We start from the raw sequence: 137,491 nt of genomic DNA, 5'->3' as shown, positions 1-137,491 counted from the left end.
TCTCTTCCGGCCGTGCACCTTCCTTTGATGGTACTCACTATGGGGCATGGAAACATAAAATGAGACTTCATCTAATCTTCTTGCATCCAAGTGTTTGGAAAGTTGTGTGCACAGGTGTGAAGGATATGCCGGAAGATGAAGAAGATCTCACTCTGGCGCAAGAGCTCCTCATCCACCGTAATGCTCATGCGGCAAGCGTGATTCTCAACTCCTTGAGCCCGGAGGAATTCAACAAAGTTGATCAACTTGATGAAGCCAAGGAGATTTGAGACACGCCCCGCATTGCTCATGAAGGATCAAGAGGGGTTCGAGAATCCAAGATTGAACTTCTTGAAGGGAAGCTAGGGAGGTTCGTGTGGAAGATGACGAAACACCTCAAGAGATGTATGACCGGATGATGGTCATAGTGAACAAGATCCGTGGCCTTGGGAGTGAAGACATGATGGATCATGTGGTGGTGAAGCGCTTGCTCCGGGCAATTTGTCACACCCGGAGTTTCGTCCTAAGCCTAAATCGTAAAAGAAATCCGTAAATAACAATTGGCTTAATTAACTCAGGAAAAATCCCTCTAAAAGGAATTAATTCAATTAAATCGAGGCTCGCAAATCGACTAACAGGATTTAAATTTAAATTGCAGAAGTATAAAATTTGGCCAAACAAATTAATTTAAAACTCGGCAAAAGTGGGGTTTTCCTCTTTCCCTCCTTTTTCCTTTTTTTTCCCATCCTTCTCAAATTGGGCCGAAGTCCAATTTTCCTCCCTCTCTCTTTTTCCTTTTCTTTTTCTTTTCTTTTCCTTCCCGGGCCGGCCCAGCCGAGCCGGCCCACTCCTCCTCGGCCGGCCCAGCCGAGCCGGCCTCCCTCCGCCCGCCAGCGTGCGCCCCCGCCTGGGCCGCGGCTTCGGCCCAGCTCGCCGCGACGCCCACGCCGCGAGTCTGCGCCGCCTCCCTCCTCTCTCTCGTGCCACTGACAGGTGGGGCCCACCTGTCAGTGACTGCTTTGCCCGCCGCGCCCGCGCCGTGCCGCGTCCGAGCCGGACTCCGCGCCGTCACCACAACCACCGCCGCCGCATCCGCCACCGCCGAGACCGCGTCGTCGCCGACTCGGTCTCCAACCTCCGCCCGCCCTAGCCGGTGCCGCCACCCTATAAATCCCGAGCCGCCGCACGCCGTCGCTCACTTTCCGCCGTCGCTCGTGTCGCCGCCGCGCTGCTGCCTCTCGCCGCTGCCGCGCCACTTCGCCGTCGGATGCCTTCGCCGCTGTCCAGCCGCGTCATCACCTCCGCGCCGCTGTCGCCGACCGGTCGCCATCCTCGTCGTCGCCGGTGAGCGTCCCCGCGCCGTGCATTCCTCCGTCGCGCCGTCGCCGTCGCGCCCGGTCGCCTCGCCGCCGCCGATCGATCTCCGCCGCCACCGCCGATCTCCCGCACCCGCCCGCGTCGCCACCTCCGCCTCGGTCTCGCCGACCCGCCCGCGCCCTCGCCACCGCCGGTGAGCACCCGCACCCTCCTCCCCTCTTTCTCCCCCTTTCCGGCCGACCGCCGCCGAGTCGCGCGCCGTCGCCGGACGAGACCGAAGCTCGCCCCTCCCGCCGGCCGCCGTGGTCGTCGTCGCCTCCGCGTCGCCGACGTCTGGCCGCCGTCGCTTGCACCCGCGCGTGCCGCGCCGTCGCTGCTCGCCAGCCGCCATCGCCGTTGGTCTGCCGGGTTGCGCCCGTGCGTCGCCGCCCCGGCCGTCGTCGCCGTCGCGCCGTCGCCGCTCGCCGGTCGTCGCCGTCGCGCCGTCGCCGTCGCGCCGCCGTCGCCGTGCGCCGCCGCCGCATCACCCGCCGCTCCCGCCGGTCGCCGCCGTCCGCCCGAGCCGCGCTCTGCTCTGTTCCTCTCTCGCTGACGAGTGGGCCCCACCCGTCAGTCTCTCCCCCGCGCCCCTCCTTCCTCTCTCCTCCCGTGGGTCCCGCGTGTCAGTCTCTCCCTCTCCCTCTCTCTCACCGACAGGTGGTCCCCACCTGTCAGCCGTCAGCTTCCTCTCTCCTCGCTGATGTCAGCAGCCCCATTAATTGCGCAATAATTGATTTAGGACTTTTCTGTTTAGTTAAAAAACCCAGAAAACTTCTAAAATTCATAAGTAATTCATCTAGTCTCCGTTTAGGTCCATTCAAATTTCATTAAATTCATAAAATTATCAAGAATCCATTAAAAATAGTTTCTTTTGCTATTTCAGTAGATTTTGTGCCTGTTTTATTTATTTTTGTGCTTTGTCGCTTAGATTCGGACCCCGCCGAAGAGCCGGTTTACTTCGAGATCGTCGCCGAAGTTCCCCAAGGGCCAGAGCAAGGCAAGTGACACTCATCCTTGAACATATTGAACCCATTATTGCAAATTCCTTGCTTATTTATTTCAAATATGCATTGTCTTAATTAAAGTACTTACTTTATGCTATTTTCGGGTAAACCTTATTGTTATGCCGTTGTTTATCCAACTTTATTCATTGCTGGACTAGGGGTAAATTGACTAGAGTTAGGCCTAGGTTAATGCTTAGCCATGCTTAGAACAAATAGCTCATGGGATCACATTTAATCATGCTTAGTTCTGAATAGCTCAGATATTGATTCACTACCCGGTTCGGGTTAATGTCAACTAAAATATTGATAATGGTGGGCTGTGGGTGCATGGTTTTGAGGGTCGCACCCATGGTAATTAAGGACCGGTTCACGGGAAACCCTGGAAGTAATTAAGTGCTAACCACATGCCGAAATGGGTAAGGTGGGATTTGGAGCATGACTTCGAACTATTTGACGTACCCAGGCAAGGGTAGGCGTGATGGAGTATGGACGGGCAATCGTGGTGTAACGAAAGCTTCTCCTGCTTCCGGATCTACCAAGGCACAAGAGGGGACTGCCCGACTTGGTGTAAAGGAGGGGGTGAAACCTGAAGTGTGGTGCGATTAAATAGGGAGGGTTGTGTAACGGGTCCTATCACGGTCTCCTTTCCGGTATGCCGTGGTGGTATGTCGGCGCACGTTCAAGTGTAGTGGAGTCGTGTCTTGTGGGTACAGTAGTACACCTCTGATCAGAGTATAAACTATTCGAATAGCCGTGCCCACGGTTACGGGCGAACTCCCAGCTTCACTGTGATTAGTGAACCCTAATAACTTGAGTAATTGGTTTTCACTCGGGACTACTGCAACGTGGTGTAACGTTGAGTAGTGGTTGGGCCTGTTGCAACGTGGTGTAACGTTGAACAGTGTTGTGGTACTTTACAACTGCTTATTTTATTTATGCTTTACTGTACTTAATTACCTTTATTCTTTAAGCTCTGTTATTTATTTAAACTGCTGCTTTATCGCAACTACCCCTAGCCTGTCCTTGTAAATCCCGTTGCATCATTTATTCTCCCCTTGTCCGTGTTGCTTGTTGAGTACGGTGGTTTGTACTCAGCCTTGCTTAACTTTCCCAACCCAGAGCTAGAAGCAGAGTCCGATGGAGGTGCCTCCCAGGAGTGAGCAGTTCCGCCGTCGAAGTGTTGCCTGTGGACTGGAGCCGTACCTGCTGGAGCTAGTCTACCCTTTGTTTTTCTTTCTGCTGGATTTCCGCTAGAATAAGTGTAATTTTCAGTTGTTTCTAAGAACGATGGTTATGTAATCAACATTGTCTTTTTGTGTACCCTGGCTGGTCCTGGACAGGGATTTAATACACAATTAAGTTTAGAAATTCGTGTGAGGAATTTCTGGGCGTGACAAGTTGGTATCAGAGCCAGGTTTGACCGTAGGATCAGCCCAATGGAAACCCTAAGAGCCCTATGCTTTTCATGTTTGTGCATAGTTTGCGAAAGTTAGAGTGTTTTGAAAATGGGTTGGTGTTTTTCAAAAGCGTGAGTGTTTTAAAAAGATAAAACCCCTTTGATTGAAAAGTGTGAGTAAATCGATTTACGGGTAAAACTTTATTTACTCTCTTTCTTTTATGGTTTATTTATCTTGAAATAAAATTTTGCATCTATTGATTCCAAATCCTTGTGCTCTTTAGATGGCCGACCACCCTTTGTACCATCGTGGAAACGGGATGGCTGGATTCGTGGCAGAGTTGGCAAGAGTCTCGTTCACCGCAGGATACCCCTATGAGCCGGAGTACACCACGATTCATCCTCTGGAAGGCGAGTTTCCCCACCGAGTAAGATTGGAGCTGCATGGAATCCCCGGTTTACTCCCTAACTTGGAAGCAGAAGGAGCTAGAGGATCACATGAGCATGCCTGCCAGCAAGCTGCCTACAGTCTGATGACAACGCTCAGGGCTAGGCATGACCTGACGTTTCGACATTCGGCTTACCGGTATCACCCTGGTCGTGGACCCAATTCCATGGTCAGTAGGTTTCGGTCTGCCCGAAGTGAGCAAGACCCTACCTTCGGTAGGATGTGCACGGTGCTACAGGGCCTCGACCAGATGCATCACGACCTCCACGAAGCGTCCAAGGCTCTGAACGACGCCAAGCTCACTCAGATCGTTCGTCTGCAAGATGAGGTCGACCGCTTGAAGAAGGAGAATGCCAGGCTTAAAGGACTCCCAGAGCCCGGAGGTGCAAGGTGTCGCACTACGGCAAGGAAGCGAACCCGTGGGCCGCCAAGAGTTCAGTCTTACCCTGGTGCCCCGGATGAACCGAGACCCTTGATGCAGATGGTGCCAACCTCTCCGACCCCAGTGCCCGAGGAAGGTGTCTCCCCGTTCAACGCAGCAAGGAACCGCAACAGGGTCGTCACGGTCTCTAGCAGCAGCGAGTCCGCTTCTGGTGAAGATGAAGATGGTCTCCCTAGCAACTCAAGAAGCCGCTCTGAAGACGAGGAAGAAGATCCGTCTCCGGTCGTCGATCGTCGCTCTCCTTCCGTGCCCTAGACGTCGCCTTAGCTTCGTTTTAGTCGTTGTGTGCTAGTTTTGGTGTGTTAGGTTTGCTTCGCTTGGGGCTAGTGGTAAACCATAACAGTAGTAGGGTTATGGTTGTACCGCTAGGAGTTGTGTGGTTTTTAAGTGTGTTTCTTAAGCAAGACAATTACAGTTCACTAATCAAATAAAGCCCCTGTTTGCTTAGTCGTTTCTTTTTCTTTTTTCTCTTTCTGTTCCTCCCGCCCCGCAGATGGTGAACACCCGCCACGGCAACCGCGACACCGACCAGTCCAGCACCGGAGGACCGCCCCCGCCGCCTCCACCAGAGAACCCGTCGCTCGCCCAGGTTCTTGCTAACCAGACGCAGATGCTCTCTTGGATGATGCAGCAGATGCAACAGCAACAGCAGCAGCACCAACAAATGCTACAGCAGCTTCTAAATCAAAGTCAGAATAACCAGCAACAGCATGGACCACCCCCAGTGCAGTCCAAGTTGCCGGAGTTTCTCCGTGTTCGTCCCCCAACTTTCTCAAGCACCACCAACCCCATGGAGGCAAGTGATTGGCTCCATGCCATTGAGAAGAAGCTCAACCTACTGCAGTGCACTGACCAAGAAAAGGTTTCCTTCGCCGCACATCAACTGATGGGTCCCGCTTCTGCTTGGTGGGATAATTTCCTGGCTACCCGCACCGCTACCACGGAAGTGACTTGGGCGGAATTCTGTCTTAATTTCCGCAAGGCCCATATCCCCGACGGGATAGTCACATAGAAGAAGCGTGAGTTCCGCGCTTTGCAGCAAGGTACCAAGACGGTGACTGAGTACCTTCATGAGTTCAATCGCCTAGCGCGATACGCTCCCGAGGACGTCCGCACCGACGCCGAAAGACAAGAAAAGTTCCTCGGAGGTTTGGATGATGAACTGAAGAAGCAGTTGCTCTCGGGCGACTATGCTGATTTTGAGAGACTAGTAGACAAGGCCATCCGCCAAGAGGACCAGCACCTCCAGATGGACAAGAAGAGGAAGGCTTCGCAGTTCAGGTCTAACCAGCCGCCTCCTCAGAAGCCCCGATTCCACACCGGCCCCTATCCTTCGAATCAGCAGCACGGGCAATCAACCTTCATTGTCCGCCAACATCGTCCTTACAATCTCAGCAACTTCTCCGGTGGTTCATCCCAGCGCGCTCCTACTCAGCGTGCTCTTCCTACACCAGCTCCCCGGCAACAGAATGCTCCTCCACCGACAGCTCAACCTCCTCCAGCCAGGAGGGATGCAGGTGCAAAGCCTGGGGTGTGCTACAACTGTGGCGACCCAGGTCACTTTGCTTACAAGTGCCCGAAGCCAAAGCGCAGTGGGCAAAGGTTCATGCAAGCTCGCGTGAATCACGTCACCGCCGAAGAAGCACAGGCTGCGCCAGAAGTAATACTGGGTACGTTTCCTGTCAACTCCGTACCTGCTACAGTACTTTTTGATTCTGGTGCTACACACTCGTTTATTTCAAGGAAGTTTGTGGGAATGCTTGGGTTAAAAAGGGAAAAGTTAAGAGACCCGATGCGGGTTAATACTCCAGGGCATAGTATGTTTTCGGACCTTTATAGCCCTGATGTGCCCATAGAAATCCAAGGGATACCCTTTCTAGCCAATCTCATCCTTCTCGAATCTAAAGACCTAGATGTCATTTTGGGAATGGACTGGCTTACCAAGCATCAAGGAGTGATTGATTGTGCCAAGCGTACAATCACCTTGACCAGTGAAGAAGGTAAAGTGGTGACTTATCGGTCGCCGGAGTCAGTGGCGACCAGGACTTGTTTGAATCAGATGGAAGCCGAAGAACAGCCCTCGGAAAAAGTCAAAGACCCAGAGAAGTTGGAAGACATACCAGTGGTTTGTGAGTATCCGGAGGTGTTTCCAGATGATCTCACAACGATGCCGCCACAAAGAGAGATCGAGTTCCGTATCGACTTGGTACCCGGAACCGCACCGATCTATAAGAGACCCTACAGGATGGCCGCCAATGAGATGGCAGAAGTGAAGAAGCAAGTGGATGAACAGCTCCAGAAAGGCTATATCCGACCGAGTACCTCGCCTTGGGGTGCCCCGGTTATTTTTGTTGAGAAGGACAAAACTAAGAGAATGTGTGTGGACTATCGTGCTTTGAACGATGTCACCATCAAGAATAAGTATCCTCTGCCAAGGATTGATGACTTATTTGATCAGTTGAAGGGAGCCAAAGTTTTCTCCAAGATCGATTTGAGATCAGGGTATCACCAGTTGAGAATTCGGGAAGAAGATATCCCTAAGACGGCATTCACTACTCGCTATGGCTTGTATGAGTGTACGGTAATGTCGTTTGGACTTACTAATGCCCCGACATTCTTCATGAATCTCATGAATAAGGTGTTCATGGAATACCTGGATAAGTTTGTGGTTGTCTTCATCGATGACATTCTTATCTACTCCAAGTCAGGAGAAGAGCACGAGCAACATTTGCGGATTGTGCTAGAGAAGTTAAGAGAACACCAGTTGTATGCCAAGTTCAGCAAGTGTGATTTTTGGCTGCATGAAGTGAAGTTCCTTGGCCATGTGATCAATGCCCAAGGTGTAGCAGTAGACCCCAGTAATGTGGAGTCAGTGATCAAGTGGACCCCGCCTAAGACGGTTTCCCAAATCAGGAGTTTCTTAGGACTTGCGGGCTATTACCGCCGGTTCATTGAGAATTTCTCAAAGATAGCCAAGCCAATGACACAGTTGTTGAAAAAGGAAGAGAAGTTCAAGTGGTCAAGTGAGTGCGATAGGAGTTTTGAAGAGCTCAAGCAAAGGTTGGTTTCGGCACCCGTGTTGGTTTTGCCAGATCAGATGAAAGACTTCCAGGTTTACTGTGACGCATCCAGATCAGGACTGGGATGTGTGCTAATGCAAGAAGGAAAGGTGGTTGCTTACGCCTCTCGCCAGCTAAGACCACATGAGGGTAACTATCCGACTCATGATTTGGAACTAGCAGCTGTCGTGCATGCCCTAAAGATTTGGCGACACTACTTGATCGGTAACAAGTGTAAAGTATATACGGATCATAAGAGTTTAAAGTATATCTTTACACAACTGGATCTGAATCTCCGCCAACGAAGATGGTTGGAATTGATCAAGGATTATGATTTAAGTATCCATTACCATGCAGGCAAAGCAAATGTAGTTGCAGATGCTTTGAGCCGGAAGAATTACTGCAATGCTGCGGTAACAACAGAAGTTTGTGAGCAGTTGCAACAGGAGTTTGAACGACTAAATTTGGGTTTGGTCGAAGAAGGCTTTGTGGCAGCTCTAGAAGCACAGCCTACTTTGGTGGATCAAGTTCGCCAATCCCAAGCAAATGATCCGGAGATAGCCGAGCTAAAGAAAAATATGCGAGTTGGTAAAGCTCGAGAGTTTTCAGAAGATGAACATGGGACAATCTGGATGGGAAACAGGTTGTGCGTACCAGATAACAAGGAGTTAAAGGAGTTGATACTCCAAGAAGCTCATCAAACCCAGTACTCTATTCACCCCGGGAGTACCAAGATGTATCAGGATCTCAAGGAAAAGTTTTGGTGGGTCAGTATGAAGAGAGAAATTGCAGAATACGTCGCCTTGTGCGATGTTTGTCAACGAGTCAAAGCAGAACACCAAAGGCCAGCAGGACTATTGCAACCTCTCCAGATTCCAGAATGGAAGTGGGAAGAAATCGGGATGGATTTCATCACTGGTTTACCAAGGACCGCTGCCGGTCATGACTCGATTTGGGTAATTGTTGATCGATTGACAAAGGTCGCTCATTTCATACCGGTTCACACTACCTACTCGGGGAAAAGATTAGCCGAGATTTACTTGGCTAGGATCATGTGTTTACATGGAGTACCGAAGAAGATCGTTTCCGACCGTGGAAGTCAGTTTACTTCAAAGTTTTGGCAGAAGCTACAGGAAGAATTGGGAACTCGACTGAACTTCAGTACAGCCTATCATCCCAGACAGATGGTCAGACAGAGAGGGTAAATCAGATTCTTGAAGATATGCTCAGAGCTTGCGCTCTCGACTTTGGTGGAACGTGGGATAAGAACCTACCGTATGCAGAGTTCTCATACAACAACAGTTATCAAGCCAGTCTGCAGATGGCACCTTTTGAAGCATTGTATGGGCGAAAGTGTCGTACACCCCTCTTCTGGGATCAAACAGGAGAACGTCAAGTTTTTGGGACTGAAGTTCTAAGCCAGGCCGAAGAGAAGGTCTGAATAATCCGTGAAAGGTTGAAAACAGCTCAAACCCGACAGAAGAGTTATGCAGATAATCGTCGAAGGGACCTAGCCTTCGAAGCAGGAGACTATGTGTACCTCCGTGTCACACCTTTGCGAGGAGTGCACCGGTTTCAGACCAAAGGAAAATTGGCACCACGTTTCGTGGGACCATACTGGATAGTGGAACGCAGGGGAGAAGTTGCGTATCAGTTGGAACTCCCCGCTAACATGGCCGGAATCCATGACGTGTTCCATGTGTCGCAGCTCAAGAAGTGTCTCCGTGTGCCTGAGGAACAGACCAACTCCGAGCACATCGACCTGCAGGAAGATCTAACTTATGTGGAGAAGCTAGCACGGATTCTAGAAACGAGTGAAAGGAAGACTCGGAACCGTGTGATCAGATTCTGCAGAGTTCAGTGGAGTCACCACTCAGAAGAAGAAGCGACATGGGAAAGAGAAGATGAGCTCAAGGCCGCCCATCCGCACCTCTTCGCTAGTGCCTTCGAATCTCGGGGTCGAGATTCCGTTTAAGGGGGGTAGGTTTGTCACACCCGGAGTTTCGTCCTAAGCCTAAATCGTAAAAGAAATCCGTAAATAACAATTGGCTTAATTAACTCAGGAAAAATCCCTCTAAAAGGAATTAATTCAATTAAATCGAGGCTCGCAAATCAACTAAGAGGATTTAAATTTAAATTGTAGAAGTATAAAATTTGGCCAAACAAATTAATTTAAAACTCGGCAAAAGTGGGGTTTTCCTTTTTCCCTCCTTTTTCCTTTTTTTTCCCTTCCTTCTCAAATTGGGCCGAAGTCCAATTTTCCTCCCTCTCTCTTTTTCCTTTTCTTTTTCTTTTCTTTTCCTTCCCTGGCCGGCCCAGCCGAGCCAGCCCACTCCTCCTCGGCCGGCCCAGCCGAGCCGGCCTCCCTCCGCCCGCCAGCGCGCGCCCCCGCCTGGGCCGCGGCTTCGGCCCAGCTCGCCGCGACGCCCGCGCCGCGAGTCCGCGCCGCCTCCCTCCTCTCTCTCGCGCCACTGACAGGTGGGGCCCACCTGTCAGTGACTGCTTTGCCCGCCGCGCCGCGTCCGAGCCGGACTCCGCGCCGTCACCGCAACCACCGCCGCCGCATCCGCCGCCGCCGAGAGCGCGTCGTCGCCGACTCGGTCTCCAACCTCCGCCCGCCCTAGCCGGTGCCGCCACCCTATAAATCCCGAGCCGCCGCGCGCCGTCGCTCACTTTCCGCCGTCGCTCGTGTCGCCGCCGCGCTGCTGCCTCTCGCCGCCGCCGCGCCACTTCGCCGTCGGACGCCTCCGCCACTGTCCAGCCGTGTCATCACCTCCGCGTCGCCGTCGCCGACCGGTCGCCATCCTCGTTGTCGCCGGTGAGCGTCCCCGCGCCGCGCATTCCTCCGTCGCGCCGTCACCGTCGCGCCCGGTCGCCTCGCCGCCACCGATCGATCTCCACCGCCACCGCCGATCTCCCGCACCCGCCCGCGTCGCCACCTCCGCCTCGGTCTCGCCGACCCGCCCGCGCCCTCGCCGCCGCCGGTGAGCACCCGCACCCTCCTCCCCTCTTTCTCCCCCTTTTCGGCTGACCGCCGCCGAGTCGCGCGCCATCGCCGGACGAGACCGAAGCTCGCCCCTCCCGCCGGCCGCCGTGGTCGTCGTTGCCTCCGCGTCGCCGACGTCTGGCCGCCGTCGCTTGCACCCGCGCGTGCCGTGCCGTCGCTGCTCGCCAGCCGCCGTCAACGCTGGTCTGCCGGGTTGCGTCCGTGCGTCGCCGCCCCGGCAGTCGTCGCCGTCGCGCCGTCGCCGCTCGCCGGTCGTCGCCGTCGCGCCGCCGTCGCCGTGCGCCGCCGCCGCGTCGCCCGCCGCTCCCGCCGGTCGCCGCCGTCCGCCCGAGCCGCGCTCTGCTCTGTTCCTCTCTCGCTGACGAGTGGGCCCCACCCGTCAGTCTCCCGCCCGCGCCCCTCCTTCCTCTCTCCTCCCGTGGGTCCCGCGTGTCAGTCTCTCCCTCTCCCTCTCTCTCACCGACAGGTGGTCCCCACCTGTCAGCCGTCAGCTTCCTCTCTCCTCGCTGACGTCAGCAGCCCCATTAATTGCGCAATAATTGATTTAGGACTTTTCTGTTTAGTTAAAAAACCCAGAAAACTTCTAAAATTCATAAGTAATTCATCTAGTCTCCGTTTAGGTCCATTCAAATTTCATTAAATTCATAAAATTATCAAGAATCCATTAAAAATAGTTTCTTTTGCTATTTCAGTAGAGTTTGTGCATGTTTTATTTATTTTTGTGCTTTGTCGCTTAGATTCGGACCCCGCCGAAGAGCCGGTTTACTTCGAGATCGTCGCCGAAGTTCCCCAAGGGCCAGAGTAAGGCAAGTGACACTCATCCTTGAACATATTGAACCCATTATTGCAAATTCCTTGCTTATTTATTTCAAATATGCATTGTCTTAATTAAAGTACTTACTTTATGCTATTTTCGGGTAAACCTTATTGTTATGCCGTTGTTTATCCAACTTTATTCATTGCTGGACCAGGGGTAAATTGACTAGAGTTAGGCCTAGGTTAATGCTTAGCCATGCTTAGAAGAAATAGCTCATGGGATCACATTTAATCATGCTTAGTTCTGAATAGCTCAGATATTGATTCACTACCCGGTTCGGGTTAATGTCAACTAAAATATTGATAATGGTGGGCTGTGGGTGCATGGTTTTGAGGGTCGCACCCATGGTAATTAAGGACCGGTTCACGGGAAGCCCTAGAAGTAATTAAGTGCTAACCACATGCCGAAATGGGTAAGGTGGGATTTGGAGCATGACTTCGAACTATTTGACGTACCCAGGCAAGGGTAGGCGTGATGGAGTATGGACGGGCAATCGTGGTGTAACGAAAGCTTCTCCTGCTTCCGGATCTACCAAGGCACAAGAGGGGACTGCCCGACTTGGTGTAAAGGAGGGGGTGAAACCTGAAGTGTGGTGCGATTAAATAGGGAGGGTTGTGTAACGGGTCCTATCACGGTCTCCTTTCCGGTATGCCGTGGTGGTATGTCGGCGCACGTTCAAGTGTAGTGGAGTCGTGTCTTGTGGGTACAGTAGTACACCTCTGATCAGAGTATAAACTATTCGAATAGCCGTGCCCACGGTTACGGGCGAACTCCCAGCTTCACTGTGATTAGTGAACCCTAATAACTTGAGTAATTGGTTTTCACTCGGGACTACTGCAACGTGGTGTAACGTTGAGTAGTGGTTGGGCCTGTTGCAACGTGGTGTAACGTTGAACAGTGTTGTGGTACTTTACAACTGCTTATTTTATTTATGCTTTACTGTACTTAATTACCTTTATTCTTTAAGCTCTGTTATTTATTTAAACTGCTGCTTTATCGCAACTACCCCTAGCCTGTCCTTGTAAATCCCGTTGCATCATTTATTCTCCCCTTGTCCGTGTTGCTTGTTGAGTACAGTGGTTTGTACTCAGCCTTGCTTAACTTTCCCAACCCAGAGCTAGAAGCAGAGTCCGATGGAGGTGCCTCCCAGGAGTGAGCTGTTCCGCCGTCGAAGTGTTGCCTGTGGACTGGAGCCGTACCCGCTGGAGCTAGTCTACCCTTTATTTTTCTTTCCGCTGCATTTCCGCTAGAATAAGTGTAATTTTCAGTTGTTTCTAAGAACGATGGTTATGTAATCAACATTGTCTTTTTGTGTACCCTGGCTGGTCCTGGACAGGGATTTAATACACAATTAAGTTCAGAAATTCGTGTGAGGAATTTCTGGGCGTGACACAATTTCACCAAGAAATCCTACCTTGGTGACTTTGATCCATGAGTCAAGCGGTTTCAAGAGAATGACTCCAAGTGACGTGCTCTCAAGGATCATCTCGCATGAACTCTTGGAGGAAGAAGCCAAGGAAGTTAAGAAATACGCCACCAATGCCGCCCAAGCCAAGAACAAGGAGATTACATTCAAGGCAAAGAAGACTAACTCCAAGCTTCAAGAAGAGAGCTCAAGTGACTCAGAGAGTGAGGATGAAGAACTCGCTCTCTTGGTTCACAAATTCAAGAAATTCCTCCGCAAGAAGAGCTATGGGAGAAAGGATGAGGACCGGTACAAGAGGCAATCCAAGAAAACATGCTATGAGTGCAAGGAGTATGGGCACTTTATAGCGGATTGCCCCAAGCTCGCTAAGAACAAGGAGGGCAAGGGCAAGACCAAGTATTTTAAGAAAATGCCCGGGAGAGCTCACATCGGTGAAGAGTGGTTCTCAAGCGACAATGAGAGCGACAAAGAGGAGGAGCCCAAGTCAAGCGACTCTAAGAGCAAAGGCGTCGCTACCATGGCCATATCGTCATCAAGCACGGAGCGGCTCTTCTCCAACTTGAGCGACGACGGCGGTGATCATACGCCATTGTGCCTCATGGCGCAAGGGCGCAAGGTATATCTAGCTCCCAAGCATCATGTTGACTCTAGTGATGATGATGATGATATAGACCATGATAATGATGATGCTTTACTTAGAAATTTTAGCAAACCCGCTCTCATTCATATCGCTAAACTCATGAAAGTGCTAGAAGAAAAGGAAGGATCTCTTGATAGGCAAGAGGATCTCCTTATTCAAGAGAGGATAAAAAATGACTCTCTTGAAAAGGTCCTTGCTGAAAAGGATGAAAAGTTGGTTGATTTGTCTAAGGAGCTCACGCTAGCAAATCAAACCATAACCAATCTTAAGGATGTCAATGAAATCTTTGAGGAAACTATTGTGTCCATCAATGTGAGGCACAATGGTCTTGAGAATAAAATTGACAATCTTAAGCACAACCTCTCCAACTCTAAGGACAACACAATAGTTAATACTATTCTTGATTGTGAGAAATGCAAAACTATTGACTTAAGTGTTGTTGAGACTAACAATGCAGCTCTCAAAGAGTTGAAGAAAGAAAATGAGAGGTTGGAGACCTTGGTAAAGTTTGGATGCATTCGAACTTACCAATCCAAGGATGCTCTCTTCAAGACAATTACCTCTTATAACAACAAGGATAAGAGGGGTCTTGGATATTTCCCCGACTCAAATGCAAGCCCAAAAAGAGTAATGATCAATGGTAAACCATGTGTTGCATTTGTGAAGGAAAGGGAGTCAACTGCTGAAGAGGACACAAAAATCAGCCCTGAGGACAGACAGTCCGAACAGGGCTGGACAGTCCTGCCTGAGTCCTCTGTTCAACAGAGAAGGCAGGCTGGACGGTTCGGCCCGGCTCAGACGGTCCGGTCCGGCCCCTCTGTTCAATAGAGAGGGCAGACCAGACAGTCTGGTCTGGGTCGGTCAGTCCGGTCAGACTTCTCGATCTAGAAGAAGGGTCCGGCTGGACGGTCCGGTCCCAATGACCGGATGGTCCGACCTAAGCTGTTTGCCTGGCAGAGAGAGTACCAGTCAGACAGTCTGGTCCTACGGGCCGGATAGTCTGACCCCAGTTGAGCAGAAAGGTTGACTTTGAGCTCTCCTTAGTTCATGAGGATCCAGCTCGAATCGGGTTTATCTATGGCTCTCATGTGATCATGAAGGACAACCGTGGACGTGTGGTTGCTATCTTCATTGGATCAAGTCAAGAGAAGCGAAGGCGAAGCATATGGATCCCAAAGGAGTTGATCACTATTGTTAAGGGACCCAAACTTAAACAAGTTTGGGTACCTAAATTGCATGCTTGACCTATTTCTTGTAGGCATACTCCTCTGGTGGCTCGAGTTGGGTGATCGATAGCGGATGCACTAATCATATGACCGGAGAAAGGAGTATGATTATCTCACTCGACGAGAATGGAGGAAATTGCGACGACATTATCTTTGGAGATGACAACAAAGGAAAGGTAATGGGCTTAGGTAAAATTGCTATCTCCAAAGACAATTCTCTCTCAAATGTCCTTCTTGTTGAGTCCCTTAGCTACAATCTACTCTCGGTTTCTCAATTATGTAAGCTTGGATTTAATTGCCTCTTCACCGATATAGATGTTACGTCTTTAGGAGAGATGACAAATCAGAAGTGTTTAAGGGAAGATTAAAGGGGGATCTCTGTCTTGTCGACTTCGACAATGATAGAGTTAACTCTAAATCTTGCTTAATCGCCAAATCGACTCTTGGATGGCTTTGGCATCGACGCCTTGGTTACTCCGGGATGAGAAATTTGTCAAATCTTCTAAAGGGGAGCACATTCTTGGCTTATCTATTGTCATTTTTGAGAAAGACCGAGTTTGTAGTGCTTGTCAAGCGGGGAAGCACGTTGGAACCTTCCACCCCACAAAGAACATCATGATGACTACAAGACCATTGGAGTTATTGCACATGGACCTCTTCGGACCAATAGCTTATCTAAGCTTGGGAGGTAACAAACACGGTCTAGTAATTGTTGATGACTTTTCTCGCTTCACTTAGGTCTTCTTTCTCTATGACAAGAGCGAAACTCAAGAAATCTTCAAAAAATTTGCGAAGAGAGCGCAAAATGAGTTTGAAGTGAAGATAAAAAGAGTTCAGAGTGATAACGGAGGAGAATTCAAGAATACCCAAGTTGAAGAGTTTCTTGATGAAGAGGGAATCAAGCACGAGTTCTCCGCTCCATATGATCCTCCTTAAAATGGGATTGTGGAGAGGAAGAACCGGACACTTATCGAGATGGCTCGGACAATGCTTGATGAGTACAAGACTCCGGATGTCTTTTGGGCCGAAGCCGTTAACACCGCGTGTCACTCCCTCAACCGTCTATACCTCCACAAGCTTCTCAAGAAAACTGCATATGAACTTCTAATCGGTAAAAAGCCAAACATATCCTACTTTCGTGTCTTTGGTTGCAAATGTTTCATTCTTAGCAAAAGGCCTAGATCATCTAACTTTGCATCCAAAGTAATGAAGGTTTTCTATTAGGATATGAGGCAAACACACGTGCCTATGGGTTTTCAATAAAACCACCGGTATTGTTGAAGTCTCAAGGGATGTGACGTTTGATGAAACTAATGGCTCTCAAGTAGAGCAAGTTGAAGTGAATGATGCAGGAATTGAAATTTCACGGGAGGATATAGACAACAAGGTTGTTGGTGATGTAAGACCTCGGGAGGTTGAGGGGGAGCAAGAGCAAGAACGAGATGTTCAACAAGAATCCTCAACCGAAGATGATTCCGTACTAGTTGATGATGATGGTGGCAATAAAAATGTTGGGGATGAGATTGATGTCGTGGGCACATGTGAGCAAGAATCGGCTCCGGCCCCCAAGGTGCACTATCCTCGAATTCATCAAACAGTACAAATGAATCACCCGGTGGACAATATCATTGGTGATATGAGGAAAGGGGTAACGACTCGATCCCGAATTGCAAATTTTTGTGAAAATTACTCGTTTGTCTCATCTTTGGAACCAGTGAAAGTGGAAGACGCGCTTGGAGACCCGGATTGGGTAATGGCCATGTAAGAAGAGCTCAACAACCTCAAAAGAAATGAAGTGTGGTCTCTAGTGGAAAGGCCCAAGCAAAATGTCATCGGGACCAAGTGGGTTTTCCGGAACAAGCAAGATGAGCATGGGATCGTCACAAGAAACAAAGCACGGTTAGTGGCCCAAGGTTTCACTCAAGTCGAAGGACTTGACTTCAGTGAAACCTTTGCGCCGGTTGCCCGCCTTGAGTCCATTCGCATTCTATTAGCTTATGCCTCTAACCATGATTTTAAGTTATACCAAATGGACGTCAAGAGCACCTTTCTCAATGGACCGATCTCTGAATTGGTATATGTGGAGCAACCGCCGGGCTTTGAAGATCCAAAGCACCCCTACCACATCTACAAGCTACATAAGGCTCTATATGGGCTCAAGCAAGCACCAAGGGCATGGTATGAGTGTCTTTGCGATTTCCTAACCAAGAACGGTTTCGAAATCGGGAAGGCCGACACTACTCTCTTTACCAAGAAATTTAAGAATGACCTGTTTGTATGCCAAATTTATGTCGACGACATAATATTTGGCTCAACTAATGTTTCATTTAGTGAAGAGTTTAGTAGGATCATGACCAAAAGGTTTGAGATGTCCATGATGGAAGAATTGAAGTTCTTCCTCGGCTTGCAAGTAAGGCAACTCAAGGATGACACGTTCATTTCGCAAACAAAGTACTTGAAAGATGTTCTTAAGAAGTTTAACATGGACGGCGCCAAGCCCATCAAGACGCCAATGTCGAGAAATGGACACCTCGACCTTGATGTTAATGGTAAGGAGGTAGATATCAAGGTATATCGCTCAATCATCGGCTCCCTCCTTTATCTTTGCGCATCTAGGCCCGACATAATGCTTAGTGTATGCATGTGTGCTCGCTTTCAAGCTGCTCCAAAAGAATATAATTTAGTGGCCGTTAAGAGAATCTTGAGGTATTTGGTTCACACTCCAAACCTAGGGCTTGGGTATCCGAAAGGATGCAATTTTGAGTTAGTGGGCTACTCTGACTCGGATTATGCCGGGTGTAAGGTTGATAGAAAAAGTACCATATGGACTTGTTAATTCCTAAGGCGGTCTCTAGTCTCATGGTCATCCAAGAAACAAAATTCCATCGCCTTATTCACCGCCGAAGCCGAATACATAGCCGCCGGTGCGTGTTGTGCCCAACTCTTATGGATGAAACAAACTCTCCAAGATTTTGGATACACCATGACTAGGATCCCCCTCCTTTGTGACAATGAGAGTGCTATCAAAATAGCCAACAACCTAGTCCAACACTTAAGAACCAAACATATCGATATACGACACCATTTCTTGAGGGACCATGAAACCAAATGAGACATTTCCATAACCCATGTGAGAACCGAACACCAACTAGCCGACATCTTCACTGAGCCCTTAGATGAGAAAATGTTTTGTGAGTTGAGAAATGAACTAAATATCTTGTATTCTCGCAACATTGCATGAAAAACGACTTGACTTTTCAAATAGTTAAGTCAATTTCATACACATGTTAGAACAACATAAGTCTTCGTAGTTCTAGAGGTCAATTCTTAAATATAATTGGTCTTAAATACCAGGAGTAAGGCTCAAACATTCCCAAACAAAATTTCAAAATTCTTGTTTTTCAAACTTGGTTGCGAAAATTGTTGAGTGCTTTGCGAAAACTTGATTTCTAGATTGTGAAAATGGTTGTTGACTTGAGAATCATAGTTTTGTACTGATTGCTTGATCTGATTCTCAAGTTGAATAGCCAATTCTTCTTAGAGTCAGTTTCGCTTCAGCCTCTTTTACTTCCACCAGAGTCCAGTCTGGACCGGACAGTCCGCCCCCAGCCGGACTGTCCGGCCAGCCCCCTCGGCCTGCTTCGCAAAGTCCCAGCCGGATGGTCAGGCCCCTACCCGGACGGTCTGGCCGGCGACTTCCTTATCTACCCCCAGACCGAGCAGAGAGAGGAAATATCTCTCATTTCCTCTCTCCCTCAAACCCTAACTCCCTCTCACCCCCATAGAGGTGAGTTTGGGTTTGCACTGTTGAAAAGGCTTCGGATTCCACGTTTTTCGCTGCATTGCTGGTGAGGAACTCGCCCCCGAACGAGGAATTGACATTGCCCAACTCCAGGTATTGGTTTCAATCTCTTTCTAGGGTTTCCACCTTGTTTTAGCCTGATCTCTAAATCTGTTAGGCTCTAACAACTTTTGACCATAGAAAACCACTTCGTTAGATGTCTAGTTTACTGATCTACTGGCCAAAATCATATACTCAACCACCTGTTCTTGCTCGGACAATCCGGTGTTCAAGACCGGACGGTCTGGCTGGCCCTCTTGGTTTGGCAGAGCACTTGGACCGGACGGTACGGCCCCTGGCCGGACGGTCCGGCTCAGTTTCTCTGGCCAGACAGTGAGCTCCGACTAGAATGTTGTGTGCTTGTCCGGACTGTCCGACCCACACCCAGTCCGTTTAATTCTTTGGCTCCACCTTCCACCATACTTCAATTCTTTCATGCTTCTTGATTCTTGCATTTTTTTTGTCCTTAGTCATGACTTCAGAAAAGCGTCAGAAGGCTCGTCAGGAGCTATCTACAGAAACGGACAGTGACGATTTCTCTCCTGTTGAGTTGCCAAGAGGGAAAATGACAAAAGGAAAGAAGGTGGAAACCAAAGGGGGAGGCAAGCGAGCTGCTATCCGTAAGCGCTCCATGGGGATTGTGATTGAGTCTCCTCCGCATCCCCGCAATCGCAGTCAGACAGGTCGAGAGACCGCTTCACCTGTCTCCCCCTCATCCCCTCCTGCCAAAAGCAAGAAAGCCAAGAAAGCTAAAAAGTCCAAGAAATCCAAGAAGCAGAAGGGAAAGGAACCAGTTGGTGGTAGCTCCTCTCGACCTTCCCGTCGTGAGTCGAGCGGTCGCCCCCTTGAGCTATGGAAAAGAAGGGTTGTGATGCACCGTAACCAGTTTGAGACTCCAAGGAAGAGCATTGACTACATGAGGTGCATGGCAAAAACCAGAGTTGATCGTTTGAAGCCTCCAGAACAGCAGTACATGTGTGAAGTAGATTACCGTTTCAAGACCCAGGTGCAAGTGGATTGGTACAACTCAGTATTCCTCGACAGGATCAATTCCCTCACAGAGATGAAATGGGTGGATTGGGACTACTGGCAGGTTTCTACTAATCCAGTAGCTAAGCAAGTGATCAAGATGTGCATCGACAAGGATGTCGGTGGCATCATGTGCTTGGAGAAGGATTGGAATGAGGAGCTGATTGGGCAGTTCTTTGCGACTGTATTTTTTGAGGAGACGGAGGATGGGACAGAACAGCAGATGCGGTGGTTAACTGAAGGGGAAGAGTATACTGTGACCATGTCATAATTTGCCACCATCTTGGGACTCGATGCACTCGATCTGAACAAGCCCAGCATACACGCAGAGTCCCTAATGTCTTCAGATGTGGTTCGCACCTTGTATGCAGACCGGATGCTGGCAGGGGCACTTGGCTCGACCAAGGGGCTCCTTCCTCATTACGATCTGTTACTCAAGCTTTTGAAGACTACTGTTTTGCCCAAGAGCGGCGACAAGACAGCCCTTACCTATAGGCACCATACCTTGCTGTTGCGCATGAGGGAGAATGCGCCTCCTTTCAGCATCATGAAGTATATCTAGTATGAGCTGCAGCAGATCATCCTGGATGCCTCCCGTGGACTTGCATATGCTCCATACTTGCATCTGATGATTGAGACAATCACTGGTCTGTGTTTTGTAGCTGACTGTGCTCACCGCAGTTACAAGCCCATTCTCCCCAAAGTCAGCAAAGCGAAAGGAAAGTCCAGTGCCTCAGCTCGCCCCTCCACTTCGGAGATTCCTGAACGCCCATCTTCAGGATCGCTTTCTCCTTTCAAAAAAGCGCTCTCTGCTATCTTTGGGATCTGCAAGAAGACAACAGTGAAAGTAAAAATCCAACGAAAGAAAGAGCCATCAGCTTCTGCGTGAGTCTAGGCATGAGATTCCCTCTTAGTCCGAGGATGAGGTCTACGAGGATGCCTTTGCTGCCTATGAGGCTGCCCGTACCATCGTCCGTGACGTCGGCGCATCCTCCTCTCACCCTGCTCCTGTTGATAGTGATGTCGACACTGAGGAGGAGAAGTACGTTGAGGAGGACGATGAGGAGTCCGAGGTGCCTGCAGCGGAGTCCTCAGAGCAGGCCGAGTCTGATGAGGGAGAGGCAGCAGAAGATGAGGAGGGAGACGCACAGGCAGAGGGGGAGCCAGAGCAGCAGGCAGAACAGCTGCTAGAGCAGGCGGCCCCAGAGCCTCAGGTTTCAGGTGGCCACTCTACTCAGTAGGAGTTTGTGTTTGGTGCACCTCAGATGGAAGACACAGCTCAGCCAAAAGTAGCTGCAGAGGCGGAGGTCACTGAGAGTGATGGGATTCAGACAGAGGACGACACTGCGAGCATCGTCTCTGGCGCCACTGAGATTGTCCTGTCAGATGAGGATTGACCATCTCATTCCCATGCCTGCTCCCTTTTCTGGTGTATTGATGCCAAAGGGGGAGAAGTTGCAGAATTGAGAGGGGGTCAAAATGATTCTGAGTGTGTCGGCCGGACCGTCCGCCCTGAAGCCGGACAGTCCGGCCCCTCTTTTATCCTGTGTTCTAAACTTTTGTGTTGCTGGGATGTATTGACTGTAGGCTAGCTCGCATTTAATTTCCTTGCTATGTGTTGTGTGTTCGTTGCATGAACTCGTATGCCTTACGTTAGAAAAATTCAAGTTTCATGCATAATTGCTTGTTGAAGGTAGCACACATCTAGGGGGAGCTAGATTTATTGCATCTCTGCATGTATGATGTTGTCTTGTCATGCGTTGACTACTATTGTCATCAATCACCAAAAAGGGGAGATTTAAAGTGCATCTAGCCCTAAACAAAGTTTTGGATGATTAATGACAATGCTAGCCAAGCATGTGTGCGCTAATGAGTTATGATTGTAGAGAAGATGAGAGATCATTTTGATTGAAAGATCACTTGATCAAACTTAGAGCATGTGTGACCCAAAGCGACGGCTCTACGAAGACAAAGGCACTCGAAGGCGTATTTTATTTTTTCTTTTTGAGTCGTAGGAACTCCGTACTACTAAGAGGGGTCACTGGAATCTCTGCATGCATCCTGGAGTAAGCCTAAGCCGAGTGGAGTAAGTTTAGGTCCAGTTGTAGCCTATGCTGTTTTTCCTGAAGCAGGGACAGGACGGTCCGGTCCTTGGTCCGGTGACAGGACGGTCCGGTCCTTGGTCCGGCCCCTGCTCAAGTCGAGTGTGTGGACGGTCCGGCCTCAAGCCGGATAGTCCGGTGGCAGGACGGTCCGGACCTTGGTCCAGCCCCTGCTCTGAGTGAGTGAGTTAAGTGTCGGCCGGACGATCCGGCCCCCTAGCCGGACAGTCCGGTTAGGTTTCTTTTCCAACGGCTAAGTGACGTCTGCCAGCCTATAAAAGGGGCTCTTGAGATCTAGCCGTTGGAGAGGCTTTCTGTTCGAGTTTTCTGGTGGCTAGGGCAAGTTTAGCACCTCTCAAGCCTCCCCACTAACCCAATACACTTTCTAGAGAGATTAATCATTGGATCATGTCTTAGAGAGAGTGTTAAGGTTAGTGAGTGATAGAGTGTTCATTCTCGGACATTAATGGATGCATGTGGAGTCAAGGTGGTAAATTACTCTTGGAGATTGATCTTCTAGACGGATAGGCGTCGGCCGCGAGCCTCCAATTCGTGTGGATCGCCCGGGAGCAAGTTGTAAAGGTTGGTGCCTAACCTCCGCAAGGGAATAGGTAAGATTAATAGTGGATTCTTGTGCTTTCTCATAGAAGGCTGCAGGGTAGAGCGAATTGCAATCTAGGGCTGGGCAAGCCGCCTTGATCTTGACCTTGGTGGTCGATCGAAGGGGTTGCTAGTCCCTAGTTGTGAATTCAGAGACCCGTGTTGGCCTTGTGGGAGGAAGCCAAGAGAGGGAAAGGATCGAGAGAGATCCCGCTCGCAGGAGCGCCTCAACGGAGAGTAGGATCGAAAGATCCGAACTTCGGGATAAATCTCTCGTGTCTTTGTTCTTATGATTTCGTGTTCTGTTTGTTCTTGCGATCTTTCTGCTGTTTTATTACATACATAATCACATCACGTTCCTAGGAACATCACCGAAAAGATGGTCCGGCCAAAGGCTCAGACGGTCCGGCCCCTGTACTGACCGCTGTGATTTGAAAGATTTTTCAAGACATCTATTCACCCCCCTCTAGGCTGTCTCTCTGGGACTTCAGTAACCATACGTACTATTTTATTTTTATTTTTCTTGGGAATACATTTAATCATCTTTGACTAATTGTATGAACTTTGGAACAAATTACAAGTGAGACAAAAATTTTATTCCTGTACGATTTACTGTTGGTGAAACTTCAGTTCAATGTGATCAGTTCAGTTTTTTTTTTTCCCTTGTCACCGTGGCGTTTTTATTGTCTTGATTCCCATGGCAATGGTCGGTCGGCATGACAAGAGGGCTTGGGCGGTGCCGGGAAGACAATACTAGAGGACGATGCATATATAGACAGTATAGAATAAAGGAGCAGCAAAGTAAAATTTCATTCGGACTTTATGTTAAAGAAAACAAAAGTACTGCTCTACGTTTAAAATATGAAAACATGTAGATTTAATTTATTTCATAAATAAACCATGACATTAAACAAAGTAAGAAACAGAACCACTTGATTCGATTAGACATGTAAACTGCATATGGTGGTTCGTATCAGTAGTTGCATAAACTTGACGCATATAAATAACATTACTGAAACACTATTCGCAGCTAAAGAAGGAAGATGCGACGGTTCTGAACAGTAATGTTTGAGCCGAAGAAGGAATCAAGTTCTAAACTGAAGCGTCCACAGCGGAAGAAGAGTGGAAGGTGACAGTGACCACGCCTAGCTGGTAAGATTTGCAAAGGCGAGCGTGTGCGTGTAGTTCTCTATGACATCATTGCTCCAATGGTTAGGATACTACTCTTCCTCATAAGGTCTTCATCTCCGAAAATAACCACATTTCATATGCATACTATTCGTGAGATGAGTTTTTGAGATTTTCTTAGAAATTATTTCTCCTATAGGCTAACATCCAAAAATACAATTCCAACGCTCTGCCTAAAGGTACATGCCACCCAAGTGGTGGAAAAACCCTAGATTGGATCAAAGTGAGGGCACCGAACACGTTTTTTCTACGTTTGGAATTAAAAGAACAGTGCATGCAGGGCATTCGATGAAGGCTGGATATATCTTGTCAAAGTGGTCGAATCATAGCACAATCGACATGCACTGCAGTTTGTTAATTTATTATCTTATTAGCTCGGTTATCCCAGTTGGTTAAACTGCTGGTTTCTCCTTAAAATCCTTAACCGTATATATTTGCGCATTGATGTACACCGATGAAGTGAAGTGAAGAGGCCCCCTCGACCCAAAAAATACGGCCCCGTAACGCAGCAGCACAACCTGAGTGTCTTCTTTTCTCCAATACGTACTAGCTAGCAGTAGCAGTAGTAGTTTAGAGTATGTTTTGGTTTAATAAATAGGTTGAATGAATGTGATATGATGATTTATGTTTTGTGAGATATGACATATCCAAATTAGTTGTTTGGTTGGGTGCTCGGAATGGGTCAGTTTTTTTCGGTTGGGTAGATAGAACGAAATAGTAAATTTATTGACGGAAATATCAAAAATATATTAATTATTACTAATATTGCAACAATTAATAATAATCGACAAGAAGACACCTAAATTATCACTAATTAGTTGCTAATGATCATGGTTAATCAGCGTAGATGGCCTCGTCGGATCAAATTGACCGGATTCGTCCATCCAATATATTTAAGAAATACTCCATTTGGCCATTTTCATTTGACACCGTTGATTTTTGATCTACATTTGACTATTTATCTTATTCAAAAATATTTATTCAAATATGAAAAATTATAAGTCATGCTAAAGTTATTGTAGTAATAAATCAAATCATAACAAAATATTTAATAATTATATACTTTTTAATAAGATAAATGATTAACAGACTAAAAGCCAAGGGCGTAAAATAAAAATAAACCGGAGAAAGTGTTCACTATATAGCCATCATATTCTTCCCTCTCGTACGAACCACACTATAAAAAAATACTCTCCTTCCCTAAATATTTAACATTAATAACTTTTTAACACATGTTTTATCATTCGTTTTATTAAAAAAAAATATGTAAAGCTATATATATATGCATAAAAATAAATTTAATAATAAATAAAACGATAAAAAATAATTAATAATTATGTAAATTTTTTTAAATAAGACGAATAGTCAAACGTGTATAAAAAATTAACGGCGTTAGATATCTAGCAACCGATGGAGTATAAAGACCATATTGCATCCACTTTACCAAACCAACCCTTGTCACTACGAGAAAGGCAGACACGAATCAAGCTACCGAATGATAACCGGTCTAGCGAATATTTAGTACTCTCTACCGAATGATAACTGGTCTAGCTCCGTATCATCATAATCTGGTGGGTGAGCTAAATTAAGCTGAAGGCTATGGCTTCTCTTGCATGCAGGAGTTCGCATCCACCACAAAAGATGACTCTGTACATAAACCTGTGGTCGTGTACCCTAGTGTCTGCCACCGGGTAGACTACGTTCGGCTTTATCTTATCTTACCTTAGACTTTTTTTTCCTACAAATACTTCATGTACTGCTAAATAGTGTATTTTTATGAAAATTTTCTATAGAAAATTGTCTTTAAAATCATATTAATCTATTTTATAATTTTTAATAATTAATAATTAACTGCTAATATATTACTATGTTTTTCTAGCACCGGACAATTAACCTCTCATTCCCTCATGCCGAACGTGGCCTTTAGTATTGTTATATAGCGGTTGAGGTTAAGTAAGGATACGAGATGAATTTTGTAAGACAAAGTATATGTTTTATTATTAAACACTTGTGCAATTTTCTCTAGTCTGCATATAAGAAACTACAAATTTGGTGTCACGAGAAAAGGAATACTTTTGATGCTGTTCCATCTTCTTTTATTATTGGCTTGCAAATTTTTTCTAAAGAAAAATTGCGATAGTAACAGTTAGGGGTGGGTGGCATTTGGTTAGGACAAAAAGAAAATTCAGTCTTGGTCTTTGGTATTTAACAAAATTTCAGTCATTTGGAACGATCGAACTTGAGAAAAAAAAATAACGATTGAAAAATTTTGGTTCCAGTCTTGGTCATGACAAAAAAATCAACAATAACTTTATAGATGCAAATAAACCACAGAATTCTTCAATAATTTCATAGCATAAAAATAAAAAAATCATCAGCGCAACCAAGCGAAGAGGAATGCAACAGATGCCTACCCATGGGGTGTAGGGATATGAAAATCAGGGTTTACGCCCTTGTTGGTTAGAGGTTGCATTTGCGCTTCTTCGCTAAATTTGGTCTTTTGCTTAACTGATGGGACTAACGGATCGATCAAATAAAGTTCATTTTTCAATGTGTGAGACCGAGTTCGGTCTAGTCTTCTCAGTTTGTTGTTTTTTTCATGCCACTCCTAGTAACAGTGCAATATCAGTGGGCCAACTATTATGGATTCCTTAATAAACCACGATGGAAGAGCTTAATTTATTTCATGGGTTTATGAGCTTACCTCAAAATTTTTATAGCATAATTGTTTCATAACTAAAATGAGGTTTATCTAAAATGAAACTTAATCACGCTAAAGCTCAGCTAGTTTTGTATCCAATATTTGAAATAAGTATTACTCCCTGCGTTGAAGTATATTCGAGGGTGGAAGTATTAGTTTTAGAACTCCTAACATGAAATAAACATGTTCAAAGAAAGTACCGCTCCCTCCCTTTTACTCACCCCTATAAAATATAAGTATTTCTATATCTTTCTCCCTCTGTTTTACTCCCTAGTGATAAAATATAAGTATTATAGTTGTTTAAAAATATTAAAATTTGGTCAAAAGATACCTTTTTAAGTCACTTTAGTGGTTACCTTTTAAATTCAAATGACTCATATTCCCTTTCAAGCTTCAACTGGTGGGTAATCGTTGACGTATAATAACCATATAAATCAGTCCACGATAAAAAAAATAAATCCTAGAAATACTTATATTTTAAATAGTGGATATTATTCAGTGTTTGTCCTAAGTCAAAACTATTTAGGTTCGATCAAGTCTATAGAAAATATAATAACATTTTCAACACAAAATAAATATAGTATAAACAATGGTGGATTTAATTAAACTAGTTTGGTGTTAAGAATGCTAGTGTTTTTTAAAAAAATTTGGTTAAGTTTGTAGACATTTGACTTATAACAGATCCAAAATAAACTTATAATATGAAATAGTGAGAGTGTTACATTATATCTATACTATATAAAAGAAGCTAGTGGTGGTGACAGTGAATCTGTCACCACCACTAGAGTGGATAACATGTGGGCCCCGCGTGGGTCCGGACAAGGTGGGAGGAGGACTTCAGTTGGAGAGGGAGCGACACCGTCGCCGTCGCCATCACCGCGCGGGGCGCCCTCGTGCCGCACCGCGCCGCCACCAGCCACCCCGCCCTTTGCCCCCGCCCCGCCGCCATGCGCCGCTGCCAGCCGCCCTCCTCGCTGGCGTGCCCCCGTGCACGTGCCTGCTGCGCCACTGCTGCCGCAAGAGAGAGAGGGAGGAAGGGAGCCGACGCAGGGGAGGGAGGGAGGAAGTGAGTGAGGGGAGAGAGATGCGAGTAGGGTTAGGGTTTTAAATGGGCTCTGTGGGATTTTATTTTTACTGAGCTCATTTTAAAGTTTATAATGTCTCTTTTTTTTATTTGTATTCTATTTTTTAAGAAAAAATAACCAAGGATTACATGTGTCAGCTACCCTCACTTAATAATATTTTTAAAATATAAAATCTCGTTGCAAAGCACGAACGATTTCCTAGCATACTCTATAAACATCATCAAAGTTGGAACCTGCATGTGCATCTATTTCGCACGCATGCAGAAGATCCGTAGGCGCAGAAGATATTGGCACCATCATAATTAACAAGGCAATTGATGGATCGGGAGCGGCTGGCACTATCTTGCCGCAATTAACCAACCAACCAACCAACCAACCGGCACTTAACCATAAAGTGATCGATCAGCGAGAAGCCGAAATCCATGGATAATACCCGTAGCCGTAGTAGATCGAGCGAGCCGTTTCCGGCCGTGCACTCAAAGCAACAAAGGAGGCAGGTTGCAGCACCAACGATATCAAGTCGGCAGCAGCTAAGGGGGTGTTTAGGTGGCAACTTTTTTTTGAAAAGATGTCACATTGAACGTTTGACCGGATATCGGAAGAAGTTTTTGATCATGAATGAAAAAAACGAATTTCACAGCTCAGCTAGAAACCGCGAGACGAATTTTTTGAGCCTAATTAAGCCGTCATTAGCACATGTTGGTTACTGTAGCACTTATGGCTAATCATAAACTAATTGAGCTTAAAAGATTCGTCTCAAGATTTATTCCATGACTGTGTAATTAGTTTTTTGATTTATCTATGTTTAATGCTCTATTTAAATATCAAAAAATTCGATGTAATGTTTTTAAAAAAACTTTTGGGGTCCTAATGCCACTGCCAGCTTTGGTGCTAGCACCTACTATCATTGTGCGCAACCGCCGTCCAAGCTACCTGTGTCATCCACCGGCTGCTGTTGTGCTGTGCCGCGTTGTGTGTTTGATGCAGGTGTCAGTCAGCAGAAATGCAGGGAAAAGATAGGAGAGGAAACTATATATGTCCTGACATGCATGCATCAACTTTACCCAGCATGCAGTACAATGTGTCGACTGTTCGGTTTTGGAAGGAGTTTCATCTTGGATTTTCATTTCTACTTATACTTACGAGTTAATATTTTAATTTTTAACCTATTTAAATTTTATTTAGATTTTTTTATTATATTTTATTTTTAGCCTTAAATTTAAATTACTAAAAACATATATATATATATTTTATTTAATTATTTCTTGTTTGCAATTATGTGTTTGGTTTTTTTCTAAGAGGTAATTTCGTTCTTGCCTTTTTTCGATCTCTAATATTGATTTTATCTTTTTTTAGGGTTTTCATTTTTACCCCTGTTTTTTTAACTCAATCAAAAGTTTGCCCTTCTTTAGGATGGAGGGTACTAATGGTATTAAGTCAGCCGTTAAATTATCATTTTACCCTTAGTCGGAAATTCATTTTTATCATTGTATCTTTATCATGTATGGTTTGCCTTCCGTTCTAAATTACATCAGTATATATATATATATATATATATATATATATATATATATATATATATATATATATATATATATATATATATATATATATATATATATATATATATATATATATATATATATATATATATATCAACAAAAACACTATTAAGAATACAAGAATATAAAACAAATTTCTGACTAAGGGTAAAATGGTAATTTAAAGGTTGACTTAACACCGTTAGTACCCTCAATCCAAAAGAGGGGTGGACTTTTGATTGAGTTAAAAAAAATAGAGGTAAAAATGAAAACCTTAAAAAAGAGAGGTAAAATCAATATTAGAGATCGAAACAAGGGCAAGAATGAAATTGTCCCTTTTCTATAAATCCAAACAATCACCTATTTATGCATGGTTAGGCAGACGGGCATGAGTTCTCTTCTGGTAGCTGCTACGAATGTGGATTTGATCGATAGATAGATTTACGTATAGCTAAAACGTGTTATAATATGAAACAGAAAGAGTACCAATTATGTTACATTTTCAATCAGTTAACTTGTCACGTGGCTCATTTTACCGGTTTAATACACCCTATAGGATGCTAAAAATGTGCTACTCTCTCCGTTTTTTCGTAAGGTAAGGTGTTTGATTTTTTTGGTTGCAATGTTTGACCAGATGCGATCCCACGTATACTCTTCCGGGGTCCTCGGACCCCGGGTAAATTATTCGATTGTTACTAAATTATATCATATTAATTAGTATATAAGTATAAAAATAGATAATTAGCATGTATTGGACCCCCGGTAATTTTTGTTCTGGATTCACCACTGTGTTTGACCATGTGTCTTATTCAAAAAATTATGGAAATATCATTTATTTTGCTTGTGACTTACTTTATTATAGAAAGAACTTTAAACACGACTTGTCATTTTTTATATTTGTACTAAATTTTTAAATAAGACGAATCGTCAAACGTTATAACACAAAAAAGTCAAACATCTTATATTATGAAATGGAGGTAGTACTAGTTACTGCTTTTTTACTAATATCAAGCATCTTGTTTTAGGGATCCACTATCATAGGTCGACTAAAATCTTTGCAAATTAAATATCCAGTATTTCTAAGAGTAGTGCTTGGATGCTTTTACTAATATCAAGCATGGCTTTCAACATTTTTTAAAGCACATTTCAAAGGGCAAATAGTTTAAAAATTAGTGGATTTGAATTCGTCACTTTCATTATTAGCAGAAGGCAGTCCCACATCTAACATTCCAAATATGCCCCTCTGTTCCTTGTTAAGGACAATGAGCAATCCCCCTCCTAAAACGGAGCAAAACCTAAAATGAGTATACCACCAACTTTTTTCCATGGTTCTTGAAGAGGTACTGTGGTTATGTCACTTTGCGGCATTAATTTGTTTGACCTCTTGCATCACAATAACATTAAACTTTTTTTACTCGAAAACAATTGGAGAGGTTTCTGCTGTGAAATTTTAAATAAATGACGGTTTATGTATAGAGAGAAAGGAATAAGCTAGCACAAATTTATGCGTTAACTTGTGAATAATATTAGAGAGAATCTACTCTAGGTGAGTTTGTCCTAATTTACAATTTGCCACTGAGATAATCTCTTTTCATAATATATTGCCGAGTGTACATACAATATACCATTGAGCTAACGATATTTTTGGTAAAAATACCCAAAATGCCCTATAGGCATATAATGGTTGACAAATGATTAGCCCGATAGTTTCAGAAAATTATAATTTTTTTTGTGTGGTCTCCTTGCATGACATTGATGTTTTTATATGTTTCAAGATTTTTTTCAAATGGTCTTTTTTTTTGTGTGGTATGGGAGGAATAACTTATACAGACGATAATAGCCTATAATAGCACAAAAATATTTTATGTAGCATACGAAAGATGATTTACATTAATAAAAGCAACACAAAAAATATTCTATATATGTAGCACACAATATATAAATTATACTTTCATAAGAAATAGTAATTGAAAAAATAATACAACTTACACGCAAACTTCCGCATGGTGTAAGCTGGTTAGAAATATTTATTCTTTTTAAATTATAATGGAATAAATTAATTGTTAATATTGTATGTCCATAAGGGCATTTTGAGTACTTATGAAAAAAAATATTGATATCAATGGCATAATGTATATTGTATAATTGGTAAACATGGCGGTACTAGAAAGGGGCAATGTAGTGGCCAATATTCATTGAACGGAAATACATTTAATGACATAAAGTAGATTATCTTGTAATTTAAGAAGTTGGTAGATATAACTCCATATATATTATTTAATGGACGTGGCTATATTTTAGACCATATGGAGAGAGTATATACTACATTTCTAGTGGTGGTGGACGGTGGTAGTCAATCTGTCACCATTATCAACTTTCTATTTTTCCATATATCTTGTTTTTTATATACTCCTATAAATATTTTTAGTGGTGGTGGACGGTGTCAGTAAATCTGCCACCATTACCAACTTTCTATTTTTACATATATCTTGTATTTTAAAAGAAAAAAAAGATTATGGATCTCATATGTCAACCAGTAAACTAACTCTACATGTTCTAAGAAGAAAAAGAGATCGATAAGCCCACATGTTAATGACAAATATATGTAGTAATTAAAAAATCATACATAAAAAAATATTAATAACATGTTAATAATTCTATTTAAAATGAAACCTACATGTAGGATGCTAGTGAGTATTAAAACCCTCGATCACCATAAAGTATGTATTGAAACCCAATTCCTTGGGGACGATCACTACATGGTTTAGTTGAGACGCAACCCCCAGCTCTATTGCTTACACTAATGATTAGTTGTGCCTTGTCAGCATAATCACGCGCGTTATTGGAAGACCGATTTGGTGGGCCCAGCTAGCGGTGTGAAGCAAGCATGCACAGAATCCCCATCATCAGCAGTAGCCTCGCCTGCCTCCCTCCGCTCAAAGATTACGTACATGAGCTGATTATAATTGATAGTGAGCTGAGACACCACAGCACTAATTAATCAGCCAACAAAATGCCCACTAAGGCCAATCTGTCCTCCCCTCTCCTTGGCTTGCTTTGCTTTCCCCTTTATCCCCCGCAGGTAGCTGCCATGCCATGCTTTGAGTAATTGCTAAGGCCGTTTCAGACAGCCGGGTACATGGCATGGCACCAGTAGTGAGTGGTACATGATATCAATATATATGTATAGGATACCCAACCATCACTACTACTACCAGTTCACCAGCAAACCTAACCCAAGCAACCAACAAGTCTCTCTCGGTAGGCTTGGTGTGGCGATGAGCACGGCGAGGTTCATCAAGTGCGTCACCGTCGGCGACGGCGCCGTCGGGAAGACCTGCATGCTCATCTCCTACACCAGCAACACTTTCCCCACGGTGAGTTTTCTTGCTTGAGCGTTTGGCTTCTGCTGCTGCTGTATATGTATGTATGTCTGAATCTTCAGGGTTTTCTCATATTGGTTTCTTTCTTTCTTTCTTTCTTTCTTTCTTTCTGGGTGGTTTGGTTCTTTTGGGGTAGGATTATGTGCCCACGGTTTTCGACAACTTCAGCGCCAACGTGGTCGTCGACGGCAACACGGTGAACCTTGGGCTCTGGGACACTGCTGGTATGTGTGGGATTTCAGAAAAGTTGCAAGTTTGTTTGCCTACTTCAGTGTTTTTTTTTTTGGGGTCAAGTAATACCTGATGTAGAAGAGAATCCGATTTTATAGATTCTACCATGGCATGCTATATTTCGTATTTTCATCACCCTTGGCACCTATTGTTAGTTTTCTTGGAATGCCAGATATTACAGAAAGGACCAAGAAGGTCCACAGTATATTCAGATTTTCTTTATCCAAAGACGTATGTCCAGATACTTAGTTATCAGCATATCACATGCATAACCAAGCGATCCAATTTATAAATAAATCGCATCAGTTTGAATTGAAAAAAATATATCTTGAAACATTTTTCTGTGTTGAGGAAATTGAATCTATATTTTCTAACACCTTTGTTGGCCTTTTCAGGACAGGAGGACTACAACAGGCTGAGGCCTCTCAGCTACAGAGGGGCTGATGTCTTTCTATTAGCATTTTCCCTCATCAGCAAAGCGAGCTATGAGAATATTCACAAGAAGGTTACACATTTGTTAACCTCAAAAGTGATCTTGCTCTTCTCTCTAATACTTGCCTTAATTTTGACAAATCATTTTCCTTTATGTTGAGCAGTGGATACCAGAGCTGAGGCATTATGCTCCTAATGTGCCAATCGTATTAGTTGGGACAAAGCTTGGTATGATGGCCTGACATTTTTACAAACAATTCTAAAAGAAAAAACATCCCCACAAAATCTGATTGGAGCCGAATATTTGTTCAGACTTGCGTGAGGACAAGCAGTTCTTCCTGGACCACCCGGGTTTAGCACCTATTTCCACTGCACAGGTCAGCTCAACATAAAAACATAGCAAAGCAAAAATGATACGTGATTGAAATCTACAAGTGTCATATACTCAGATATGGGGGCGTGATCAATATTTTTTACGTTTCTGCTCTTGTGCACAGCACAACTATCGCTTTTGCAATCTTGCACATTAAGATCAGGATTTGGTGTGACAGGCTGACAGCAACTGAGCTCTTCCTATTGTCGTACATGAACAGGGGGAGGAGCTGAAGAGGATGATAGGTGCCGCGGCGTACATCGAGTGCAGCTCCAAGACGCAGCAGGTATGAAGAACATGGACTAGTTGGTGTAGTGGTAGTAGTACTCATATAGATTTAATTTTTTGTTAGTTCAGAGATATGGCTACCTGACATTGTTCATCCACACAGCATGTAGTATGGACCAAGCTAATGCCACTTTTAGGTAGTCCAAAGGCGATTAGAGAATATAGAAGCAACGGGAACCAAAGTACTAACCGATCATATATCTGAAACTGTCCTTAGAAAGTTCAGTAGCATGGCTACCAGAATGGTTCACTTCCAAATTGTTGGATCGGTCTGTTCAAATTTTTCATCAGTAGCAGGCACTGCAACCTGTTACTGCTGGTTCTTATGGTGATATCCCTGATCAACAGAATGTGAAGTCTGTATTCGACTCTGCAATCAAGGTGGTGCTTTGCCCGCCGAAGCCGAAGAAGAAGAGCACCAGGAAGCAGAGGAGCTGCTGGATCCTATGAGTGATGAAACAGCAGGATGAAGCATTCTGCAGGAAACCTGTATTTTTTTTTACTGTGTGGTGTCATGTTTGTGTGTTGCACATAGATGCAGTTTGGGTTAAAAGTTTTGCTGGGTCTGAATGTTCAGCTCAGTGTTTCTTGAGTACCTCTGATGATTCTTACAAAAGTGTTCCTTGGTTGGTTCAGATATATATTATCAATTATTATTTAGTCTGTAGCTACTACCTTTTATTTTTGTCTTTCCAGTACAATTAGTTGGTGAGAGTCCTTGATACTTTTCTTGATCAATTGGACTTCTGCAACCTGTATGCTTATCTCATCAGTGTCGTATGCAAAGCATCCTTTTTTTTGGATAATGAAAGCATGCCTTTTCGTTTCCTTGAAGGCCCATAGGCCATAGTTTGTGTATTCTATTGTGATGGCTGCAGGCCATGGGAGCTAACGGCCTAACTAATATGTTGATTTTTTCTCAGAAAAGCTACCAATTAAGATAGCTAAAAGATAAGCAATTGTTGCAACCAATTTGTGAGAATGACAACCAGAACATGCAGTAGCAGCTTTTTAGGTGGGTTTAGGTTTTAGTTGGTGCAAGTTCATTAACACTACACAAGGCCGTAGCAGCCTGTATCTCTCTGGATCCTTGTTGGCAATAATCAGTTTGCATAGATATTTGACACCCTGTATTTTTCTCAACATTTTGTTTAAAGCAGCTATGCACCCCTCCCCCCCCCCCCCCCCCCCCCCTCCAAAAAAAAAAGAAAAGAAAACATAGCAGAGGTAGAGGCATAATTCACCTTATGATACACTGATATGAACCACCAGAGCAATTCCTTAAAAAAACAGAGCAATGCTTTGGCAGCAATCTCCCATAGACAGGTCCATGGCATACAGTTATCTTATCCTGCGAGTTGACAACTCGCATGATCTGCCAGACAACATACACATAGCAAAATTCTGCTTTGCACTTGCCAGATGTTTCCTTCTTGGAACTGCCCTACAACCCTTTCCATATATGAGTTCAAATAGCCTCAAATACAAAGTTGCTTGAAACCTCAAGCTGTGGGGCCATTCCCATGGTAAATTGGTAGCAAAAACACAATCTACAAGGTGCATGCTTCAAAAATTTGCAGATCCATGTGCAATATAACAAACAACGCATGACAGTCATCAATTAACTTGATTAGGATGTTGTCATCGTAGTCATGTCTGTCCCAATTAACCAAAGAACTCATGAGGCCTTTGTCTGGTCTGGCTTACCGCTGCTTCTGAAAAGAACTCCAGAGAGACCTCGCGCATTGGCATGGTGCTCTATCTCGCTAAGTTTCTGCTTCACAATCTCTATCTCATGAGCCAGCTGATCCTCCTTTTGCCTCAATGCCTTCAAAATTAAGAAAAGCATTTTTACAAACTCATAACATTATAGAAATAATAGACAGAGTGGTAACACAAACCAGTAACATCACAAAAACCAAGAACATAAGATAACACGGTCACATGATGGCAAAGCACATTGACAACTGCAAGTCAAGGCCAATGATTTATCGGTACATGCTAGTACAGAACAGCTTCAAACGAGAGCCACTCATCCAAGGTAATGTTGACATCAATATGTTCTCTAGTCTAGAATTATCAATTGAGACCAAGCTTAGCAAGTCTTTGCAACAGATAATTCAGTATCATATGGTACATATAGGAATTTCACTTTCACTTGGGACTTAAGACATTACTATTGGACTTTGCGATGGTTGTGCAGGGGTAGGGGACTACTCTTCTGCATACACCACACAGATCTGTCCGGAAACTGTGGGTTGATTGGTTTAAAAAATATTATACAACTATCTTCATTTTTTATAGATCCTATTTCTTATGACCTTGACATCTCAATAGGGCAGGATGCATTTATTCCAAGCAACTCTAGCTATGCGATCCAAAGCACTGGATAAATGCCATAGAGGAAAAAATGATACTCCCTCATGTATTTTTATACGACACCGTTGACTTTTATGTTAAAATTTGACCATTCAATTTATTCAAAAATTATATCCAAATATGCAAAACCATAAGTCATACTTAAAGTTTCCATAATAATAAATCAAATTAAGGCCATGAGGCTTACTGTCCTGCCCATCTCCTCTCACAGCTTGCTGTCATCCAAGTTGCACCCCCTTTCACCCACCTCCCCTCCCCACTGCTGATTCACATGTCTCCTTCCCCATTCTACAAGTTTGAAGGATGGAAATTCTTCTATGTTTTCTCTCTACAACTTGTAGAAAAGGAAAATTACTTTGGTTTTCCTATACTCATTCATACAAACCAAATGGATTTTATAGGAATTAATCCTTTGTTATACAAATCCTTTGTTTTTTCCTCCAAAATGTATAGGCCCTTAGGGTCTAAAGCTGCAGTTTTCAAGTTTATGGACCTAGGCACAAGTTGACCACCAATGTATTTTACTCTTAAGGAAATGATGGTGTCTCCCTGTGTCTCCATGATCAATACCCTCCATTAGGTGGCAGGTTGGCAACTAAGCAGAAAAATCAACTAGGTGCCAGCTGGCTGGTCTACAAGGCGACGTAGGGGAACAATAACTGCGAAAATTCATCCAAAGCTATATTTAACATACGAGGACACTACCATTTGGTGGTGTAATTGGATTGATATCTGTATAACACTAACACACTGTCCCTTTGACACCCAATGGAAGTTTAACTGGATATAAACCTTGTTTACCAAAAGGTAGCACCTTTTGGTCACAAAATTTGAAAAAAGAAAATGAACAATTGGTCTGTTGCAATATTGCTGACAGCTCTGATACCTACTGACGGTTTGGCAAAGCCAAAGATAGCACTAGTACAGCCTTTGTTTACTTTAGCACATACTTCTAAGCTAAATAGTTTAAAAGTTATTCATGGTCAAAGTTATAAAAGTTTGACCTCAACCTTGTCCAAAACGACAAGTATTATGGAACTAGAGGGAGTGAGGGATAGTATGGATGATACCAACTGTAGCACTTTGTACTGTTGCAGCTGTGCTATGGCCTTTACAAAATACAACTCAATATGGGTAGTGCACGGTGTGTAGCATAGCTTTGGCATAAATGTATTTTTGGTTCCATAGCAACAATTCTGTACAAATGCAGTTTGGGTTTATATATTATTATTTGTTGCAAATGATTACCATAATGCCATCCTCCATATTTGAATCATTACCTCAAGAACTTCATACAAGACAGTTTACTTCAAATTTGACTGACTTAACTTCATATTTCTAAAATTATAACTAAGCATATTATGGCTCTTATATTGCTGCCACCCAATATTAAAACACTTTACTGCTGCAATCCCTGTACACACTATTTAGATTGTAATAACTCCTACATCTGTAGTGTACTTCTGCATTCAACTGTATTCAAAGATATAGCTCAGGCATTAGTTCGTTTGTTATGGCTTGCAAGATGATAGTTAATCGTGACTGCACTGAAAAATCAAGCATTAGACCTAGCCTAACGATTCTCAGCAACGTAAACAGTTGATCCCAAATCATTCCCAGGACATTGGATTGATTACTTACTTGCACACTTACATTTGGTAGATTAACCCAAAGATGGAATATCTGCACTACACAACTTGCTGTTTGGACATAGCAATTAGCTACGTGGAGAAAATTTTGGTGCTCCTATTTTATATATAGACACATAATTCAATATAGTCAATGGCTTAAAATATGCGTATTGTAACAAAGAAAAACCACAAACCTGCGAAAACACAACCCATTATAGTTACAGAACTAGTCACATCTTAGAGCTGTACCTCAATTTCATTTCTTCGAGCCTCCTCTTTTCGGGCCTCTGACCTTGCACTTCTTTGCACCTCAAAGATTACAGCAGCCCCAGCAACCTACTACACAAGGTTTGCTGAAGTTTAGTGAACGGCAAAGGTAAGACCACCAGACTAGTATATAAGGCATTCAGGAAGGCAACATTATCATAATTTGAGATTGGATCAAAGAAAATGCTTAACATAAAAACATCATCAAACTTTATAAAGAGAGCTGCATCAACATAACAGATAAAATTATGGGAATACACAATATGTGGCTGGATAATCTAACTGTTGTCATGCATTTTTATTTCTACTACAAACATACAATTTCTACCTAAAAGATACTTCCAGTTTCTGCTAGATGGAAATCACATAAGTATTCACATAAAAACTCAAGGTTTGAGTGACAGGGAGAATCATCACCTGAAAATTCAGGAAGGATTTTAGTAAAGTTCACAACCCAAAATTACAACAACGTAAAATTAAAAAGAAAGATTGTAAGTACCGAGAAAACGAAGAGCTCCCCAATAAGATCAGCAGCAGCCTGAACTGCTTTCTCCTCGTTCAAAGGCCGAATCTCAACCTGAGTCGAATGACCATATATTCTTCTCTGGATATTTGTGGAGATCCGATGATTCGCCTACAAAACCAGTTTGGTGTTCGAACTGTTACTTAAAGAAGTGAAACAAAGAAGCAGCAGCATATGAGGAGGATGCAGGGATGATAAATTGTCAAATTGTCAGCACAGTTGTTAGATAATGGTGCTCTTCTCAGATTCGGAGTTCACATCGATAAGTAGGGTAACCCTTTTTCATTTGCAATGGGCGCATAATTTTCTGATAAATCCATTTCTGCGTATCCTAATCAACAAGTATAGAAATGGCCGGGAGAAAATGCACAATACCACAAGCTACGAAATAACCTGATAATTGTGGACAGCTCGACAACAAGAAAAGCATTAAAAACAGAAATCGAAGAACACCTCTCCTAACCAAGATTTGACATGCGAAAGTTAAACACTCGGAAGGGTCACTGAGCTAGGCGACCACAAGGTTTGAAACCCTAGACTCTCCATATCCTATGGCACCGCAAAGTTTTTTTCACACGGCTGACGATTTCCATGAGCGCGTCGAAAGAACAACTTGGGGAGGGAGGGGGAAGGGGCACCTGGGCGAGGTTGATGATGAGCTGCCGGAATTGAGGGTGGCGGCTGGCCTCCGTCTTGAGCCGGATGGCGATCGGCTTCGACATCGTCTTCAGCGCCAGCGTCCCCAGCTTCGCCAGCGGAAGTATCATCTTCGGCTACTGGATGGACCCTCCTAGTCCTCCCCCTCCTCCTTCGCTCCACTTCTCGTCACGAGACCGTGGAGGTTTGGGAGATGCAGGCGCGCGGCGAGCGGCGGCGGCGGCGGCGGCGGCGGCGGCGGACGACTTCACGGCCAAATGCCGGCGTTGAGATCGGAAGTCGGGGAACTCGGGATATTGGGAAATTCTCAGGAAAATGCTGGAAAGCCTTTTTTTTTTAACTTCACACCCTCCGGTTTGACATATAATTCTCATAAGTCCAAAACTATCTCTTTATGACGCATTTGACTCTTCGAGGAATCAAAGTATCGGGTATTTTGCGAGGACTATTTCGAAATCAGTTACTCTCTCTCATTTTTTTTTAACACCATTGACTTTTTATGGCTCTTTGTCTTATTAAAAAAATTATATTAAATATTGACTATTTTATTATGATTTGGCTTATTACTAAAGTAATTTAAGTATGATTCTTAATTTTGTGTATTTGAATAAAATTTTTGAATAAGACGGAGGATCAAACGTAAATAAAAAAGTCAACGAAGTATTAACATGCCCTATGCCTCACATGAATGGAGTGGTGCTCGAAAAAGTTTCGCAAATCAAGAAGCTCGGCAGGTGGCGCCCAGCATCAGCTGACATTATCTAAGAGTAATTATGTATAATAATAAATCCTACTCAGCAGACTGAAGCATGGTCCACCTCATCAAAATCTGATGTGGAAGAGTGAGAAAGGGAGAGAGCGCATGGATCAGACAATTATCTCCTCGTCGAGCGAAATTGTGTAGCATGAAGAAAATTAGGCCTGCTTTCAGCCGGTTGCAAGCACTAAGTCGACGCTTTGTTCTTCTTTCAGGACACACTTCGTATTTATGGCTGTCCCCTTCCTCCTCCTCCTCACCTCCCCCATGAAATCGAAGTTCTCCTGTGCCAAAAATCGGTTCCCCCGGTGATATCACAGTATAAAACCCTAAATTTATTCCGAAATTGCCTCCTCCCAAATCCTGCATATAAAAATTGGTCAAGCTGCAACAAGATGAGGTGGTAATCGAAGAGGATGCGTGCGTCGGTGTCTTTGGAGGTCCGTAGCCCCTATCGGATCATCCGTCGCACCACCGTCGCCAGCTCATCCCGTCGTGCCACCGCTGGTCGCGACTCAGTCCGTGGTGCTAGCTGTCGCCGCCGCCAACTCAGCCCCTCATACGCAGTTGTCCTTAACTTCTCCTTACGGTGCCGACTTCTAGTTCCCCATTGCACCATTCCCCACCATGTTGGCTTGCCAAGTTACACCAAGCAGCAATGGCAGGTTCATCAGCCTAAGGCTCCTGGTGGCTACCTGCCGACAATGCTTCTGCATATCCTGCCCAACTTTTAAGAATGGAGAGAAACCTGATCTACAAACATTGTATGAATCCTGCACCATCTTCTCGTTTTTTCTTGTTTGGTAAATCCTGCTTATAGCTTCGTACTGTATGAATGAATTTGCTACATAATGAATTGATATGTTCTAGGCTTAATGTGCTTGCATATCAGCTACTGAATAGTTCCTGTTTTCTGATTTTTTTTTTTGGGGGGGGGGGTACTGAGATGTGTGGTTGTACAGAGATGATGTCTTGTGACCATGGGCTGTTGCTCAGGCACTCCTGGCTGCTCACCACATGCATAGTAGATTAATTAGTACTCTACCACCTAATTAACTTTGGTGAAATGGACATTTTTTCTATTACTAGCATATTACCCATGCATTACAATAGGATTTTATTAAAATATCATTAGCATGTTATTAATGTTATTTTTTGCTGTATCATCCCTTAATTACTACATATATTTGTTACTGATATGTGGGTCTATTCACTGCAAAGTTTTTTCTTCCCACAAAAAAATAGAGAGTTAGTTGACATGAGGTCTATAATTATTTTTTTCTTTTTAAAATCAGGGAGTTGGTGGGGTGGGTGGTAGATTCGCTGCCACCAGCCACCATCATTGGAAATGTTTATAGGAGTAAAGATAATTACCATGCCTTAATCTGGTCACATTGAGTTGTTTTTGAAAAGTGCATGAATGGATGAGCATTTGTGAGTGTTGATGAAATGGCCACGCAGATGTAACCATGACAGATGATTTGCACATTAAGTGTTAAATAGCTAAATATTCAATAGTAGCAAACAAAGAGTCAACCTAATAGCCCGTTTATTATATATGTGATGGTTGTTAGATGGCTATTGATGATATGGCAGTATTAAATAGTCCGCTACTTGCTAACTTATTAGCCTTGCTCTAAAAACCAGTCATACATTGATCAACTTTATTTTACATCAATAACTAAATAAAACTAGTTAATAATTAACCTTAACCTATTAAGGCCCTGTTTGGTAGGATCCTGATTATAGGTTTCAGTGTTTATGATTAAGATTCTCCATGAATCAGATTAAGGACAGAATCCGAATCAGTTTGATAGGGTATTTGGCTAAAAACAATAATTTTGGATTCTAGTATGAGTTTTTGAGATAAATTGTCAATACTACCGCTAACATAGTAAGAAATTTGAATTTTTATATATTTCTATATGTGTTCAATAATTATTGTAAGCAGACATAACTGTATGTTAAATTTTTGCACATTTAACACGTGGAAAAAACTTGTATTCAGACAAGTTAAACCACATAAAAATATATTGCATTTGCATGACATAATATATCCATTACATCGGTACAGTCATAAATTGAGTTATTACAAAAATAAACCATTATTGTATTCTTGCTATAATGGTTGCCATAATGCACTTGCTAAGTTATCACGAAAAATAAACCATTATTGCATGACATAACATAGCCATTACAGCGATACGAGATCTTTCATCTTGATTGCGATAATGCACTTGCTAAGTTATCACGAAAATATCCATAGATTTATCACTAGAGTGTGAAGTAGACATATCATATGCATTTTCTGAGACAACATGTTTTGCATATCTTTCATCTATGGTTGGACATAATCTGGATCACGACCACACCTACAAAAATACTTGTTGGATTTACAATTCTAACGTATAAAGTTATGGAGACACATTGTTGCACCAACGATCATTTCTTGCTTGTCCATGGGATATATAGGCAACTTTAAAAGGATTCACCATTTCATCTTCCACACGTCAAAGGTTTGCTCAACGACATTACGTGCACTTGAGTGACACTGATTGAAATATTCTTGCTCTCCACTTGGAGGAGGCATTTTCTCTATTCATGAACATGGTACCTTTGCATCTTGTATTGTGACATATACCCTGACCTATTTGGGTATCCAACGTCTACAAGATAATATTTACCCTATAATAAATAAATTGTGTTATATATATATATTAGAAAAATAGATGTGCATGGCACCGGGTCAAGTTAATTTATTTATGCAAATTAAAATAAGTTTTGAAACAAATTACATATCAAATCAGGAATAGTAAGTATGGTTAACATACAATTAATTTTGGAAGTGCATGTTGTATCAGAAAACTTATAATTAAAAATAATAAATTATGCTCTACATCATCAACAATTTAAATGAGATGAGTGGTCTTTCCATAATGATGGAAGATAGAGGGACACTAAACCATGTCATGTCATTTTTAACCAAGTTCTCTAAGTTCTACCTTTTTGTTTCTTTTTTATGTAAATATTTAATTTTAAACGGTGTTCACGGTAGATTCACTAGTCCGTGAACAATATAGATAGCTGCCATGTGAGCTCAAAGAACAAGGAGAAAAATGTGTTCCTATACAAAGCAGCCTTAGGTGGTGTCTTCCATATTGCATATCAGCCCCTCATATTACTATATTTATGTATAAGCCAAAATTTTGACATTAAGAATCCCTAAAGATATAAAATATTACGATATCACACCTCATCTCCCTATTCTCTCAGCACTTTCCACCCTTCTCCCATCTTCCTCACCAGCGGTCCACCTTCAGAGAGCCATCGCCAACCCTCTTCTCCTTACCTAGCAAATCGAGGTAGCTCTAGAGGCAGGGTGTCCATATCTAGCCGTGAGCGTGAGGATCCAGGCGGTCGTTGCCGCCATCCCCTCCTTCTTTGGACACCCCTGAGCTCTCGAGTGACGTTGGCTGGCGTAGATCGAGGTAGACCTGACAACGCCTTAGGAAAGCGGCATGGAGCAGTGTAGATATGGTAGTGGGCGGTGCGGACCGACACAACTGCCACCGACGGGGCTCGGTGGCTACGCGGCGGTGACCCCCCACCCCGACATCGGCTTCTCCCTGGATGTGGTTAGCCGGCTGAGCTTGTCGGGTCTGGCCAGTGACCCTGACATCGGCTCTCGCCCTACTTCCCATGGTGAACCGCTTTTCTCTTTAATTAGAATACACTCTCTGTCCTAAGCCACTTGAGAGTCTTCACCAAGACACTCTAACACATACGGGAATATGCCTTTTTCTACACGGATATCGGAGGTCCTTACCACGATGGTGCATTGTATGTGGCCACCGAGTAGCAGGTCGCACGCGCGACACCCACGCAGGCCCGACTCTGACATATGGGTGGAGGGGGGCAATGGCCTAGCGCCCAAGCCAAAAACGAGCCTATTACTCCCTTCTCGGCGAAACACCGAGAATAATATTTTGAACAACATTAATTTTAAAAATATATTTGATAATTTTTCTTTAAAACTAATACTAGATGTTCATTTTTGTAAAATACAATAGGTATTTCTCATTAACAATTTAAGGTATTCATACTATTTTAATATTTTTTTACACTATATTAGTAATTTTAATTGATGTGATTATGTCATATGGTTTATATAACGTAAAAATAGCTTTAAGAGCCTATAATATCGAGCTTGCCTAGGGTCTTTGGAAACATAGAGCTGGGCCAGCTGGCCCTGCACCCACACGGGCTACTCCGCCGCTGGAAGCCTGGAAGAACAGGACTCCGGCCAGTTGAACTGTCGGCCCGTGCAGGCGAGACGTTCGTACACAGTTTGTTTTCTCTCTCTGTCAGGTGTACGTGGAGTCGGATTCGGACTCAGGGCCTATTCCGATTGCTACTCGTCATCTCGCGTGGCTGCCAATAAATGCCGAATGAATTTGATCGATCGATCAGCATTAGCTCGTGTTGATCGACGCAGAGCAGAGGTAATCGATCGATCGGATCGAATCGAACCTGAGCTCTCTCTTGGAGTGCATGCATGGCTCAACTGCACCTCCAACTCCAAGCCGACGCCGGCGCGGCCGGCCACAGCCACGTCATCATCGAAATGCCTCAACTGGACGCGACCAGCCAAAGCGACGCCGCCGACGACCACAACCATGCCATGGAGGAGATGGCCCGGATCGACAACAACGGGCGCCGCCGTAGCTCCTGCAGCGCCGCAGACGACGAAAACCACGTGGTGATAGATATAGACGGCGGCACCATCTCCTCCTCCGACGAGACTCCCTCCTGCGTGGTGTGCACGGAGCCCCTCGAGTGGGTGGCGGTCGGCCGGTGCGGCCACCGCGCCGTCTGCTCCGCGTGCGCCGCCCGCATCCGCTGCCCGCCCAAGCCCGACCTCCAGTGCTGCATCTGCAGGACGCTCTGCCCCTATGTCGTCGTCACCAAGGTGGCGACGACCGCCGCCGCCGACGGTGAACCCAGCTTCTCTGACGAACTACCGGCGGCCTCCCAAGACGGACGGGTCGGCGACTACTGGTACCGTGCCGCCATGTCGATCGGCCTACTTCGACAACGAGCAGCAGTACGAGGCGGCGGCCAAGGCGGCATCGCTGAAAGAGCGTCCGTCGCCATCCTCCGTTGCTGACGGCGGCGAACATGGCGGCCAACATCACCGGATGCCGCCGTTCCTGATCTATTGCTTGTACACGGCGCTGTTCGGCATAGCCATCGGCCTTCTCTTCGCCATGGATGCCACAGGCTGGGGACAAACGCTGGTCATCTTGTCAAGATCTGCTGCTGTCTCGGTAGCAATAGTCTTGTGGTTCTTGGCGTACTACGGCAAAAGCCGCCAAGGCGAGCAACAGCAAGAAACATGATACACGTTGGCCTTCAATTTTTGTACGTAAGCATTGTAAATTAACTGATGTGCACGATTTCAATTTTGTCATGTTTTCGTTTTTGCAAAATTTCGGTACAATTTTCGTCTATAAAATTCCTACTTAGGAGTAGTTTTTCTATTTTTAAAGAATGAAACAATGTGAGGTTTGGTAATATTAGATATGGTAGCGATGGGTGACACATTTTGGTTTACGTCATGCCAAAGTTCACCAGTGTCGAAATTTAGATATGGTAATATGTCAATATGCCATACCGGCATATGGCGAATTTTTGAATTTTATTTTATTAAATAATTTATAAATTTAATTTTGTATTTTAAAAATTCACAGAACTAACCTCCTGCCGTCCTCTAGAAGAACGGAATGCTGATGTGGCAAACGGATACCTGGTCGAGGGGGACCATTTTGCATTTAGTCTCTTTTTGCCTTCTGTAAGGGCGGCAAGTGGGTAAATGCAAAATGGCCACATGCACCACCACTCTCTTCTATCCTGAAGACTAGAGATTGAACTCTCATAGGATGCTCCTATTAGGATTTGACCTTAAGTCTCCTAGTTAGAAGATGTGGACAATGACCACTAGGCTAAGATAGTACTTGTGATCAAACAATTATATACATTATACATATATCTATCAACCTGCGGTTGGATCGAAAAGCTCCCGAGCGTGCACGGCAATTTTGCACTTTGCCCCTATGAGGGTGGAAAGGGGCAAAGTGCAAAATTGCCGTGTGCGCCGTCATCGCCCGTCCCTAACTCCCTCTCCACCGTTTGCCACCAACTCCCTCTCCACCGTTTGCCACCTCAGTATTCCGTCCAGGGCGGCAGGAGTTAGTTTTATGAATTTTTAAAATATAAAATTAAATTTGTAACTTACTTAATAAATAAAATTATATATTCAAAAAAATCGGCATATGGCCGTACGTTACGGCAATGTTTCATCACCTGGCGCTGGAGCGAGTCAGAGTTTGCATTGTAGCGTTCCTGCACGTGTGGCATGCCGGCAAACGATGTGCATGCAGGTGCTCGAAGGCAGGAAATACATCATGAGACTTACCCTAGCCAAAATCAATTAAATAAATCACCAAAAAATTGATTAATTAATTACCCTGTTTAAATTAATTTAATTAAATCAAAATTTGTCAGAATATTTTAAAATATCCTGAAAAACACACCAAATTATTAACAAGATTTACAGTAGAATTTAAGTGCATAAAAATTATATAAACAAATTATCAAAAATTTGCAATAATTGGAGGTAAGTAAGTTTTCTTTCCCTCTCCTTTTCTTTTTCCTGTTTTCTCTCGGCAGAATGGGCCGCCGACCCATTTTTCCTCCCTCTCCGTCGGCCCGCTCCACCGCCTCTCTCCTCCTAGTCACGTGCGCGCACGTTGCTGCCGCCGTAGCCGCCTGCTGAGCGCGTACGTGCCGAACGGCGCCGCCACCGCCACCGTGTCACCGTCGTGCCACTCACCGCACGCTGACGCGTTGCCACCGCCGGTTGCCGCCGTCCGCCCGCCCCGGCCGAGCAAAACCATCCCCTCCCTATTTCGTGAGGTTTTATCACTGACGAAACTTGGTACCTGATGTAGGGCTACATCGCTTTGATCTCTGATGAAGGGGTAAGTTCTATGTTTCCTCAGCCTCAACAATTGTATTGGTTAGATCAGGACTTTCTCATTTCAGTCGGATATTCTAGTTATCGTATCGGTTTTTGGTTTAAAGTACTTTTGCATCTTTGATCGTTCTGGTTAATCATCTAGCGATCGTGTTGGTTATATCGGGTCTTCGTTGGCTAGTTCCAATATTCCGGTCAAAACATATATTGTTGCTAGTGATTATATCAGTTCGATTATAAGTTACTCTTGTATCTTGAGTTGAGCTGGTTGACCATTTTGAGTGATTTACGTTGACTTGTCATTTGCTGTTTGATACCTTCGATCTCATTCGGTCCGATTTATAGATTACATTTATCAAGTAGCCTATATCAGGTCGATTTATTGAAAGTGCAACTAGACCCCTAATTTATTTTGGTGATTAATGACAATAAAATGATGAGGACTAATGATGTATGTGACAATGTGAAGGTATAGATAGTCCTCATGAAAAAATTATTATTGCTCCGCCCACGTGAAAAGAGAAGAAAAATTGGTATATTCGTGTTGGCGTGTATGTTTACTTTGAATTTGAGTCAACTAGGAATGCCGTACTGTAAAAGGGGTGCGCAAATAAAATCTATGAATGAATCCGGTGCTCGGAATTATTTTTAAAGTGTATCTTTTGCTATCTTTTTGAAGTTGTGCTGGAATCTACGGAAGTTCCGAAGGTACTATCGAAACTTCCGAAGAGATCAAATTCAGTTCTGTATGATTGACGAAAGCTCCGAAGGAGAACCTTCGAAAGTTTCGAAGGAGTCAAAATCGGTTCTGTAAGAACCATGGAAGTTCCGAAGGAGAGCTTCGGAAGTTCTGGAGAAGTAGAATTCGGTACTGTAAGATTCACGGAAGTTCCGAAGTTTTGACCGAAACTTCCGTTGACGACTTTTCGCAATATACTTTGAATTTTCTAAGTGTTGAGGGTTGTAATTTTGAACTGACCGAAAGTTCCAAAGGAGACCTCCGGAAGTTCCGAAGAGAGCATCTTTTGCCCTCAACAGGCAGAAATTGAGAGGGGGTATAAATACCCCCAGCCCTCCAAGCTAGGGTGGCTGCTCTCATTGCTCATTCATATGTCCTTGGCTTGATTTCTTGAGATTCACTTTGAGTCTTGCTTTCTCATTCCCTTCTCTCCACGGATTTAAGTGATTTGGATTTTGTGTGTGTGAGAGTTGGTCGTTTTGAGTGCTTGTTGTTGACTTCGTGAGAAATTTCTTGAGCACTAGATTTATCCCTAAGATTTCTTTGCTAGCTTGTTACTCTTGGTGTTTGAGGACACTTAGACGGCTAGGTGTCATTCCTAGAGCCACCAAAGTTCCTCTGGTGCACCGGGAAAGGTTTGGGAATGTTGGCTCTCACCTCCGAAAGGGAAGAGACATCTCGAGTGAGGGGGAGTGCACGAGTGCAACCCCGAGGAAAGGGTTGTAGAACCCGGCTCAAGTTTGAGCTCCTCAACGAAGAGTATAATCCCCTCAAGGATTGGAACTTCGGTAAAAAGTCTCCGTCTCTACTTGTGGTGATTTCTCTCTAACTTGTGGTTTGAGCTTTGCTTTTGGTTGCCACACGTACTCTACTTGTTAATTGTGCAAAGCTTGGAGGTGGTTTGCTTATTTAAAGTTTGGTTGGCTACATCTACTCATTTCTCGTTCTGGATCTGGTGCTATCGGAAGTTTCGAAGATCAACAGAACTCCCGTAGGTCGGAAGTTCCGAAGCCCCTGACCAGAACTTCCGAAAGTCTCATCTTCCGCTTTTTAAGTTTATTTTTTAAATCACCTATTCACCCCCTCTAAGCCTTGATATACTCTTTCATTTATGTTGCTCACTATTTATTGGAGTTTCAACCGATAAATTATCAGTTGTCGGCTCATTGGCTTGATAGCAATTTTAATCTATTTAGTATCTTGTCTAATATTGCTAGGCGTAATCTTGAACTGTCTTGGTCTGGTATGATCTTCTAAGATTATTCTCACTAAGGTAGGCTAAATATTTTATAGTAGATATTTTATAGATATTGATTGATCATCAATTGGATATAGCCGATAATCCTTGTTAGTCTATATACTAATTACAATTAGTATTTATATAATATAAATACAATAGTCGATTGTCTTACTGCATTATCTCTATACCAATCGACTTTATTTAAGTCAATAGCTACTTAAGTGTTACATCAACTTATAAGGATAGTTGGTTTAGGCCGACCGTGGTAAAGATTAATTGTTTATTTAACTATTCAAGTATTCATATTGAACTTCCAGTCAATTCCGGTCTTCAATAGGTGATTGTTCGACCTATCGGCTACTCGCTGCGAAATCGACATCCTATCGGCTAGATTCTTATCTATGTATCGGCTCGGTAGCCGATTGGCTTATTTTATTTAAAAATCTTATCGGTTGCAAGATTTAGGTCCTCATCGAGATTTAGGTCCTGCACTAGAGGAGACTACCAGGCAATCGCGTGTATTTAGCACGCCAGATTGACAGATTTAACGTCAACTAACACTATGGCCATTTTGGTTTGCAGATATTTCCCCTAAAAATATATGCTACAATGCTGCTCTACTGGGGTCTGGGGATAATTTGGACCTTCAGAAATTTCCTATAATAATTACCGATCCGATATGAGATATCGACAAAAACAATCAGAAAAAATGTGTATGTTTCCTTTACCGTAAACTTTACAGTTTTTGTTTTCGTTACACGGTCGGGAATTAGATGGAAACGGCGTAGGAATTGAAATGATTCGGATTTTCCGTAGCCTTTTCACCTCTAGGGACGCGCGCCGTCGGTAGAAACGGAACCTGCTCGCGCGCGTGCAGGCGTTCGCCGATTAGGAATCGCGTCGGATTCTCGGGGGAACAAGGTCGACCAACGAAACAGCTAGGTCGGTCGGGTTGTTTTCTATACTAATATAAAAAAATGAGTTATAATTTTTTAATAGTCACACCAACAAATATATTTCTATCGTTAGATGTACATATACCATGGTCTAAAAATAATCTGAAACATCTGTCACTGGCAATACTACACAGACACAGGACACATCTCCTAATTATGCGCCTTAGCTCCGTTGCCCTCCACCAAAATCGCCACGATCTCGGACGCGGGGCGCAAGCCGCCCCACGCGCGCCCAGACGCCGCCACGCGCGTGGTGCTGACCAGTGCAGGCTCTCTCCCCCACGGTCCGTGCCTTCGTCAGCCGTCGCCGCCGCAGGGCAGGCTCTCGCCCCCACCCCGACGCGGTGACGTCCACTGTCGGCTGCACGGTACGCTCCCATTCGCGCTGGTCGCGCCCACGCCTACGGACACCGCCTGCTCCCACCCCAACGTCGACGGCAGCATCTCCGTCCTGTGACAGCCACGCCTAGACCACCTCTACACTGCACCTCGAAGAAGAATCTAGGTGTCATCGTCAACTGCCATCACCGTTTTAGTGGCCTGTGCTGTGCCACTGTCCCCAAAGATGACCATCCTCCCGCCAGCTTTAACTCCGGCGTCAATGCCGGCTTCCAGCCCAACAAAAGCGTACCATACACCAGGTAAGCCACCTGATTTCTTCCTTTTTACTTTATTTTGTTTTCTGTACTCCTAACTGGCCAGTGGCCATCTGTGCAAGAATAGGAAATAATTAGCGGCTGCTGCAGTGGTTTTTTTATGTGATCCATGTTGCTGCAATATCATACTAAAATCAGGTTACTAATCTCTAGCTCGCTAACTACCAAGTGCACACTTCTATTTCTTGCCACTGATCATCTGTTTGGCTTGCCTTCTTTCTCAAACTCTTCAGGTAATGTCATGAACAAATTTGTGCTATCTAGGTGTTCGATGAAACTCCCATGTGAACTAAATTATGTTTTGTGTATCAGGCTTGTGTTGTGGAGTCTGTACAGGCCCCCAAAAAACGCTTCGATTGCACCAAAGTAATCTCCCTAATTTATTTGTCGCACGGTTTTCTTTTATTTTTTATACGGTTTTTGATAACTTTCATTATATATGACTTACATCTAACACACACCCCAGAATAATTAATATGGAGTCATTTCCATTACCTTGCTTGAACTAAGCCACTCCATATACCTTTTACTTGGTTAAAATCATCTCACATGCTTGCCATTAATTTGAAATGCTTGATCACGTTCATTTTAGTTAGTGGTATTCTCAGCTTACAAACTTACATGGAGTATGTTATTTTCACAAATAAAATGTTATGTGCTAATTTGAATACTATTTTAAGTTGCAGAATGGAGCAATGTAAAATCGTTATTGCAAGAAATGGATCATACTCCTGCAGGCTTTTGAGAAGACAGGAAAGTTCTCTTCTTATTGCTTTAATTTTTTCCCGCATATTTGTGTCCAAATGTATCCCAGTGAACATTGTCATGACTCCCGAATTCCTCCATCTAACATCCAGTATAAATCTGGGGTTTTGATGCACTATTTTATTTATATAATTTAAGAGTTATGTACAAATTATGGTATTACTTGAACTATGGCTCAATAGTCAATACAAATTTTCAATGCTAACATTATTGATCGACTGCTAATTGTAAAACTGATTGTAATTCGGGGCAATAATCTGCTCACCGTAGCCTACTTCATTAGACAACGCAAGAAGCTCTGCATCAAAATTGGCTGCAAGGATAACCAAATGCAACCTACGATATGAACCTAAACCTTATTTTCAGCTTCAGAATAGATCAAATTAACTATCTTTTATGCCTTTTAATTTCAGCTTTGAATTAAATATTGTCAAGTGGGCCATGAAGATATTGGTGTTTGGTGCTACCGGTCACTCCTTGGTAATCCTTCTTGCAAGGTTTGCATGATTGATTGATTGATTAATCGAAAGAGTGGCTAGCTTGGTTATTTTTGCTGTGACAATCTTGTCCGTTGTTGGGTGGAATGGATGGATTGGTTGATTCCTCGGGCTCAGGAATTAGCAGTAGAAGAGCAGTGTTATGAAACTCCTTCATGGATGGACGATGGACTGTAAATCCCTAGAGTCAGTATAAATAAAGATCACCATCAATCGGTAGACTATCATACACATATAGCTTGTTTTAGTTAAATATAAAAAGATGAACATACTTCAGTGTATATGATCTAATGATCACATTGCAGTATCTTTTTTGTTTATTTATTTAGATTATGATACTACAATTATATGGCTTTCATAAAGATAAAATATAGACACATGATTAAACATAATAGGCTCAGCTTCTCTTCCCATTTCAATGCTGGTGCGAGAAACCATATAATGGTTTTGTCCTTTTTATTACTCCATTCATCGTGCCACTGTGCACATCTGGTGTTATGCCTAAAAGGCTTGGAAACACATAGCTTAGTACCTCCATTATGTTTTCATGCCTAACCGGGCCATCAAGATTCAATCACAGTGCTAAAAATAAGATAGTGATCCCTATGTGTTAAAGAACAGTTGCAAAAGTAAACTAAAAGTGAACTTCCATAATAGCTGCTCTTCATATAATTTAATGCATAATTCTATTTATTTATAATTACATTATTAAATTTAGTTTATTATTGTTTATAATGGTCATTTTGCTTGAGTTCAAAATTTCAATGGTTTGCATCAGCTATAATTCCTTTACTGTCACTACTTATGTGCTTGAATGTTTTCATTGTTATATGAATGAAGTTTCAAGATATAAATAATTTTTCACGGTTTATTCATATGCAGTGTCATGTGCTTTGCACTTACATGATTACTAGTCCATACCAAGAGAAGAAGAAAGAAACAAAATCCGAGCCGTCCTCGTTCTCGCCTATATATTAACCATCAGTATAAATGTCTACTAACGAAAAGAGAAAAAAGGGAAAAAAAAAAAAGGAGGCAGGGCTCCGTCATCGGAAAGAGGGAAAAGCTAGGGTAGCAGTAGATCGATCGGTGGTTCCAAGCAGTACGTGGATTAATCAAGCACGCGCATACATGGCGGGCGAGAGGAAGGAGATCGAGCCGGCGGTCGATCCGGCACCCGGCGGCGAGGAGGAGGAGGAGGATTGGCTGAACGCGCTGCTGAGAAGGCTGGGCCATCCCTTCACCGTCGACGGCGAGGGCAGGTCCGTCCCGGATCCCGACTGGTGTCCGCAGGCCTGCCTGGATCCCAACTCCGTGCTATTCGTCGATCGCCACAACATTGGCCAAGTCGATGTGGATGCCTTCTTCCGCCGACAGATGTACGTTTATTAATTTCTATCTCTTACTTAGCGAATCTAGGATTTTAGCTAAGAGTATACCTGCCTAAAAGAATTATCGTATATAATTTACTAAATCCATTTTAGCATATTAGTAATAATGGTAAAATGGACAACGTGATTCAATATACATTCATTACGTAACACATATTTGTATTCAGATAATTTTTTTAAATACGTATATATCGGTATATACCGAGTACGTGGGCTACAGGGTATGCCATGACATACCTGGCATACCCTTTGCCTACGCTGCTTCTACTTAATTTCTCCGGGGGAGTTCATAAGCTTTTTGTTTCGAAACTAAAACCGCCGAAAGAACTGCCAGTTATGTTTTAATTAAAAAAGAGTAAAAACTCTATACGAGTTACTGGAGAAAATAAAAATCTATGGCTGGATTATATTTCGGAGACGCCCGATAAGTGTTTTGTTTATATATATATATATATATATATATATATATATATATACTATTATAAAAAGCGATAACAATTCTGCCTGGCTTTTTCATCCGTGTGGGCCCCACGCGATGTTGTGGTCCCACGCGGCAATATATTATAAAAACTCCGTATAGTTATGCCTTCCTCCATATTTATTGCGTCCCGCGCAGAACGAGTCCTTAGTCCAACGGGTAAGATGATCTGTTGTTTTAAGGCTGGAGTTAATTTATCCGGGGGGTTTCACGAGCATTTTTTTTGTTTCGAAACTAAAACCGCAGAAAGACTATCAATTATGTTTCAATTAAAAGAACTAAAAACCCTATGCGGTTTATTGAAAAAAAAATACTCTTTTCGTTTCACAATATAAGACTTTTTAGCCTTTATAGTTTCATATAAATAATAATAAATCTAAACATATATATATAAATAAATTATATATATTTATCAATTGATAAATTTTGATAAGGCTAAGAAGTCTTACCATATACCATATAGACAGTAGTAACCTATGGATGGACTATATTTTGGAGACGTCCGCTAAGGGTCCAGGGTCATCTAGATTGGATGCTCACTTTTAATCTAGCTAGTTTGTTTAGTGCCATCTTTAGACTCAATTCTATTATTTCATTGTGTCATACATCACAACTACGAATTTTTGTGTATTTATATATTATATTATATTATATTATATTATATTATATTATATTATATATTCCAGAATGCTGGCATGATTTTATTTAATTTTAGTATCCACTCGCTTGCTTTAGCTTGTAGATCCACAGCCAAATTTTAGAATTATTAATGTAGAAATTTTTCATCGCTTTCTACATTTCCCAGCCTTAATTTTTGGATCGTTCCTAGTGCGGCATAAAAGTCTTACTATATAATAAATTTTTGTTGCTTCATATATTTTTCTCTCCCTATAAGCCGTTTCTCAAAGAAAATGACTTTGACGATAATTATGTTGGCCGACACATTTAGGATAAGGTCAATGCTTTATTGCTTTTACAATTTATAGTATTTCAACATTTTTCTAAAAAAAGATGACAATAAATTCAAAAGTTTATGCATTTTATTCCTTTGATTCAAAGGGCTTTGTAGAAAAATTTTCTACAGGAATGAAATCCTCTAAAATCCCTATAAATTTGATTTGAATCAAAGGGGACCTCAGTGTTCCATTCATGTTTCTTTATTATCATTGCTAATTCGACATATTTTAAACTTACTAATTAAGATTACTCTTTGATGCTAGCTAGACCTATGGGTCCCTCTGACAGGGAAAAGGGCATCTGGAATGGTGCTATGGATTATGTATGCGAGCTCAAAACATGGTAATGCATTTTGTTAGTGCTCTTGATACTTTTTTTGAATTTCTATCTTTTCTATTATCGATAAAAAGTTCAGTGCGAAACAATATTGGACTCGGTCAGTAGGCTGTTTTTTCCCTGCCTATGTACAAAAATAAAAAAGAAAAAGAAAACCTTAATACCCATACATAACTTTTTCTTTTTTACTTTTCACTGTCTTCAAGATAAATTACTCACACTTATGATATCTTTACAAAATTACTCTAAGCTTCTAATCGTTCATTCCTCGAGCATTTTTAAATATTTATTCAATTGATGCTCTTTGACCAGTTGACCGTATTAGAGAATTTATGCAAGTCCAAACTAATTTAAGCACTTCTAGCACAGACTCATCTCTAGTTGTGACAGGGCATACACAAGTGTGAAATTATAACATTGCAAATATTCACATACGTGTGAAACTATTCAGAATCATTTTGCACATTTAAGAGTCGTAAGATAATATCATTGCAAATAAGTTCAAAATAAACTATTTGAATTTTTATATCAGATGCTACTACAGAAAATATTTACATTTATTGATGGCATTTAACTGTTTAAAAGTTAACATATTTGGACATAACAAATGTGTTAAATAAATTTAGTTGTTATCCTATGTATTTATCCGGTGTTGCTATCCGGAAGAGTAGATAATCACAGCTTTGGTTTATCTCATTTTCTGTTGTAACAGCACCGATGTACATAGCACGGTAGATGATCTTTCTACTATCTAGTAACACAAAGACGAGCCTAGGTCACAGCGGAATAGGATTCAATGACATTGCACCGTAATATTCTTGGTGACATTTGTCAATGACGTGTGGGTCTAGGCACAAGTAGATCCTACATGTTAGTGACAGAATGTCACCGAAAATATCACGGTGCAATGTCACTAATCCAGATCCGCTCACGGCATCGTTCTCCTCCCAACTTTCATGGTATCATAGCCCTCCCTCCAATCCACCGATCCAATCTGCAGCCAGCCATGGCTTCCTCGTCAACATCACTGCCATCTCCCCTTCAAGGACAGACGGTAACTGAGGAACTTGAGGGGTTATTTAGACGGGGCTAAACTTTTTAGGCATATATAGGATGTTTGGACACTAATTTAAAATATTAAATATAGGCCCCGTTCGGCAGCCAGCTTAGATACATAAGAGCCATCGTTTTCCGCGCGCACGCTTCCTGAACTGTTAAATGGTGTATTTTTTGCAAAACTTTTCTATAGGAAAGTTATTTTAAAAAATCATATTAATCTATTTTATATTTTTTTAGTAATTAGTAATTAATTAATTATGTACTAATCCAGTACTACGTTTTCCGCGCCGGATAACTTACCCTCTTCCCCTCTCAGCCGGCCATAGACTAATAAAAAACTAATTTCATAAATGAGTGTTAATCCACGAGAAGATTTTTTTAAACCTAATTAATCCATAAGTAGCGCATGTTTACTATAGCATCATAGAGGCTAATCATGGATTAATTAGGTTCAATATATTCGTCTCATAAATTAGTCCAAGATTATAAATGTGTTTTATTAATAGTCTACGTTTACTATTTATAAAATTTATAATAAGCGTTCAAACATTCGATTGAACAGGAACCTAAACTTTACCCCACCCATCAATCATGTGTTACGGAAAGCTCAGGTCTTAGCGAGAGATGGCTGGGTTCCTTGATGGGACAAATGAGCCAGAAAAGAAGTTTGGAGCTAAATTTTTTTAGTTTCATCTCACATCGAATGTTTAGACACTAGTTTCAAGTATTAAATATAGACTAATAAAAAAACTAATTTCATAAATGAGTGGCAATCCGCAGACGAATTTTTTAAGCATAAATTAATCCATAATTAGAGCATGTTTACCGTAGCATCACATATGCTAATCATGGATTAATTAGGCTCAATAGATTCGTCTCGCGAATTAGTCCAAGATTATGAATGAGTTTTATTAATAGTCTATGTTTACTATTTATAATAAGTGTCTAAACATTCGACAGAACAAGTGACTAAAAATAAGTGTTGTCCCAAACACCACCTCAGTCGCGTGCGCGTGTGATCAGCACGCGCATGACCTTGGCGACGATGCAGACAGCTTTGGTAAGATTAAGGGGTTGTTTAGCTCCGAAAAATTTTCGCCCAAAAATATCATATCAAATCTTTAGACATCTAAATAGAGTATTAAATATAGATAAAATAAAAAAACTAATTGCACAGTTAGGTAAGAAATCATGAGACGAATCTTTTGAGCCTAATTAGTACGTGATTAACCATAAGTGCTACAGTAACCCACATGCACTAATGATGGATTAATTAGGCTCAAAAGATTCGTCTCGCGATTTACAGGCCAGTCATGAAATTCGTTTTTTCGTTCATGTCCGAAAACCCCTTCTAACATCTGGTCAAATGTCTGATGTGACATGCAAAAAATTTCATTTCACCAACTAAGGTCTTGTTTAGTTCCCAATTTTTTTCCAAATACATCACGTCAAATTTTTGGACACCTAAATAAAGCATTAAACATAGATGAACCAAAAAACTAATTGCACAGTTATGGAAGAAATCTTGAGACAATCTTTTGAGCCTAATTAGTCCATGATTAGCCATAAGTGCTACAGTAACCAACATATGCTAATGATAGATTAATTAGGGTTAAAAGGTTCATCTCACGGTTTCTAGGTTAGCCGTGAAATTCGTTTTTTCATTCGTGTTCGAAAACCTCTTCCGACATCCGGTCAAATATTTGACGTGACACTTCTCCTAAAATTTTTCTCAATCTAAACACCCCCTAAACACACCCTGTTAGGAACTCACAGAAACAGAGAATCGATAGATAGATCGCCGGAGATTCAACCGAATACTCCACGCCGACGCCGTCACCACCGTGATCAGTTCATTTCATTAGCCGCCTCCCAATTGTTGTATCAATACAGTATTTAATCACCAGCCAGCTGGCCACACACACGCACTCTAACACGGCCCAATGTGGCCCAATATACTTCGGATTAAGTCTACTTTGCCTCCTAACACGTGAATCCTTTGCTTGTGCGTCGGCCTACTCAGTTCCAGCAACGATCTCGTTGCATCTTCAGTGTCAGCATGATTTGGAATACTGATAGTCCCCCCTTCTTGAGAAATGGCTTGTCCCCAAGCCAGTGCACGAAGAAAACGGTAACGAAGTTCAACTAAATTCTCCCAGGTGGCATCTTCGGCTAGGGTGTTGGGCTATTGAACCAATACCTGCAAATAGTTGTATTGGAAGATTGCGAAATCCTGGTGTCCAACAGAGCAACTGGGTACTGCTTGATTCTGTAATTGTTATTTCCCCATCTACTTCATTTTGGGCCAAGCAACAATGCTCGAATTCTTCGATAAGGAACCATAAATCTCACCCACTGGACTGTCATAAGCAATAGGATGGCCATCTTGGAGCAAAACAGCTTCGGTCCCCATTTCGCTAGCATCGGTCTCAATACAGAAAAGCTTCAAAAAATCTGGCAAGGCTAGAACCCGAGCAGTAATCAATGCTTGCTTCAATCTGTTGAAGGCAAGATCTACTTCAGAAGTCCATATAAAAGCCTCCCCTTTTCTCAACAAGTTAGTCAAAGGCTTACTTAACAACCCAAAGTTTTTAACAACCTTGCTATAATTGCCAGCTAAGCCCCAAACCTCCCTGAGTTGCTTCAGATTCTTCAAAATAGGCCAATTAGCAATAGCCTTGACCTTAGCTGGATTTATAGAAAAACGCTTGGCTCTAATAATATAACCCAAGTAAGCCAGTTCTGACTGACCAAAGGAACACTTGGACATTTTAACGTTCCAGTGGTGCTGTTGTAAAAATTGTAGCACTTCCCTCAAATGAATCACATGAGAGTCCAAATCTTGGCTGTAAATCAATATTCATCAAGGAAAACTAAAGCACATCTCCTAAGCACTAGGGCTAAAGTAGCATTCATTGCCTCCTGGAATGTGGCAGTTGCACCGGTCAACCTAAAGGACATCACCTTGAATTCAAATTGACCGAGATGAGTTTTAGGTTCTTCTTCTTCAACCAATCTAATTTGGTGATACCCCGCCCTTAAGTCCAATTTAGAGAAATATTTTGATCCAGCCAATTCGTCCAATAATTCATCAATGACTGGAAGAGGAAACTTTCTTTCAATAGTCAATCCATTCAACTGTCGATAGTCAATACACATTCTCCATGTTCCATCTTTCTTTTTAACTAGTAACTCTGGAGAAGAGAAAGCACTGTTACTAGGTTGTATCACCCCATTCTATAACATTTCAGACACTTTTCTATCTCATCCTTTTGTGTTAGATTATACCTGTAAGGTCTAATACAAACAGGTTTGGCTCCAGGAAGAAGAGGTATAAGATGATCACAAGCTCTCCTTGGAGGTAATTGAGTGGGTTCTGTAAATACATCAGCAAATTCTTGCAGGAGTGAGGTGATAGAATCAGAAACACAGGTGGTTGCTACAACTTCATTGTCATGTACTCCTATTAATTGTACCATGTGCATCAGTGGTCCTGACTTATGTAAAGCTTGTATCTGAAGATTAGTAATATGGGCACAGTTATGTAATTGAGTATGAACTCCCTGAATAATAACTGATTGCCCATCCTTGAAATACTGCATCTTCTTTTGTTCCCAGTCCACATTTATAGGTCCTAATGATTGCAACCAATCCATACCAAATATGACATCATACCCAGATAATGGTAACAACTTGAAATTAGTCCTATAATGTTGTCCTTGCAGCCACCAATCACAATTGGATACCTTGCGGCCACCAATCACAATTGGATAGTAACTGAGTACAAGTGATCGCTTCACCATTAGCCACTCGAACTCTAACTGCAGTAGACAGTGTTTGAATTCCATTTAGATGCTAAACTGAATGTACATCCAAAAATGAGTGAGTGCTTCTTGAATCTATCAACATTAACAATTCAGATTCCTGAATTAGCCCCTGAACACGCATAGATTGGGGTGCTTCTATTCCCTTGCAAGCATATACAGATAAGGCCATTAAACCTTCTTCTTCACTATCAGGTTCAGGGGTGAAATAAGAGTCTCCTTCTTGCAACACTTCCAAGAGCTCTTCCATCACATGCAGTTGGATAGTGGATGCACACTTGTGATCTCGACTCCAATGTTCTCCACATGTAAAACAAAGCCACTTAGCCTTTCTATAAGCCTTCAATGCTGACAACTTGCTGTCTTTATCTGAGCTCCTGGCACTTTCAGAGAACCTACGATCTTCAGCTTGAATTATAGTACCAACCTTGGGCAAAAATGGTGCAGTACTCTTCCCAGGTCCCTTCAGGTAAGAAGCATGCTCAAGTCGTCTGAAATTAGGCTTTTGAATCATGACCACCGTTCTAATTTCTTGTTTCAAACCCTCCATGAATTTAGTTACAAAATACAAAGGCTCAACAGCATGGTCATACGCCAGCAATTGATGCATCACAATATCAAATCTCTCAACATATTCAGAAATACTGCCCACTTGTTTCAAATGAAACCACTGGCGAATCAAAACATGTTGCCTATCTCTCGTAAACTTACTGCAGACCTTGTCACACAAATCCACCCAGGTGATTCCTGTAATCTGCTGACGCACAAACTGCAACCAAAATGCCGCCGCACCCACAAAATTTAGAGTGGCCGCCTTCACCCAATTTGCTGGATGAACTCCGTAGACATCAAAGTATGATTCACAATTGTCCTTCCACATGTGAGGATTATCACCATCGAACTGAGGACAGGACAGTGGCGGTAATGAAACCGTGACAGAATTAACAAACAACTGATCATGATGGAAGCAAGCCGAATTTGCTACTCCCGTGGAAGGTGCAAATGACGTAGGAATTCCCTAAGAACTTAGATCATTCCTTCTACTCAGCCATGGTGATTCCAGGTATTCCTCCTTGACATTTTCCCGAACAGCTGCTGGACGCTCAGAAGCTCCTATTGCCTGTAACGACTTCCAACCCGCCTGAAGCATATCCACCTTGTTTGCTAACTCCTCCACCGTCAAACCCGACTCATCCACCTTGTTCTCAACCATAGGAATCCTGCCCTCTAAAGCTAATTTCAGTGACTGAAGGTCAGAGCAGTACCTTTCTTCGGCGGCCGCTCGCTTCTGCTCTGACTCCTCCATTTTTCTCAGAAGAACATCCAACTTGTCGTCGTGCTCCATGATCGTTCGTGCTTGCTTGTTGAGATATCTCGGTCTCTCCAAATTGCCAAAAAAAATCACGAGCACCAATGCTCCAAATCGAGCCAACCCAGATCGAGGGAGCGAATCGAATTCACTTTTGCGGAATCAGTCCAAAGAGACCGATTCCCACCTCGTTCCCGGAATTTACAGACGATCGAGAGATAACGGAATGCTCGCGGATCGCAATGGCTCTGATACCAGATTGTTAGGAACTCACAAAAACAGAGAATCGATAAAGATAGATCATCGGAGATTCAACCGAATACTCCGCGCCGCCGTTGCCACCGCGATCAGTTCATTTCATTAGCCGTCTCCCAATTGTTATATCGATACAGTATTTAAGCACCAGCCAGCTGGCCACACACATGCACTCTAACACGGCCCAATGTGTCCCAATATACTTCGGATTAAGTCTACTTTGCCTCCTAACACGTGAATCCTCTGCTTGTGCGTCGGCCTCCTCAGTTCCAACAACGATCTCCTTGCATCTTCAGTGTCAGCATGATTTGGAATGCTGACACACCCTAAAATCTTTGGCTGATGAGATGACTTCCGCAGGCAAACCGCTGGAAGAAGAAGATCTGGTCTCGTATATTCTTGCAGGACTGGACTTCGATTACAATCCAATTGTTTCATCTGTTGCTGCACGGGCAGAACCGGTCTCGTCGGAGAAACTGCACTTGCAATTGACAGGGTACGAGGCACGTCTTGCCTTGCTTCAACGGCCAGGACGAACTCGGCGTGGCGATCGCGGGCGTGGTGGTAACACCAACCGCGGCCGAGGCGGGTTCAACCAAGGGCGCAATGACGACAAGCCCGAAGGGCATGTTTAGTTCCCAAAACCTTTTCTCAAAAACGTTATATCAAATCTTTGAACACCTAAATAAAACATTAAATATAGATAAATATTAAAACTAATTACACAGTTATGAAGGAAATTACGAGACGAATCTTCGTCCATACAACACTCACAAATTCTCCTTTCGCTCCAAACGGTGTATTTTTCTTGGCTATAGCACCCTTCATAAGGGTTTCAAATGTGCGGATGTCAGCTCCGGTCGTGTTTACATCTCTCGTGATGTCACATTTGATGAACATCTTTTTCCTTTTTCAACTCTATACCCCAACGCTGGTGCTCGCCTTCGAGCGGAAATTAGGGGGTGTTTGGGACAAGGAGCTAAACTTTAGCCCCTTGTCTCATCGAATGTTTGGATACTTATTATAAATATTAAACGTAGACTATTAATAAAACTCACCCATAATCTTGGACTAATTCGCGAGACGAATCTATTGAGCCTAATTAATCCATGATTAACCTACGTGATGCTACAGTAAATATGCTCTAATTATGGATTAATTAGGCTTAAAAAATTCGTCTCGTGGATTAGCTCTCATTTATGAAATTAGTTTTTTTTATTAGTCTATCTTTAATACTTCAAATTAGTGTCTAAACATCCGATGTGACATGAGGCTAAAAAGTTTAGCCCCATCTAAACAACTCCTTAATCTCCTTCCATCGCATTTACTATCTCGAAGCGAATGGGAGTATGATAAACCACTGGTTAAGGGGGTGTTTAGTTGGTGAAATGAAAATTTTTGCGTGTCACATCAAACGTTTGACTGGATATCGAAAGTTGTTTTCGGACAAGAATGAAAAAACGAATTTCACGGCTGGCATGGAAACCGCGAGACGCATCTTTTGAGCCTAATTGATCCGTCATTATCGCATGTGGGTTACTGTAGCACTTATGGCTAATCATGTACTAATTAGGCTTAAAAGATTCGTCTCATGATTTCTCACATAACTGTGTAATTAGTTTTTCGATTTATCTATGTTTAATACTCTATTTAGGTGTCCAGAGATTTGATATGATGTTTTTTAGTTGAAAATTTTTGAGAATTAAACGGGGCCTAATTCTCCTGTTGCTGCTAATATTCCTGCTGAGTCTGTTTCAGGTCACAGCACTGCATTTCCTGGAGCAAATGACCAAATCTTGGTGCAAAATGGTGCCGAGTTGCCGCTGCCTCGGTATTTTAGGCCTTGTTTACGGGTTAAATTTTTTACCACTATATCACGTCGGATGTTTAGACATTAATTTAAATATTAAACATAGACTAATAAAAAATTAATTTCATAAATCAGAGTTAATCCGTAAGACGAATTTTTTGAGCCTAATTAATCCATAATTAGCAAATGTTTATTGTAGCATCACATAGTCTAATCATCGATTAATTAGGCTCATTAGATTCGTCTCGCGAATTAGTCCAAGATTATAAATGGATTTTATTAATACGTCATTAGCACATATTGGTTAATGTAGCATTTATGGCTAATCACTTTCTAATTAGGCTCAAAAGATTCGTCTCAGGATTTCTTCCAGAACTGTGCAATTAATTTTTTGTTTATCTATATTTAATATTTTATTTATTTGTCAAAAATTTGATGGGATGTTTTTAAAAAAAATTGAAAGCTAAATAAGACCTTAGTTAGTTTTAATATTTATTTATATTTATTTACGTGTTAAAAGATTTAATATGATATTATATGCCGTCGCCGTCCAGCGCACAACTCGAGGCCGACCGCCCTCCTGCTGCGCCCGGTCAACCTCAAGCAGGCTGCTCCCGAGCCTGCAGCAGCAGCTCTACAGCAGTAGACGTGCATGCTACCGATGCTACAGCAAACATCAACGATGACACTGTACCAGCATTTAATGGCGATCAGTCCACATCACAACCATCTCGGCCGCGCACCAGACTTCAACGAGGTACAGTATTCGGTAACCAAAGAGATACTATACTGATGGTACTATTCGGTATGGGTGAAACGGGGGAATTTAGGGGTTGTTATATAAGACGATTAATCGGATATCGGAAGGATTCTTGATACGAATGAACAAACGAATTTCACGTTATAACTGGTGTAGAAACCGCGAGACGAATCTTTTAAGTCTAATTATGGCTAATCACGTACTAATTAGGCTCAAAAGATTCGTCTCATGATTTCTCACCTAACTATGTAATTAGTTTTTCGTTTTATCCAAGTTTAATACTTTATTTAGATGTTCGAAGATTCGACGTAATGTTTTTAGGTGAAATTTTTTAGAAACTAAACATCCCCTTTGGCAGCGTTTAGATTGCAAATTTTTTTGCAAATTTAGCGTTTAGATTGCAAATTTTTTGCAAAAAAGTCACGTCACACGTTTGATCAGATGTCGGAAGCGGTTTTTGATACAAATGAAAAAACAAATTATATATTCCGCTAAAAAACCGCGAGACAAATTTTTTGAACTAATTAATCCGTCATTAGCGTATGTTGGTTACTATAGCACTTATGCTAATCATGGTCTAATTAGGCTCAAAAAATTCGTCTCACAATCTCTCTCATAACTGTGTAATTAGTTTTTTGTTCCATCCATATTTAGTGCTTCATTTATGTGTCCAAAGATTCGATGTGATGTTTTTGAAGAAAATTTAGGAAACTAAACAAGGCCTTAGGCAGTGTTCAGTTGCCAAAATTTTTTGAGTGATGTCACATCAACACGTACGGTCGTACATGTGAAGTATTAAACGTAGTCTAATTACAAAACAAATTTCAGATTCCGTCTACAAACCGCGAGATGAATCTTTTGAGTCTAATTAATCCGTCATTAGCACATGTTGGTTACTGTAGTACTTATGGTTAATCATGTCATAACTAGGCTCAAAAGATTCGTCTCACGATTTCCCTCAGAACTGTATAATTAGTTTTAATGTTTATGTATATTTAATGCTTTATTTAGATGTCCAAAGATTTGATGTGATGTTTTTAAGAAAATTTTTTGATAACTAAACAAGCCCTAATATCTTAAGCTTTGCATCATACGGAATGGAAATCTGCCATGGATAAAGAATTTACAGCTCTTATGCACAATAAAACCTGTCACTTGGTCCCACCTACTACAGGCAAAAATGTGATAGACATTAGATGGGTTTATAAGATTAAAAGAAAGGCCAATGATAGCATAGATACATATAAAGCTAGACCGTTGGCCAATGGATTTAAGCAACGGTATGAATTGATTATGAGGATATTTTTAGCCCGGTTGTTAAAATAGCTAGTGTCAAACTAGTTTTATCTATTGCTATGTCATGTGGGTGGAGTTTACGTCAACTAGATGTTCATAATGCCTTCCTCTATGGTTATCTAGAGGAGGAAGTATACATGAGACAACCACCAGGTTATGTTATGAAGATAAAACACATCCACAGTATATATGTAAGCTGGACAAGACGTTATATGGTTTAAAACAGACACCTATTACTCCAGGTTAAGTCAAAAACTGTTACAACTTGGTTATCATCTAAGGCTGACACATCGTTGTTTATATATGACAATGGAAGACATAAATTGCTTGTATTAGTATATGTTGATGATATAATTGTTGTCAGTTCATCTCCACAGGCAACTACATCCTTGCTCACAGACTTGGAAAAAGAGTTCCCTCTATAAGATCTAGTTGATCTGCACTACTTTTTGGGAATATAAGTCAGAAGAAACAGCGAAGTTCTCCTTCTCTCCCAAACAAGGTATGCTACGAAAATATTGGAAAGGGTTAATATGAGTCAGTGTAAATCTGTAAGTACTCCACTATCCACTGTTGAGACTTTGTCAGTAGAAACAGGAGATATTTTGGGTCCTAGTGATTCAACGCAATACAGAAGTATTGTGGGAGCATTTTGTCTTACCATACCAGATATATCTTATCTAGTAAATAAGGTATGTCAGTTTCTCCAAAGTCCTACTACTTCACACCGGAGTGCAGTTAAAAGAATCCTTAGATACTTAAAAGGTACATTAAACTACAGCTTGCAAATTCAGAAGTCTACATCGAATATTTTTAGTGTATTTTCTGATGCAGACTGGGCAGGATGTGTAGATGATAGAAGATCTACTAGTGGTTTTGCAGTATTTCTAGGATCAAATTTAATCTCTTGGAGTGCTAGAAAACAGGCCACTGTATCACGATCTAGCACTGAGGTTGAATATAGGCTATAGCAAATGCTACAGTAGAAGTAATGTGCATCAGAAAATTACTTGATGAAATTGGTTTTCCCTACCCAAAGACTGCACGTCTCTGGTGTGATAATATTGGAGGAACTTATATAACAGCAAATCCAGTGTTTCACGCCAAAACCAAACATATCGAAATTGATTATCATTTTGTTAGAGAACCAGTTTCTAGCAAGTGGCTAGACATAAGATTTATTGGCACACAAGATCAAGTGGCTGATGGATTCACTAAACCGTTGTTAGTTCAGAAGTTGTTATTATTTAGAAACAATCTCAACCTTAAAAGGTTGTGATTGAGGGGGTATGTTAAATAAATTAAGTTGTTAACATGTATTTATCCGGTGTTGCTATCCGGAAGAGCCGATAATCACAGCTTTGGTTTATCTCATTTTTTGTTGTAACAGTACCGATATATATATGTCACGGTAGAGGCTCTTTCTACCATATATTAACAAGCAGACGAGGCTAGGCCACGGCATAGCCTCGTCTGCATAAATTACTTATATGACTTCCGTTAAACGAATGGACAAGAGAATCCATATTATCGTGGGAAATATTCCTCTGGACAAAGGATTGGTCCATTTCCTTAGGATCTTTAGTGTGCTTGGTCGGGTTATGACTTATCACAAGACATGGTTCAAGAAAATAATTCCAGAAACAATCCTGGACCTAATAGTGGTATCAGCTGCACTGAATAAAATACAAGAAGGCCAGGGGGTTCTTCTCTAATTTGAAACAAATTTGAATAACGAACAAGTGTCGGGTGTGCTTGTGATCATGCTTAGGTATAACCAGACACACGAAATTCATCACAATTAAATTGATGTAATTAAGGTAGTAACCAGGAGAATTTCTGGATCTTAGTTCAAATTAGGGGTTGTTTAGTTTGTAAAAAAATTTTAAAAAAACATCACATCAAAACTTTAAACACATATTTGAAATATTAAACTTAGTCTAATTACAAAACAAATTTCAGATTCCACCTGGAAACTGCGAGACAAATTTTTTGAACCTAATTAATCCGTCATTAGCACATATTGGTTACTGTAGTATTTATGGCTAATCACTTCCTAATTAGGCTCAAAAGATTCGTCTCAAGATTTCTTCCGTAACTGTGCAATTAGTTTTTTAATTTATCTATGTTTAATGCTTTATTTAGGTGTCCAAAGATTTGATATGATGTTTTTGAAAAAAAAATTTTAGAAACTAAACGAGGCCTTAGTGGTTTTGGACTCGTGGGAACTACCGTTAATTTGATATCATTCATTAATATATGCAACCTTGCTGGAAGCTGCAGCTAGAAAGCATTGTGTTACAATTTGTTCCTCCCATTGATATATATATATATATATATATATATATATATATATATATATATATATATATATATATATATATATATATGATGTATACTGTGTGTTCATCCAACCGTTTTTCAATATGTGAAATCATTGACTTTTTAATCTATATCTATGTTTAAACATTAGTCTTATTAAAAAAATCACAAAATTATCATTTATTTTATTGTGATATATTTTACTATTAAAGATAGCTTAAACATGACTTATATTTTTTACATATTTATATATTTTTTAATTTGATGAATTGTCAAATATGTGTCTTATCTATATATTCATTATTAAAGCAGAGAAGTATCCTAATCGATGTATCGTATGTAACATCTATGCATGGTTTTAATTATGGGAGCATTTCATGAAATCAGAATTTAAAATGCCGCTTGTTTCGAGAGATACTATGCACGCTCTTAGGTCGACGTGTGGTGTGTGGATGCCATCACTGCAGGGGCAGGTCTAATGCGCGCGCTGTTCGCCACGCAGTCGGTATACGTATTTATACATATACATGCTTAAAAAATAAATGAGCGTTGTATCAGGTCAAATTAATTACAAACAAATTTTAAAAATCAACAGCTTATTCCATATTCATGCTATATAAATTGTTATATATATAACCATCGGATCGTCAAATCCAACGGCTCAAACAGCATTTGTGTCTAGCAATGCAACACATGACTCAGCTCACCATAGATCGTGTGTCGTATATATACCCCGCCGCAAACAAGTCCTCCAAACGACAAACTCCCTGTAAATACCATGGATGCTGACGTGACAAACTCCCCACGAATACTATGGACGGTGACGTGGAAGAGACAGACACAATCAGTGGTGGTAGGGAGGTATGGCGATGCGACCCTGTCACCTGCAGTCACATGTTCTCATCCCCGTTGCATGACCACTACACCATCCATGAACTTTAGGTACTGCATGTTCTTGCAAAAATTAGTTCTGCAAATGCTACTGTCAACTTGCATTGCTTGCTGTCAACCGGTTTGTAGGCATGATTGAGGACACCGATTGTTGCCCCTGCTCAATCAAACACTTCTGGGTTAATTATAGGCCTGATATGTACTTTTTTTTCGAACTCTGACTCTTATCTGAACTAATACTTCCTCGAGCAGAACTTGTAGGTCGACGATTGACATCAACATGTCATTTTTCCTTCTGCACATGAGAGTGAACATATAAAACACTGATTTGTTCCCCATCCTTAAGGAGGTAAAAGAAAACTATAAGGTATTGTTGAAATCCGTTCATTCCATTTGTAGGGGCACGATAGGGAATGAAAAAAATTAGATCGCTAGAGCTGCTCGCACTAGTATTGGGTTGGCCTTCCATCCATATTCATCGCCGTCGAGCGGTCATTGCTGTCCCTGTTCAGCATTCCATCCAGGCATCCATATCCATGTCAACTGATGCATATATACCAGCAAGCTCTCAAGTGGAGGTGGTAGGCAAGATAGCTTCGGCCACACAGCTCCTTCATTTAGAGGGGACACGATTGCCAAACGAAGCCAGAACTAGCTAGCTGGCATCAACAAGATATCATGCGGCTCATACTTGTTGCGACCGAATCCGTTTGCCAACAAGCGCATAGCCTCGTGACTATAAGCATGTTTGGGGAGCTTTAGATTTCGAGAAGCAGCTGCTTGATAGTCAGTTTCTGAGAATCTAGAAAAGCTTCTAAACCCAGCTTTTTCAGATTCTGGATTTTTAGTTTATTTTCTAGAATCTGTAACTATAGATTCTCAGAAGCTGTGGACCGTTTGCGGCAGCTTCTGACAGAAGCAGCTTCTGGGAAAAGTTGTAGCTGGGAGAAGCTCCCCCAAATAGGACCTATATATTAATTGAGCCATGTCTGCTTGACGACACTAAGGCCTTGTTTAGTTTCCAAATTTTTTTTCCAAAAACATCAAATCGAATTTTTGGACACCTAAATAAAGCATTAAACATAGATGAACCAAAAAACTAATTGCACAGTTATGGAAGAAATCTTGAGACGAATCTTTTGAGCCTAATTAGTCCATAATTAGCCATAAGTGCTATAGTAACCAACATGTGCTAATGACAGATTAATTAGGCTCAAAAGATTCATCTCACGGTTTCTAGACTAGCCGTGAAATTCGTTTTTTCATTTGTGTCCGAAAGCCCCTTCCGACATCCGGTCAAATGGTCGAGGTGATGTTTTTGCCAAAAAATTTTGGCACTAAACACCACCTAAATCTGGCCGCCAGCTCACACAAGCCTCCGTCAACTGGCTGGCCGGTACAACATACCACCCTTCTCCTTCCTATGTCGATTTGAGGGGATGGATGTAACCTTCCTAGCTCCTAGACTTCTCTTTGACTTCGGCTCATAGGATTGGAACAAGCCTACATGCAGAATTACACTCGTAGCCCCTAAAGCTTAGTCAAAGAGACATGGTCCCTGGTGGACATGGTACGGTACCAGCTGGAACTGACCATCTCAGTACATCCGATCTATCGGAATTCTCAGTACATCTGATCTGTCGGAATTCTCAGTACATCTGATCTGTCGAAATCAACGATCCAAAATTTGGTACCTCCTTACCCTCAAGGATGAAAAAAAATACTCCACAAAGAATGACTTAATTCTAGTTGGAGAAGAGGTCACTCATGGTATAAATGCCAAGGAGAGGAGGGGATAACTTTAAGACTTAGACAATCCAAGCCATATAAAGCTGGTTGTTCGGAAGATAGTACATAGCCGCTGACTACATCTTTCGCCTTCTTGCCGATATTAGTTGGTATGCTAGTTTAGACACTTCCTATCCATTCTGTCATCTATAGTCCATATATATTGGATTAAGGTTATTATCCACTCCGAAAGCCCAAACCAATATAAATCTCTATGTCCCCCTTTTTTGTCTACACGTTACCATGGATACATGGGACTAGACGACTTTATGTCCCTAAAAATTGTAATCAGGATCATACTCCTTGGTAGCAAGTATGGACATAATCCAAGTTATCCTGATCGGGCCCATAGGGTGTGTTTGGTTGCTTGGCTCTTATTGGCTAGGTCGATCACTCATCTTGGTTGGTTTCACCTAAAGTAGGGCATGCAAAATGAGGTTGTTGGCTGCCTGCATTTCTAGGGAATGTTTGGATGTCGCGGAGGTTGTTTGGCTGCCTGCATGTGTAGGGATTGTTTGGTTGCAAAGATGTTTGGTTGGTTGTAATAAAAATGCTTGGATGTCAAATATGGAGTTTGGATGGTTGCATACTAGGGTTAAAAACGGCTCGGAATCATTCCGATTTCTAGGATTGTTGTCGTAAACGAAAATAGTTGGTCGATTTTTTTCTCACAAACGGAATCAAATACAGTAACAGCACTATCCATCAGAACACGGAATCGATCAAAATCTTTACGAAAAATTTGTCAGAATTCTGAAGTTTATGTATGGCCCATATATGATATATGATATCAAAGCAACTTGGCCCAACCCAATATCTCAAGCCCACACTGAAGGCTAAAGACCTAAAGAGTAAAGTAACCGTGCCTTACCAATGAACCGAGTGCAACTCTGTGACTGTGCGAGCTTCTCGATCTACCGCCTCCCTCTACCATCTCGTGCCACAGCTGCCGCCCCCAACCTCACCGCCATCGATGCCTCCTACCCGTCATCAGCAACGACGTCGTCTCCTTGCCACCGACAATGATGCACACTACTGACACTGACACTGATGTGGCCTCGCCACCTTTGAAGCTCCGATGCCGCCTCCCTGGCGCCACCGAAGCTGATGTCATGTCTCCTCAGCATCTCCACCTCCAGGTCTATATGTAGTAGGTTCCGTTGTTCACCTCCAAATCTATTTAGGTGAAGGAGTGATTCTGATTAGGTGAATGTGAATGCCAATTGATTTGATTTTCATGTTGTGGACCTCCAACATTGATTTGTTTTATGTTATGTTGTAGATTTTTCATCGATTCGTCTCATGCAAGCAGCAGCAGTGCAAGTGTGTGCAGTGTGACTATTCCAGCTCCCAAGCATTACAACCAATTCTTTAACTAGTTTCCATAAAAGCTTGTTCATCCTTCCTGCACAAGTAGATGAAGTAAGTATGTGATAAACTAAGTCTGTGATATGACTATGTGAGTGGATGAACTACTTTTGTAGTGAACTAAGTCTATTACGTGGGTCAGCTTAGTGAGACAGTGAGCCATTGTATTTTGTGTTGTGCACTTGGTAGTGGTACTATATGAATGTGACTGCTGCTGTGAGAAGTGAGATGAGGTACTGTCCACTTCTATTTTACGCTATAAATGTCATTGTGTCTCCCCATGGCACATGTGGTATTTGAGAATTTAAGATGTGATGTTCTGAATTTTACATTGAGAATTAGATTCGTTGTTTTAGAAAAGATCTGGATACTCGGTTTGAGGGGTTTTTATGTTCTGATAAATTTTTGATACCGTACTCTCTTTGGTCAGTATTCGCTCCGTTTTGGTATCGGAGGTTTCAATTTCGATTTAGAAAAATTATGGAAACATAAACGGTATAGGTAGTTTATATCTGTTTTCGAGGTGTTTTCATCTAATGCTCTACTTTAAACCAAGTTGGGCAGCCTCCTCTTGTGCCTAGGCGAATCCGGCAGCAGCATAGACAGTCGAAGGGTATCCATACTCCACCACGCTCACCCTAGCCTGGGTACGTTGAATATTTCATAATTACACTTCAAATCCCACTGTTGCCCACTCTAGCTTGTGGTTAGCAGTAGAATAACTTTCAGGGTTTCCAGCGAACCGGTCCTTAATTGTCATGGGCACGACTCTCAAAACCATGCACTCACAGCCCACCATTAACAATATTTTAGTTAACATTAACCCTGACCGGGTACCAAATCATCATCAACAACTATTCATAACTAGCAATGATTATAGTGTGATCTCATGTGCTACTTGTTCTAAGCAAAGCTAAGCATGACCTAGGCCTAACTCTACTTTAATTACCCTTGGCATAACATAAATAAAGTTGGATAAGCAACAGCATAATAATAGGTTAACTCGGAAAATAAATACAATAAATACATTGAATAAATAATGCAAGTTTGAATAAATAAAGCAGAAATTTTATAATAATAGGAGCAATATGATCACGATTAATGCCACTTGCCTTGCTCTGTCCCCCTAAGGTACCTTTGCGACGATTTTGAAGTAAATCGGTGCGTCAATAGACTCCGAATCTAAGCGACAAAGCACAAAAAATAAATAAACATGCATAAACTCTACTGAAACAGCACAATATTATATTTTTAATAGATTCTTGGTATTTTTCTGGATTTAACGAAATTTGAATGGACTAAAACGGAGACTAGATGAATTAGTTATGAATTTTAGAAGTTTAACTGCTATTTTTTAACTAAACAGAAAAATCCTAAATAATTTAATTGCACAGCAAGTGAGGTCGCTGACGTCAGCGAGGAGAGAGGGCTGCACTGACAGGTGGCGGCCACCGGTCAGCGAGAGGGAAGCTGACGGGTGGGCCTCGCATCGGGAGAGAAGGGGAGCAGAGGCTGACCTAGGGGCCCGTTGGAGTGAGAGTGGAGGGGTGTCCATGCGGCTCACCAGTGGGCCCCGGGGAAAGGAGAGAGAGGGAAGTGGCGAGTCACTGGCACGTGGGCCCACCGGGAGAGAGGAGGCCGACTGGTGGGTGGGCCCGTCGACCAGAGGGAGAAAACAAGGGAGGGAGAGGGGATGGCACCGACGCTCGGCCGGGAGGGCGGCGGCAAGGCGGAGGGCTCAGCGATGGCGGAAGTTGAGGGGAGTCCATGGCGGCAGCAGCGTCGTGAAGATGGCGACGGCGCAGCGGGTGCGGAGGGGCTTGGGTGTCGGTGGCGTCGCGTCGGCATCGGCGAGGCGGCGGCGACGACGCCAGGAGGAATAGCGACGGTGCAAGGAGGAATAGCGACGGTGGAGGGAACACATGATTAAGCGGCGGTGGCCGGCGGACTCAGCGGTGGTGGCCGGAGGAGAAAAGGGAGGGAGGATGGGGTGCTCACCAGCGGCGGCGAAGGCGCTGACGTATCGGCGAGAAGGATTCAAAGGTGGTGACGGCAACAGACGGCTCGGAGAGGCGTCGGACGGCGGTGCACGGGAAATGGGAGGGGGGCGGCAGCGACCGGGGGTATTTATGGGAGGTGGTGGTCAGATAGGACAGGAGGCGATTGGGGATTCCGCGGCGCGCACGCTTCCGGGGCACACGACGGTGGATTCGGCTGCGGTGGCGACGAAGTCAGCCACGGCGGCGCGGGCACAGGCTAGGTCGGAGAGGAAGGGGGCCTGACAGGCGGGGCCTGCCTGTCAATGGTGCGGGGATGGGGGAGGTGGCATGGACTTTACGTCACGGGCACGAGCGCAGACGCGTGCTGGGCTAGCGGCCTAGAGGAAAGGGGTGGAGCGCGCGGGCGTGGGAGGGAGTTGGGCCGGGCGCGGCTGCCGGCCCAAAGATAAAGAAAGGAGAGGGAGGGAGGGGAGGCAGGCCGGGAGGAGGAAAGAGGAATTGGGCCGCGACGCAATTCAAAAGAAAAGATGGAGAAAGAAAAAGAAAAAGAGGGAAACCTCGCTTTGCCAAATTTTAAATTAACTTTTAGAGAAAAATTTTATCCTCTACAATTCATATTTAAATTTTGTTAATAATTTCCCTGTTCTTGAGATATTTTAGAATATTCCGACGAACTTAAATTTAATTAAATTAATTATTCGGATGGATTTTTCTGAGTTAATTAAGCCAATTATTATTAAACAATTTCTTTAGTGATTTAGGCTTATTACAAAAACTCAGGTGTGACATGTGCTCTAAATGGTTTCGTGCTTTACATAGCCATATTTTATACTCCCTCTGTTTCATAATGTAAGAAGTTTTAACTATGTTTAGATTCATCTATTAACCGATGTATATTGTTTATATATATATATATATATGTCTAGATTCCTTGATATCTATATGAATTTAGGATACGCTAGAAAATCATACATTATGAAACATAGGCAGTAGCGTTTTAGTGCGTGCCTGATCTGTGCTTGCTGTGTGGTTGTAGAGATCAAACCTATTAATTTTTATAGTTGTCTATTTGTTTGGTTGCGCTAGTGATTTCATTGCTCATCGTCCACTAGAAAGGACACATGACGTTGCTGCATCAGTCAATTTGTATGTGCAAGTGGAATTATATTTATATTTATAAAAAGTGCAGTTGAAATTATATGTCAACAGACTGGTGTTTATAGAAGTGAGCCAATATTTACATGCATGTATAGGCTGCCACATGATGTGTAGGATTACTGGTTGATAACCAAATTTTTGTTTGCCTTTCGTAATACTTGTTTGCTCACTTGGTCAACTCCATTTTTCTTATAATATTTTCATAAGATCCGATGACTGCACTGCAAGACTTAGGCCCTGTAGTTCCAAAAATTTTCACGTTCACCTGTCCCATCAAATCTTTGGATACATGTATAAGAAAGTTGGAAAAAATTTGCGAGACAAACTTTTGAGCATAATTAGTCCATAATTAGCCATAATTGGTACAATAACTCGCATGTGCTCTTGACGAATTAATTAGGCTTTAAAAATTCGTCCCGTAGTTTTGACACCCTAAGTAATTAGATTTTCAATTAATCGCCAAAATAGTCTACCGATATCCGGTCAAACATCCAATATGACACCCAACTCAAAAATTTTCGCGAACTAAACAAGCCCTTAACCAAGGGCATGTACAGGAAACATGTGCGTGTTTTTTGCCTGCCTCTATATTTTTTATTATTTTTTTGAGAAGGGTATTTTTACCCGACCTCTATATCCACTCGGATATATACAGCCATTTTTTATTTCAAAAACTTTGAGAACTTACCCCAAGTAGAAGATTTAGCCCCTCAAATACCTAATCTAAAATTTATGCTTCTATGGAGATTTGAACTCATGACCTTGGGTGTTACTCAGGTCACTGTAACCATTAGGGTAAATACCCTTTCACTGCCTGCCTCTATATAAACTTGATCAGGCAGTTGATACATTTATACTAATAAACTGCAGTACGTACAGATGTTTATATTACTAAGTACATAAATATACGTGCATAGGAGATTAAATAAGGACATGCAAGGAGATTGGTTAAGAACCAACAAAGGTGCACAAACATTATTTATACTCTATACTCTAGTAAATACTAGCATCATGAGTTTGTTACTCTAAAGTCAGCGATCTTCGTTGCATTAGGGCAGTCCCAACCTGAAACTATATGTAGTTTCTATAGCATTAAATACCATGCCAGCTCACAGAAAATACTGATGTGGCACATGAGTTAAGAAGGAGAGAGAAGAGAAATAGTAGAAATCGTTTCCCATCTCAGAAACGATATGCTCTCGTCCAAGGCTGATAGAAACGATATATTTTGCGTTGGGCCTTCCTCAATCGTTTCCTCGGCTCTTCCCCCAACGACGTCTGGATCCCATGCGTATATACACCACTCCATCGACGCCGCCGCCACGCTCGTCCGCTCGTCTCCCCACGCGCGCCAATTTTCTTCCCGCTCGCGCCAAGCTCCTTGCCCCACACCGCGCGCGCTGCTGCTAGCTGCTCCTACTGCTTTACAAAAACCAGCAGGATTGAAGGCTCTTGCTGCTGGCAATCCTTCTGTGGCAACGAGCAAATATTTCAATCCCCTTCCACCTCAACGTTGAAGATCAGGTTTGCCTCCTGAGCCCTAGCCCCAATCTGATTTCCCCATGAATCTGACCCCAACCCAGTCTGTCACAGTATGAGTGGATTGCGGAGGCCAAAGGCAACTCGTGGATCTGCTGCTCAAGCTACCAGTGCTAATGCCCCTGCTCGTCAATCTCTTTTTGCTCGTAACCTTATTTTTGAAGCCACCAGAGATTCTCAGCTAGTTGCTGCAGATGTCAGTGCTCCACTCTTTCATGGTTTGCCTCCTGGCTCAAGAGATAGGTACGGTCCTTCTTTAAAATCATCTCAGTAGATTTTTCTTTGAATCTTTAGATATGGTTTCTTGGAAAAATTTTGTACCAGACTATAGTACACAAGTAGATATGGTTCCTGGGGAAATTTTTGTGCCATACTGAAGTACACTAGTAGATATGGTTCCTCTGAAAATTTTAGTAGATAGTACAAGAGCATCCAATTTTTTGTACCATATCTTATTCTGTGTTGCCCTTTTTTGAATCAACAGTATGTATCCTCCTGGTGGGTTCACGAACTTTCTGCAGCACAATTCATTTTTGAATAATCAGGGTGCTAGCCAATTGCCAGAAAACTCTCATTTTGTTGGTGCTACAAGTACTGAACATGCAGTCTCACCAACTGAAAATATTTCAATAGATGCTAATGTTGTTGGTTTAGTGGAAAAAGAACCAATTGATATTGATGGTGATGAGACTCCCCAAGCTATTAGGTCTGAAATTCGATTGAACTGGACACGTAAAGAAGATGAAAGATTGGTAAGATAGCTTCAAATTATTTTTAGAACACTAATATGATAATATGATGTAATGCATAATTGGTTATTTTGTTTCTTCCTATAATTGTTGTAGGCTAGTGCCTGGCTGCTTAATTCTATTGACCCAGTTGATGGAAATAATAAGAAGTTAGATCGGTATTGGGGAGATGTCACTACAACTTATAACAGTACAACAGCTAGTAATAGAACAAGAAATCGTAACCAATTGAAGATTCGCTAAGACCGCATAAAGAAACCTGTTGCTGACTTTCATGGTTGCTGGACAAGGATGAACAAAGTATATGAAAGTGGAATGAGTGACGATCAAATAACTAATAATGCACTGGAATTATATGCTTCTGAACATAATGATAAGGCTTTTGTTCTGCAACATGTGTGGAATGTATTGCGCCATGAAAGGAAGTGGTCTGCATATGTGAAAAGACTATCCAAGGAGAAGGGAAAAGAGAAGGAAAATAGTGAAAATCCATCAAGTGTTTTGAATATTGAACATGATTCATCGCAGCGTCCTATAGGTCATAAGAAAGCAAAGGATGAAAGGAATGGTAAAAGGAAGTCATCAGAAGGTATTTCTGCGATAAATGAGAAGCTTGAAAAGTTTATTGAAGCAAGGCAGATGGCTACCATAGACCGTGAGAAGATGACAGATTTGCAAGAAAGTTTGGCAAATAAGAAGTTAGAAACAACCAAGCTTGCTCATAAAACAGCACGAGAGAAAACAAAGTGCAAAATGCTAGAGATGTACAAAGAATTGTTGTTTGCAAGTACCAGTCAATTAAGTGAAGAAGCCTTAGCTGAAAGAGAAAAGGCACTGGAGAGCATGCGGCTGAGTTTGTTTAACAAGGATGATTGAGGTATGTCTCTTTTCTTTTTTTGTTGCTTCAATAGTCTGAATGTTGCTAGTATGAACATTGCTTGCTGCTAGTGCGAAAACTACTCTTTCATCTAGTGTGAACACTATTTTTTGCTGCCAGAAATTAATTAATTTGAACGCTGAGTAAGTCTCAACACAACTTGTAGTAGTCTAAACACTCAACTGCAGCAGTAGTCTGAACACAGCCTACATTAGTATGAACACTCAATTGCAGTAGTCTAAGCACCACACCGGTGTGTGTATATGACAACCAAGTTGTTCTCTCTGCTCTCTGCATTCTTCCCTCTGCTCTCTACATTCTTCCCTTCTCATGATGTTGGATCCAAGTGATCTTGAATTGGATGACAACGATGAGAGTCAAGATTTGTACAATCTGGATGATTATCTCATGGAGGAAGACATACTTGAAAATGTTGCAGATCAAATCATGGTTGATGTACTTGAAGATTTGGATGCTTTATATGGTCAACAAAGAAGATTCATATCAAGGAGATATGTTTACAGGGCTCGTGAAGAATCCAAACAACGGTTAATTGATGACTACTTTTCAGAGAATCCAGTGTACAATGAAACAATATTTCGTCGAAGGTTTAGGATGAGGATGCCTTTATTCCTACGTATAGTTGATGCCCTTGGTGAGTGGTCTTCTTTTTTCACCTTGAGATTTGATGCTTTGAATCGGCCTGGCTTAATGCCTATTCAAAAGTGCACGGCGGCTATTCGTCAACTAGCAAATGGCAGCCCTGTAGATCAACTTGATGAGTATATAAAAATTGGAGAAAGTACGGCGGTAGAGTGCTTGAAGATGTTTGTTGAGGGTGTGGTTGAAGTATTTGGTGGTGAGTACTTACGGCGTCCCACAACAGAAGATGTAGAGCGCTTGATTCAACTTGGTGAACATCGTGGATTTCCTGGCATGCTAGGGAGTATTGACTGCATGCACTGGCATTGGGAGAAATGTCCCTATGCATGGAAGGGATGTATACTCGTGGTGACCATGGTGTTCCAACTATCATTCTAGAGGCAGTTGCTTCACATGATCGTTGGATATGGTATGCCTTCTTTGGTGTCGCTGGGTCCAACAATGATATTAACGTTCTTAATCAATCTAATTTGTTCACCGAGCAGCTAAGAGGAGAAGCTCCTAAGGTGCAATATAGTGTAAATGGAAGGGAATATAGCCAAGGATACTACCTAGCAGATGGTATATACCCTGAGTGGCCTATTTTTGTTAAGTCGATACGCAAACCACAATCTGATAAACATAAGTTGTTTGCACAACACCAAGAAGGGGCAAGAAAGGATGTTGAATGTGCATTTGGAATATTGCAATCTCGCTTTAGCATTTTACGTCGACCAGCGCGTCTTTATGAGCAAGGTGATCTCCAAAATGTGATGCTTGCATGTATCATCCTTCACAATATGATAATTGAGGATGAGAAGGGTATGGAAGAGATTCCTATCAACTTGAATGAGGAAGCAAGCACATCAACTGTACAGCCAGCTACAATCACGCATGGAGCTATCCCTGAGATAGCACAAGTACTGGAAAGAAACGCTATAATTCATGATCGTTTTGCTTATAAGCAACTTCAGTTAGACTTGATTGAACATATTTGGAATAAGTTTGGGAATTCCAATTAGGTACTAAAATTATTTTCTTAAATAATTTGTTGTGCATTATTTCATTATAGTTTATACAGAAAATTGTTTGTTTAGTTCATGAAAAAATAATATAATTGTTTAACTCTTTTCATTATAGATGACTGCTTCTGGAGTTCTGTGTGGCACTTGGGAGGTGAATTGCATCACTGAAGTACAAGCACTGTGACAGATGAATGGATGATTACTATCTCTCTATATATATATGCATTCTCATTACCCAGCGAGAGAGAAAATGGATGATGGAAACCTGTTATTTATATTTATATTTTGTAATGCCTATGAATATGGCTTATTTTGTTACCTGGTACTTATGATTTTCCTATTACTATGAATATGCTTGCTATAATTTATGGTGTTTGCTGGCAGGACCGTATGTGTGTGCTGCATATTGTTGTCTGAGTGATAGCCTGATAGGTGCAGGCCACATATTGTATACATGCAATCTACACAGCTAATCCTGCTATTTGTTTGGCTTGTATTAAATTGTCCTCCATATAGGAACTACTATAGAAGTTGTGGGTTGGGAGGGATGGTTTCTAAGTATAGTTAATTATGCTCTATGTCTCTTAAAAACTGTCCATGGAAACCATGGGTTGGGACTGCCCTTAGCATCTGCCCAAAATCACCTAGTAACAGAAAATCACAAACTATGGAACTGCCAAACAGAAAGAAGAGATTTTTGCATAAAAAAAATTCCTAGGGAAATCAAAGGTAGTATGGTACTTTTTCTTTGTGACAATAGTGATATTTCATTGTTACGTCTTTGTGCCGTGTTTTTGCCAAGATGTAATGCAACAATCCAACTAGTTAAATCTATTTTAAGCTATGAAGATAAGATACAACAATAAAGTAACTATATAACAATTTCAGTAATTTATCATAAAAGTCAGAACTGAATTTTCTTTGAAGATGTTAGTAAAAGAAAAAAATTATATAAACATGTATGGACTCTAACTATCATCGAGTACAAGTGACAAATTTAGAACTTTTTTATATATAGTAACATAGCAATATAATTAAATATAACTAATTCTTAAACAGAAATATAAAATATGTACGTGCATCGTGGTTAATAAATTAGTAAAGATGCATAGTCACGAGAAAAGATCATCATATTATGGTAGATGAGGAGACGCCTGCTGGGGTTTCCCCCTTCTTGGGTTCCCCCTTCTTGAACGGTCCAAATCCAACGGTCCAAGTAACCCCAACAAACCCTATAAGGTATACGCTCCCCATCCGCCGCCACGACCGAAGTCGTACCGGCGCCTTCACCCACCTCCAACCCTAGGCTCCGGCGATGGCCCGCTCCGCTCCCCGTCGGCGTCCCCCGCCTCCGCCGCCGCCGAGGGTTTCCTCTTCGGAGGAGACCGCCTCCGACAAGTCGTCGTCGTCGTCGTCGGAGGAGGAGGAGGAGGAGGAGGCTGTCCTCAACAAGGGAGAGGACAGCAACAAGGGAGAGGAGTCGGACTCCTCCGATGAGGGGTAATCGGAGGATGAAGAGGAAGCGGAGGAGGACATGGTAAAGTCCTCCGCTACCAACAGCAGGGCTCCACCGCTGAAGAATCGCGAGGGGGAGGAAGAGGATGAACCGTCCAAATCAGAGAAGGCGCCGCAGCTGCCGACGAAGAAGCAGGCTTTCCAGCGCATCTGGTCGACCGAGGACGAGGTGCGCATCCTCGAGGTTTTACCATGGACTCAGAACTGATGGAAGCATTCTGATAGAAAAAAATCTTGCTACCAAGCCAATTGTATGAGCTTTTGTATGTCTGATATCAAAAGCACGTAACCTTTTATTTCAATATATTCTGCTTCAGTATGTCTAAGGCCCTCCACCCAATCAGTTATTAATCCCTGATCCTGTGTTCTAATTGACCAATATTGCTGGGCTAGATCCTGTTGTGTTGATATGAAACATTTTATTTTTCTTGTACCTTTCCATCTGTTGTGTTCCCTGTGGATAAATTCTGCGTCAATGCGCCTTTTGTCCTCTGTCCATTTTGTAGATTACTGATCCTGTTTTCTAGTTGTGCAATATTACTAGGCTAGACCCTGTTATGTGTTGAGTTCATGTATTCTAGTGATGTGAAGCATGACAGTCCTCATTTAACATACTACCAAAATGCATGCATGCTGTTACAGAATTAAAAAAAAAACACATTGGCACATTGCAAAGTGAAATTTATTTTGAATCTTAGAGCCTAATTTTAGAATTAATAATAATTAGAATTGCTTGTCAAGTTTTCAGACTATACAAGGCACCATTTTTTATTACCATACAAGGACGTTCATGGTTGAGAGCTCCAAGTTCTTCCACGACTTCTCCATTTATTATGTTTAGTTTTGGAGAGGGGACGGACAGTGGCAGAATATTGGGGAGTTAGTGATGGGATGGTGTCAGATTCACCAGTACCCCTTTGAAAGGAGTACAGATAATAAAATGTGTTCCTTGTGAACGAATTTGAACCTATACTACTTTAAATGTTTCTATACTACTTTAAATGTTTCATGTTTCTAGTGGTGTTTCTAGTGGTGGCAGTGAATCTACACCCCACTGCTTTCTACAATTTTTTTGCAAATTAGTCCACGGTATTTCCTGATATTATAAAATAGTTTATATTTGGTTTAAACAAGTAATATTAGTATAGTTGATAAAAAATTCCTAAAACATTTTGTAATACATTCCATAGCTAAGCATGGGTATTTTGCTAGTATGTCAAAAATGTAGTTGTGTACTAACTTTGTCATCTCATCAACGGACTCTCAGTATGGAAGTCAACTATTCAACTCCTGCGGACATTGTGAGGCCTAGAAGCGATGGGATAAGACAAACTTACTTTCAGCAATTGGACATATTAACCCCCATTATGTCGCCTTCACCTCTGCGGCTTCAGCAATTCATTGACCAAGAGCAGTAGGTTAAGGATGCTGATGTCATTATGGATGAGTCAAAAGAAGTGCCGTCACCCTTGGAGCTTCATAAGATGATGGATTGGCGGGATGAGCTCCTCATACGGCTTGGCCACCCTTGTATCTTTGAGAATGGCATGTTTGTCCCAGATCCTAATTGGGATCCCTACGCTGGATTTAGTCCAAAGTTGCAGAGCAAGTACCTCTTTGTGGATCGAACCAACTTCCATAATGTCGACATAAACGATTTTCTTGGCTTAAATAGGTACAAACCCAGTTTCTTTTATGTATTTTGACTTCAGCTCATAGTGATTATTTGGTCCATTAATAGTAGAATAACACAAAGAGATTTGTTGATGAATCTCCCATTTGTTTAAAGTCAAGGATTTCAAAGCTATTTAAAATTATGGATTCAGATGCCTGTTGGTATTTAGACAACAGGGTAGCTTCATGTATGTATTTACGCAGCAAGAGAGGAGGTTTTTGTAGCAGTATCAAGCTGTTTTTCGTGTTTGCTCTGTTCTTAAACCAACCTCGTTATAGCTGCTATTGTGTACCTGCTAGCACAACCATAATTGTCTAGTTCTGGTAGCAAGTCTATAGTTCTACTGACAAAAGAATGTTCCTACTGACCTATACTTACTAGCTAAGATAATTAGCATAAGGCATACACTTACAAGGTCATGCTTAAATTGAAAGAGTTGGGCGGAATTTGATAGGATAGAATGGAAGAAGAGGGAGTGTGCCAAAATGGGCCAAAAAGACACCTTTGGAGATGAAGCTAAGGTCCTTAGCTTACTGTTTTTTTTTAATTGATCTAATTAGAAGTGAACTATCCATCCAAGCTAAGATCATAGTGGTTAGTAGTACAATGACATGTACTTGAGAACAAGCCTCCTTTTCTTGTGTCATTTAGGCCAGGCCAGGCAGTTCTTGCTGCTACAAATCTAATTATTATGATTTGTACTGTTCTTAGTTAATAAATGTTTTAAAAGCATATAAGTTGGTTGCATGTAAACTTGTAATACCAAACTGATCCCCCCAATTGCTCATGGTGCGATTTTATTCCTGGCACCTGACATTTATGATCAATGCAGTAGAACATCAATTTCATGGCACTAAGCAGCATTACTTCCTCAAACAAAACAGATTCAATAGTTGTACTTTGCCATTATAAATAGTAGTGGCACGAAATAAATCCTGCACTTGACAGGATTTAAAGTATTATAATAATATCATTGATCTAAAACGAAGTAGTTTTGGTTAGACCTAGGTATATAAGAGCTAGATCTGATTAAACAAGCATCAATACAGTTTTGTTCTGTCATTTCTAGGACTAAAAATTGTTTTGAAGGTTTTTTCCTTACTTTGAATATATTTGATTTTGTTTAATTGGAATTCGTTGGTTTTACACCTTCAGACACCGAGGAGCTTCTTTCCACAGAAGGGATTTGGACAGCTGCTATGATATATTGGAAATCCCAACACATGGTACTGAATTTAATGTCGTTTAGTGTTGCTACTATTGCTGATTTTGTTCTATGTTACTATTAGTTCAATTTTCAGTGTAGTAACATGGATGCATCATTTTTTTCTTTTGCATTTAAGACTAGTTTGACATATTCCATCTTTTGGTTTTAATTATCACATTGGAGGTTGATTATTGCTTATTCCTTTGTGTGGTAAATAAAAGCAAATAGTGCCTTTTACTTTCAACTTGGTATAGTTGTAATATTATATCCACACCTATTGCATCATTGCACCATTATATGCTCTGGCAAAATAAATTTAACGTGATTGTTTAAAAAATTGTTTAGATTTGTGCATTGTGATTTTATTGTAATTGCTAAAACTTTTTAGACGTGCATTAATGATTATTCCACAATTTGTTTTTTATAGGGCCATGATTATGATCTGATCCCTAAAAATATCAGATTTTATCCTGTTGTTTTTGAGAGCCGTACATGGTACCACTGCAATCTGTTGGCTCAAAAAAGAGAATCCTCTCCCCAGAATCTTGTCTGGTTCTTTGTGGAGGTAAACTATGAAGCAAGTAAAGTCCAATGCATGAGAGAGGTCAACTATAATGTGGTCTAATGCGTCCTACTTGGTATATTCTTGTGCTTTTAAATTTTAATGCTTGCTAATACCAGATGTGATGTTTTTACAGTGTACTGAAGTACTATGTTGATTATATTTCTTTACTTGGTGTCTAGATTGTGTAGATTTTGAAATCAACTATTTCTGTAGGGTATGTGCTCGTAATATTGACATTGTCCACCCAAGAAATGGAGGTTTCACATGTGGTAGTCAAGACGGACTAAAGGTCTTTCTTCACTCCATTCCCGGGTAAGATATTAAGCATAAAAAATCACTATGAATTTAATTTATAATTTACAATTCCAAACTTTTAAATGTTCCATCCTGAAATTTATTATTTTTCCACATATACTTTCTACTTCGATTCTGATCGGTCTACCTCAACTCCCCCATCCACCTCATATGTTAGTATGGACTTCGTGGATTTATAACTTATTTTTGTGCAGTGGATTTCACCAGTTTGACTGCTGGTTCTTTCATATTGTATAGGTTGTTGAATCACGTCATCCTGAGGAAGATCAACCAGCCATACTTAAAAGTTGTTGAACCATGTTATCCCCAGGAAGGTAGGAAGATCAACCAGTCACACTTAAAGTTGTCTCTGAACTAACCAAATGAGAACTAAAAGAGCATTTCTTTGGTAGTTGGTAGAAAATAGCAATGACTAGATTCTGGTGGCAATGACGAACAGCAATGTGGCAGCCACAACCAAATTCCTTAGCTATAGTGTTTTCTTTTCACTTTGGTCTTTGGCCCAACTTCCACATCATATTCATCCCTGTAATCTCGGTTTATATCTGCATGAAGTTTGTCACATGAGAGAGAATCATACCCTTTTAATCCCTTGGGATGAACAGTATGAAAGATAAGTCAATCCCCCAACAACAAGAAAACACACACACACACAAAGAGAAGACTTTGTGACCATGAGGAACATTAGTTCATAGTATTCTGCTTGTTCTACTTGTTGAAAAACTGAAACTCTGTCCACATAAAGAAAAAAGAATTATTTGGATCTGATGAAATTCTACTTGGCTGGTTTAGTTAGCGGTTCTAGGGGCCCGATGGTTTGTGACCGACTGTTGCATACTTTCATGTGATGAACTTATTATATTCAGTGGATACAGAACACCTGCACTTGGACAGCATATTTTCAGTCCAATAAATAGAATTGTGCTTATTCTCAGAGAAGTACTTTGTGTGTGTATGTGTTGTATTTGTGGATAAAAGTGACTCTTCACCTAATAAATCCTTGAGGCATATTTTGTTTCTATTACACATTTATGGATAAAAGCCACTATTTTCTGGAGATACTATTTATACTTGTATTTGTATGTTGGAAAGTATTGTAGTGGTGCTGCAGTGTAGTTTCCAGAATCTGTGTAAGCATTACCACATATTAGGCTGATATTTCCAGTACCCTGCAATTTCATGCACCCTCACCCCATAACACATGCTGCAAGTTATATGCCCTGCATTATGACATCTGCTGCTTTTCAACTACATTTTATTCATGGACCATCCTGTAGGAGTTAATTCTGGAGTTATTCTTCACTTCAACTGTTGAGGTGTTACATTTATTTCTTATCTTTATCCTTTCCAATATGGAAATCTGGCTAAAAGTTGGATGCCTTTTTTGGTCTAAAGTTTATTGTTTCCATCTTATGAAGTTATGCATTCACAGTCATGTTCTGTCTTCTTCTAATTCATAATATTCTAATTTTTGCTCACATTATATAATCTCAGATGTCAATGTAATTCAGTCAAGTCTTCATTCACTTGAGTTACAGTCTGGTGGTATGTGTGAAATCCATGTTTGGCTTGAGCGACATGTTATGCTTATGATTATTCAGACAAATTAATATTGGTCTACGAGTGCACTTTATTTCTGCTCTTCTGTTGTTGTTACTGCCAATCGTGCTTTACTGTTTTGATTTCTTTTCGTGTGAGACTTGATTTTTTTGAGTCGATTAGAATAATGCTACCATTTTTGTTAGTTTACGGTTTGCACTTACCTTAGTGTGAAGAAGTTGAAAATAAAAGAAAAGTAATGATATATATACGTTTAGAGAAAGTGTGTTTTGCATCCCTCGAACTTGTCTGGAAGTGTGGAAAACCCTTTAGAGCATCCGCAGGAGAGACAGCATCACGTACGCCAAACCAAAAAAAGCGTGCGGCTGTGGAAAAAAAGGCTCCAGCGGATACGGCATCGATCCATCCGTCCAATAGGGCATCCGCCAAGCAGGAGATAGAAACACTAAAATTGAACTTCCTCTCTCCTCAACCATCGTCTTGCAGTTCGAACTCGCGCGTGCACACCGATCTGCTACCATGGATGCTATCCGTGCCACCGTCGCGACCTAGATGCCCCCCAACGCTCGTGGATGCCGTCCCCGTTGCCATCGCGGCGTAGATGCCACCGCTGTCACGTCCCGGATGCCGTCCTCATGCCGCGCCCTGGATGCTGTCGCCGCGCCCCCTAGGCCGCTGCTGGCGTCAAGCCGCAGCGGCCAACCCTGTAGGATCGAACAAGATCAAACAAACCTACCAGAGGGGGGGTGAATGGTAGGAAAAACAAAACCCAAAAATCTTTCGCGGAATAAAGTATTACCTCTGTCGAAGAAATTGACGCAGGCTTGCTACCTTGATCGCGTCGCTCCTGTGTCGCCGTTATCTTGATCGCGCCGCTCATGTGCCGCCGAGCAGATCATCGAATCGCGCCATTCCTATGACGTCGATCGGATCGTCGGAATCCAAAAAATCACCAATAGATGAAAGCCGAAAACGTAGATTGAATGATCTTGGCTTTATTGCATCAACTGGTATTTACAAAGTGCACCAACAGCACTCCTATCAAAATCGTCGATCTAGAATCAACAACTAAGTCTCACAAAAAGCACACCGGGGGCATACCCATCGGTCTCTATTTATATCGAAAAGTCTATCACCAAATAGGAGTAGGACTCCTTATACTAATATGGCTCAAATAGGAGTAGGACTCCTTATACTAATATGGCTCATCTCTTAGTTTTCCTAATTAAATCCAACATGCCAAAATCAGGCGTGCTACAGTAGTCCGACTGCTACAGTACCCGCCGCGCTACAGTAATCCGGGTCCGCTACAGTAATCCGGTCCGGTTGCTACAGTGCCGCGCGCTACAGTAACGACGCTGCTACAGTGTCCGAACCTGTAGCAGATTTCTTTCCTTTTCTCATCCAGTTTTGATCCGATTTACTTCCCGATTTTTCCGGCGCTTACACACACAACATGTGAAGCCCGTTACGATTCCATCCCACACGGTGTTGCTCCACCATGTGCCAACTCGTATTCAATATCGTCATCTGGCATCCTCGATCGTTCGGACCTCAGCTCCTCCCTAAGCCTAGTCACGATCCCACCGCCATTGATCGATATTGACCTCAAGTCACCTGCACAACTAGAGATAAACCAACCGTTTCCGAGCACAGATATCACAACCTGACTCACATTAGTTACACACACTCGCACCAACACCTTAATTGTTTCCAAACCAAATTCAATTTATAAACCAAATCGCAAGCCAATTGTTCATCAGAAAATATTAATCATGCTTATGATCTTACAATCTCCCCCTTGATGAACACATTGGCAAACACTTCAAAATTTGTTTTGTTGTTTTTTGAAGTAACTCCAAAAAGCATGCAATGCAAAAATCTCTCACTTTTAAAAAGAAAGAAAATCCTTTGAGTATGACAAATATGCACAAATTTTTTTTTTACCTTGTTCTCCCCCTTTTGACAATGAATTCATCAATGAAGGTTTTTTATTTTCATTTTTTTCTCGGAGAGCTTTGCAATGTACCAATAGTAACTCAAGAACTTGTATTGCAATAACAAGGTAGAAAAAGTGACTAGCTAACTAACAAGCATGCACTAAAGTAAAACCATGAACTTGAGATATGGCAATGAAGATCAAGTCAACATTAAGAATTCATGATTTCAAAGAGTTATAATGCAACATCGTTACCAGCACATAGATTGAAAAATAAATACTGTACATATATACCCATTGTATTTATCACTCTTTCTCAAATTAGCTCTAGCACAAAATTACCAAGAGAATTTTTAACATTTTTTACTTGAGTCTTTTTGCTCAATTTTTTTTCTCTCAATTATTCCGGGTACGTCCTTGTCGTCAAGACTGTTTCCAAGGATTCGGCACCCATTATTTTTGCTCACATCGAATACGTCCTTGTCGTCAAGACTGTCCAAGGATTCGGTATTCATTTTTTTCTCTCATAGATATTTTTTATTCTCTTGAGCAATTTAAAAAGCTATTGAGGAATAACAAATCAATAAAGCATATATATAAGCATTTAAAAACAACCCATATGCTAGCATCAATATTGCATATTTACTTAATTCAAGTATAGAATTTAAGTGTCATGCATCATCTCCCTTAAAAGCAATATCAAAAGCTCATGTATAAACCAAAAATGCAGACAAGCTAGATTACTAATCATATTCTCTAACAAGTATTGCAAGCAAGTACTACAATATACTAAAGGCACGAAACAAAGCTCTTCCTCTTTTTTTTATTTTTTGTCTTAAAACACACCATGCATTAATTAAAACATGTATGCAAAAACAAAATCAAAAGAGGAAAATGCAACACGGAGCCAAAACCTCCCCCTTAATTGATGCCAAAAGGATGAATAACTCCCAATTCTCCCCGAAGAAAAGCAAATCGAGAAGAATCCAAAGGTTTCGTGAAAATATCAGCCAATTGCAATGTAGTATCAACAAATTTTAATTCCACATCTCCCTTTTCAACATGATCCCTCAAAAAGTGAAAACGAATATCAATGTGCTTAGTGCGTGAGTGTTGAACAGGATTCTTAGCAATATTAATAGCACTTGTATTATCACAAAAGAGAGGAACTTTCTCAAAAGTAAGACCATAATCTCTCAAGGTTGAGATAAGCCACAAAATTTGGGAGCAACAACAAGCAGCAGCAACATATTCAGATTCAGCAGTTGATTGAGCAACATTAGATTGTTTTCGAGAAGACCATGCAATCAATGAAGTACCAAGAAAATGACATGTACCACTGGTACTCTTCCTATCAATTCTACAGCCTCCAAAATCCGCATCCGAATAACCACTCAAGCATATAGAAGATGAAGTAGAATACCAAATTCCAAATCCGAGTGTGTTGTAAGTTTCATCATAATCCAACCCTTCCATTTGAGTAAAACCCTGAGCCACAAGTCTAGCCTTGTTTCTAACAATTAAACCATCCTGATTTTGTTTATTTTTGAAAACCCATTTAGTTCCAATAATATTATGACCAACAGGAGGTTCAACTAAGTACCAAACTTTGTTTCTTTCAAAATTCTCAAGTTCTTCATGCATGGCATTAATCCACGATTCATCAGTTAAGGCATGAGTAACATCTTTGGGCTCAAAATTAGCAACAAAAGCAGAATTCACATGAAAATCACGAGTTATTACCTTCGACCTTGTAGTACGTTCATCCAAGTTACCTATTATTTGTTCCGGAGGATGTCGTCGTTGAATATGAAGTGGAGCAGTGGCTTCAGATGAATTTTCATGTTCTGTACCCTGTTCTGACGAACTAGAGGTTTCTGGAGGTCCACCACCATCCGCACCTGAAGCACATGAGGAAGATCCTCCGGGCCTGTTTGACCGCTCTTCTGCCTGCGGTCTGACTGACATTGTGCCACCGGTCTGACCAGCCGACACTTCGTCGTCGTCCTCGTCATCACTTTCCTCCACAAATATATCCTCCCCCTGAACCTGTGATATTGTACCTGAAATTTCGGGTCTAGTACCTGGACTAGCCTCATCAAAAGTGACTTCACAAGTCTCAATAATTTTGTTAGTTTCTAAAACAAGTACACGGTAACCTCGAGAATGGGCAGCATATCCTAACATAAGTCCATCACGAGAGCGTGATTCAAATTTGTCTAAAATCCCAGACTTTAACACAAAGCAGTTACACCCAAAAACACGTAAATGAGAAATCTTAGGTGTATGTCTAAAACGTAGCTCATAAGAAGTCTTTCTAAGTTTTGATCTCAAGAAAACACGATTGGAAATAGCATGCAGTATTAACAGCTTCAGCCCAAAATTTCCTAGGTGTACTGTACTCATCAAGCATAGTCCTAGCCATCTCAACCAAAGAACGATTTTTTCTTTCAACCACACCATTTTGTTGAGGAACCCGGGGAGACGAAAATTGATGTTCAACACCTTTTTCATTGCAAAACCTCTCAAAAGAAGCGTTTTTAAACTCTCCACCATTATCGCTTCGGATGGTTCTTAAAGATCCAGGAAGTTGAATGGCCAACCGAAGATACAAACTTTTAAAGTGTTCAAAAGCCTCATCTTTGGTAACCATAAAGAAAACCCAAGAATAACGAGAGAAATCGTCAACTATAACCAACACATACCACTTTCCTCCAACAGATTGCACTCTAGCCGGACCGACAGTGTCCATGTGTAAGAGCTGTCCTGGTGCATCCGTCATCACAGAAAATATAGGAGTATGTGAGCATACAACCATTTTAGCATGACGACATGGCGAGCAAACCAAATCAACATCTTTTTTAAGTTTAGGCAAACCACAAATAAGATCTGAACCACTAATCCTAGTTAGATGATCAAAGCCAATATGTCCAAGTCTGCGATGCCAGAACATCACATCTTTAGAAAACTTTGCAACAAGACATATAACTTCAGAAGAAATACTACTTTCAAAGTCAGCTTTAAAAACTCTTCCATATCGAGAAATATTAAGCACAACATCTCCAGAAAAATCAAAAATTTTACTTCCACTTTTCTTAAACAGAACATCAAAATTCTCATCCACAATTTGAGAAACGGAGAGCAAATTGTACTTTAGATTTTCAACCAAAGCGACATCATTCAATGTAAATTTGTCACTTACCTTGACAGATCCAGTTGCAGTGATCGTACTAGTAGAAGCATCACCGAAGATGATTGAATCCTTCCTTGATGCCCTCACGAGAGAGGAGAACCAACTTTTATCACCGGTCATATGTCGCGAACAACCGGAGTCCACAATCCACACGTTCTCCTTCCTCGCCAAAAATGCCTATGCATAAGCAGATGCCGAAGTCTCAGTACTGGGGTTAGATAATAAACATTTAGGAATCCAGTACTGAGACACACGACCAGATCTAACAGGAACATAACCAGTAGAAAATTCAATATGTTTCCTTTTAGAAAAATGCTCCCAAGGCTGGTTTAACTGCTTAGGAACCTGCGGTCTGACCAAAGCTTTACCACCGTTCTGACGGGGGTTATAACACCGGTTTGACTGCTGGTATTGCTGCAGTCTAACCGCCTGTCTCGAGGTAAAAGCCAATTTTTGCCATCTTTGTTTTGCAAAAGCAATTTTCCGTTCCTTTTTCTGCTTTCTAGCAAGTCTAAAACAGAAACCAACAATATGACCATCTTTGCCACAAAAGGAACATGTATACTTATCACGATGAGTTGAAGCACAAGTTGATATAGCAGGTTTAGCATTAACAACCGATGTAGTACTAAAGACAGGTTTGGCATTTACAACAGATTTAGTGTTAAAAGCAGGTTTAGCATTCACAACATGTTTAGCGCTCACAACTTTTGATGAAGAAGCACTCAAGGAAGACATGATGCCAGCAGATTTAAATACAGTGGTCTTAGGTTCAGGTTCAGTCAAAATTTCACCATTCTGAACAATATTTAAAACAGTAGTAGGATGTCTAGAAAAGTGAACATGAGAATCAAAACCTAAACCACGATTGTGTGTGCTAACTTTAGATTGATCAAGAATCATGTTGAGGTTCCTTTTTCCATCAGAAAATCTTTGCAAAGAACTTTTTAAATAAGAAACCTCTTGAGTTAAACTAGCACAATTTTTGCAAGAAATCACTTCATCTCTTTTAACAACTTCCTCCATTTGTTTAACACATTCCAAAGCATGTTTAAGTTTCATCTCATTAGCAGGACATGTCAAGCAAGGTTTAGCACTAGATTGCTTGATTCTTTTAGAGCTAATCAAGTTAAACATAGAACTAGCAAACACAGCAACTCGACATTTGTTTAAAGCTCTCTTAGCCAAGAACAATTCATCAACCAATCTAGTATTCATTGTAAAGCTAAGAGCAAGACAGGATTCAAGTTTTCTAGATTTCTTGGTTACAACATCAAGTTTTTTGCAATTATTCTGATTAACTTCTCTTACAGCATTCACTTCAGCAAATAAAACATCACACGATTTGCATTCATCATCATTAGAAGCAAGAGATTTTAATTTACTATTTTCAATATTAAGAGAATCAATAGTAACTTCTTGTTGACTAATTTTTTTCTCAAATTTAGAAATCTTGTAACCAAGTCTAGCAATCACTTCTTGAAAATATTCAACACTAGAAGGACCAGTTACCTCGTTGTCATCGTCAGAATCTTCAAAACTTTTAGCCATGAGACAAACACCAGCAATGTTCATACTCTTGTCTTCTTCTTCATCATCTTCAAACTCAACGTCACTGTTTTCTTGAACAGCTGCAAAAGCTTCATCCAACGTCTTTTGATAATACTTTTTCATCTTCATATTCTTGATTTGTTTCTTATTCTACTTGGCATCTTTGGATGCATATTGAGGTTTAGCTTCTTCCTGTTTACCTCTTCCAAGCTTGGGGCACTGAGAACGGATGTGATTCGGTTGACCACATCCAAAGCATCAAATTGGTCCTCCTCTTCTCCTGATCCTGATATTACTCACAGCTCGAGAAATTCTGTTAGCGGCCAAAACCAAGTCCTCCTCACTGATCTCTTCCAGTTGATCATCGGACAAGGCGGTAAAAGCAGCAAAGGCTGCCAAAGAAATAGACTCAGAAGAAGATCCAGATGAGGATATTAAAACAGTAGATTTCAAATCAGTCCTTTTTGAAAGAATATTCATCTCATATGTTTTCAATTTAGTATAAAGAATATCCAAAGTTAAAGCATTCATATCAACAGACTCTTGAATTGAAGTAACTTTAACATCCCAAACTTTCATATCAAGGCCATTCATAAAGTGACGAGCAATCTCAGATTGAGAATAGTTAACATCATAAGAAGCATCAACAGATCTAAGATCACTCAAGATTTTATTGAAACGAGCCAAATAGTCATCCAAGGATTCTCCAAGTTTCATCTCAAATTTTATGTACTCCTTTTTGAAAACATCCTTTCGCAACTCTTTGATATTTGAAGTTCCAGTATGAAAATCATTTAAAGCTTTCCAAATATTATTAGCAGTTGCAAGATGCGAAACACGATCAAAATCGGAGCGAGAAATCCCATTCAGAATAATATTGCGCGCTTTGCAATTATTTTCAAATTCTAATTTTAGAGCCGGAGTATCAATGCGTTCAGGAATCTCATAAGGTTGATTAACTTTAAGCCAAATATCATAACCCTGAGATGTAATATAAGATTCCATCTTTTTCTTCCAATAGTCAAAATCAGATCCATTAAATATGTGAGGTTTGTTTGAAAACTTTTCAGCCATGGCAAACAAATCTAAAGATCGGCGAAGATCAAATAGAAAACGAGGCTCTGATACTACTTGTAGGATCGAACAAGATCAAACAAACCTACCAGAGGGGGGTGAATGGTAGGAAAAACAAAACCCAAAAATCTTTCGCGGAATAAAGGATTACCTCTGTCAAAGAAATTGACGCAGGCTTGCTACCTTGATCGCGTCGCTCCTGTGTCGCCGCTATCTTGATCGCGCCGCTCATGTGCCGCCGAGCAGATCATCGAATCGCGCCACTCCTATGACGTCGATCGGATCGTCGGAATCCAAAAAATCACCAATAGATGAAAGCCGAAAACGTAGATTGAATGATCTTGACTTTATTGCATCAACTGGTATTTACAAAGTGCACCAACAGCACTCCTATCAAAATCGTCGATCTAGAATCAACAACTAAGTCTCACAAAAAGCACACCGGGGGCATACCCCTCGGTCTCTATTTATATCGAAAAGTCTATCACCAAATAGGAGTAGGACTCCTTATACTAATATGGCTCATCTCTTAGTTTTCCTAATTAAATCCAACATGCCAAAATCAGGCGTGCTACAGTAGTCCGACTGCTACAGTACCCGCCGCGCTACAGTAATCCGGGTCCGCTACAGTAATCCGGTCCGGTTGCTACAGTGCCGCGCGCTACAGTAACGACGCTGCTACAGTGTCCGAACCTGTAGCAGATTTCTTTCCTTTTCTCATCCAGTTTTGATCCGATTTACTTCCCGATTTTTCCGGCGCTTACACACACAACATGTGAAGCCCGTTACGATTCCATCCCACACGGTGTTGCTCCACCATGTGCCAACTCGTATTCAATATCGTCATCTGGCATCCTCGATCGTTCGGACCTCAGCTCCTCCCTGAGCCTAGTCACGATCCCACCGCCATTGATCGATATTGACCTCAAGTCACCTGCACAACTAGAGACAAACCAACCGTTTCCGAGCACAGATATCGCAACCTGACTCACATTAGTTACACACACTCGCACCAACACCTTAATTGTTTCCAAACCAAATTCAATTTATAAACCAAATCGCAAGCCAATTGTTCATCAGAAAATATTAATCATGCTTATGATCTTACAAACCCCACCGGGAAGCCCTGGAGGCCGCCCCTCGCCTTGCATGCTGCTGCCGGCGTCAGGCTTTGCAGCCTGCCCCTTGCACCTGTGAGTCTGAGAGAGGAAGGACGAGAGAAGTAGAAAGGATAAGGGAAGTTAAAAAGATCTATTGAAGTGTGAATTCATATAAATAGAATAAATTTTTTAGATCACCGTCCAAAAGGGGATATGGAGGATTCGATTTGAATGATCAGCTTAGCACAGTGACAATCATAGCTGTTTACCTTAGCATCTTTCTCTGATTTTCATCAGAGTGGTTTTATCTGATATGACAAAGACGAAGAATTAAATTATCATCTGGAGTCTATATATGTCATCCTCGCTACCATTTCTTCTCTCTGCACACCTCACCAGCTCCATCTTGTGAGAAAGGCAACGCCTTGTCACAGACACCCATCACGTAGAACTTGTCCCACCAGTCGTTTGTGACATTGGTTTTAAAGCGGCATCACACCCTGTTTGGCCACCACACGACACCTATGTTTACCTATGTTTAGTTCCAAAATTTGTTTCCCATAAATATCACATCAAATCTTCGGACACAGAAATAGAGCATTAAACATAAAAACAAAAAACTAATTACACAATTATAGGAGAAATCGTGAGACGAATCTTTTAAGCCTAACTAGGCCATGATTAGCTATAAGTGCTACAGTAACCCACATGTGCTATTGACGGATTAATTAGGCACAAAAGATTTATCTCGTAATTTCTTGGCGGAAGGTGTAATTTATTTTTTTATTTATGCCCGAAAACTTCTTCCAACGTCTGGTCAAACGTCTAATGTAACATTTATTCCAAAACTTTTGGAAACTTGAAAGCTGGGAAGCCCTTACAAAATATCCTATGGCAAAACAAGGTTCTTGGCCATTATCCATTATTGCAAGATGTGATGAACACATTCTTGAATCAGGGTGAAGGTTGTTGAGAGCATCACAACCAACTCTTCAACCAAGTGTCCATCTAGACTTGTTCATTCTTGATGCACAAGTAGATGAAATAATCATGTGATGAACTAAGGGCCTTATTGGATCCTCCAAACTTTTTTAGTCCCTATCACATCGAATGTTTGGACACTAATTACAAGTATTAAATATAGACTATTAAAAAAGCCCACCCCGTACTCTGGACTATTTCACGAGACGAATCTATTGAGCCTAATTAGTCCATGATTAGCGAATGTGATGCTACAGACAAATTAATATTGGTCTACGAGTGCACTTTATTCAGACAAATTAATATTGGTCCATGATTGGCTTGAGCAACATGTTATGCTTATGATTATTCAGACAAATTAATATTGGTCTACGAGTGCACTTTATTTCTGCTCTTCTGTTGTTGTTACTGCCAATCGTGCTTTACTGTTTTGATTTCTTTTCGTGTGAGACTTGATTTTTTTGAGTCGATTAGAATAATGCTACCATTTTTGTTAGTTTACGGTTTGCACTTACCTTAGTGTGAAGAAGTTGAAAATAAAAGAAAAGTAATGATATATATACGTTTAGAGAAAGTGTGTTTTGCATCCCTCGAACTTGTCTGAAAGTGTGGAAAACCCTTTAGAGCATCCGCAGGAGAGATGGCATCACGTATGCCAAACCAAACCAAAAATAAAGGGCTCTAGCGGATACGGCATCGCTTCATCCATCCAATAGGGCATCCGCACGCTAAAATGGAACTTCCTCTCTCCCCAACCATCGTTCTTATCGATCGAGCTCGCATCTGCACACGGAGTCCCTGCCCACCGTCACGCCCCCGATGTCATCCCTGCCGCCGTCGCGACCCGAATGTTGTCCTCGTGCCGCGCCCTCTAGGTCGCCGCTGGCTTCGAGCCGTAGCGGCCAGCTCCACCGGGAAGCCCTGGAGGCTGCCCCCACTGCCGCCTCTCGACTTGCATGCCGTCGCCGGTGCCGGGCTCCTGTGAGTCTGATAGAGAAAGGATGAGAGAAGTAGAAAGACGAGGGAAGTTAAGATATATTAGTAAAAAAATGATATGGAAAATGTAATATAGATGATCTATTGAACTACGAAGAGATATGAAGGAAATAAATTTTTTGGATGATCATCCAAAAGGGGATATGGAGGATTGGATTTGAATGATGAGCTGGAGATACTCTTACTCAGCAGCACAATTCAACCCTGACGAGCATAGCCGTTTATCTTAGCACCTTTCTTTGACCATAATCAGGGTGGTTTTATCTTATGTGGCAATGACAAAGAATTAAATTATCACCTGGAGTCTCTATATATGTCATCTTTGCTACCATTTCTTCTCTCTGCACACCTTACCAGCTCCATCTTGTCAGGAAGACAACGTCTTGTCACAGACACTCATCATGTAGAACTTGTCCCAGTAGCTAGCCAGTGTCAATCATAGCTACCTTGCTTCCTGTTTGTGACATTGGTCTTGTCGCGGCATCACAATGATGTTTGGTCGCCACATGATACCTATGTTCTGTGTGGAAGCTAGAAAGCCCTTACATAATATCATATGGCAAAACAAGGTTCTTGGCCATTATTTAATATTGCAAGATGTGACGAACGCATTCTTGAATCAGGATGAAGGTTCTTAAGAGCATCACAACCAACTCTTCAACTAAGTTTCCATCCAAACTTGTTCATCCTTGATGCACAAGTAGATGAAAGAATCATGTGATGAACTAAGTATGTGATGTGACTATGGAATGCATAAACTACTTTTGTAGTGAACTAAGTTCCTGACGTGGGCCAGTTTAGTGAGATAGTGAGCCATTGTGTTTTGTGTTGTGCGCTTGGGCTGCATTCGGCAATTGGATAGATAACCGTGGTGAAAAACATACTAATAGATTATTACATGATTAATTAATTATTAGTTATAAAAAATTATAAAATATATTAATATGACTTTTAAAGCAACTTTGTTATAAAAAATTTTTCGCGAAACACAAGTCGTTTAGCAGTTCGAAAAGCGTATGCACAAAAAATGAGAGAATCTGATTTAGTAATAGAGAGAAGAAAGTGGCCTTGGTAGTGGTACTTTATGAATGTAGCCGTTGTTATGAGAAGTGAGATGAGGTATTGTCCACATCTATTTTACCTTATAAATGTGAGTGTTTCTCCTGGTGACATGTGACGTTCTATTATGAATTTAAGACGTGTTGGTTATAAATTTTACTTTGAGAATTATATAGCCAATTGCATTTACTTTTTTTATTAAAAAAAATCATTTTTATCCTTTCTTGAGGATTAGCCATTAAATCTCTCTCTTGATGTAGCACCCCCGCTAAATCATCGAGCCACAACTCCATCATTACTATCTTCACTGAAATTATGCACTTCACGTGAACGAAACGGTTTATAAATGACTAAAAAGTAATTTATTAATAAAATTTTATATGCATGCCCTTAAACAACAAGAAAAGAACTTCAATGAAACCCTCAAATCAACCACAAAATTCAAAATTCCGTAAATACTCACCTGATAATGTCCATCCTGTAAAAGGAGAAAGTAACTGATAATTCATTCCCAAAAATGGGCCGCACCCACCCCTGACCGGAGGGACGCAGCTCAGCTGGCCTGTTCCACTTCCACAGCACAGCAGGCAGTCGCTCTCGCTCGCTCGTCGGCAAACCGACGTGGACACCTTCGGCTCGGCTGCGTCCGTCCAAAAAAGAGATTGCAAGAAACCAGAAAAGAGAGAGAATTTCCCTGCCACTGCCGCTGCATCTCCCCCTCAACCGCAGGAGAGGAGAGGAGAGGAGAGGCATTGCGAGATTCAGGCGACGGCGCCATGGGCGTGGACTACTACAAGGTGCTGCAGGTGGAGCGGGGCGCCTCCGACGACGAGCTCAAGAAGGCGTACCGGAAGCTGGCCATGAAGTGGCACCCGGACAAGAACCCCAACAGCAAGAAGGAGGCCGAGGCCAAGTTCAAGCAGATCTCCGAGGCCTACGAGGTCACCTTCTCTGCCCCCCTCCCTCTCGATTACGCCTCTGATCTGTGATAATGCGTTCGCCTGCTCCTAGTTGATCGCCAAGATTTGTATGTATAGCTGAGGGGTGCGCCTGAAATAGGGTTTCCTTCTCGCGGATTGGGCGAGCATTTGCTCGCCATTGCCTATACGGGGTTCTTGCGATGTTGTTGGTACCAAGATCTGTTTTTTTTTTTTGGTTAATTTGTTTCAAGCGGCGTTGGGTGGTGCGATGCTGTTTGATCTGAGAATTTGGCGACCAAAATGATGCATTTTCCGCTGCTTCTGGAACCCTATCAGAGCAATGTGGTGCATCTCTAACTCCGGGATTTCATGGGAGAATGTTGATTTCCTACATCAATATGGGAACTTCTGTATTACATGTGTGACCTTAGGTTGGGGACAATGGCCTTCTCTATCTCTGATGTTGTTGTTGCATCCTTTTGTTTCCATAAGCAATGATATCTGGAATGGCGATTTTCTCTTTTTGAAATTTGCCTTCTGTCTTTTATTTTTTATGTTTGTTTTGCAACTTCGAGAAAGTTCATGCTATAATCAACTTTTGGGAAAACAATCTTGATGCAGCTCACACTGGGAACTTGGAACCCTTATGCACTTCATTATTGACTGGATAGTTATGTTACAATCAATATCATGGTTATTTCATGCTTTCAGGTGCTCAGTGATTCCCAGAAACGAGCAGTGTATGACCAGTACGGAGAAGAGGGGCTCAAAGGGCAGGTGCCACCTCCTGGAGCAGGTGGACCTGGTGGGTCTTCATACTATGGGGGTGATGGTTCGACGTTCCGGTTCAACCCTCGAAGCGCAGATGATATATTTGCTGAGTTCTTTGGATTTTCCAGCCCATTCTCAACCATGGGTGGCATGGGTGGTATGGGTGGAATGGGTGGCATGGGTGGAGGTGCTGACAGGGGCATGCGGGGATCAAAGTTTGGGATGTTTGGCGATGATATATTTGGGAACTTCTCTCAGTTCCCTGGTGAGGCATCAATGCATGCTCCCCAACGACCGCAGAAGGCTGCGCCAATTGAGAACCGACTGCCTTGCAACCTAGCTGACTTGTACAAAGGCACCACCAAAAAGATGAAAATTTCACGGGAGATATTAGATTCTAGCGGGTAAATAGCTCTATTAATTTTCTCAATTTAAATTTATTCCTTGTCCAGTACTGCGTTGGTTTCTGAATATGTATGTGGCGTATGTTTAGTATGTGTAAGAAAATATGGAGCATTTTAGCATTTGAAAGTGGGGTATATGAATTATGTGGATAACATGACATGCATAAAAGTAAATCTCTGTATACTGGTTGAGAATATTGCAAATGTACATGATTATGGTTGCCTGTTATCAATTGAATAGTTGTCACAATCTTGGTCATACGTATGTCATCCTTACCTTGAAAGTACTGTTTTTCTAAGAACCAGATTAAGGAGATATCAGTATCCGTTACTCCCTTGTCAGATTGCCTAGTTGTGAAGGGTAATGCAATGATGCTGGTATAGAGTTTGCTTGGGACTTCTGTTCAACAGGTTTTGTTTTCTTCTAGAAGGACTATATTTCCGTTGGTATTGTAATGTTTGTCTTGATATGTGCTTAATTTAGTAGTTCTGTGCTCATCCAGGTAGGTTGTGTCTACTGTTATGAAATGAACTTTAACAAGCCATTCCATGTTAGTACTCCCCTAGCCTGTGATGTTGAAGTGTCTCTGAAATGGACAAATCAATGCATAGGTCTTCATCTAAATTATACTTTGACAACTTTGTTTATATTTCTTTCAGTATTTAGTAAATTAAAAATGTGCCAAGAATTGCAGTCAAATGAGTAGCATATCAGTATTGAACCAATATCATTTTTCAAAAATATAAGATTTGCTTATAATCTCCCAGATTATTGTATCTCAACTGATTTCTCGTCCCCTATAAAATGCAACAAAGGTAGTATTACCTAGTCCAAAGTGAAAAGATTGAAGAAAGGGTGGTCCAAGTGAAACTTTGGGAATAAAAGTGGCGCAAAGTGCAATACTCTTATATTAATGCGGCAATGCTAGAGTTTTTGGAATTTTGAGTACTCGTTTTGTAAATATACCAAAATATTGTTTGCATGAGACTATTCAACAAATTAGTCATGATTTATGGTTATGCTGATTACGGGGTGCATTTTGTTTCTTTACTCTTGTTTATTTGGGAAATTTACATCCGGTGTGCACTACAAGATATTCATCTCTTGTTTTGCTTGCAAGGATTAGGATGGCTAGTTTTAAGTTGTGCTCAACTCCCTCCGTTCCAAAATATAGAAACCTAGTACTAGATGCGACACTTCCTTGTCATGTCAAGATTCGTTGTACTACAAAGTGTCACATTCAGCACTAGGTTTCTATATTTTGGAATGGAGGGAGTAAAAGATTATGGCTGAATTTGAAACATTCGTAGACAAATTTCAGTTTCAGTTGTCGATGAGCTATACCGTAAGTGCAGCAAAAAAACTGCATTATCGTGTAAATGTTCTCTCATTTTAACTGTCACTATGTGGCCATATCTATAGTAGTTTGTAAGGTTTTCTGCAGAATTTGGATTTCATCTTGACAAATTTATGTCTTCCATTTTGTTCAAATGGGATTGTTTTTGAAAGTTCAAAACCTTTGGACAAAGGTTTGTAGCGTAATATTTCTGGTCGCATTTAAGTGAAACAACTGGTTAGGAAGTCATTTAAAGTTCAGGCATTACCTAATTGGCCATTTGGCCCATGTCCATTGCACCCATTCTGAATTTTTCCTGACATAGGAGAACATATATCAATGGTACCTTATATGTAATTGTTTCTCCACTGAAGGGTAACACTTCATTTAATTATTACAGTGGGTACTCATGACATGAGGTTGGGTTGTAATTAGGATGGTTATACCCTTGACTTGCTCATTCAACTAATCGACATTAGGTGTGGCTTGTTATTGTTTAACTTTGATGATTTGAAGTTACTGGATTAACATATATCAATGGTACCTTATTGTCACCCCCTATCAAACATTTATTTGGCTTTGGTTTTTATCAGTTAATAGTTGTCAAAACTGGTTGAACAAAATGGAAAATGTTTTTTCTTGGCCGTGGTTCCATTTCTCTTGAACATGAATCATATGGATAGCGGATTGCGGGTGATATTGTGGATGCTACTTTCCTCTAAGATAATAGTTATAACTTAATCATGGGCATATTATGACTCAGTAAATAAGACAGATAGCAGGCGTCCACTGCATACAAGACATCAATCATAAGTATAACTGAAAGATGATCCAGTATGTAAACATAGCTAGATGCATGATAAATTGATATATCTTCATCGCATGATCATTGCACAGCAGAAAACTCATGCATGTGCAAGCTAGCAGCTGCAACTGTGGTCCCTGCATGCGTTGCCTGACTTCATACTTAAACTGGCCAGTCTAGCAGTCTAGCGTCGTAGTGGACCGTATGGCAATAGAGGCGGCAGCAGCTTGCTACTGCAATAGCAGCCACAACGGACACTATCTAGTACTATTCTTAGAATTATGTTGGGTGTTATGTTTCCTTTCACCAATTTCCATTTTTTAATGCTATCCTGTTTTCTTTGTTTCGCTCGGTGTCTTGTGTTGTCTTGAAAATTTGATGTGCCATTTTTATATACTTCGTAATAGATTTACTTCTATTAGGTGCCTTACTAACTTCTTTCTGCATTGGCAGGAGAATGATGGTTGTTGAGGAGATCCTAACAATCGATATAAAACCTGGATGGAAGAAAGGCACGAAAATTACTTTTCCCGAGAAGGGTAACGAGTCTCCGCATGTAATTCCTGCGGATATTGTGTTTGTGATTGATGAGAAGCCACACGATCTGTTTACACGAGAGGGGAATGATCTCGCCATGACCCAGAAGATTTCCTTGGCTGAGGCCTTAACTGGATGCACTGTTCAGGTAACAGCACTAGATGGTCGGAACCTAACAGTAGCGATAAACAACGTCGTTCACCCTGGCTATGAGGAGGTTGTTCCGCGAGAGGGCATGCCGATTCCGAAGGATCCATCAAAGAAGGGAAATCTCAGGATCAAATTCAACATCAAGTTCCCCTCAAGGCTGACATCGGAGCAGAAATCAGAGATTAAGAGGCTGCTAGCTTCTTGAGGAGCCAAATATTATACCATTAGGTTGTCTGGGTTTGTTTTTTTGGGTGCATTGGGGATACCAGTGTACATTCAGATCTTCAGCTGGGAAATGTGAATACCATTTCAAAGACTCATTTTTGCTGAGCCCTTCTGGGTTCTCTGGCTACTCCACCTCAGTAACTTAAAATGGTCATTTTTGGCAGCATAATTCATCAAAATAGATAATTCTGAGTCGACCTGCTGTGCTTGTGTTGCGCGATTTCTTGTTGAACATCCTATCAAAATGATGCTGCAGTTTCATTTGTACTGTGGGGCTATTGGCTAGCAGAAGTCAATAGATACCTACCAATGACGGAACGGTTTGTGTAAGGGCGGAATCGGAAGGTGCTAATCCTGAAGAATTTATGCTGAATTAATCACCGTTTTATTCTTCTAACCACATTTATTAGTACCTCTCATTTGTCATTAGAGTTAGCTTGCCTTATTTTGTCTCCATTGTCATGTGCTATGATGGTCTGAGTCGCGGGTTGCCTTGCTTCCCTTGCTTCAAGGAGATAGAGATACCAGCTCACACAAACGTCAGCTTCAAGGATCATCATTTGGAAACGCACACACTAAGCAGCAGTGATAAATACTCTCATAAATAAAGCGATAGTTCATAGCCAGCCAGACTAACTTACATTTGTCAAATTAGCACAGATATACAAGCCTAGCAGTTTTCCAGACAATTACAAACTAACAAAACGCAAGCCTAATCGCAAACCAACCACCAATCAATTTACACCAAGATACAAACGAATCAGCAGGGCCACCAAATGCCGTAAACAATCAGGCATCTCTTTGGTTGAATATATAACCTAGGTAGCATGCTACTCTATATGCTAGTTAGGGGTAAATGCACACTGAAAACTTGAAACGCTTCCACAAACTTCACACAGCTAAACAAGCGCAGGGTCAAAGGTTGTGAGGGGCTATTTACTTGCCCAAAACAAGCTTCTTGTAGAGTGCAAGTATATCCTTCTTGTTCGGATTCTTCAGCTCTAGCAACTGCGCTCCAAATCCATGCTTGGTAAGCTCCTCTTTCAGCTTTGCAATTGTGAGTTTCTTATACCCATCTGGATTGCCATCTCTTGTGTCTGTGCTAACTGTAACACTATCTTCACCCATATGAACAGAACCACCATCTTCAGATTGGAAATGCTTAAGCGGACTAGTATTGCTTTTAGATCTCTTTCTGCTCCTCTCCGGACGATCAATGTCCATATCTTGGACCGACTCCATGCCTACTTCATTTTCTCTCAACCTCTTGCCATGAGTGGTGGTTCGGAGCTTGCTATCCAGCGCAGTCTCAACAAGGCGAACTGACGTTAGCTCCTGGTGGAGTACATCAAGTTTGCTTTGGGTAGATTGCAACTGTAAAGACAAGGCTTCTGCACGCTTATTCGCTTCAGCTCTAGCTGCACGCTCTGTTGACAAAAGACTCTCAAGGACGTGCACAGTACTGGACCTCTGCTCATTGCTCTGCATCATTAAATCCTCAATTTCTTTCTCCCTCTCAGCAACCCTACCCTCAAGCAAGGCAACCTTGGACAAGGCATCTGTTTCTGATTTACGCATCTTCTGCACTTCATCTAATAGATTCAATTTCTCCTGCTCCAGTCTGTCAACTTGTCTTTGAATTCTTTCAATCACTGCTAATTTTTCCATTGACAACCGCTGTGCCTCATCCTTTTCTTTCTGGGCCGTAATGGCCTCACTTCGAGCTACATCAGAAAACCCAGTAGCTCTCTTTGCTTCCTTTTCTGCAGTTTTGTATCTTTCTTCTGCTTCATCATATTTCTTGCATTCAGATAGGAACTTCTCTTGAAGATGGTTCTTTTCCTGTTCAAGCATTCTTGCTTGCTTTTCAAATGATACTGCCCTGTCTCTTAGAAATTCTAGTTTGCTCGTCAGCTCTCTAATTTCATCCTTCAAGACTGCAGTTTCCTTGTTATGGCTTTGCGCCTTTGATTCCGCTACCTGAAAAGGTATATCAGCATTAGAAAGCTAAAATTCAAACAATAAATGCAGTGGTTGAAAGGTGATAATGAAGGCTAAGTGACCTGCAAGCGCTCAGTCAACAAACTTTCTTCACTCTCTGCATGTCTAATCTTTGCAACTAATCTCTTCATTTCTTCTTCCTGCCAATATTAAGAAGCTATCAGCAAATATACCATCTTACTCGAGCATATGAAACATGTTAGGCATATGGCCTACCTTTTCCTCCAAATGTGCAGCAAACTCAGCCCGTATACCACTTTCTCTTTCTTGTGCAATTTTGTTAATTTGTTCTTGAACAGATGCTAATCTCTCCAATGCAGCTTTAGCTTGTGCAGCAGCTGTTTCATATTTATGCCTCCACTCTGTGGCCTCGTCTTGAGCAGCTGCTGCCTGTTCACGGGCTGCCCCCAACTTTCCTTCTGCAGAGCTATATCTGGACTCAAGAGTTGCTAGTTGAGAAATGAATCTATCTTGCTCAGCCTTTTGCTGAGTAACATATTGCTCATACTTCACTCTCCAATCAGTGCATTCATGGCGTACAAGATCAAGTTCTTTAGATAAGCTCAAGCAGCGTTCATCCAATGTGCTACACTTGGTCCTCAGGTTTGCAAGATGTGCACTGTGATCTTCAGAAACTCTTTGTTTTTCACTTATAGCAGCTTCATATCGTTTTAGATATTCAGATTTATGAGCCTCATTTGCTTCAAGTTGCTTTTTTAGAAGGTCCAGCTGATCTTCATTTGAACGGTATCTCAGTGCAAAGGAAGTCCTCTCAGATTCAGCTTCATTTATTAACTTCAAGCAGAGATCCAATATGGGTCCTTCCAAACTGCAAGGAAAAGATGTATTAGAAGCCAATCCACATTCCATTGTTTGTTATTTAACATGCTTGATTTTATAACATACAACAAAAATCTAGAACTATCCATTTAACTTTAGAGTAGACTAACAAAAGAAAAGGAACAAAAATGATTATTATGATCTGGATTCTTGAATAAATGGCTACAACTGCATTGCACTAGATGGGCAACAATAAATTGTCTGAAACACAATTTAGTATTACAGTTTGGCATGGAGCATCTAATATTACACGACATGATCCAACATGCAAGCTTTGAGGATTTTAAATTCAACAACATAACGCAATCACCATGAAAGTCACCATCAGTGTTTGGGACAGTTGAGATAGAAGACAAATTTAAACTCACACCCTCCATCCCAAAACATAAGAACTTTTGGGGCTTGGCACAGGTATTAAGTAGATGGAATCAAATAGGGGAAAGTTGTGATTGGTTGAGAGAAGTACATGGACAAATTAAATAGGGGAAGGTTGTGATTGACTGAAAAGAGGATATATGTGGAGGTTGCTATATTTTGGGATGGAAGGAGTAGCTACCTTTGGATGTTTTCACAAGGATTAAGGAGAGGTCAAATTAAATGGTGGGTGGTTGTGATTGGTTGATACAGACAAGTACATGAAGTAGCTATATTTTGGGATAAAATTTAAATGCTAAAAGTAGCTATATTTTGGGACAGGATGCAATCTAATACTTGATCGAGTCAGCAGAAGGTAAGGTGGCTAGATATAGAAAGGGTATTTTGTACCGAGTCACTTGACCAAAAAGTTGGTGCCTTGGTGGCATATTAGAGATTCTCATTCAGTTCATCTTCAGATAAAAGACAACTCAAAACATCTGTAAGCACTAAAATAATTGGCAGAGGCAGGAACAAACCACTGTCTTAAAAAGGATGCAAGCATTCTCCATTTGCCTGGGCCAGAACAAGAAGTTTCATATTCAGTGAGCAAACTTTCCAGGACCTGCAAAATGTAATGTGGTGTCCCCACTTGACTGCACATACAGATTACAGAATGAAACAAAACTAGAGCAGCTTCCATTAAAGGTACAGATAGTTCCTTAATGAAACAGTTGCTCGCGCAACAAATGAATTGACACAAAAGGGAACAAAAATGCAGTGAAGCATAACTCCTGGTAATTTCAGGATAAACAACATAAACTCTCATCAAGATTGTTTGTTAAGAAAAATTACATTTTACTTCAAAATACAGTATAGTACAGTGAATGGAAATCAAGTGAAAATAAAAACAAAATCACCATCCCCCTTTCCTATTACTCATTCTGATCTCAGATTGATGATTTCAAATACGAATAGATGCAGTCAAACTTTGAAAACTTTGGGTATATAGTGATTTTTCACTAGAAATGGCATTGGTAGATTCACCAAGAACTCACATCAATATATTTATTCTCATTTATGAACATATAATTATTAAAGTAATGGTCAAAGGTGTGCGTTGGACACTTCCAATGCCCTAAACATCAGATGAAAAATAACACAGGGAGTATCAAGAATTAAAATAATAGTAAATTAGCTTAGTTGGGTCATTAAAAAATGACAGTAATACTTTACGAGGTATATAAAAAGCAACTGTAGCCACAAGCAAACATCCATTTCATGCTAGTACATACCTGAATCACACTAGAAACTTTAACTCCAGGAGCAGAACAAGCTGCTCGGAGTTTCCTCTCCATAATTTGTATCGTGTTTGAGCACTGCTTATCAGCTTCTAAAAAGGCATTCCTTTTGTACTCCTAAACAAAGGTAGCAGTAAATCCATGAAGCCACATGAGCCATAGGAATAAGAACCAAAAGCATCAGTCATCAACAATGCAATATTTGGGGAAATAATAAACTAAGGCACAGAAGAACTCCCAATTAATTTTACAGGTAAATATTAGCCTTAGCTATTTGGTATGAAATGAAGGTACTAATTTTGGTGGGTGATGACACCTCCATTATAACATACCCTGTTATTTGAATAATTTATCAACGACACAATGTTTGGTGACTTTGGTCAGAATTCAAGATAGAGATATACTACATACAAAATAATCTTTGATGAGCGCTTGACATTTCTACATGTTAGAGCTTAAATCAATGAGAAATGTAATAATCATGCAGTGGGGTGTAGAATGCTCTTGCGAGATACTCTCTGTCCCAAAAGGGTGGGTGGTAGAAATAGCTTCATTTTAGGATGGAGGGAGTAACTGCTTGTTTTTTTTGGGGGGGGGGGGGGGGGGGTGTTGGGTCGTTCTGTTTGCCTTGGGTGAATGTGCGCGTGAGAACTTTGCTCTTTTCAATCTAATACAGTGATGCACAAGTCTTGTGCATGTTCCCTAGAAAATAACCATTTTCAGATTGTGCACTAACTCAATTAAACAAAGTTATTTGTTATGCTAAAGAATTGTTCTTGACTAACTTAATTATTAGGTATAAAAAGTTGAATATACCAGGATATAAATCAAAAGCTGGTAAATAATCTCAAAAAGTGATATCAAGCATTTGATAGGAAATTAGGAATAGGATGAATTTAATTTGAACTTCTTAACCAAATGAGGTTAATAGAATACAAACAAGTTCAAACTTTCTAAACAATGTTTACCACTTGGTTACTATTAACAGTTAGGACGAATAAACATATAGAAGGCGAAAAGCTTACTTTCCAAAACATCATAAGCCTAATGAAATAAACCAGTGGATATTGTTAAGAAATATTATTCTTTACACAAGTTCAATGGAGCTTTTGTCATATATGTTAATGGCTAAGGATGTGATTTTCTTGTTCAATGTGTATGATTCCACAACATCAGATTATGTTTCACGGCAATACCAGATTCGATGTAATTAGAGTAAAATGTCAGTATACCTGAAATGTTTTTCTGCAGAAGTTGTTTAGAACTTTCTCATAATGCATACGGGAAGTGCCAGTTCCAACAGCAGCAGTACTATATGCATCAAATGCCTTCCTTAAAGCAGCTTCATGTGCATCCCTTAAAGTATCCTAAATGCAAAGTTAAGGCACAATTCAATCACAGCATGTGCTATATACTGAATATAAACCTTTTAACTTACTTCATCAGCTTGTTTGGTGCGATCAAAAGCTGAAGCATAAACCTCTGCAGCAGAATCATATGCTATACGGCATTCTGCTTCTTCAACACTCTGGTCAAACAACAAATGCATCAAAACTCAATATGATACAGGTAAACAATCTAGATCCAGATTCATATGATTTTGACTATGCGTTATAAACCACATTTTGTTTGTTTTATACTCCATCCGTTTCATAATGTAAAATGTTAGACTTAACCATTTGTCTTATTCAAAAAATTATGGAAATATCATTTATTTTGCTTGTGATTTACTTTATTATCAAAAGAACTTTAAGCACGACTTGTCATTTTTTATATTTATACTAAATTTTTGAATAAGACGAATGGTCAAACGTTGCAACCAAAAAAGTCAAACATCTTACATTATGAAACGGAGGTAGTATTATTTTTTCAAGCTGCAAGCTACATACCATTTAGAAAATGAATTTAGAATATGATATCAACATGCAAACTACATGGTTCTTTCTCCTTTTATTGATATGACATTGATGCCATCCATCATATTAGGATACATCATATACGCATCACTCTACTGCCTAGGGCCATGGCTCAAGAATAAAAAAAATACCTGCCAAGAAGATGATATAGTAGGTACAGCACCATTGTTTATTGCATCCAAGAAAGACTGTGTTACACCAGCAAGTACAGGTCCAGTCATGACCATACCAGCAACTTGTTTAGGTCTTGTCCTCTCTAAAATGAACCTTGTTAATTCATCAAGTCCTGCTTGAAATTCAGGCCGCAATTTCTCTATCTGCAAACAAGACAATTGTCCAATTTAAGAGATGTCCGCAGTGTAAGAGATCATGTTGTGCACACTTCTTTCAGTATCCATTACCACGATAATGCTACATTTGGACTTGGGGTAATAGAGGTGGGGAAAAGATTGGAAGATGGGGTACAGTGCATTATGATTAGCTCACTCCATTTCCTTGCCCCTGTCTCTACTCTTTTCCTTAAATCCATATGCACCCTAATGATAACAGAAGGTAGAGTTACTTACGGGAATTTGATCAAGACGTTGAAGTTCATTTTCACTGTTCAACGGGCGCACCAGTGTGAAACATTCTCTATCAGGAAAGAGGGCACGGATGGACTCACGGATCTAAGATGATTCAAATAAAGAAGATTTAATAAAATTGTAAACCACACTGAAAACCATAAAAAGGAAAATACAGTAGTCCATATCATAGAATACCTCATTCTTTGAAGATATATCCTTTCCTCGGCCTTCAAGAGGCCTCAGAGCAATTTCAAGATAATCTCTTGGAGTTATCTTCCTGTCATTCTCAACTAAATCTAGGTAGAAATCCTAACAAAACGGTATATTCCTTAGACTGGAGACATTACTCCAATAGTATACAAAAGAAATTTAGAAAGGAAGATCAAACTCATGAGTCAATTACCCTCAGTAGCCAGATGAAGATAGGTGAGAATTGCCCGAGCTCCGATGCAGTAGACTTCCCGCCATTTGCCCTCACACGGATATGCTTGGTCATTTCAGTAACAAGTGAAAGTCGATCAAGAGCTGCCTCATCAATACCACCCATCTGCAAACAACATGGTATATTTATTGTGCCTTTCAACATCATTTGCCAAAAGATAAAACAAATTGCAATAATGGTATTTCTCATGCCTTTGGGGTCATATATTCAAGCAGGTGTCCAAGCATCAATAATAGAGAGAAAATAGCAATATAATATGACAGTCAAGGGTAGGATCTTTACCATCTCAACAGACCATACATCTAGTTCCCTGGCAAAACTGATATAATAGCAAATAAACAATATACTAGATGCTTGGAACCAAATCAATTATTGGGTAAAGTCCATTTTTGGGCCTTAAACTTTGACAAAAGTCTATTTTTTACCCTGAATTTTCACCCTAAACTTTTAGAAAGCAGACAAACTTCACCCTATGATTGTTTAGTAGCGGTTTAAGCCCTGTTAAGAATCACAGTGTTGATTGTATGCTTTATTAGTTGTTAATTAATCCTAACTTTAATTATTTAGTGCTATACTTGTAAGAAAAAAATAAATATGGCAACAAAGATACTATAGGAAACCTCACTACATAAATGGGCTATTTTCTTCACATTTGTCCTCAAGACAGGGAGCCTATTGAAACCATTCCTTTGGAAAAGGAGTCAGCGATGATGTGCTCTACACCCTCAAACCAAATATTCTGTCGATGGATTTATGTGTATGTGTTATCTTTTATTCACCAAAGCATTATATTATTTGAAAATACATAAAAGTACGATTATATGCATGGAATATTTTAATTGTACTATAGTTTATTTTTGAACTTGGAATGTGAAATATTTCTTTACAATCAGTCGCAATGCACAGGCACAATGCTAATTTTCTATACAGAAAGGCAGCATTAGTAAAGTTTGTATGTCTCAAAACAACCCTTTCAGGTGTTTAACAGTGTCGTCATTGCCAAAATGGTGAGGGTACAGCAAATGCCTAAATCGTTTCTTTGGTTCAAGTATCTACTCAACATTTTTTCATCTTAAAAAAATACTGGATCTGCTTCTAAGCTTTCTCCGCTAATGCAGCATCGTCACTATGTTACAGTACCTTCAAAGTCATAGTCATCACTCATCAACTCAAACTCAATTAAAACATCAACTCTCAGACCATAGATACTTAGATAACTCTTAGCCAAAGTACAGATTGTATATGGAACTTCCTCATAAGTTTTGGCATTAGAAATAAAGTTCCTTCAAGAACCCACAGCAAAGTATGCACGATATACCAGATAGAAATATAAGCAATACATCATTTGTTAAGTGACATTTAGTCATATTCCAGAAATGGAAGTATCAACAAGAAATATTTGCACCGCACCTGATTATATATGAACATACTTGAAAGTAGGACTGCGAGTGAGAATATCTGGATACTATAGGTTCCCTGCCAAAGAGGAAAAAGTCAGTACAGACTACAAATTATTTTTTTTTTCTCTTTCCTTACTACTTTTCTGGACAAAAGAAATAATGCTTGGACAACACTAAACTATTTTCATAAAATACACAAGAAAATAAGGGAAATGCATTTACATAAGCCATCAAGCAATTATCAGATCAAAACTTCTTCCGTTCAGTAAGCAAAACATAAGCTTTGTACGAGCATGTCTATTGAGTGACGATTTTTTTAAAAGAAGGGGGTATAAACCAGATAGAGCATCCCATCAGTGCACTACCTTGAGTTGAGAACAAAATGCTGTCTTGTTTTGAACCTCTACTCGACCAGAATAAAGGGGGCAAAATGAACAGGAAAGCAAGACAGATAGAAGCTCAGATTTTCCAAGTACCCATGCTTATCAAACAATGATGTATCCATGAAGCACAGCAGTTTCTATTATCTACATTCCAGGATATCAACTTGTATGCATCATGAAAATTCACAATTAAAAAATCATTCACAAAATCTATTGAGCATTCACGGCTTCACACAAAATTGGGAGTAGGGAACAAGAACGAGGTCAATGAGCTCTGGTAGCAACCATACCACTAGGGCTAGTCCATAAATTCAGGGGATAGTTATGCTGAAATACATGGAAAGGAATCCTAGTCCTAGCACTTAAGCATAAATACGTTTGACAACACGGCAATGCCAATGGATAATTATATTAGTAACATCACATGATATTGTAATCTACTGACCTAGCACCATAAAAGCAAAAGTCAAGCACATTTACAGAATCACTGTGTTATGGGTAGGTCAGCATTCTAAGCATGAAAACGTTTGAGAACACACCAGAAGAATACTTAATTACATCAGCAACTCCAGATGGTTGTAGTCAACTGAAAACGCATCATAGAAACAAAATACAATAGCAGATAAAGGTACCAATATCAGTGTTCCCCAGTTTACAGCATCAAGGTAACAATTAGTACTGTTTTCAAGATTAGTTTTTTGTGCATGATTGAATTTTACATCACTATACATGTTTGCATTCATGTCCATGAATAACAATACGTGCAATATCTGCTATTCTGTTATTATGCATATTCATTCTAAATTAGAAAAAGGTGTGACGATAGTTCAAAAGAAAATTCATCTCCAATTTTTGTGTTGAGCTTTATGGTACATAGATGCAAGCAAACAAGCACATTTGGCATAGCAAAAACTGCAAAGTAATGTTGCAACAAAAGTGGAGGCTTAGAAACAAAGTGAATATTACTCACTGTCTGATCATAGGCATCAATGCCCTCAGTATCAAGAAGCAAAAGACTATATTCAGTTCCATCAAGTGCAGTTCTTTTTATTGGGGCACTCCACATCCAAAGGCCCTTGGTGCAGGGCCGATGGGTACTTGCTACTTGAAATCCGCTGCTCCTACCAAGAAGCTGTCAAAAACAAAGAAATGGAGCAGATTACTCCTTGACAATATAACTAGCTGGCATGCAAAGAAAACAAAATATTTATATTTACGAATTTGCTAACAGAGAGGTTTCAAACACAAGTAATTAAGATGTCAAAAGCAGATCCTTCTTGGAACTACAAGTCTACCAGAATGTATTTACAGATCATGTTCATGATCTGAGAGTAGGACTCAAGGGCATCTGCAGTCATTTCACAAAGAAAAGGGAACTTCTAGTAAACATTGTTAACATATGTCAATTCCACAAAGGCACTTGCTGCTACTATAGAAAATATACCACACTGAGTCCAAAGACAGTTAAACAATTTTATTTTCCGATGTATTCTCAATGCATAATCCTCAACATACTATTCTCAAAATACTAAAGGATGTTTCATGTCCACTAGATCAGAATGAAATGTGACATAATGTTGCCAACAAATATAAAATATCGTCAGGAGAATCTCACATCACTCATCCACAAATTCATTGAACTACAGACCAAACCAACTGAGCGAAAATATGGCTTACATATAATATCACAGTGGCGTGTATCCTTCCTATTATTATCACACACGATATATAAGAGCAATTGGTTATCTTTTGTTTAGAAAGTCACATGCCTTAACTATCCCCAAACTTTGTCAGGAGTCATTAGGGAATGGATAACACAGAGAAGAAAGGATATTCAAACGGTTGTTAGAGGATGCTAAGGAAAAAAACGCAGATTTCTGAAAGATGTTTGGAGACCCATTTTTACGAATCTCCCACAAAATGTTATCTTTTATTTTCTGTTTCTAGATATAAATGCTTAAACCGCAAACAAAAATTCCCCACTTTTCCTAGAGAACTCCACTACCCAATGACTGATCTCTAATTTTTTTCCCAGGATCCCAAGCTATGCTTCCAGTGGTGATCCCACACGACAAATTGTTCAACTAGAGTAAGAAGGCCGAGCAAGCAGCGCCGGCGTGCCAACCTGGTTAAGGATGAAGCTCTTGCCCTGCCTGGCGCGGCCGCAGACGGAGACGACCCCGACGGGGCCCTTGACGAGCTGCAGCGCGGCCACCGCCTCCGGGTCCATCCGGAACCTCCCCCGCTCGTCGCAGTACACCAGCCGCAGCGGCCTCCCGCCCCCGCCCCCGCCCCCGCTCCCACCACCCCCCGCGAACGGCGACCGCGGGGAGGACACGGACGACGACGGGGTCCACGGCGAGCCCGGGGTCGCCGCCGCCGCCGACGGCGACCCCTCGCCCCCGCCTTCCCCGCCGCCGCGGCGGCCGCGGTCCCGCTCCTTGGACGCGGAGCCACGGAATCCCAGCATGTGCATCATCGCGGCCGCGGCCGGGGATCCTAGGGTTTGGGGGATTTGGGGCTTCCCGGGGTTTGGGGTTCGGTTTGGTCGCGGCGCGCTTCCCCAGGAGTAGAGCTTCGGTGCCGGACGGTGGGTTTATTTCCTTTTCATGAGGACGGCCGGTTGCCTTTTTTTTTTTCTTTCCTCCTCCTGGTTGGAAGGTGGGCCCGGATCAGGTCTACGGCGCGTGAGCGTGAGTTGTGAGGAGAAAATGGCTGCCCCGCCTTTTCGCTTCGCCGGGATCAGGGGATATATGTTTACATGCTTATTATAAATATTAAATATAGATTAATTATATAAACGGAAGATAATTCGTATGATAAATTTTTTAAGTCTAATTAGACTAATTATGAATTAATTAGGCTCGATAGATTCGTCTCACGAATTAGTCCAAAATTATGGATAAGTTTTATTAATAATCCATGTTTAATATTTATAATAAGTGTTCAAACATTCGATGTGACGTGTAGCTAAAAAATTTAGTCCATCCCAAACACCACCTTATTAGCCAAAATTTAATTTAAAATTGAATTTTAAGATTTTCATTATTATAAGTTATTTTTAGTCTTATATTTTAAATCACTATGACCCTATATAAATTTTATTGATAAATTGGTTTGTGTTTGTAAATATCTCGTTTTAATTTTTCACGGAAAAACGAAACAATCATGGCCGGTATCTTTAAATTTTTGCTTGTGTGTGCCTGCTCGGCTTTTTGGTTTATCTGTGCTGTCTCTGTGCTGTGCTGGTTGTATCTGTGCGCGTTGTTTTTCGGACCTGTTTTGAACTGTTCTGCCGCGGGTCTCCTCATGTTTCATCGTCCTCTCTTTTTTTTTTTATTTTCTCTTTTCTTTTGGCTCACTGGTGTGGATTTGGGTTTCATTTCCGCTTGGTTCCTCTGCAATAACTAGAGTGGGCTACTTCATATGTTCTAAAAAATTCAAAACTTCGACGAATAAATCTGAATACGTGGGTGTTTAGATTTATTCCTAGAATTTGTTTTTAGAGACGAAGAATGATCTTTTAAAATCATACTTGCTTTCGTGCAGATCCCCTAGTAGTCATATTTATAGTTGTTCTTGCTACTTTATACTCTGCTAGTAGATTAATAATGTTTTACCGTTTCGCTAATATATGTCAATAATGGTTTCTCTTCTTCTGTTCATATAGGAGCACGGGGTGGCCTCGACTCTCCTTGTATTTTGATTTAGCGTAGGAATGAATATCACGGCCCACTAATATATGTCAATAGTGTAAATGGCATCTACTCTCATGTATGGTTAAGGGGTATTTAGTTGGTGAAATAAAAATTTTTGTATGTAACATCAGACGTTTGATCGGATATCGGAAAGGGTTTTTAGACACGAATGAAAAAACGAATTTCACGGCTGGCGTGGAAACCGCGAGATGAATCTTTTGAGCCTAATTAGTCCGTCATTAGCGCATGTGGGTACTATAGCACCTATGGCTAATCACGTACTAATTAGGCTCAAAAGGTTCATCTCACGATTTCTCACATAACTGTGTAATTAATTCTTCGTTTTATCTATGTTTAATCCTCTATTTAGATGTCCAAAGTTTCGATGTGATGTTTTTGGGTGAAAATTTTTGGGAACTAAACAGCCCCTAAGGGTCTATTTTGGGAGCTTAAGGCTATGAGTAGCTCAGCTGAGTTGCTGCTTAGAATGTAGAAAAAATAGGTTTCTTTAGCTTCTGACTTCTACTTTATTTTCTGGATTGTACAACTTCAAATTCTCAGAAGCTAAATATTATTTAGGAGAGTTTATTTGAGAAGTTGCAACTGTCCTGAACATACTCTGAATATCTTGATCGCACGCACCATACGTAAGTCTGCTAATGGATTGTAATTCAATCCAAATCCACTTCGATCCATCCAGTCTACCAAACCAACCCGCACCAACTATTTTCTATTAGGATCTAATCCAAACCAATTCAACTTCGATTTTAGCCCCACCCGCACCAATTCATTTGGTTAAAATTGATCCAATCCACTTTTATAGAATGGATACACCCATTTGGTATGTATAAACTCAGATCTAAAATTTTAAAATTTGCGTTCACACTATAAAAAATTATCAAATTTAACTAAAAATTGGTGAGATGATTTATTATGTATAAAAGCAACTTTGTGTAAATTTTGATAAATTTGTACATGTAGGTCTCACATATGTCTATTCTCTTATTCATTATCTAACCAATTAAAGGATCCATTTGCCCTTCATGGGTTAAATCCATTTAAAACCTAGAATCAACTAACCAAATCCAGTCTATACCAATCCATTTGTCTCTATAACCCAATCCAATCCAAACCATTTAAAGTAATAATCCATTTATACCCAACCAAACATAATCCAAATTAAAACCAACCTATTTAGTCTAGGGGCAATTGTATATCTGATCCTACTTTGAAGGCGAACTACAAAAATGACCCTACTTTTTTAACTTTGCAGATTTAACCCTTATTTTTAAAAACGAAGCAGCTGAGTGACCCTGTTCCGTGAAGGGCATTGCATTTCACGGTGTTAAATGGATGATAACTTGACCGATTTGCCCTTGCTATTTTGACCTATTGTATGTCAACATTTAGGAAATACTTATTCAGAAATATTAGAACAAATATTGAAATATATGTTGTGGTATTTGGTATTTATTTTATAGATTTAAGGCTAGTTTGATATATATAATTTCAAATTTGAACTCAAATTAATTAATTTGAAATTTGGTATTTATTTGATAGATTTGAGGTTAATTTGATACATATATATATATATTTAAATTTGATAAATTTGAACTTAAATTAATATAGTTCGAAATTTGATAGATTTGAGATTAATTTGAAATTTGATATATATAATAACTTAATTGAATTATAAGAAGATTGCGCATGCTAATTAATTCATTAACAATTTCATTACTAAAGTAAGCATTCAGTGTATATGAATTTTTTGAGATTCTAACAACGTGATTTGGATGAAAGGCAACTAATTCTTTAACAATTTCGCTACTAAGACATCCAGAGTAGAAAAGAAAAGAAAAAAGAATCCTAATTAAGCCTCTAACTCCTCCCCTGGACGCGCGATGCCGCCCGCCTCCTCCCACAACCCTCCGCCGCCTCCTCCCCGGCCCTCCGTCGCCTCCTCGCCCTGGGACGCCGCCGCCGCCTCCTCCCCCGGCCCGAGAAGTCGCCTCCGCCGCCGAGCTTGCCGCCGACGCCGCCTCCACGCCCCAGCCCGACTCCGCCTCCGCCTCCTGGCCGTGTGAGCTACCAGTGTGTGAGAGGAGGGTGAGATAGAGAAGGGCAGTATAGTCCATTCATAATTAAAATTTAATTTTTTATTTCATTTACACTAAACCTTAACCACATATACGATTGTTTTGTTTTTGAAAAAAAATCAAATCTACGATATAAAAAAAAGTCAGTTCCAGATAAGGTTAGATATGCAATTATTCCTTTAGGCTCCGTTTAGTTCGTAAAATTTTTTCAAAAAACATCACATCAAATATTTAGACACCTAAATAAAGCATTAAATATATATGAACATTAAAATTATTTTAATTATACAGTTATGCGAGAAATCGTGAGATAAATCTTTTAAGCCTAATTAGAACGTGATTAGCCATAAGTGCTACAGTAAACAACATGTACTATTGATGAATTAATTAGACTCAAGGGATTCATCTCGCGGTTTCTAAGCGGAATCTGAAATACTTCATATGAGTGTCAAAAACTTGATTTGATGTTTTTTTAAAAAAATTTCAAACTAAACGAGGCCTTAATCTATTTCTATCTGGCCCATTAGTATAGTGCTTACCAATGAGGTGATATGCATTAGCAGGCCTAACCGTACGACCCGACCGTTCGTTATCCATCTACCGAGCACCGGGAGGCGGCGGGAGCTCCATCTGCGCAAGCTACGCTCTCCACTCCACTCCCACCATGCTGCTGCTCCATTCCTCCCCGCGCCTCCTCCTCCTCCTCCGCCACCGCCATCGCCTCCCCCCGTGCGCCCGCAACCTCCCCGCAGGCGCCGCTTCCCACCCCCTCCCCGCCCGCCTCCTCCGCCGCTCCGTCGCCGCCCGCGCCGAGCCGGAACCGTCCACCCCGGCAGCCGAGCCACCGGACGACGACGGCGATGGCCCCGTCGAGCTCCGCACCCCGACGCTCTTCTCCATCGACGAGAACCCCACCCAGCTGCAGACCGCCACCAGCCTCCTCCTCACCGGCGCCATCTCCGTCTTCCTCTTCCGCTCCCTCCGCCGCCGCGCCCGCCGCGCCAAGGAGCTCGTAAGTCGATCCCTCCCCGCCGCATTCCTCTCTCCAACAACCCCGCGCTTTCCGATGGAAACCAAAAAATGGTTTACCCGCTTTGCTTCTTCCGCCGCGCGCAGAGGGTTCGGTCCGGCGGGGTGGAGAAGCCCAACAACCTGAGGCAGGAGGCCCTGGAGGGGCTGAGGCTGGTGAGCGCGTCCCCCATCGAGGTCGACAAGCCGCCGTCGCCCGTGCAGGCGCTGCTCGGCGGGATCGCGGCGGGGGTCATCGCGCTCATCCTCTACAAGTTCACCACCACCATCGAGGCCGCGCTCAACCGCCAGACCATCTCCGACAGCTTCTCGGTCAGCTCCCCCTCCGCGACATTGTTCTTCTTGCTTATTTGTTTGCTGAATTATGTCATTGGCGATTGCAATATGGCATGTCGTTCTTATCTTATGTTTTTGTCTGTTTTATGGTAAACCAAAGTTATTTTAGGCCAATCAGGTCTCCTTTCGAACAAATGTTTTCTTGGGGAATTTTATGGAATATGAATCACTTGGAAGATTTTCCTATATGCTCCTTTGGAACAAAGGAACGGCCCCTTTGAGATTCCTATGTAATGGTCAAATTCGTAGAAGTTTTGGAGGAAATCTAGCGTGAGTAACAAGGATCTTGGGGCTGTGCCGTACGTGTCCGGTTTTGGATGATGACAAGCAACAGTCTTGCCTTTTCATTTATTTACTTGAGTTTCTTTGGTTTGTCAGAATTCATTTTGTCGGTTAACATTTTGTTACTTCCACAAATAAATGCATATAGACCAATGTTTTGAACTAGTTTGACATGCCTATGGGCTGTCGGGCATATGTGAATAACTACAAATATATTTTATGGAGTTGCGGACAATTTTATAAAGGTTGTTCGCTAACGACATGATGATAATTGTGGAGCTATGCAGGTTTTCTAGTCAAAGGCTCAGTATAAATGATAAAGACTTCAATAACAATAATTCATTTCAGGCCAAATATACAGACAAAATATAAACTAACTAGAAACACTTTACATAGCAGCTCTCAATGAGCACACTTATTTTGTGGGGATAGTTCTATATTATTGTAAGAGTTGCAAATTAGTTTCAACCAGTTTAAGTTTCTCCCTTATGCTGTTTTTGACTTCTTTTGGGTTCGAAATGAAATTTCTAACTTTAAGTTTGCCTCATTTGTATTGTTGCCTGCCATTTTCTTGCTATCCTTGAATAATAATTGGATAAACTTTTTCTGCCAATGTGCCTTGATTCCTTGGAAGTTCACAGCAAGGATTTGGATCGCATTGCATTCCTATTTCATGAATGGACTGAATAGGACATGGAAAATGCTAATGTTTGTGTTCTACCAACATATACAACTTCAACAATTATGCAGGCGGCCATCACAAGGGAGCTGCAGTGATAAATATGATGAAGTTTAGGGAATTTCTTCCTTTTGAGAAAAATAATATCTCCACAAGTTCTTACGGCAGGCATAACTGGTTGTAACTTAACACCACTTGGGCTTGCAATAGCTTGATTGTTATTGACTTATTGTTAATGATCAAGCTGTGTCAATCCCCAAGATACAGTAAAATGCACCAGTGGTACCAGAACTTGTAGGGTGGGTGCAATTTACCCACTCATGGAAATTTCTTAAATGAGTCACTTGTCTTGTTTCAAGGTTGCAAATCTTATTAAACATGTGTCATGCACTCATGTGGGCTATTCACTACCAAGTTGGATGTCATGCTGATCTCTTTTTGAAAAAAAATGAACATGCATAATCCACAAACAAGTTGACAAGTAGTGTAATACATTGTTTAGCAATACTCACATAAAACAAACAGGAAATATATGAGGGCTGATTTACATTTTTATTGCTTGCCAAAGCACCTAAGTTGATAACGTGCATGTGTAACTCAGGAGCACATCATGCTTTATCAGTATGGCTTCTAACTTGGCAACGAACAGCCCACATGACATGTGTTTAATGACATTTGCACCCTTGAAACAAGATGAATGACTCGTTCGATCTGTTTCCAAGAAGAGGTACTACATTGCAGCCACCTTTGAGGTTGTAGTACCTCTGGTGCATAGCTTATAACACCATTTGGGCTTGCAATAGTTTGACTGTTATTGTTAATCACAAGCTGTGTCAATCCCCAAAATAAAATAATGTTGAAATAATTCAATCGTACTTAATTGAAAGGATAATTGGAACATATAGGCAATGGGGAAACTACACTTTTCATTTGGTATTGGGAGCAAGGCACAGTATTGTCAGTATTGAGCGAATTGTTCATTGTTGAGGTCAGTTTCACAAGAAAGGTATAGAGCAAGAAATTTTAGGGTCCTGAATTAATACATGCATGCGGTGTAACTACTTGATTTCTTCTAGTTAATGTATGAGTTTTAGTTTGATGAATCATGCCATTTGCATCTACTGCTGAAAATATCGTACAGATTATTAAAACCTATGGCATGAAATATCTCGCCCTTAGAGTACAAGCCCATCTACCAGTACTCCAGTAGTAGTGAAAAGAATGCATCCATCATTTGGTACGAGACTCCCTCCTCAGTAGAAACTGCCCCCCTGTGGGTGGGTTAACACATTTATACATGGGCACATATACTTCATAGCAATTTTCCTTATGCTTATAGTGTAACTGAATTTCAGGATTCATTACAATTCAATTCTACATTTAGCACATATCATCTAATGAAGTCGTCATTCTGTTTTCGCAGGTTCGTCAGATAACAATAACAATAAGGTTCAACTCCATTCATTTGCTGTTTTCTTCTCTGTTACCTTACCATCCCTTTGTCTAAATGCAAGAACCGTGTTTTTTCTCTGCAGAACAATCATAAATGGGATATGCTACCTAGCAACATTTGTGTTTGGAATCAACTCAGTGGGATTAATACTGTATGCCCTCCAGCTCACTTTTGCTTCTATCATGGGCGATGACGATTCAAGCAGCTCTGCAGGAAAAATCAACGAGCAGTCGAACACAGCGGCACCATCTAATAGCTCCACAAATGCAACAAGTGACGGTGAATCAACTAGCAGCGATAAGAGTAAAAGCTCAACAGAGTAGCTGGAGTGGACCACGCAAACACACTAGCCAAATCTTGGAGTACATACAGTCGGATAATCCTTGCGAGCATGTAGTTTTCTTTTCTTGAGCTGTAGTGTCATTGTATAGTGCAAATTTGGACCAATTGAATTGCAATTGCTGTAGTAACATTTCGGCTGAACATGTACAAAAAAATGTAGCAATGTAGCATTTCCATTTTTGGCGTACCCTTGCTGATACATTTGGAAAGTTTTTGGCAGAATCTGCACTTGTACTTGTGGTAATAACATTATCTTTTTTGAAAGATAAACCCTGGACTGAGTTTCAGTCTATAATAAAGAGTCAAAGGAGTTCAGGATTGCGTGACTGAGCTGATAAGACACCAAAGACGAAATTTCAATCTTACTACTGGATTCCGGATTACCGATCTATCTAAACTGACAAGACACACACACACACACAAAACGAGCTATCAAGAGGCTCAGGTGATGATGACCAATTGCCTAGGCAAGAACATAGATCATCCAACTCTCACTAATAGGATGAGAGCTCGGGTGATGATAACCAAATTGACTAGGCAAGAACACAGAACATCCAACTCTATCACTAATATAAGATGAAACATTTTGCAGGTAAAGGCTGCCTGTTGTTCACCATACGGTTTGCAGGTAGTAGTACACCTTAACGTTATGCTAGAACGAGTGTACCGACTGTTCATTTGTTCAGTTCACCTGTCACTCGACCAGCTCCGCAATCGCCTTGCCCACCTCCTTGGTCAGGTCGCTACGGCGCATCTCCAAGGTAATCTCGGGGAGCCTCTGCTTCTTGATCTTCATATCCAGTGCATGCGCCTTGTTGTCGTCGATCCTGCCGAAGTGCCTCTTGAACAAGCCAGGGTGCTTCACCTCCCACGCCTTCACCTCCAATTGGCTTGGTAGCAAGATTTTTTCTATCAGAATGCTTCCATCAGTTCTGAGTCCATGGTAAAAAAAAGGCATTTAATTCAGTGGAAGTGATAATAAAGGATCCCAGAAAAACTAATAAAAGAAGTACCTCCAAAATTAAAATGTATATATTGGACCCTAACATATTCAGGCTTTAACTGCAGGACATTTTAAGAAATCAAGCCCTGATGAAATAAATACTTGTGATTCTTAACTAGTCTATAAAATCAACATATGAGGCATCCATAGGAACCCTAGGGGGAAGGAGGGGAGGAGGAGAGGACGAGAAAGAGAAGGCTCACCTCCGTCGCGTAGGATTCGCGTGACTATTCATCTCTACTAATTTGTTAACCATGATGCACATACATATTTTATATTTCTGTTTAAGAATTAGTTATATTTAATTATATTGCTATTTTACTATATATAGAAAATGATTCTAAGCTTGTCACTTGTACCAGATGATAGTTAGAGTCTATACATGTTTATATAATTTTTTTCTCTTACTACCGTCTTCAAACAAAATTCAGCTCTTCCGAACCAGAGCCATCATCTATATTTTCCTCGGCCACATTAATTCCATACTTGCGAAATATTTCGGCTAGTCGGCACCTTGTCGTTACTTTCTTAAGCAGCCCGAGACCGATTTTATCTCGCGACTTATCGACTTTTCCGTTTATTCAAATTTCGGAATCGCGAACGAGTCGGGCGAGGAGCCGAGTTCGCAAGACTTCGAACGAGGCAAGTCATCACCCCATTGAACATGTTGTGCCTATTTTGCGAAAATATTTCTTTTACTCGAAGCTGCATGCAGAACAAGTAGAAACCCACTTTAGTTGATTATAACCTATCATATGTTTGATTACCGTGAAACCTTGTCGCCTCATGTTACATCTATAATCTAGTCAATTATGACAATGCTTAGCACTGCTATTAGCTGCATTTTATTCAATATATACTTTGAAGTGATTATGATGATGATGAGGCATTACTCAGTGGGAGTAAATGCATGATGTCGGGTGGAGACATGAGCGCCACCCGGCCATGTTAAGGATGAGTTGTTAAAATAAAAATTGTTTTTGATCGGGGCGGAATGGCGAGAATTTGGGTGGTTCTAGGGAAAAGGTTAGCCCGCCCTGATCAGTTAAGGATCGAGCCATGCAGCTATACATGAAACGACCACCTTACAACCGTGTTTCTCAAATGGGTATAGACCTAGCTTAGTAAATTGCCGAGCGGAGGCGGTGCTCAAGCCGTGGTGGTTCTTATGAGTGTGCAAGTAGGCAGGAAGCCTACTGTACAGGGAATGATCGGGTAGGTAAGTTCCAGTGAGTTGTGGTGTGTATGTGTTTATTGGTTTACTCCTCGCTTGAAAACACCAGAATTCCCCTCACTGCTAGTAAAGGACGTCTAGAGTGCAATGGGGACTAAAGTTCATGGAGCGGGCACTGCCGAAGTGAGGTTATCGAAAAGCTTTGCTACGATCGTCTCATGTGTTGGGACGAGGCTCATGTATTGGGTAGTCGTGGAGCACGGGGAAAGTATATAACCACTACAGTGTGTTAAATCTATTTGAATAGTCGCGCTCTCGGATATGAGCATTGGGACATGACATACACCTGGCTAGACTCAAAAACTCTGAAAGTTGAACTTGGTGAATAATGGGAATGGTTGAGATGCAAGTGGGTTGAATAAACTAGTTTTCTGATTATGTGCTGCATTCATGAATATACAAAATTTTGATGCTAGACTAAGTGTTAAAGAATTTATTTGTGAACACTGCTTTTATGCAAAAGAACCCTATAGCCTCCTTGTGATGACCTTGCATGTGCATATTTCCGTGATAACTTGTTGAGTACCTCTGTACTCACCCTTGCTTTACCCACATCAGTGTATGAGTAGGAACAAGTCGCAGATTCCTACGAGTGTTTCGAGGACTTCCCTAGAGGTGAAGACGCTTAGTGGAGCCTTGCCCTCCAGTTGTTGCCTATGTGTATCTCCGCTTAGATGTCGCCAACTCTTCTGCTCCTGTTTAATTATTGTTCTTTAGTTTCAGACTCTTTATTTGGCCAAGTGCCTGGTTGTAATAAGCCCTGTGAGGCACTGTTGTATGAACTACTGATGCCACCACTTTATATCGTGCGTACCATCTACTCGATCTAGGTAATGGTACAGTTAAATACGAGGTAATCCCCATACCTGAGATCGGGGTGCCACACTTTTGACCACGCCAGTGTTGGTGATATGGCAAGACAACGCTGCCACGTCGCCAAATCGGCATAGATTGGCGTGGCCGTCTTGCCACGCCACGCCACGCCACCGACAATGGTGTGGCAAGCCGTTTCGCCACGCCAATGTTGGTGGCGTGGCCAAAAGGTTCATACGCTGGAAATATTTTTCCTAGAGGTTTAGTAATAAAAATATTTGTTAAAAAAGTTTTAAAAATAAACAAATTCGTGGCGCCGCCGGTCTCTAGACTTTTCCCTGGTAATAACATTATAATGATCCCTTGCTGATAAAATAGAATATCATCTTAATTAGAAGCTATCGCCTAATGCTGCCTTGTGTGGTGTATAAGTGGTGTATAAAGGTGGCAATGAAGACCGACTACCCGAAACCTGATGGGTATTTACCCCATTAGGGTGGATAAATAAGTTAGATTTTGTATCCACGGATACCTTAATGAAAAATATTTATACCTAATGTGTTATTGGGTTTGGGTATGAGTAGATAATATACATACCCATCACCCAATGGGTCCCTATTAAAAATAAATAAAAAATAAATTATACCCTTGACCCATCAAAACTAGCCCAACACCGTGCTATGATGATGCACTTCTAGTTTAATCACTATTTGGTTATGTAGTGAAATTTATAGTTATCCTTATGCTTTAATGTTAAATTTATAAGTCATATTGATATTGATCTTGTTATTTTTATTGCATTTATGTGTAATAATTAGGTGTGGATTTTCCATGGATAAAGAATACCCACGTGGGTATAGGTATGAGAAAAAAATTATATCCACCAACATAATTAGATAATCTAGTAGGTGAATTTTAATTTCGTAGAGGTGGTTCTGAGGTCGTGATATCGAGCGAGTATCTCCCCATCGTCACCTTTAGTGGTGTAGTATCATATCCCTTATAAGATGGGCAAGGGTCAACAGTGGCTACTTACTTGACCTTACTCCTGGTTACAAAATTAAGGATTGTTTAGTTTGTAAATTTTTTTTGCAAAAGCATCACATCAAGTTTTTGAACACACATTTGAAGTATTAAACGTAGTCTAATTACAAAATAAATTTTAGATTCCGCCTGAAAACCATGAGACGAATTTTTTGAGGCTAATTAATCCGTCATTAGCGCATATTGATTATTGTAGCACTTATGGCTAATCATGTACTAATTAGGCTCAAAATATTCGTCGTGATGTTTTAGAACATTTTTTTTGGACTAAACATGTCCTCAGCTACTAGATACATAACTTATATATCTCTATATACGAAAGACATGCACTTTCTCGGCTGGATAGTGTGTCCACGTGGCACGCATGATCGTTTGAAGAATACATTTCAGCCAGCGCTAAACAACACGCCTCAAGCCGAACAATCTAGAGGATGAGGTCATCACAGCGCTCCTCTTGCACCGGTGCCGATCTGATATTGAACAGAAGCAAATGCCTTTGACTTTTCTGGCTTAACTTGATTTCATGAGCTGGCGATTAAATATCTTTGTGAAGAAAACTCATGCGGTCATAATGCTCGAAAATTGGGCAAGCATTACTCCTAAGCTCACGTTTTTACACTAGGACCGTAGAAGTTTGGGATTACAAATTTTAGCTTAGAAAAAATATGCGTCCAAATAAATTTCTAATTTTCATGTAATTCAAAGAAAACTATAGATCCTATTACTTTTGAGGTACTTCATCCGTTTCAAAATAAACGTGTTCATAAGTAATTTTGTAAATAGTAAGGTTAAGTCAAATGATTTTATTTTAGAACCATAAGTTGGTATATCATAAAAAAGAATACATTTTAGCTCCCTAAGGGCCAACCAAGAACAAAGACATTCTCTTAACCACCTTGCCAATATATGGTTTCTAGACAACTGAATGGCAATTAGCACTATATGCATGTTCAATTATTTATTGATAGTCTGACATCACATATATAAGTAGCAAGGAATTTCTGCAGCTATTACTCTGTTAGGGTGAGTTTGAGAGCGAGAGAAAAACAAGAATAAGGACACACAAAATGAAACATCACATTAGCGAATGATAAATTATCAATCACTCCAAACTTGAAATATTGATTAAAATGACTTTTAAAGAATTTTTTCTATAGATTTTTTTTCTTCTTAAAAAATGCACCATGTTGCCTTTGGTTTGGGAAGCATGCTTACTGGTACCGAGAGAGTTTTCACCCCTTCACCTATTCTCAAATATGGTAGATAAACTAAGCAAATTGTGGTGTTTTCGAACAGGGCTTTCCATTACAAATTCGCTGCAAAATGATCCCAAACTAAAATCAAAAGGGTGCACTGCTAATGCTGATCATGCAGAAAATACTCAAAAGACCTTTCTGCTAAATCACTATTCTGCAGAGCCTCTTTGATCCATGCAATTATTAAGAGCTAGGACACACACGAGACACATCGTCACAGACTCGCCGTACCAACCCTCGTTCCGTTGCACGACGCGATCGGGGATCACTGGCCGCCACGGCGACGCTTGCTGGCCCCGGCGGCGCCATGGCTGCGGCTGCCGGCGCCTTCAGACATGATCACCTGCGTCCCGAGCCTCCGCTCGTACTCCAACGCCTGCCGCGCCTCCGCGAGCTCCCTCGCCTTGGCGTTGCCCAGCTCCGCCTTCAGGCGGCTGATCTCGCCCTGCGCCTTGGCGAGAGCCTTGTCCTTCGCCTGCAGTTCTGACCGAAGCACGCCGCCGCCGCTCGGCTCCGTCCTCTTCTTCCCGGCGGCCACCGACGATCCCCGGGAAGAAGCTTCGGTCCCTGCAGCCAGGAAAGGATAAGCAATCGAACGCTTGACGCGATCTGCATTTGGTGCACGTAGGTTTTGTTGGCGCGAGGATCTTTACCGAGATAGGCTGGAGCGCTGCTGATCTTGGCGGCGACGAGGTTGCTCTCCGACAGGTAGGTCCTGAGGTCGACGACGCCTTGCCCTTGCGTGAGCCCCCGCGCCACGGCCGCCTCCCTCTCGGTGAGCGCCGGGTCGCTCGTGGCCTCCTTGGACGGGGTTCCCCAGCGCACGGGGCACCGCCACGGCGCGCCGGGCGGCGGCGACACGAAGAGGAACTCCTCCTTCCACGCCTTGACGGACGACGGGAGGCCCGTGAACAGCGCCGGGACGCTCTCCCTGGCGCGGAAGGAGTACCACCCCTTCCCCTTGGGCAGCGGTGCCAGGGTGAAGAAGTGGCGGAACACCGGCAGCGACGGCGCGACGCGGCGGAAGTGGCAGAGCACGGCGAACCCGACCAGGACGCGCCACCCGTTGGGCGCGAGCTGCGACGGCGCGATGCCGAAGTGCGCGAGCGCGTCGCTGACGAACGGGTGCAGCGGCAGGCGCATCCCCGCCACGAACGCCTGCGCGTACACGCAGATCGGAACCGCCGCACCCGAGCCACCCCCGCGCCGCCCCCCACGCGGCGGCGGCGGGGGCGCGCAGGCGGCCTGGTTAGCCCCGGCCGGGTGCAGGCCGAACCCCTCCGGCACGCGTACCTGGCGCGGATCCCGGCGAGCGACTCCTGCGTGCGGAGCGTCGACCTGAACGGCTCCACCACCGGCCACGAGAGCACCGTCTCCTCCTCGTGGACACCCCGCTCCACTCTACTCTGTCTCATCACCGGTGGCTTAACATCCTCACCGCCGTAGGAGGCAGCACGGCCGTCGTAACGCCAGTGCTGCGTCACTGCCGGCTTGACATCGCCCTCGTCGTCGTCGAAGTTGGACGCGTGGACGACGTGGTGGTGGTGGACCTGGTGGTGGATGGAGGAGGACGAGGAGGAGGACTGGAACCACGACGACATTGCGGGGGGGCGGGCGAATGGCGTGGAAGGATTGGATTGCGGGAGAAGGAGACGAGTCGCCGGCGGTTGCGCACCACTCGGGTTTCCTTCCAAAGCAACTCGTTTGAGTTTTTTTGGACTCGAGATGAACGTTACAGATTTTACTGACCAGTAATCCCTTCGTTTTCCCTATGTGAAAATAGATCATTTTATCGCTCTTGAGTATTCCACTTTATAAAAATATATAAACAAAATCCATAATTGAAATATATTTGATAATAAATCAATCATAATAAAATAAATGATAATATCATATTTTTAATAAGACGAATAGTTAAATATACATTAGTCCACACATAATCTATTAAAAATTAAAATATAGATCCAGGTACTACGGCTTACAGTAGATACTATGCAATTATGCAAAGTTACATAGCGACTTTCCTCCCTACGCACGCATTGTTGGTGGTAGTATATCTAACTTTTACGTGTCAATTTTGAATTTTAAACACTTAGTTTCTGTTTGGCACAGATCTAGCTCTCAACTCCAACTTACATGGAACCAGAGTTGCTAAACTTTTGGAGTGGAGCTGCTCCTAAAAAATAAACTACGGACGTGAAGCTGGGTTTTTATTGCTCTACGGCTCCGCTCCACGTAAAAAGACCCGCTGGCCTTTATTATTTTATTTTAATTACACAAATCTGCCACTCATCTAATCTATTATCTCCCTCCATCTCATCTGTACATATGGCCATTCACACTGTGATCGAGTGGTTTCATAGCCAGCTCAGATTTTTTAGGCTTAAACCACTTTCTTCATGGTGCATGTATCTCTAAGCGATCCCACGCTGTAGCTTTTTTATTATCTCTCCTTTTCATTTTCTCTCCCCTCCCCATCCATCCTCTCTCTTCACTCTTCTCCTCCTCCAGATCCAGAGCTCGAGAGGTAGCGGCCACCGTGACGGAGGCGGCGGTCGGAGCACGGGCGACCGCCACGGCGGTTGAGCGACGGAGGCGAGCGCTCGGGCGGCGACGTGCCGGGAAGAGCTCGAGCGGCGATGCGACTTCGCGCGAAGGAGCTCGGGTGCGGCAGCCTCGCCGAGGAGGAGCTCCGGTGGCAACGTGGTGGGGCCCATGCCAAGGCGCGCGGAGGCAGAGACAATCTTCACACTGTCGTGCCCCAGCTTAAAACTCTGCAAAGACGCTCATCTCCTGCAAAAGATGCGCGTGTCTTAGTGAGGCTACGAGCTCTTCTTTCTCTCCGCCACGACGTCTAGCGACGGATATGGCGTGGTGAGAACACGCACCACGTCCGCCGCACTGGGAATGGCCTCTAAAGAGCACGACGAACGTAGCTATAGATGGTCATATGGCCTGACCCATAGCACGGCCATTTGGCCTGACCTGAGCATGGCCCGGCACAACGGGGATCGGGTCCGTGCCGGCCCAGCCCAACTGTTGGGCTGTGCATGGGCCGATGCACATGGCACGTGGGCTGGCCCGCTGGATGAAAAAAAAATCTAAAATAAACTTAATTTAGTTATATAAACCTTAGCCAAAAATAAGAGATACGTAAAATAGACTTATTTTAGTAATAAAAGCCACGACCCAAAGCAAAGGGACGAAAATAGACTTATTGGGCAGCCCAAAGAGGTAAGGGAGGCAACATACACTTATTTATGCTTCGGCCCGTCGTGCTTTCGAGCCGGCCCGGCACGGCCCAAGGCTTATTGGGCCCAAGTCTTATTGTTTAACGGTACATAATATTATTTGATATACCATCATTGTGCATATATATATATATGTATATATAAATGATTATTTCATTGTACATATAAAATAATATTGCCTTTAATATTTACTTAACAATACATGTGTCTTGTACATTAATATTATAGCTGAAGAAAAATTAAAATGTTTATAAGAAAATTGTGTTTCAATTTTGATTTTGTACTTGATAAGGTTGCCTCAGTTCAGTTTATTTTGTGTCTTGTATGTAATTGTTGGTAGCATCTATTCAGTTATATGATCACATTTTTTTAGAGTATAGTCTATATTAGGCCCTGTTCAGTTCCCAAAAATTTTTGGGAGAAGGGTAGCACCGACACGTACCGTCATATATTTGAAGTATTAAATGTAATCTAGTTATAAAATAAATTTTAGATTCCGCCTAGAAACTGCGAGATGAATCTTTTGAGTCTAATTAATCCGTCATTAGCACATGTTGGTTAATATAGCACTTATGACTAATCATGCAGTAATTAGACTCAAAAGATTTGTCTCACGATTTATCTCATAACTGTGTAATTAATTTTAATGTTTATGTATATTTAATGCTTCATTTAGGTGTCCAAGGATTCGATGTGATATTTTTGTTAAAAGTTTTTGGGAACTAGACAGACTTAGTATTGAAAAAAGGAATAGTGTGAGTGGGTTGATGACACGGACGGTAGAAAATATTCCTTCAAAAGGTGTTAAGATGCCAATGGATTGTGCTGACTGAAATGACTACAACACTATAGACTTGTTTGTGAGATTTTTGCTCCACAAGTACATGATGGTAATCGACCGAACCGTAATCTATCTAATCTTGGTTTTGATTAAGTTATTGAATAATTTGCCTCAAAGACGGGTTTGAGGTACACTAGGCTACAATTTAAGAACAAATGGGATAAACTTAGGATTGAATACAATTGTTGGAAGAAATTGAGAAGTCAAATCGGTTTAAGATGGGATAACACAAGACAAACAGTGACGGCGACTACAGAACGTTGGAAAAAAAATGAAGGAAGGAAGTGTTTCAAAATAATGTTATAATTTAATAAATGTTGCATTATGTTTTGTGTTCTACCTATAATATATAATTCTGTATTACGCAGGATATACCCGGATGTGCAAAGTTCATGAAGGCTGGCTTGCAAAATGAGGAGCTACTTGAGAAGATGTTTGAAAACATTCGCAGCACTAGTGTTGGCCGTTGGTCTTTAGGGCAAGACACCTTACCAACAGACACCATTGGTGCAAATAATATTGCCAATGATAATAACAATAATATCGAAACAGAGGATGATGAACCAAGTGCCAAGAGAAAGAGAGGTGCTGGTGGATGAAAGATGTATAAGGGGAAAAAGAGCAATACTGGATCACAAAAAAAATGGTTGATGAAATGTCGAAGAGTAATGAACTTTCTGCACAGACTTTGTCTTCTATTCAATCATTTGCTAGGTTAAGAGAGGAACCTTCGGGTTGTTCCAAAAAGGATGTTATGGCCTTGGTAGAGGAATGCGAGGCAGTTGAAGGGACAAATGGACATTCCATTGCAACTGAAATATTTGTCAAAAAGAATCAAAGAGAGATGTTTGTCAATTCACTGTGCACTATTGCAGGACACTTCTCATGGCTTAAGAAGAAGCACGAGGTGAAATACATAAATTAGTTGCGTGTGGTGTGGTCATGGAATGTATCCCTTTATTTTACTTTTGTCCTTTTTATCTGAGAACACTATTTATAGGTTGGTTTTCGTGATGAACTTTTGTTGGTTTGTATGACCTTAATAGTATGGGTTGACGCTACTCGTGAACAATTACTATCAGACCTATGTCATGCAATTCTTCGTTGACTCACCTATGTCATGCAATTGTTTGTTCAATCACCAATTTACATGAATGCTACAAGATGCTTCGTATGAATGGGAACACCTTCATTGCACTACATGATATTTTGGTTAGTAAATATAATCTTGAATCTACTATACACATGCATACGATGGAGGCACTTGCAATTTTCCTCTATATACTTGGTGATGGTTCATCAAACCAAAGAGCACAAAATCGTTTCAAGCATTCTGGTGAGACAATCTCTAGAAAGTTTGAAGAAATATTACTTGTTGTGGTGGGCCTAGTGGCTTTGGGGCGTGATATTGTGCATCTGAAAGATCCAAACTTCCCTATTGTCCATGATAGAATTAGAAAGGACCATCGTATCTGGCCACATTTAGAAAGGACCATCGTATCATGTGTTTGAAAGATCCAAACTTCCCTATTGCTATTTCTCGTCGTGTCGCTTTTGTCTGTGTCACGCCATGTCGCTGGTCGCCTGGTGTCAACATGGGCGCCGGCTGCACCGCCGCTGGTTGGGCCACGTCGGTCGAGGTTCTTCTTCCCTCTTGTTTTGGTTTGCCCCGTGGACTGGGTGTGGATGTTGACCATGGTCCCGGTCAATGGTGGTCTTCTTGGGCCGAGTCACCGACGGGTGGGGCCAGCATGTTGGTGCCTCCCCGTCGCTGACATTTGCGTCCCCTTTAATGGGCAATAATTTATTTAGGATTTCCCGTTTAGTTTAAAACACAAAGAATATTCTAAAATTTATAGAAAATTCATCCGATATTTGTTTTAGTCCATTCAAGTTGCAGAAAATTCATAAAAATAAAATTTAACAAGTCTTAGTCATGCAGCGGAAAACATACAATATCTAATAGACATGGCTATGTCTGACAGACAACGCTTGGACATAGCAACTTGCCTAGTCCTCGGAACGTTGAGACTCACAACTTGCTTTTGGGGAAAAGAGGGAAACCGCAAGGCTGTGTACAATTGTACTGAATGAGCCACATCAAATAAAATTCAATAATGATGCATCGGAATACAAAGGAATAGGCTCAAGGTGAATTTGCATAAACGGCAACAATAAAGCATTTATTTAGCAAAAGAAATAATAAAAGAGTGGGGCTAATTACGATGAATATTGATCCATCGTCCATAACCATGGGTGTGGCTGTCCGAACAATTTTACTCTGATCCAAGGTGTATAACTTTACCCACAAGACACAACCCCAACGTATGTACACGTACGCTGGTATGCCACCACGACATATCGAGAAGAGGATGTGATAGGACTGTCCGCATAATCTGCCCCTAACCATTCACACCATGCTGAGGTTGTACTTCCCGCAAGGGTAAACCGCCACCGAGCAAGCTACCCCTTGCGCCACGGTAGATCCGATAGTTGATCAACCTTCCTCGGGCTAACTCCATTCCATCCCGCCGACCCTCGCATCAATGCCTAGGAATGGAGGGAGCTACACTTCCAGCCCAACCATTGCCCACGCTAGCTTACGGTAAGTACGGTTTACTCTTCCAAGGGTTTCCTGTGAACGGGTCTATAACCACCATGCGTGCAACTAGTAAAACCATACACCTAGAGTCCACCATTAGTCAAATTTTAGTTGTTTGAGTAAAACCCTAAATCATGGACTACTTTCATTTAGAGCTCCAAGCTTGATATATCATATGATATTGATAATAGTGTCCCATCCCAGTTAATTGTAATAAAAGGACTAAGCATGGCTAAGCATCCAATTAAAAACCTTGGAAAGTAACCTGAGGTGACGAGGCAAAGGTATTACAACATCTAGGCATAATAGCATAAGCACACGAAATAACCATATAACACGTAAGTGCAAAATAGTGAATAAATAATTTGTAAATACAAAATTAATCTAAAACGTGGCACATTATGATCAATGATTGCAATATGACTTTCCGACTGACTCTGGACAAGCTTGGGCAACCACTTTGCAATATACCAGGATGTCAAAATCATCGAAATCTAAAGCATACAATGAAAAACACTTAAAACAATACATCATACAACAAAAAAATAAAAGAAACTATTTTTATTGAATTCTAGGCATTTCCCTAGATTTAATGAAATTTAAATAGACTTAAACAAAGATTGTATGAATTAGTTATGAATTTTAAAGTTACTGATGTTTTCTAGTTAAACATAAAAGAGTAAATGATTTATTGCATAATTTATTAAAGGCTGACGGTAGCAAAGGGTGGTGACGACAACAAATAGGTGGGCCCGACCCGTCAGTGGCTTGGGAGAGGGCAGGTGCACCTCGGACCAGGTCCATGGGCATGGGCGTCGGTGGTGCACCACGTGATGGATACGTGGGTGGCCGATGTTGATGCGACAGACACGTGGTAGCACGGGCTGGCGATGCATAGAAGTGGACGATCTTGATCAACTGGAGGGCCGATTCAATGGCCGTGGGCGGACGGGAAGGGGCACGGCTAGCAATGCCATGGCCGACGATGTGCGAGGGGAGGGTGACCACCGGTCGCAGGTGCACAGTGACGACGGCTGGGTGAGTGGTCTAAGAGACGGAGAGAGAAAGTGGGTGGTAGTGATGATTCATGGGCACGTCGAAGCTTGGAATCAACGGCGAACGACGATGATGGATGCTGTAAACAGAGAAGGTGCTTGGGGGTGCATGCCTTTATAGGCCGAAGGCGGCGGGGGTGGGCGGAACGACAGCAACAGCCATTTCCAAGCAGCATGGGGTGGTTGGCGCGCTAGCGCATGTAGGACGGTGAGGTTGTTGTGTGGATGGCAACGGGGTGTAGGGTAAATGGCACAACGCCGGTGGAGCAACATGGCACAGGAGGTGCAGCGGTTGTGGCGGTGGTGGTCAAAGGTTAGGGACTTGCCTGACAGGTAAGCCTCACCTATCGATGACTCGGGCGGCGGCACGCCTAACGGGTTGAGTAGGCTGAGAGGAAGAAAAACAGTCTGAAGAGGGAGGTAGAAGGAGAGCAGCCTAGCCGGAAGGGAAGGGAGGAGGGAAGCAGGCGGAGGCAGGCCGTGAAGGGAGATGGGCCGCAATGGCCGGAAGACAAGGATAGGGATTTCAACCTTTTTTAATTATATTAAATTCTAGAAATGATTTTTAATTGTTTCAAACTACTCTCTTTGCTATGAAAACTCTCTTAAAATCCGGTTAGTGTACTTTGAAATCAAGAAAATAGGAAAAATATTGTGGTACATTCTCATTAATTATTATTTAAGCCTTTTAATTTAACTTGTTTGTCTCTTGACTTAATTAAATAACTTTCTGAAAATTTATTTGCTTTACAATTTAATCCTAGCGTGAAACTTGGGCGGTGACATCCTCTTTGCGCTTGCCGCTACCATCAGTAAATCTTGCCACCCAAGTTCCTTCGGCCACAGTTCAAACCCTCATCCAACGCACCTTACCTTTCCCTTGCATTCCCCAAGTCCCCATGAGCCCGGTCCGCTCCTTCCTGCCCAAATCACCATTTTCAGTCGAGAGATGAGCTCCTCCTCCATGTCTATGAGTATCCGACTTCTCCTTCCTTGCCCTTGCCCAGGCTAGCTTGTGTCTGGGTTGCACGCTCCATGCCACTCGCAAGGGTCACTAATTTTACTGTAATTAGTGACGCATAAAAACCACGTCACTAATGAATTTTTATTAGTGACGTAAATTTAGTGACGCGGAAAAAATGCGTCACTGATTTGAGTTATGAAGTGTCACTAAAGACGTTTTCTTACATAGTGTTTGACGGACCCGCAAGGCCTACCTAGATTGCATTGGCAAGGCATGAATGTGTGGGCACTAAGAAATACCGTCTTCCTCTACTGTCTTATGGAGGACGCCGCTGTGTTCCTCGTTTTGCTTAGGAGGACACCCACCGCCCCTTCTTCATCCTACTCCTATCTGGGTAGAAAGGAAAGGAGATAGAGGAATGAGAAGGTGGAAGAAAGGAGTAGAGGGGAGAAGAAGAGGTGGACCTAACAAGTGGTTCCTAGTGACATTATTTTTATTTTTGCTGATTTGATTGCAACACGTGGGTCAAAACTAGTCTAGTTTGAGTTAGGGTGGTGGTGGTGGGGGGTGGTGGTTAATTTGTTTAGATTGAAAACTCTGACGACTTCAAGTGTCTGGTATTTAAGGAGAATGAGAGTGTTATTCGAACTGTTGTAATAGTTAAGGGGTGTAATTCATAGGTTTTTTCTTTTGTTATCCTATTGAATTTGTTTTTAATAATATTCTATGCCTAGTTTTTTCTTTGTAATATTTTTGTTGTTTTCAAATATTCCAAAATGTTACACCCTTCAGTTTTTTTATTTGACACCGTTGACCTTTGATTTACGTTTGAGCCTTCATCTTATTCAAAAAGTTACTATAGTAATAAATCAAATCACAATAAAATAGTCAATAATTATA

The 137,491-nt window shown here is 41.6% G+C and overlaps 6 protein-coding genes, 1 long non-coding RNA gene, 1 other non-coding gene and 2 pseudogenes across 10 annotated transcripts; 7 read left to right on the top strand and 3 right to left on the bottom strand.

Moving 5' to 3' along the window:
- The first annotated feature begins 31,895 nt into the window (after positions 1 to 31,895).
- On the top strand, positions 31,896 to 34,254 carry LOC102713873 (rac-like GTP-binding protein 7). Its single transcript, XM_006647142.3, has 7 exons — positions 31,896 to 32,264; positions 32,407 to 32,494; positions 32,897 to 33,006; positions 33,098 to 33,161; positions 33,246 to 33,310; positions 33,527 to 33,592; positions 33,943 to 34,254. The coding sequence occupies exons 1-7, from the start codon at positions 32,055 to 32,057 to the stop codon at positions 34,042 to 34,044; spliced, it is 705 nt and encodes a 234-aa protein (XP_006647205.1). The 5' UTR covers positions 31,896 to 32,054; the 3' UTR covers positions 34,045 to 34,254.
- Positions 34,255 to 34,850: 596 nt separating this feature from the next.
- Positions 34,851 to 39,364, bottom strand: LOC102713597 (OPA3-like protein). Its single transcript, XM_006647141.3, has 4 exons — positions 39,033 to 39,364; positions 38,371 to 38,505; positions 37,854 to 37,940; positions 34,851 to 35,422 (listed from the first exon to the last, which is right to left on the bottom strand). Exons 1-4 carry the CDS (start codon positions 39,159 to 39,161, stop codon positions 35,273 to 35,275), a joined length of 501 nt encoding a protein of 166 aa, XP_006647204.1. The 5' UTR covers positions 39,162 to 39,364; the 3' UTR covers positions 34,851 to 35,272.
- A 13,278-nt stretch (positions 39,365 to 52,642) lies between these two features.
- On the top strand, positions 52,643 to 59,511 carry LOC107303713. 2 transcript variants are annotated; one of them, XM_015834121.2, is made up of 3 exons: positions 52,643 to 53,076; positions 54,791 to 54,865; positions 59,241 to 59,511. In XM_015834121.2, the coding sequence occupies exons 1-3, from the start codon at positions 52,688 to 52,690 to the stop codon at positions 59,281 to 59,283; spliced, it is 507 nt and encodes a 168-aa protein (XP_015689607.1). In that variant the 5' UTR covers positions 52,643 to 52,687; the 3' UTR covers positions 59,284 to 59,511. The 2 variants fall into 2 exon arrangements, 1 of the variants encoding a protein (XP_015689607.1); XR_001549723.1 differs by lacking the exon at positions 59,241 to 59,511 and having other exon boundaries at positions 52,715 to 53,076; positions 54,787 to 55,021.
- Positions 59,512 to 61,671: 2,160 nt separating this feature from the next.
- Positions 61,672 to 61,810, top strand: LOC121053708. The gene has a single exon (XR_005811252.1). It is a non-coding gene; the product is annotated as a small nucleolar RNA Z247 (small nucleolar RNA).
- Positions 61,811 to 80,705: 18,895 nt separating this feature from the next.
- LOC102713440 lies at positions 80,706 to 86,115 on the top strand. 2 transcript variants are annotated; one of them, XR_001549724.2, is made up of 6 exons: positions 80,706 to 81,215; positions 82,314 to 82,721; positions 83,877 to 83,947; positions 84,356 to 84,566; positions 84,707 to 84,805; positions 85,046 to 86,115. It is a non-coding gene; the product is annotated as an uncharacterized LOC102713440 (long non-coding RNA). The 2 variants fall into 2 exon arrangements; XR_001549725.2 differs by lacking the exon at positions 82,314 to 82,721 and having other exon boundaries at positions 85,046 to 86,110.
- Positions 86,116 to 98,846: 12,731 nt separating this feature from the next.
- Positions 98,847 to 103,800, top strand: LOC102713161 (dnaJ homolog subfamily B member 4-like). The gene is made up of 3 exons (XM_006647140.3): positions 98,847 to 99,202; positions 99,893 to 100,356; positions 102,952 to 103,800. Exons 1-3 carry the CDS (start codon positions 99,038 to 99,040, stop codon positions 103,388 to 103,390), a joined length of 1,068 nt encoding a protein of 355 aa, XP_006647203.1. The 5' UTR covers positions 98,847 to 99,037; the 3' UTR covers positions 103,391 to 103,800.
- Positions 103,801 to 104,176: 376 nt separating this feature from the next.
- Positions 104,177 to 115,164, bottom strand: LOC102712883 (guanylate-binding protein 3-like). Its single transcript, XM_006647139.2, has 14 exons — positions 114,739 to 115,164; positions 113,584 to 113,745; positions 112,241 to 112,306; positions 110,792 to 110,935; positions 110,584 to 110,697; positions 110,389 to 110,490; positions 109,954 to 110,139; positions 109,345 to 109,434; positions 109,139 to 109,273; positions 107,901 to 108,023; positions 107,145 to 107,230; positions 105,628 to 106,240; positions 105,474 to 105,551; positions 104,177 to 105,390 (listed from the first exon to the last, which is right to left on the bottom strand). The coding sequence occupies exons 1-14, from the start codon at positions 115,090 to 115,092 to the stop codon at positions 104,347 to 104,349; spliced, it is 3,297 nt and encodes a 1,098-aa protein (XP_006647202.2). The 5' UTR covers positions 115,093 to 115,164; the 3' UTR covers positions 104,177 to 104,346.
- Positions 115,165 to 118,842: 3,678 nt separating this feature from the next.
- On the top strand, positions 118,843 to 122,848 carry LOC102701059. The gene is made up of 4 exons (XM_015833081.2): positions 118,843 to 119,419; positions 119,524 to 119,748; positions 122,157 to 122,182; positions 122,269 to 122,848. The coding sequence occupies exons 1-4, from the start codon at positions 119,072 to 119,074 to the stop codon at positions 122,507 to 122,509; spliced, it is 840 nt and encodes a 279-aa protein (XP_015688567.2). The 5' UTR covers positions 118,843 to 119,071; the 3' UTR covers positions 122,510 to 122,848.
- Positions 122,849 to 127,814: 4,966 nt separating this feature from the next.
- LOC102700778 lies at positions 127,815 to 129,539 on the bottom strand (annotated as a pseudogene).
- A 2,357-nt stretch (positions 129,540 to 131,896) lies between these two features.
- On the top strand, positions 131,897 to 132,895 carry LOC107303512 (annotated as a pseudogene).
- Positions 132,896 to 137,491: the final 4,596 nt, after the last annotated feature.

This window comes from Oryza brachyantha, chromosome 2 (genome assembly GCF_000231095.2).
Source record: "Oryza brachyantha chromosome 2, ObraRS2, whole genome shotgun sequence".
Taxonomy (NCBI): domain Eukaryota; kingdom Viridiplantae; phylum Streptophyta; class Magnoliopsida; order Poales; family Poaceae; genus Oryza; species Oryza brachyantha.
This window is presented reverse-complemented; position numbering and strand designations above follow the sequence as displayed.

Bases quoted from the DNA above. Each gene is read 5' to 3' on its own strand.
- LOC102713873 (XM_006647142.3), top strand. From the start codon at position 32,055: ATGATATCAATATATATGTATAGGATACCCAACCATCACTACTACTAC. The intron at 32,495-32,896 runs GTATGTGTGGGA...TGGCCTTTTCAG, and splicing joins TGGGCTCTGGGACACTGCTG to GACAGGAGGACTACAACAGG. The intron at 33,007-33,097 runs GTTACACATTTG...TATGTTGAGCAG, and splicing joins ATGAGAATATTCACAAGAAG to TGGATACCAGAGCTGAGGCA.
- LOC102713597 (XM_006647141.3), bottom strand. From the start codon at position 39,161: ATGATACTTCCGCTGGCGAAGCTGGGGACGCTGGCGCTGAAGACGATG. The intron at 38,506-39,032 runs GTGCCCCTTCCC...CTGGTTTTGTAG, and splicing joins TCATCATCAACCTCGCCCAG to GCGAATCATCGGATCTCCAC. The intron at 37,941-38,370 runs GTACTTACAATC...CTTGTGTAGTAG, and splicing joins GGGAGCTCTTCGTTTTCTCG to GTTGCTGGGGCTGCTGTAAT.
- LOC107303713 (XM_015834121.2), top strand. From the start codon at position 52,688: ATGTCTACTAACGAAAAGAGAAAAAAGGGAAAAAAAAAAAAGGAGGCA. The intron at 53,077-54,790 runs GTACGTTTATTA...GATGCTAGCTAG, and splicing joins GCCTTCTTCCGCCGACAGAT to ACCTATGGGTCCCTCTGACA. The intron at 54,866-59,240 runs GTAATGCATTTT...GTTTGGCTCCAG, and splicing joins GTATGCGAGCTCAAAACATG to GAAGAAGAGGTATAAGATGA.
- LOC102713161 (XM_006647140.3), top strand. From the start codon at position 99,038: ATGGGCGTGGACTACTACAAGGTGCTGCAGGTGGAGCGGGGCGCCTCC. The intron at 99,203-99,892 runs GTCACCTTCTCT...TCATGCTTTCAG, and splicing joins AGATCTCCGAGGCCTACGAG to GTGCTCAGTGATTCCCAGAA. The intron at 100,357-102,951 runs GTAAATAGCTCT...CTGCATTGGCAG, and splicing joins GAGATATTAGATTCTAGCGG to GAGAATGATGGTTGTTGAGG.
- LOC102712883 (XM_006647139.2), bottom strand. From the start codon at position 115,092: ATGATGCACATGCTGGGATTCCGTGGCTCCGCGTCCAAGGAGCGGGAC. The intron at 110,698-110,791 runs GTAATTGACTCA...CCGTTTTGTTAG, and splicing joins TCTTCATCTGGCTACTGAGG to GATTTCTACCTAGATTTAGT. The intron at 109,274-109,344 runs GTAAGTTAAAAG...CTTTGCATTTAG, and splicing joins GCACCAAACAAGCTGATGAA to GATACTTTAAGGGATGCACA.
- LOC102701059 (XM_015833081.2), top strand. From the start codon at position 119,072: ATGCTGCTGCTCCATTCCTCCCCGCGCCTCCTCCTCCTCCTCCGCCAC. The intron at 119,749-122,156 runs GTCAGCTCCCCC...CTGTTTTCGCAG, and splicing joins CCATCTCCGACAGCTTCTCG to GTTCGTCAGATAACAATAAC. The intron at 122,183-122,268 runs GTTCAACTCCAT...TTTTCTCTGCAG, and splicing joins CAGATAACAATAACAATAAG to AACAATCATAAATGGGATAT.